This window comes from Dipodomys merriami, unplaced genomic scaffold (assembly GCF_024711535.1).
Source record: "Dipodomys merriami isolate MVZ:Mamm:240054 unplaced genomic scaffold, mDipMer1.0.p SCAF_509, whole genome shotgun sequence".
Classification (NCBI taxonomy): domain Eukaryota; kingdom Metazoa; phylum Chordata; class Mammalia; order Rodentia; family Heteromyidae; genus Dipodomys; species Dipodomys merriami.
The window spans coordinates 643,387-777,768 of NW_027206079.1; the positions used below are offsets into that span (position 1 = coordinate 643,387).

At 49.8% G+C, this 134,382-nt stretch overlaps 10 protein-coding genes, 1 long non-coding RNA gene and 1 pseudogene across 29 annotated transcripts in view; 8 read left to right on the plus strand and 4 right to left on the minus strand.

The window, feature by feature from the left end:
• The first annotated feature begins 1,930 nt into the window (after positions 1–1,930).
• Positions 1,931–10,701, plus strand: LOC138810785 (porphobilinogen deaminase). Of its 3 annotated transcripts, none has more exons than XM_069998049.1 (14): positions 1,931–2,114; positions 4,548–4,601; positions 4,920–4,992; positions 5,656–5,705; positions 5,782–5,837; positions 6,682–6,759; positions 6,952–7,029; positions 7,158–7,233; positions 8,839–8,952; positions 9,184–9,222; positions 9,549–9,668; positions 9,888–9,941; positions 10,059–10,145; positions 10,227–10,701. In XM_069998049.1, the coding sequence occupies exons 1-14, from the start codon at positions 2,082–2,084 to the stop codon at positions 10,398–10,400; spliced, it is 1,086 nt and encodes a 361-aa protein (XP_069854150.1). In that variant the 5' UTR covers positions 1,931–2,081; the 3' UTR covers positions 10,401–10,701. The 3 variants fall into 3 exon arrangements, with proteins under 3 accessions (XP_069854150.1, XP_069854151.1, XP_069854152.1); XM_069998050.1 differs by lacking the exon at positions 1,931–2,114 and adding an exon at positions 4,320–4,395; XM_069998051.1 differs by lacking the exon at positions 1,931–2,114 and adding an exon at positions 4,347–4,408.
• Positions 10,702–11,062: 361 nt separating this feature from the next.
• LOC138810786 (histone H2AX) lies at positions 11,063–12,504 on the minus strand. Its single transcript, XM_069998052.1, has one exon. The coding sequence runs from the start codon at positions 12,422–12,424 to the stop codon at positions 11,993–11,995; it is 432 nt and encodes a 143-aa protein (XP_069854153.1). The 5' UTR covers positions 12,425–12,504; the 3' UTR covers positions 11,063–11,992.
• Positions 12,505–14,922: 2,418 nt separating this feature from the next.
• On the minus strand, positions 14,923–20,602 carry LOC138810787 (UDP-N-acetylglucosamine--dolichyl-phosphate N-acetylglucosaminephosphotransferase). 2 transcript variants are annotated; one of them, XM_069998054.1, is made up of 9 exons: positions 20,244–20,602; positions 19,805–19,925; positions 19,420–19,633; positions 19,036–19,182; positions 16,845–16,929; positions 16,201–16,389; positions 15,823–15,910; positions 15,502–15,657; positions 14,923–15,425 (listed from the first exon to the last, which is right to left on the minus strand). In XM_069998054.1, exons 1-9 carry the CDS (start codon positions 20,408–20,410, stop codon positions 15,360–15,362), a joined length of 1,233 nt encoding a protein of 410 aa, XP_069854155.1. In that variant the 5' UTR covers positions 20,411–20,602; the 3' UTR covers positions 14,923–15,359. The 2 variants fall into 2 exon arrangements, with proteins under 2 accessions (XP_069854155.1, XP_069854156.1); XM_069998055.1 differs by lacking the exon at positions 20,244–20,602 and having other exon boundaries at positions 19,420–19,617; positions 19,805–19,889.
• Positions 20,603–26,310: 5,708 nt separating this feature from the next.
• LOC138810788 (phospholipid transfer protein C2CD2L-like) lies at positions 26,311–34,930 on the plus strand. Of its 2 annotated transcripts, none has more exons than XM_069998056.1 (14): positions 26,311–26,664; positions 28,588–28,683; positions 29,125–29,244; positions 29,403–29,513; positions 29,597–29,713; positions 29,810–29,921; positions 30,156–30,264; positions 30,906–30,970; positions 31,058–31,185; positions 31,276–31,450; positions 32,181–32,282; positions 32,423–32,556; positions 32,644–32,929; positions 33,884–34,930. In XM_069998056.1, the coding sequence occupies exons 1-14, from the start codon at positions 26,311–26,313 to the stop codon at positions 34,093–34,095; spliced, it is 2,121 nt and encodes a 706-aa protein (XP_069854157.1). In that variant the 3' UTR covers positions 34,096–34,930. The 2 variants fall into 2 exon arrangements, with proteins under 2 accessions (XP_069854157.1, XP_069854158.1); XM_069998057.1 differs by having other exon boundaries at positions 29,403–29,504.
• LOC138810789 (uncharacterized) lies at positions 29,449–40,861 on the minus strand. 2 transcript variants are annotated; one of them, XR_011367238.1, is made up of 3 exons: positions 40,251–40,861; positions 40,011–40,113; positions 29,449–29,532 (listed from the first exon to the last, which is right to left on the minus strand). It is a non-coding gene; the product is annotated as an uncharacterized lncRNA (long non-coding RNA). The 2 variants fall into 2 exon arrangements; XR_011367237.1 differs by lacking the exon at positions 29,449–29,532 and adding an exon at positions 36,313–36,859 and having other exon boundaries at positions 40,251–40,859.
• A 196-nt stretch (positions 40,862–41,057) lies between these two features.
• LOC138810790 (histone H4 transcription factor) lies at positions 41,058–54,343 on the plus strand. Of its 4 annotated transcripts, none has more exons than XM_069998058.1 (10): positions 41,058–41,102; positions 44,537–44,902; positions 49,305–49,534; positions 49,790–49,901; positions 50,069–50,221; positions 50,676–50,753; positions 50,851–50,971; positions 51,053–51,191; positions 51,265–51,389; positions 53,263–54,343. In XM_069998058.1, exons 2-10 carry the CDS (start codon positions 44,722–44,724, stop codon positions 53,678–53,680), a joined length of 1,557 nt encoding a protein of 518 aa, XP_069854159.1. In that variant the 5' UTR covers positions 41,058–41,102; positions 44,537–44,721; the 3' UTR covers positions 53,681–54,343. The 4 variants fall into 4 exon arrangements, with proteins under 4 accessions (XP_069854159.1, XP_069854161.1, XP_069854160.1 ...); XM_069998060.1 differs by having other exon boundaries at positions 41,060–41,102; positions 44,712–44,902; XM_069998059.1 differs by lacking the exon at positions 41,058–41,102 and adding an exon at positions 41,584–41,742.
• A 6,133-nt stretch (positions 54,344–60,476) lies between these two features.
• LOC138810792 (ATP-binding cassette sub-family G member 4) lies at positions 60,477–74,616 on the plus strand. 2 transcript variants are annotated; one of them, XM_069998063.1, is made up of 15 exons: positions 60,477–60,731; positions 61,210–61,459; positions 65,700–65,817; positions 65,908–66,040; positions 66,183–66,233; positions 66,423–66,568; positions 67,684–67,807; positions 67,937–68,051; positions 68,242–68,384; positions 69,932–70,030; positions 70,278–70,446; positions 70,536–70,636; positions 72,320–72,478; positions 72,626–72,744; positions 72,936–74,616. In XM_069998063.1, exons 2-15 carry the CDS (start codon positions 61,222–61,224, stop codon positions 73,159–73,161), a joined length of 1,941 nt encoding a protein of 646 aa, XP_069854164.1. In that variant the 5' UTR covers positions 60,477–60,731; positions 61,210–61,221; the 3' UTR covers positions 73,162–74,616. The 2 variants fall into 2 exon arrangements, with proteins under 2 accessions (XP_069854164.1, XP_069854163.1); XM_069998062.1 differs by having other exon boundaries at positions 60,477–60,723.
• Positions 74,617–78,303: 3,687 nt separating this feature from the next.
• LOC138810793 (NLR family member X1-like) lies at positions 78,304–92,568 on the plus strand. Of its 5 annotated transcripts, none has more exons than XM_069998067.1 (11): positions 78,304–78,347; positions 79,333–79,431; positions 80,347–80,462; positions 80,950–81,019; positions 81,459–81,547; positions 82,267–82,886; positions 84,078–84,899; positions 88,111–88,706; positions 89,382–89,468; positions 90,835–91,086; positions 91,531–92,568. In XM_069998067.1, exons 3-11 carry the CDS (start codon positions 80,402–80,404, stop codon positions 91,850–91,852), a joined length of 2,919 nt encoding a protein of 972 aa, XP_069854168.1. In that variant the 5' UTR covers positions 78,304–78,347; positions 79,333–79,431; positions 80,347–80,401; the 3' UTR covers positions 91,853–92,568. The 5 variants fall into 5 exon arrangements, with proteins under 5 accessions (XP_069854168.1, XP_069854166.1, XP_069854165.1 ...); XM_069998065.1 differs by lacking the exon at positions 78,304–78,347 and adding an exon at positions 78,384–78,575; XM_069998064.1 differs by lacking the exon at positions 78,304–78,347 and adding an exon at positions 78,846–78,945.
• A 766-nt stretch (positions 92,569–93,334) lies between these two features.
• LOC138810794 (Na(+)/H(+) exchange regulatory cofactor NHE-RF4-like) lies at positions 93,335–98,599 on the plus strand. 3 transcript variants are annotated; one of them, XM_069998069.1, is made up of 11 exons: positions 93,335–93,393; positions 93,811–93,841; positions 93,986–94,062; positions 94,325–94,536; positions 95,405–95,594; positions 95,690–95,826; positions 96,005–96,242; positions 96,432–96,628; positions 96,733–96,960; positions 97,558–97,758; positions 97,992–98,599. In XM_069998069.1, exons 1-11 carry the CDS (start codon positions 93,378–93,380, stop codon positions 98,013–98,015), a joined length of 1,551 nt encoding a protein of 516 aa, XP_069854170.1. In that variant the 5' UTR covers positions 93,335–93,377; the 3' UTR covers positions 98,016–98,599. The 3 variants fall into 3 exon arrangements, with proteins under 3 accessions (XP_069854170.1, XP_069854172.1, XP_069854171.1); XM_069998071.1 differs by having other exon boundaries at positions 93,337–93,393; positions 96,038–96,242; XM_069998070.1 differs by having other exon boundaries at positions 93,357–93,393; positions 93,814–93,841.
• A 224-nt stretch (positions 98,600–98,823) lies between these two features.
• LOC138810805 (dynein regulatory complex protein 12-like) lies at positions 98,824–103,725 on the minus strand. 4 transcript variants are annotated; one of them, XM_069998080.1, is made up of 7 exons: positions 103,629–103,725; positions 103,296–103,534; positions 102,888–102,953; positions 102,058–102,177; positions 101,510–101,602; positions 100,443–100,573; positions 98,824–99,005 (listed from the first exon to the last, which is right to left on the minus strand). In XM_069998080.1, the coding sequence occupies exons 2-7, from the start codon at positions 103,363–103,365 to the stop codon at positions 98,877–98,879; spliced, it is 609 nt and encodes a 202-aa protein (XP_069854181.1). In that variant the 5' UTR covers positions 103,366–103,534; positions 103,629–103,725; the 3' UTR covers positions 98,824–98,876. The 4 variants fall into 4 exon arrangements, with proteins under 4 accessions (XP_069854181.1, XP_069854184.1, XP_069854183.1 ...); XM_069998083.1 differs by having other exon boundaries at positions 102,888–103,006; XM_069998082.1 differs by lacking the exon at positions 101,510–101,602 and having other exon boundaries at positions 103,629–103,724.
• A 6,235-nt stretch (positions 103,726–109,960) lies between these two features.
• Positions 109,961–134,382, plus strand: part of LOC138810797 (E3 ubiquitin-protein ligase CBL-like) — a gene marked incomplete at its 3' end in the record, with an annotated part of 36,377 nt that continues 11,955 nt past the window's right edge. The window contains exons 1-2 of the mRNA XM_069998073.1: positions 109,961–110,232; positions 128,560–128,807. Coding sequence (XP_069854174.1) covers positions 110,041–110,232; positions 128,560–128,807 — 440 coding nt within the window. The remainder of the gene's footprint in view (positions 110,233–128,559; positions 128,808–134,382) is intronic.
• On the plus strand, positions 124,894–124,981 carry LOC138810806 (U6 spliceosomal RNA; annotated as a pseudogene).

The following is a 134,382-nucleotide window of genomic DNA, read 5'->3' on the forward strand; positions in this document are numbered from 1 at the left end:
GAACACTACACTTGAGTAAAAAAAAGTTCACTGACAGTGCTCAGGCCTTGATTTCAAGCCCCAGAAACCTGCCCCCTCCCCCTCCCCCCCAGAAGTCTTAGTGACTTAGGTGAGCTCTCTACCACTTGAGCCACAGCGCCACTTCTGTTTTTCTAGTGGTTTATTGGAGATGAGTCTCACTAAATTTCCCACCCGGGCTGGCTTTGAACCAAGATCCTCAGATCTCAGCCTCCTGAGTAGCTAGGATTACAGGCCTGAGCCACCAGTGACCAGCTTAGAACAGTGTTTTTCTTGCTGTAGTTAGTTCCAGATAATAGGCAGGATAAAAATTATGTTATTGATCTGAGTGTGGTGGTTCATGCTCAGGAGGTAGAGATAAAGGAGAATCTCCTGAGGCCAGTTCAGGTAAATTCACAAGACCCCATCTCAACTAGTTAAAGCTGATCATGGTGGTATATGCCTGTCTTCCTAGCTACATGGTGAGTGTAACTAAGAGGAGATCAGGTTGGCTCAGATAAAAATGTGAGAGCTTATTGAATACAGCATAATGAAACCCACCAAATAAGGTCTGAAAAAGGGGAGAAGGGAGAAATGGGAATATGATGGAGGGGGTAAGTTGTTTCAAGTACTAGTATGTATATATGTGTGTGTATGTATATATACATACGTGTATATGCATATTTACATATGAGTTAAAGAAGAGGGGGAAAAAGGACTGCAAAATAATTTTGAAATATATTGCAACTATGTATGAAGAAGACAGGATGGAAAGAGAAGCAACAGGGTTATTCTGATCAAAATATATGCACATCTGAAATACCATGGTGAAAATTCTTGATACAATTAATATGCACTAAAAAAAAAAATGAAGCTGGCACCAGTGGCTTACACCTATAATCCTAGCTATTTAGGAGGATCTCTATGAGGCCAGTCTGGGCAGAAAAGTCAAATAGACTCCATCTCCAAAATAACCAACAAGAAGCTGGGCTGGAGGTATATTTCAAGGGAATAAAGTGCCAGCCAAGCAAGCAAGCCAAACAAGGAAAAGGCCCTGGTACTGGCAAAATTAAAAATAAGAAGTACCAAGGAAGTTGCTGTAACTGCTTGTATACTCCAGGTGAAGTCTTCCAAAGCAACCATGTGTGTGTGTGTTAGTACTAGGGCTTGAACTCAAGACCTGAGCACATTTCCCGGCGCCGGTGGCTCACGCCTGTAATCCTAGCTACTCAGGAGGCTGAGATCTGAGGATCGAGGAAAGCCAGCCGGGGCAGGAAAAGTCCATGAGACACTTTATCTCCAATAAACCACTAGAAAACCCAAAGTGGCGCTGTGGTTCAAGTGGTAGAGCACTAGCCTTGAGCTGAAGAGCTGAGGGACAGCGCCCAGGCCCAGAGTTCAAGCCCCACGACCGACAAAAAAAAAAAAGACCTGAGCACTGTCCCTTAGCTTTTTTGCTCAAGGCGAGCACTCTACCACTCCAGACACAGCTCAACTCCTGGCTTTTGCTGGTAATTGGAGAAGAGTCCCAGGAGACAGCTGGCCACCATGCCCCGCTTAGTGGCCGTGTGTGTGTGTGTGTGTGTGTGCGTGTGTGCGTGTGCGTGTGTGTGTATGTGTGTGTTGCTGGGCATCGTAACTTCTAACCCTGAATTTTAGGGTTCATAGGCATTCCTTTCCCTCTGGGGCCTGGCTAATTTCTAGTGAATTAACTACCCCTTAGGGTGGTCGGACAGAAGCTTGACAAGGACACTTTACAGGTATAACTCGGAAGCACGTAGTGGTAATAGGCCAGCAGTACTGCAGGATAGGGGAAGCGGTGACAGACCTGGGTCTGAGCGCGCATGCCCGTGGGGTGAGCCGGGAGGACCCGGGGAAGCGAGGACCGCTGGGTGTCAATCATCCTAGTTCCCGCCCCTTCCAGGGGCGCCGGACGTGACGCAGAGCTCCTCGCGAGTCCTGCAGTCAGGCCGTGGGACGAGCTCGGGCCCCATGTGCCGTCAGTCCCCACCAGCCTCAGCCTCCGGCCTCCGCCGACCCCAGGAAACCTTGGCAGCACCACGCGGCCCCACTCCAGAAGAGACATGTCTGGTAACGGCGGTGTGGCTGTAACGGCGGTGAGTCCTGAGCCGGTGAACTGCACTGCACATGGGGCTTCCGGGCGACCCGTGCAACGATTGGCCCCCCAGTTCCCACCCTCCGTCATCCATTGGTCAGAAGGGCTGTCTGTCATCTGTCTCCACCCGCGTATAGCTTTTAAAGGGCCAGTAGCTAGTTTGCCCTCAGGATGGTACGAGGGGATCTGTGACCTAGTGGGGTGGGGATAAGAGTGGAAGGATGGTGTCCTGTGGGAACTCTATTCCTTCAGGCTTCTAGGTGGCGGGTGGGGGCTGGGGGTGGGGGATGGACTCCCACCCACGGCTAGGAATGCACGACCTAGTGACCCAGACAGTAAAGTTGGTCTATACAGACGGTCCTGTCACTGGACATGGCCGATAAGGACGTGGGCCACCGTGAGGGCACCCTCCCAAGCGTTCTGACTGCGCGCGCGCGCGCGCACACACACACACACACACACACACACAATTTTGAAAGTGCGCCTTCTCCCCTTCTCCGTTATGGCAGTGACTCAGCTCCGGCTACTGTCAAAGTCCCCAGCTAAGATAGGCCACTGAGTTACCACCGCACCTGAAGTCCCCCGAGCTTTCACACTGCTGGCTTGCCTGTGAAGCTCTGGGCTTCAGCAAGCAAAATTACAGAGCAATCAAACCACACAGTGGTACAGGCACTGCCTGCCTGAGATAAGGCAGAGGGGCACCTCCTTATCTTCTCCTATCCAGCCTGTTGCTTGCCAGTGGAGACATTCCAGGGCACCGGGCTAGGGGGAGGAGGGCCTGGTATTTCAGCACTAGCTCTCTGCCCATTATTTGCTCTGTGTCTTATCATTTCACCCCTTTGCCTCTGTAACACATTGTGGGAGGGGTACCCACCTGCTCTACTACATCTGTTGTTGTGAGGACGGTCATATGCCATAGCAGTAGCACCGAAGTGATCAGCAAAACTGTTTTTTGGGACTTTCGTTCCCCCCACACCCCAGGCTGGTTTCAATGGGCTCTGGTGATATTTCCACCTCAGCCTTCTGAGTATAGGTTGAGGCAACAATGTGAATTGAATATACTGTTCAAATTTGATAAATTTAAAGACTTTTAAACTTGTAATTCTGCAACCTTAGATTCCTTCCTTTCTGTAGGCTCCCTGTGGCCTTGAATTTTAGTGTGTGTGTGTGTGTGTGTGTGTGTGTGTGTGTGTGTGTGTGTGTGTGTGTGTGTGTGTGTGTGTGTGTGTGTGTGTGTGTGCATGCACACCCTTGAATTCAGGGCCTGGATGCTGTCCCTTAGCTTTTTTGCCCAAGGCTGGCATTCTACCATTTGAGCCACAGCTTCACTTTCTGACCTAGAATTTTAGTGACAAGGTTTAGCATTTCAGGCCTAGATAGATTTTCAGTGTCCCCCCAGCCTGATTTATTGGAGGAGCGAGAGCACTGGAATGGACTGGTGTCTGGGAGCAGCAGGCTCTCCCCTCCTCCAGTGACAGAGGTCCCAGATGTCTCACTGCAAAAGCACCCATAAAAATAATAAAGATCCTAGGGCAGGGAAAGCTGATATATTCTACAGTGGCTCCCTTCTGATAAGAGAAAGAATAAGACCGCTGGCTCAGACTACAAGACTAGTTTTGCCTGCTGGGCACTGAATGCTTTTTGTCCAAAGTGCCCTGGCAGGAGGAAGAGGTGTGTCCCTTTGAGTTCTTAGCTTGAACTCTAATACCCCAACATTTCCCTATTGGTGAAACTAGAGGCAGCACTGTAGGCAAATGAATGTCAGACAGCTCAGCCTCAGTCTTATATGACATCCAGACAGAAGAAGCTCTTCATTTCATAAATGAATGAAGCGGCCCTGTTGAGACCATATACCTAAGACTTCCAGCCAGTGGACTGACTGAGCAAGACCATATATCACCAGTTGACCCCAGTTCCACAGAGGTACATTTCAGTCAAACTAATGGATCCTTAGTGTGGTGGCTGTGGGGTACCCCTTGGTATCTGGATGGCAGTAATATTTTTGAATGCCTGCTCTGTTGTGGATAGAAAGCCTTTTCCCCAATGATGTGTGCTATGGCTATCCGACCCCAGCCTGCTGCAGGCCCCGCCCTCCTTGTGACCAGGCTGATGGGCCTTATCTCTTTCCACACCTGGCCATGTGCAGCCTTCCCACTGAGAAGTATCTTGGCCGGGGTGAGCTTGGGGGATCAGTGTCCTGGTTACCACCACTGCTGCTGCCACATCAGCAGAACCGACTGCCAGTGTCCTTCTGCTTCTCTGGATCCTAGAGGAGGACAGAGGTGCTGAGGAAGCGTAAGGGACCAGTCTTAGAATATTTCCTAACCCAGAGGCTCAGGTGGCCACACAGCAGAGGTCGTTCTAAGCCAGTAGTTTGGTTCTTGGGAAGGGTCCCGGTGAAGAGGGGACTGTGACCTGGGGACTTTTTCTGCAGGAAGAGAACAACTTGAAGATGAGAGTGATTCGAGTGGGTACCCGTAAGAGCCAGGTAAGTGCCGTCATGGGGCAGAGGAGCTCTGTTAGAAGTAGTATACTCACGGGTCACAAGTTGATGGGCCCCAAGGGCTAATTTCTAGCACAGAGGAAACAATGGCTGAGAGTAAGATCTCAAGGGGAATGGCAGAGTGTGTCCTGTGGAAATGGAGTCCATAAACTGGGGAAGTTGTTGAGGTGTAGAGATCACCCTCACCCCTCTCATTCCCAGGTAGGAATTCCAATTCCTTTAGATTCTCCTTGACCCTATGAGAATGTGAGGTTGGGACAGTGTCCAGGAAAAGGGAGGACTAATCTGAATCTCCGTCCCCAGCTGGCTCGCATACAGACAGATACTGTGGTAGCAATGCTGAAAACCTTCTACCCTGGCGTGCAGTTTGAAATCAGTAAGTTTCTGGAGAGGAATGGAAGTTGGTGGGAAACCAGTGCTGCCGGAAGGGAGAACAGAGTTTCTGCTTTACTGTGACCAAAGCCAGGGTGCTGACCTCCCAGAGGTCTTCTTGGTGGCTCCCAGTGGGAGGGAGCCATTCTCTGAACACCTTTGACTCTGATTTCGTGGGCTAGCCTGGCATTTACCTTCTCCTGCCTTTGGATCTTTTTCTTTCTTCTTCTTCTTCTTCTTTTTTTTTTTTTTTGGTCAGTCATGGGGCTTGAACTCTGGGCCTGGGCGCTGTCCCTCAGCTCTTCAGCTCAAGGTGAGCGCTCTACCACTTGAGCCACAGCGCCACTTCTAGTTTTCTGGTAGTTGATTGGAGATAAGAGTCTCATGGACATTCCTGCCTGGGCTGGCTTTGAACCATGATCCTCAGATCTCAGCCTCCTGAGTAGCTAAGATTACAGGTGTGAGCCACCAGCGCCAGGCTCCTTGGGTCTTTTTCTGAATTTGCTTCCCTGCTAGATCATACATTTTTCATGGACAGGGACTGGCACTTACGTCCCTCCGTCCCTACCATGAATCTCAGCATAGTGCTGAGCACTGAGTACTGAGCACAGTAGGGCCTCAGTAAATGCTGATTAATGAGCACCTGATTGATTGGCTCTCTCCTCAGTTGCCATGTCCACCACAGGAGACAAGATACTTGACACTGCACTCTCTAAGGTAACATCTTCTCCTCTGTCCCCATCCCCCCTCTTTCTCATAAGACATTCACCCTAATACTCTTTCTACCTGGCAGATTGGGGAGAAGAGCCTGTTTACCAAGGAGCTGGAGTACGCTCTGGGGAAAAATGAGTAAGTAAAGACCCGAGATATATGGCAGCCCTGCACTCCTTTGCGAGGCTCACTCCCACCCCCGGTGAACTGCAGCTCAAGATATCAGCAAGTCTGCTGGCTTCGATCCACATCCTGGTGGGGTTCAGGCTTCCAAAGATAGTGTTGTTGGAACCATCTGAGCTGTCTGGAGTGCAAGATTAGCTGGGACAATGTGGTAGAAGGAAAGGTGGGAGCAGAGCAGAGCTCAAGGTCCTGAGGTCTTAAGAAGACTCCTTTCTTCCTTCCTTCCTTCCTTCCTTCCTCCCTCCTTCTCTCCCTCCCTCCTTTCTTTCTTTCTTTCTTTCTTTCTTTCTTTCTTTCCTTTCCTTTCCTATTTTTCTTTCCTTCCTTCTTGCTTGCTTGCTTTTTTTTTTTTTTTTTTTTTTGGTCGGTCATGGAGCTTGAACTCTGGGCTTGGGCGCTGTTCCTCAGCTCAAGGTTCAAGGCTAGTGCTCTACCACTTGAGCCACAGTGCTACTTCTGGTTTTCTCATGATTAATTGAAGATAAGAGTCTCATGGACTTTCCTGCCTGGGCTGGCTTTGAACCAGGAGCCTCAGACCTCAGCCTCCTGCATAGCTAGGATTATAGGCGTGAACCACTGACACTTGGCCGGCCAGACTGCCTGCCTTCCTTCCTTCCTACTTTTTCTGTTTATGTGGTATTGAGGAATGGAACCCAGGGCTTCACGCATGCGAGGCAAGCACTCTACACTAAACCACATTCCAAGCCCCAGGCCTGTTTCTTGAACTAACTTCCACTACTGAAGTAGAGACAGGGGCTGCTGTTCAAGCCCCTTTTCCATGTTCCCCTCTCTCATCTAGAGTGGACCTGGTTGTTCATTCCCTGAAGGACCTGCCTACTGTGCTACCTCCTGGCTTCACCATTGGAGCCATCTGCAAGTAAGAGTCCAGCAAGCAAAGGACCAGGGAGAAAGCTGTCCTCCTGGGAGCTTTGGCGCTTTCCTCTGGGGCTTAGCCCTCTGTCCTCAAGCCTGGCAGAAACTCAGGAAATTGTTGGTGGATTAGCTGTTGAGAGAATGGAGGTAGCCTGAAGTATCCTCCCTTATTCTGTGACTTTCCCTTGTTCCCCAGGCGAGAAAACCCCTGTGATGCTGTTGTCTTTCACCCCAAATTTGTTGGGAAAACCCTAGAAACCTTGCCAGAGAGGAGGTAAGCGGGACCTGGATGGGCATTTGTGCTTCTGGTATCACAGAGGATGGAGGGGCAGGAGGAGGAAGAGAAAAGGAACAGGGACTGACTAGTGTTAAATTTCACTTTAAATCCTCTCTCTTGAGCAGTGTAGTGGGGACCAGCTCCCTTCGGAGAGCAGCTCAGCTGCAGAGAAAGTTCCCACATCTGGAGTTCAAGAGTATTGTATCCTTTTAAAATTCAGAGGGAAAAACTGGGAGAAGGAAGGGAAGGAGTGACATTGTCCAAAAACAAATGTATTCATTACTTGACTTAGGTAACTGTAACTGCTCTATACATCACCTTTATAGTAACCAAAAAACAAAAACAAACAAACAAAAAAACTCCTTAAAATTAAGAATAAAAAGGCTGTAGTGAAGAGTGAAGGAGAAGACAAGGCCGGTTTGGAGGGTCCTGGGATCCTCCAAGGGGCTTCGAAGGATGGCGCTTCCAGAGAAAGTAGCCCATAGTGGGGCACTGGGCTGTCTTTCCTTCCATCCATGCATCCATCCACAGCCCTATAATGGTATAGCCCCAGGCAGGTGCCTGGCACCAGGGAAATGGAAGGATAAATATTGTCCTGTTTGTACAGAATTGGCATGTTTAGGAGACAGACAGGCATTAACAATACAGCATGGTACCGACCTGTGATTAGTTCACAGGAAAGGGGGAATAAAGGGTACTTCCATTTTTACTTTACATGCAATTACAGTGTGTTTATTTATTTATTTGTCTATCGTGGGGCCTGAACTCTGGGCCTGGGCGCTGTCCCTCAGCTCTTCAGCTCAAGGCTAGCATTCTACCACGTGAGCCACAGCACCACTTGCGGCTTTTTCTGCTTATGTGGTGCTGAGGAATCCAACTCAGGGCCTCATGTATGCAAGGCAAGAACTCTACCACTGAGCCACCCTCCCAGCCCCATTTTTATTTTTATAGTGAATATGTAGTGTATTTAATAAAACTAATTTAAAAAAACACAGTGTGCTATGCAATGGGCAAAGAAGCGTATTTACAGGAAGCCTCTAGTTGGAACTTCGGGTTTTTGTTTTGTTTTTGTTTTTTTTTTGCCAGTCGTGGGGCCTGAACTCTGGGCCTGGGCGCTGTCCCTCAGCTCTTCAGCTCAAGGCTAGTGCTCTACCATTTGAGCCACAGTGCCACTTCAAGCTTTTTCTGCTTATGTGGTGCTGAGGAATCGAACCCAGGGCCTCATGCATGCAAGGCAAGCACTCTACCACTGAGTCACCTTTCCAGCTTAGTTGGAACCTCTTAAACAGAGTTGGGGGTTTCCTAGACTTGAACACGTATTTTTTTTGGGGGGGGTACCAGTCCTGAGGTTTGAACACAGGGCTGGACACTGTCCTTGAGCTTCTTTTGCTCAAGGCTAGCACTCTATCATTTGAGCCACAGCTCCACTTCTGGCCTTGTTTTTAGTTTTAATTGGAGATAAGCCTCATGGCCCTTATTGCCTGGGCTGGCTTTGAATCACAATCCTAAGATCTCAGCCTCCTGAGTTGCTAGGATGACAGGAAGGAGCCGCCAGTGCCTGGCTAGAGGAAGATTATTTAACCTCTCTGTATCATTGTCCCCACCTATCAAGCAGGAATGATAGTAATTCCTTCTTCATAAGGTTGTGGAGAAAATGAAATGATTTGACATAGAGCATTTTAGGCCCGGTGGTTATGATGAAGCTGAGAAGTGGAAAATGAGTAGGTGTCATCCAGACAGAGGGAAAGAGACTGTGGCTGAGTAGCCAGCATGTGGCTCCTTACTGTCCTTAGCAATTCTCCACAGCGAGGAAACCTCAACACCCGGCTTCGGAAGCTGGATGAGCAACAGGAGTTCAGTGCCATCATCCTGGCTGTAGCTGGCCTGTACCGCATGGGCTGGCAGAACCGAGTGGGGCAGGTAGGACCTGACCTTTCCCCTCTTGTGTCAATCTGCATCTCCCTTGCGGATGGCCTCTCTTTTTGACCAGCCATCTCTAACACTCCCAAGTTCCAGGTTGGGGAGATGGAGATCAGAGGCTGGGCGACAGCTTTTGTCCCCAGGGTTTCTAGAAGATAGATAAGCCCTCTGTCATCACTGGGTGCTTTGGAGCACTCCCATCCCCATCTTCGGACTGTTCTCTCTCCACAGATTTTGCATCCTGAAGAATGCATGTATGCTGTGGGTCAGGTAAGTCTGATGGGGGAAACCACTGTGAATGTGCCCTTCCCTTTGTTCTCAATCACAAACCTGGTCTCACCCCCTTTGACATCTTCCCCCAGAATAAATTTGCAGGGAGGAACAAGCCTTGGGCTGCAAAAAAGTGCTGGGAGCAGATGTAAGAGGGCTGGTTCCTACCCTTAAAGGACTAAGGGCATTGTTCAAGTGGTAGAGTACCTGTCTAGGAAGCTCAAGGCCAAGTTCAAACCTGTGCTGCCAAATAAAAAGGAAAGTGCCATGGATTGGGGAAAGAATAGGCAAGGTGTATGTGCAAGGCTGGTTTTTATTTTCACCAGGGGGCCCTAGGTGTGGAAGTCCGAGCCAAGGACCAGGATATTTTGGATCTAGTGAGTGTATTGCATGATCCAGAGACTCTGCTTCGCTGCATCGCCGAAAGAGCCTTCCTGAGGCATCTGGTAGGGCATGAGGTCTCCCTGGGAAGGGGTGGGAGCTTGGAGAGTGAGGAAAGGCTGTGGAAGGAGGTCGTGAGTAAGTGCTCTGTATGCAGTGGTAACTGGTTTTTGTTGAATGTGGGGAATAGAGAGAACGCAAGTGTGGGACCAGCAGCCTTTTCAGTTGTGTCCTCAGAGGTTTGTCTCTTGAGGGCTCTCGGAACTCACAGGTACTCATTTCAGGAAGGAGGCTGCAGTGTGCCAGTAGCAGTCCATACAGTGATGAAGGATGGGCAAGTAAGCAGGGCAGAACTGGTGGGAGGACAGGAGGGACTGGAGGATTCCTACTGAACATCCCAGGTTTTTAAGCAGTCCCTTCTTAGTAAATGCTGAGGCAGCTCCTCTGTTTCACAGCTGTACCTGACTGGTGGAGTCTGGAGTCTGGATGGTTCAGATAGCATGCAGGAGACCATGCAGACCACCATCCACGCTCCTGCTCAGGTACCAAGAGCTGGATGGTCGGAGGGAATGCATGTCACCTTCCCTTTCAATACCACTAAGCCCCATCTTCCTCTCACCCAGCATGAAGATGGGCCAGAGGATGACCCGCAAATGGTAGGCATCACTGCTCGAAACATTCCACGAGGAGCCCAGCTGGCTGCTGAGAACCTGGGCATCAGCTTGGCCAGCTTGTTGTTGAACAAAGGAGCCAAGAACATCCTGGATGTTGCACGGCAGCTTAATGATGCCCGCTAACTGGTCTGTGGGGCACAGGGTACCTGGATTGTCATTGTGCCTACATCTGGGTTTCAGTACCCTGTACTCACTAACTGGGATGTGATTACTCCAGGAGCTTCAACTGCTGCCTGAGGCTGGCAGCCACACATCTCACCTTGGGGCCTTGTTGACTGTCTTGCCTCCTAAATAGATGGGGGCTTCATCTCTTTAGACAGAAGTCTAAACCACAGCCTTTGAATGTAAGCAGCTACCAATGAATGGCCTTGAAAGTGGCCATTTTGATGAGGTTTAGGAGACAAATAAATCCAAAGCTCTTTCAGTCCTTCTAAGTCTGAAATCTTTGTCTAAAAACTTCTGGAACAGCTTTTGCTTCAGCCTCAATAGTCCTAATTCCAATGTTGCCTCACAGGGAAAAACAACAAGAGAAAACAGCCTTAATACCCATGGCTTGCCTGGTGTGGGGGCTAAGCCTAAAATCCCAGCATTTGGGAAATAGAAGACTGTGGGTTCAAGTCCAGCCTGAGCTACAATGACCATGACTCAAAATAACCAAAATAAATGAAAATCCTATGGTTTATTCCCTCTCCAGCTAATAGTGAAGTTTGTTAAGACAATCTCTTCCACCCCCACTGCCTTAGAAATTAGTTATCCTATAGCTTGCAAAATGAAGACACTTCACCTTTAAAAAACAACAATCCTTTAATAAACAAAATTAGCCCATGTGAAACTCCCCAATACTTTAAGGTTCTAGTCTTGGATGGGTTAGCTGCAAAGTCCCAGTTCGGAAGCCCAGAGGCTCAGTCCAGACGGGTTTGTGCTGGCATCTTGTTGAGGCGCTGGGAGGAAAATGGGTGCCTAGGCCCACGGGCCAGCTACCAGTCTCGGCACAAACAGCTCTGCTGTCCCACACGGCAGTCGCGAATGCAAACTGGAGGCCCTTGCCCTCTTACACACTTCGCGGGAGGCAGGCGGCAGGCTGGCCTGAAGAAAGCTGCTTGTTCCCGCGTCGTCCCGGCCAGGATGCACGGGCCCATGAATGAAGATGGAGGGTGATCCGGTGTGAAAGCCTCGGGGCTCGGCAGCAAGGGGGTAGCGCGGACACCAAAATAAACGAGTGAATCCTCTCCCGCCAAAGCCTGGAAGCCAGCAGTCACGTCTGAAGTCCTGGCGAGGGCTAAGCACCAAGCTGAGGAAATAACCGCCAGCCTCTTCGCCTTAGCTGCCCAGCTCAGCCCTGCGTCAGAGCGCAAGGCCAAGGGTTCCAGAAGGTGCGGCGGCCGCGCCGCAGCCCGTCAAGTCATTCCGAGGATGGGGCGGTCGAGTCACGAGCCGCGCGGCGGGCGGGCGTGGCGGATCGCCCCCTCCCCTCCCGCAGGCAGGCCCGGGCCCCGGGCCCGCGGCGCCGCGGGAGGCCATGCGGGCGCGGGGGAGGGGGAGGGGACGCGCGGCGGCGGCGGGGGCGCGAGGCGAGGGGAGCGGAGGGGGCGGCGCGGCGGCCCGGCCGCCCCGCGCCCGAGGCGGCTCAGCTCTTCCGGTGAGGGCGGTGGTGGCCCTTAAAAGGGCCTTTGTGGTGGCATGGAGGGCGGGGGGCGGGCCGCGGCCGGCACCCCTCAGTACTCCTGCGAGGCCTGGGTGCCCTTCTTGCCGCTCGCCGGCGCCTTCGGCCCCACGGTGGCGCTCGTCTTCTTGGGCAGCAGCACGGCCTGGATGTTGGGCAGGACGCCGCCCTGCGCGATCGTCACGCCGCCCAGGAGCTTGTTGAGCTCCTCGTCGTTGCGGATGGCCAGCTGCAGGTGGCGGGGGATGATCCGCGTCTTCTTGTTGTCGCGGGCCGCGTTGCCCGCCAGCTCCAGGATCTCGGCCGTCAGGTACTCGAGCACCGCCGCCAGGTACACCGGCGCGCCGGCGCCCACCCGCTCGGCGTAATGGCCCTTCCGAAGCAGCCGGTGGACGCGGCCCACCGGGAACTGGAGGCCGGCGCGGGAAGAGCGCGACTTGGCTTTGGCGCGGGCCTTACCGCCGGTCTTGCCGCGGCCGGACATGGTGCGCGAGGTAGACAGGTGAAGATGGACGCCGCAGAGCCTCCAACCGCCACTCGCCGCAGTCCAACTGTCGCCGAGCGTGCCTCGAGCTCCCCTTATAAGCTCTCAGGGCACACCCCTGCGCCCTCCTGACTGGTTCGTTTCTCTAACCCTGCCCCTGATTGGCTGCGGTTAACACTTCCGTAACGTGCGTCGGAGGAGGAAGCGCGCCCCACGATTGGTCGAATTTGAAAACCTTTTGCCCGGGGAACCTGCGTGGAAGAGTGACGACGTGCAGATAGCCCGCCCCTTCCTGATAGAGCCAATCCGTGTAAAGCGCGCGAGATTTAAATGCTATAGCCAGACCGGAGATCCGGAAGACAAAAGGTTGGAATCTGGAGTTTCTGCCAGATCTATGCTGCCATAGGATTTAAAAAGGGGTCCGGCCGGCTGCCCGTGGATCACACCTGTAATCCTAGCTACTCAAGAGGCTATGATCTGAGGACCGCGATTTCGATCCCAGCCTGGGCAGGAAAGCCAGTGAGACTCTTATCACCAATTAACTACCAAAAATCAAGAAGTGGAGCCGTGGCTCAAGCGCTAGGGGCTGGGAATGTGAACAAAAAGCTCAGGAACAGTGCTCAGGCCCTGAGTTCAAGCTCTAGGGCTGGAAGAAAAAAAAAATAATAAGGGGGACAGCATCCACTCAGAACCCCTGAGTTCAAGCCCAAGACTGTCACAAGAAAAAAAAAAAGGTAAATACTATACAGTATAGTATATAGTAGATATACTATACAGTATATCTCTGCCTCCTTAGATCTAACAGAAACAATACACGAGAGAAAAATAAAACTCGGGGTCAGTCCTATTCCAGAAGACATGTCTTAATGACCTTCCATGCCAACTGAAGGAGGAGCACTTTATATATTTGTCAGTCTTGAAGCGTGAACTCAGAGCCTGGGTGCTCTGGGTGCTGTCCCTAAGGTTTTCTGCTCAAGGCTAGTGCTCTACCACTTTGAGCCACAGTGCCACTTCTGGTTTCCTTGTGGTTAATTGGAGATAAGAGTCTCACAGGGGCTGGGAAGGTGGCTCAGTGGTAGAATGCTTGCCTTGCATGCCTGAGGCCCTAGGTTCAATTCCCCAGCACCACATAAGCAAAAAGAAAAAAAGCCAGAAGTGGCACTGTGGCTCAATTGGTAGAGTGCTAACCTTGAGCTGAAGAGCTGAGGGACAGCCACCAGCACCCGGGTATTTTTATTTTCTTCAACATGTTCTTCCTGATCTCAGTTCACTATTTATTTATGCTGGTATGGGATTTAAACTCAGAGCCTCTGGCTCTTGCTCAACTTTTTTTGCTTATGGCACTCTACCACTGCACCTCCAGATAGTCTTGTGGACTTTTCCTGCCTGGATTGCCTTCAAATGGCAAGACCTCAGTTCTCAGTCTCCTGAGAAGCTAAAATTATATAAGTGTGAACCACTGGTGTTTGGCTTCTATAATTTATAGAGAGGATCTAATAGAGCAGAGGTGTCCTCCCTAATTTATTCACCCTACTTTATATATCTATATATTTATATGTATGTATATGTATATTTATATATGTATATGTATAATATATCCTAATTTATTCACCCTACTTTTTTTTTTTTTTTTTTGGTTGGTCATAGGGTTTGAATTCTGGGCTTGGGTGCTGTCCCTGAGCTCTTCAGCTTAAGGCAAGTGTTCTACTACTTCATGCACAGAACCACTTCTGGTTTTCTTGTGATTAATTGAAGATAAGAGTCTCACAGATGGGCTGGGAAGGTGGCTCAGTGGTAGAGTGCTTGCCTTGCATGCATGAGGCCCTGGGTTCGATTCCTCAGCACCACATAAGCCGAAAAAAAAAAGCCGGAAGTGGCACTGTGGCTCAAGTGGTAGAGCATTAGCCTTGAGCTGAAGACCTGAGGGACAGTGCCCAGGCCCAGAGTTCAGGCCCTCTACAGGACCCCAAAAAAAAAAAAGTCTCACAGACTTTCCTGGTTGGGCTGGCTTTGAACCGCAATCCTCAGATCTCAGCCTCCTGAGTAGCTAGGATTACAGGTATGAGCCACTGGCTCCCAGCTCACCCTACTTTATGTATGCATATACACACACACACACACACACACACACACACACACCTCCTAATTTATTCTGTCAGTATAGAAACACACACACACACACACACACACACACACACCCCTCCTAATTTATTCTGTCAGTATAGAAACACACACACACACACACACACACACACACACACACATACACACACACACCCCTCCTAATTTATTCTGTCAGTATAGAAACACACACACACACACACACACACACACACACACACATACACACACACACCCCTCCTAATTTATTCTGTCAGTATAGAAACTACCTTGGCTGGGATATAGCTCATTGGTAGAGCACTTGCCTATCACATGGAGACCCTGGGTTCATTCCCCAGCACTGAAGTGGGGAGGGAAAGAGGAAATATACCTGTAGGAACAAGAAAAAGGCAATACTTTATTGTCACTTTTGGGAGCACTGGGCCCTGCATCTGCTCTAATCAAACACATAATTTATAGTCAAATATAAAGTTGTCTATGGTCCTAGCCCTAGTCCAGGTTCTACGTCAAGGCTCAGCATATACCTCAAGTCAGGAATTTGGAAGTTGAGTTACAGATATCTGCAGAAAAGCTGCTGTGTCCCACCTTAGGAGCCTGCAAAGATGGAATGGAGAGAAAGTAGCAAGTTGAGGAAAGCCACAGGCAAAATCTAATCATCATTAGGAGGCCTGAAAGGTCCAGGATGTCATTGCTGAGAGCAAAATCTCGAGGAGAATAAAGAATGGGAGAGTCTGGGCCAGGAGTCATCAGTCTTAGACCAGACAGAGGTTGGCCTATGTCAGGCTCCCTGGAGACTTGTGAGGCAAAGGGGAATTCAGACATCATAGAAGAGTCTGACAAGCTGGTATCGAATGGAGAAGGTGACAGCGCTGCCCAGGATCTGCAAAGAGAAAGGGTCTGGAATAAGAACCAAAGGGAGGGAGTCAAGGAGGTACAAACCCCATCCTTGCCCTCACCTGAAGCAGCAACAGGAGCAATGTGAGGTTTCTCTCATGGATGGGCCCAAAGACTTTAAGTAGCAAGTTGATGAGAGTCAAGTTGTTACACTCAGTGAAGGCACCATCCTCATCCTCACTGTGTCGCACTGTGACTAGCTGGAGATTCTCTGCTACCTGGGGGACCAGAGTTAGAAAGAACTTGAGCTAATACCAGTGTTCCAGGAATGGGGGTCTACTTGATGCTTCCAAGGTCCCCTTGAGTCTGATGTAGGCCTAGGATCCCATTCCCCCAAGCTTAGGATGGTGGCCTGGGGCCTTACCTCCTTGTTACCTAGTTACCTTTAATACAAAGGTGCCCAAGAAAGAGAGGCTCTTGGTCTTGAACTTGGAATAGCTCATCTCCAGTTTGCCTGTCTTGGTATTGAGTCTGCAGGGGGAAGACAGCTTTACGTGACTAGACCACTACTCAAAAAACTCTCCTCCCTGTGGATAATTACCAGGAAGAGCAATGAAAGTGGAATTAAATAACCTGAGATCTATTTGTCTCTGTTGCTTACTTCTATGTGATCAGAACTGATGTGAACATTCAGATTATGTATGTAAATGTGCTTGTAAATTATAAAGGGCCTACTTCCTTTACATAGGGAATGCAGATGCTATTTTTAGATATCCCAAGTGAAAAGCTATGATATCCCTTCCAAGACCCAAAGTGGCTACCTGGGCATACGGTGGCGAGGGCAGGGAATGATGCGCAGGAGCTGAGGCAGTGAATAGAGGAAGTTGAACACCTGTGGCATGAAGAACAGTAGCATGGTCTTGCTGAAGTGTCCCAAGATGCCCACCACGGCAAAAGTCATGCCAGCGAAGTAACAGAAGGTATCTCCCACAAACACCCGTGATGGGTACCTGTGTGGGGAAGAGCATCTGAGCCAACAGCAAGAAGCATTACTAACTTTTCCTCTCACATCACACATCTGGATACCGAGCTTGCCTTGACCTTGGGTTCTGACTACAGACACAACAGCTGTCTCAGCATCTCTGCAGGACCCAAGGCCCCCAATTCATCTATTCCAGGGACTCCAAAGCCCTAACAACCGCTAGGTAGAGGGTGATTTCAGAACACTACCAGGCTGAAGTTGCAGCACAATGGTAAGTCACTTGGTTGGCATGTAGGAGGCTATGAATGTGATCCCTAGCGCCTTTGGGGGGTGGAGGGTCTAGGGGAATGACAGGCTATAACAACTGAAGACACAGAAAATACTTAGCAAAAGTAGGCACAAGTTTAGTCTCTCTATAAGGATCGAGACCATCTTTTGCCACATGTTCAGACATCTGTCTCCTGAATCCATAGGCCTACTTACCAGTTATGGTAGAGCAATCCCAAGGTGGTGAAAAAAAAGGGGATCATGAAGTAGAGAGAAAAGACATGATCATCTCGATAATCACCTTTGGAAAAGAAGGGAAAGTGAACACAAGCCCTACATACCATGAGCCTATTTTTGTCTGTCTCTAAGTTCTAGTCCAAGTTGTATCCATTCACCCAAGTCATTTTCTCTTTTAACTCTCTTTTTAAAACTAGCATATATTAATTATATAAAGAAGTTTCACTGGGATTATTTCCATATATATGTGTTTTTAATGTACTTGAATCAAATTTACCCCTTCAGGGGGACATTGGTGGCTCATTGTCTATAATCCTAGCTATTCAGGAAGCTGAGGTCTGGGGATAAAGGTTCTAAGGCAACCTGGGCAGAATCTGCAATTAACCAGCAAAATGTTGGTCTAGAAGCATGGCTCAAAAAAAAGCAGTACGAGCAGAAGGCCCTGAGTTCAAGACCTGATTAGCACCAAAACCAACAACAACAACAACAAAAATCACCTCCCCTCCTTCATCTAAGTCATGTTTAAAACACAACTGTTTTGTTTTTGTTTTTTTTTTTGTCGGTCGTAGGGCTTGAACTCTGCGCCTGGGCGCTGTCCCTCAGCTCTGCAGCTCAAGGAGAGCGCTCTACCACTTGAGCTACAGCGCCACTTCCAGGTTTCTGGTGGTTTATTGGAGATAGGAGTCTCATGGTCTCTGCTGCCCAGGCTGGCTTTGAACTGCGATCCTCAGATCTCAGCCTCCTGAGTAGCTAGGATTACAGGCGTGAACCACTAGCGCCCGGCTTTTTGGTCAGGTGTGGGGCTTGAACTCTGGGCTTGGGTGCTGTCCCTGTGCTCTTCAGCTCAAAGGGAACACTCTACTGCTTGAGCGGCAGCGCCACTTCCGGTTTTCTAGTGGTTTATTGGAGATAAGAGTCTCAGGAACTTTCCTGCCTGGGCTGGCTTTGAACCATGATCCTCAGATCTCAGCCTCCTGAGTAGCTGGGATTACAGGCGTGAGCCACCAGCACCTGGCTTCAACTATTTTTTTTTTTTTTTTTTTTTATGTCACACAGTTAGTTTCCAGTATTTCACCACTTTCATGAAGCCTCCAAAACTAATGTATGGTTGGGCACTGGCGACTCATGCCTGTCATCCTAGCTACTCAGGAGGCTGAGATCTAAGGGTCACAGTTCAAAGCTGGTCTGGGTACGAAAGTCCAAGAAACTCCTATCTTCCAATTAATCACCAAAAAGCCAGAAATGGAGCTTGACCTGTGGCTCAAGTGCCAGAGCACTAGTCTTGAACAAAAACAGCTCAGTGACAGTGACCAGGCCTTGAGTTAAGCCCCAAGACTGGCACCAAAAACAAAACAAAACACCTAATGAATGACTTAAAGTTGGTTTAGACATTCTGACCTAGGTTTGAATACTAGCTTCACTTCCTAGCAGTGTGACCTTGAATATGACACATTTACCTTCTCTAAGACTCTTATTTTCTCATCTGTAAAGCAGGGCTGATACCTTTAACGCAGAGCTGTTAAAAGATTTAAATGAGATAACATTTTAAAAGTGCTTAGTTTAGAACTGGGCCGTGACCTTTAGTAGAGCACCTGCCTTCTGTATTGAAGGCCAAGTTCAATCCCAAATATTGACTGAAAAGCCCCAAAACAAATAAAAAAACAAAACAGTGCTTAGCGTTAAGTCAATTTTTCCCCCTGGGCTTGAACTCATGGCATAGCTCTTGCTATATACCACTTAAACCATGCCTCCATTCCTGCTTTTTACTATTTTTATAAGCTGGTTTTATTTTTAAATTCTTCAAAATGATCATTCTTTCTTTCTTCCTTCTGCCCATACTAGGGCTTAGACTCAGGACCTCCTGTTTGGCTGACACTTTACCATTTGAACCATGCCTCTAGTCCTCTGCTGGTTATTTTAGAAATGGAGTCTTTTTGATTTTTCTGCCTGAGCTGACTCCAAACTGCTATCCTCTGGATCTCAGCCTCCTGAGTAACTACAATCACAAGCATGAGCTACTAGTTACTTAATTTGCAAAGTAGCTTCCCTGATCTTCCATAGATACATAATGCTTTTCCCCTCTGAATTACTCAAAGCCATACATATATATACACATATACATCAGACTACTAACTTTCTTAATTCTCATCCTATCTCCAATTGCACCTACCTTCCAGCTCCACCAGGTTGAAGATAATGATAGAAGCAGAAATGACTAATGACTGGCCAGCCTCTAGGCCATTAATTCCTGCTAAGATATTGATGGCATTCGTGCAGAACACTGCAAGCAGCCCCATGTAGACATAGTACAAGATCCCTAGAGGGAGACAGAATGAACAACAGTGCCAACTAAGAAAGGAGAATTTAAGAATATTCTCTTGAGAATGGAACACAGGATGAAGGACCACCAGAAAGGGACAGAACAGGAACACTTCGAGGAGAATGTGGAACACTGAGATGGGTCCTCTTGATACCGGCAGAGGTTGGAGGGGGTGGGGGTGGGGGGATGTTCTGAAGTATATACCACAGAGGCAGTAGTGCCAGGGCTACTTACCCAAGTCCAGGTGCAGGCCAAGAAGTGGACGTAAAGGCTTGGGTACCACAATGGTCGTGTTGCCAAAGTTGGTGAAATACACCATGAGGAGAGGTAGTGAGGCCGCTGTGGGCAGCAGCAGCTTGTGGCGCCAGCGCAGATTCAATACATCATCCGCGAAGCCCAAGAAGATCATGCAGCAGATGGCAAGGAGAGCACCTATCAGGGCCACAAACTGGGGGAGGCTCGGGCAGGTCATGATTCAAGCCTGCTCCCCCATTCACCTTTCAAGAAGTCCTGTCTTTGCAGTTCTGTCCTCAGCCCCTTCTCCCAAGCCGAAATAACCTCAACTCTCAGGTACACCCCCCCCCCAAACCCCAGCCAACGGCTCCACTAGTCCACTTACTTCATGGTGGGGAAATGCTTTACACTGCTCCTCCACAAAGCAGTTCAGGAAGGGGAAAGGGATGAAGCAGAAGAGGATGATAAGGAAAACAGCACCGCTGATCACTCCCTGAGACTCTGGGCTGTGGCCCAGCAGCAAGTGGTGGGGAGAGGAAAAGGAAACGGGGCGTGGTCATTCAGTAGGGCCAAGGTGACGGTAATCCCGACTGCGGTTCTTTTGTGTTTTGTTTGGTGGGGGAGGACGCGGGGAGGAAGGCACCTGGAAGATCCCAGGGTCTCCTCGCATCCCTCCCCCACGCTAATCAGTCCTGCCCACCACCGCCCCGAGTTCCAGGGTGCCTGGGCTACCAGCGCTCGGCGTCTCCCGCCCCACCTCAGTGGAGCACCTGTCTGCGCCCCGGCCTCCCCCCACCCCGGGACGCTCGGGCTCCGCTACTCACATTTCCCGCCGGATGGGTTTGTTGAGGTCCTGGCCACAGAGGCGCGCAGCGATAAAGTGTTCACGGAAGGCGGGGATGAGGGTGACCGTGGCCACAAATCCCAGCAGAGAGCCGAGCAAATTCACCATCAGAGGCGGCGGCATGGGCAACTCCGGGAAGGCCCACATGGTGTCCGAACGGGAGCCCCGCTCCCCGGCCGACTTTGCTCACGGGCAATCTGGACAGCGGCCCCGAGGAGTGGCGGCTCCCTGCAAGCGGACTATTCCCATCCCAGCCGCAGCCAAACCCCTTCCCGGTGCCCCGACCCGCCCTCCTGACCCCCGAGAGGCTCCGGAACGCAACCTCGGCCCTGACCGACAGCACCTGTGTACCCAGTGTTTCCGCCCGGATCTTGATTCGAACGGTACTGTAGTTGCCGAAGGCAGAGGCGCCATCTTTAATACGGGCACTGCCGCCGGAACACCAGCGTTGTCTTAAACTAAAATGTTTGCTCAAATTAGGGCGATCAGTCTAGTTTTGCAAATGTCAATTAAAGGAGGACATTCAAGTGCGGCTGTCCTGAAACTGTAGTAAAGATGCAGAGCCCAGATCGGAAATTACCCCCCCTGCCCGGTTCCAAGATGGACGCCTCCCATGTCACGTGTCGGACTCTGCTCCGCCCCTCTCCTCCTCCGACTTCCACGTCGGCCCCAGCAAGTCAGATTTAAAGGGCCACGCACTTAACCCGGAACGTTTTGGAGCTTGGTTTATGTCTCTTAATAGAAGTCCGAGGGTGGGCAGAGGGACGGGGGTGGGGAGCTGCACCTGCGCTTAGTAGGAAACCTGTTGCCGTTGCAGTCGGAAGCCAAGGAGGACACTACTCTGTTCCCAGAAACGCAGCTACAACGTGGACGGCTGCTGTAAACGCTAGACGGGTGCAAAGCCCCTCCTCCTCTCTTTTCCTTGTTCTTGATCCAGGTATTTTTTTCCCCTCCATATCCCACCCACCTTCTGCCCCCACTGTAGCAGTCAGTTGCCCGGCAACCTAGAGAGGCAGCTTCACCACTGAAGAGTCCTGGATTTAACCCAGAACTTTAAACTTGATCTTCGATCTTTGCCCTGTACCTACCTCCCAGAATGAGGGGATGGCTCCTGAGGTGTTGGAAAGAAAATCACAAGACCAAGAGCCTGATGCACACCTACTTTCTGAGAACCTAGAGGTTTCTTCCTCTAGGTTAGTGTACCTTTTGCCTCACACCTGTTCCCCTACAAGTAACAGTTCACCTGACTCTTCATTCCCTTTCATTCTTCTCATGGACTCAGGTAGCAAATGAATTTCATTACTATAAGGGAGTTAGGGGGATAATCCAATAGCTTGGTACTTTGTCCCTTCTTTCCAATGCGGCATGCCCACGAATCAGGATGAGATCGACTCCTTTTAGGCTGCTTTTCTTCAAAATTAGGTATAGGTCCCTGATACTTGAAGGTAGCTCTAATCAACAACAACTCCTCTCCTTTCCTCCTGCCTTTCTTGCTCTCTTGCCCTCTCTTTCTCCCAGTAATTATTTACTTGATTGTATTCCACCAAATTGTATTTTTTTCTACATACGTGGCGCTAGCATGTGCATATGCAGATTCCCTGGAGGAAAGTGTTTTCCTTTCCACAAGGTGTCCCCCTGAGGCTAGGGACACAAAGATACCTGTGTGTAAGATTACACACATGGAGTCTGAATCTTTTGCACATAGAAGGTGATAAGTGCACATGGATGGAGTCATCACCCCAGGGAAGCCAGTGGTCCTTGAGGAGGAGTTTTGATCTGGAATGATGTCCATCAGCAGGAGTAAAAGTGGAAGGGCCTTCCAAACCTGGAGAGTGAAATACAAGGAACAGGTGGAAAGGAGGAGCTTGTGGATCCCCAAAGAATTTCCACTTGGTTATCTTGTTGATCAGTAGCAGGCTTAGACTCCCTGGAGGCCTGAGAGTCTGTATCTGTTTTGTTTTGTTGTTGTTGTTGTTTTTTGGTCAGGGGGCCAATCCTAATAAACCTTCCTTTTCAACCTGACAAGCCTTAAGATTTCTTTTCTGGGGCTGGGAAGGTGGCTCAGTGGTAGAGTGCTTGCCTTGCATGCATGAGGCCCTGAGTTTGATTCCTCAGCACCACATAAGCAGAAAAAAAAAGCCAGATGTGGCGCTGTAGCTCAAGTGGTAGAGTGCTAGCCTTGAGCTGAAGAGCTGAGTGCCCAGGCCCAGAGTTCAGGCCCCACGACCGGATCCAAAAAACGCAAAAAAAAAAAAAAAAAAAGATTTATTTTCTCTGGAAATCATTATCCTACCCACCCTACCCAGGAGGCTAGGAGGACTTGTTCAAAGGCAGGACATTAGGATTCATCATTCATGTATGAACCTTACCATCAGAAAATACTTAGTTGGATGCTTGTCATATAATCTGAATAATTATACTCCTGTGATGGTAAGGGCTCAGTGGACTATCAGGCTAATCAGAGGGAGAAACAAACACATGGTTGGCTTGAAATTTTGTGCCTATCCTGATAAAAGTTCAAAGCACTTGCCTGAATGCTAAAGTTGCTGGGACTCACAGATCAGCTGAGTTGTCATTGTCCCTGGCCAGAATAGACAATGTCTGAGATGCACATCTATTAAGTATCCCTGATTGCCTCCCAGTAAGCAAGACCAATTTACTATTAAACTAATTCCCAAACAAAACCTGTCGCAAAAATAGTTTCCAGTGCCTAAAAGACCAAGAGACAGAACTGGATAGTCTGGAATGATGCTTGACATTTGTGTGACCCTGTTTGTGGTTTTGTTCAGGCCGCTGAGTTACTCTTTTTCTTTTTCTTCCTACCTCTCTCCTGTCAGTGTAGCTAGCAAAAGTCATTGGCTAAAAGCATGCTGAATTGATTTTTGTTGTTGTTGGGCGTGGGGCTTGAACTCTGGGCCTGGGTGCTGTCCTCAGCTTCTCAGCTCAAGGCTACTGCCCTACCACTTGAGCCACAGCACCCACTTCCAACTTTTTTGTTTATGTGGTGCTGAGGAATCGAACCCAGGGCCTCATGAATGTGAGCCAAGCACTCTACCACTGAGCCACCTTCCAAGGCCCAGAAATTGATTTTTGAAAGATGGAAGTGATACAAAAATTGTCTGGTGATGGGCTGGGAAGGTGGTTCAGTGGTAAAGTGCTTGCCTTGCATGCCTGAAGCCCTGGGTTCGATTCCTCAGCACCACATAAGCAAAAAGAAAAAAGCCGGAAGTGGCGCTGTGGCTCAAGTGGTAGAACGCTAGCCTTGAGCTGAAGAGCTGAGAGACAGCGCCCAGGCCCAGAGTTTAGGCCCCATGACTGGACCCCCCCCCAAAAAAAAAATTGTCTAGTGCCAGTGGCTCACACCTGTAATCCAAGCTTCTGAGGATCCTGGTTCACAAGCCCAGCAAAGAAATGCTGATCTCTAATTTATTAGCAAAAAGCCAGAAATAGAAATGTGTTTCAAGTGGTACAGTGCTAGCCTTCAGCGAAAATGCTAAGAGAGGGCTTGAGGTTTTGAGTCTAAGCCCCAGTATTGTTGTGCACAATTGAAAAGGATTCTTGGGAAGTTCAATGGTTCCTGAAGAAGGGGTCTTGGTGGAAGAGAGTCTTCTACATACCTGGACTACTAACTGTTCAGCCTGTTTCCCTGGCCTGGCTGCTCTACCCATTGACTGCTTCCTCTTTCATCCCTGGGAGCTGGCCTGAGTTGTCTCCTCCCTGGATTTCATGTCTCTGTTCCCACCTAAGATTAGAAATGGACGAAAGTGGTGCTGGTAGCTCAAGTCTATAATCCAAGCTACTCCAGAGGCTGAGATCTGTGGATTGTGGTTCAAAGCCAGCCTGGTCAGGAAAAACTGTGAGACTTTTATCTCCAATTAATCACCAGAAAACCAGAAGTGGTACAGCACTAGCCTTGTGCAAAAGAGCTCAAAGACAGCACCCAGGCGCTGAGTTCAAGCCCCATGACTGAAAAAAAAAACCAGCAACACAAAAAAATTAGAAAGAAATAGGTGAATATCTCTTGGTTTTGGAGTCGTGACTATCTGGGCAGGCCACAGCAAAGGTAGCTCATCACCTTTTTTCTTCCCATCATTGTCAAGCTACTCTACTACCTCTTTTTTTTTTTTTTGGTCCGGTCATGAGGCCTGAACTCTGGGCCTGGGCGCTGACCCTCAGCTCTTCAGCTCAAGGTTAGCACTCTACCACTTGAGCCACAGTGCCACTTCCGACTTTTTTCTTTTTGCTTATGTGGTGCTGAAGAATCGAACCCAGTGCCTCATGCATGCAAGGCAAGCACTCTACCACTGAGCCACCTTCCCAGCCATCTACTACCTCTTTTAACTCAATCACGTTGCTAAACTGTTGAGTTTCTGCAAACTCAACTTTTTATTCTCTTAGAAAGCTAAATGGGGGCTGGGAAGGTGGCTCAGTGGTAGAGCACTTGCCTTGCATGCCTGAGGCTCTGGGTTTGATTCCTCAGCACCACATAAGCAAAAAGAAAAAAGCCGGAAGTGGTGCTGTGGCTCAAGTGGTAGAGTGCTAGGACAGCACACAGGCCCAGAGTTCAGGCCCCACAACCGGACCCAAAAAAAAAAAAAAAAAAAAAGCTGAATGGATTTGGAAGGTGTTTTTCCAGCTTTTTTTTCTTTTGGCTTATGTGGTGCTGAGGAATCGAACCCAGGGCCTCAGGCATAGCCAAGCAAGTGCTCTACCACTGAGCCACCTTCCCAGCCCCATATTTGGAAGTTATTTAACATCTTCCCTTTCTACCTCCCTGCAGAAGGGACTCTGCCAAAGACCTAAGGTGCTCTTGGCAAATGGGGGATCCTTCGGAATCCATGACTGTAGTAGGGTGCCACCACACCCTATATCCCACATTTATCTGGACTAGTGAACTTAGGACTTACTAGTCAAGTGCTCTACTGCTTAAGAAAGCCTGGCCAAAGCTATTGCTAGTCCGGTGCTGGGTTGCTAGCTCTTCTTTCATTGCTGCCTTCTCTACATGTGCTCCATAGGCAGGAGCTGTTACTATGGAAATGTATTATTTTTAAAAACAGATGTAGCCTCAGGCTTGAGAAATATCTCAACATCAAACCCACTTGAGCAAGGAGGTAAATAGGAGGTGTTCTTAAGTTCTAGCTCCAAAGAGAAAGGGAATGGTGGTAGTGGAGGAAATTCTGCTTTCTCTCCGTTGCTATCAGCTGGACTTTTGCCAGGCCTTTTTATCTGGGAGGAAACCCCTGCACTTCCTTACCCAGAGCCTAGCTTCAGAGAAGGTCTAGCCTGACAGTCATGGGAGAAGGGAGTGATAATTTCCACAGGGGGTCAACTCCTTTTTTAACCCCCCAAACTTCCATATGGAAGTGTATGAAGCTTGGGGGGAAGCAGAGGTGTTAGACCAGGCAGTCAGATCGCTTTGAGCTTGTCTGGGGAGGGGTGCACCCCGACTGCAGGATGGGGCGGGGCCGTCAGAGATCCCGCCTAGTCTTCAATCGTGGAACCCGCTGGCCTCGCGGATGTCCTTGCCCCGCCCTCCTCTGCCTAGCAGAAAGCCGGGCAGGCTAGGCCCCGCCCGGGGCGGGCGCGGCTCCTTTAAGGGCGGGTGGGGGCGGGGCGTCGGCCGTGTTGTCAGTGTCAGCTCTGCGCACGCAGCCGGAGCCCGACCCGGAGCCGGAGCCCGACCCGGAGCCGGAGCCGGAGCCGGAGCCGGAGCCGGAGCCCGACCCGGAGCCGGAGCCCGACCCGCGAGCTCCCGCGGCTCCCCGGACCCGTCCCCGCCCGGAGCCTCCAGGGGTCGGGTGCTGCCTGGCTCTAGCCGGGGTCGGACCGCGGGACCCGAGCCACGGAGACAGAGCCCCGGCGTCCCGGCCCCGGGGACCCCGCCTCGGCCGGTGGCGGCCCCGCGTCCAGGGCGCCCGGCCCCGGGGGAGCCTCGGAGCCCGCGCGCCCGGCCCCGGGGTGCCCGCCCCCGCCCCCGGCCCGCGCGGGCCATGCTCCCCCGGGGCCGCGGCTGAGCCCAGGCCGGGACGCCGGGGCGCGCGCGGAGCATGGATCCGGGCTGGGGGCAGCAGGACCTGGGCTGGGCGGCCCTGCTGGTCCTCTTCGCCGCCTCGCTGCTCACCGTGTCGGGCTGGCTGCTGCAGTACGCCCGCGGGCTGTGGCGGGCGCGGGCCCGCGGAGGCCGGGGCCGGGGCCCCGCCTTGGCCGCCGAGGCCGGGGCTTCGCTCCGCGAGCTGGGCGTGTGGCGCTCGCTGCTGCGGCTGCGGGCCACTCGGGCGGGCGCCCCCGGGGAGCCCGGCGTCCGGGGCCTCCTGGCGTCACTCTTTGCCTTCAAGTCTTTCCGGGAGAACTGGCAGAGGGCTTGGGTTCGAGCCCTGAACGAGCAGGCCTGCCGGGATGGGGTGAGTCGCCCAGACCCTCCGAGTTGGTCCCTTAGGTTTTCCTTGCGGGGAGGGACTGCTGGAGCTTGGAGGGAGACATGGGGGCGGGGGGGGGGTTAGGGATTAGCTGGGGACCCTCCTGTGGGGTTTCTTTCCCTCCCAAATCAGAGAAGAGGGTGCAGGTGAGGCTGGGGGTGTGTGTATGTGTGTGCAGAAATCCAGTTATATCTCAAATCTATTTTTGTGGACGAGGTACTCTGGCTGCAACCCGAGCGCAAGTTACTGTTCTCATAGCAACGCTAATCTCTGTGCCTGAGGGCACTTCCGCCTCTTCGGAGTACTGGTTGGGCAAGGGGAGACGGGTGCACCTGCAGAAGGAATTTGCCTGGTCCTCATCCCACCACACCCAGTTAGTGTTTCATGCCCCCCCCCCCAACCCCCTCAGATTTCCAGTGTGGCCCTGGGATTCTGAATTGCTTTCCTATCCATCAGTACTTTCCCCTCCACTGTCCATGCTTCCCTTCCGTGCTGGCCTGCAATGAATTTGTCCGAGGGGAAAGTGTTCAGTGAAAAGAGCATGTTGTCAATCCATATCCTTTCCAGTAAATGAACTTGAAGCTGCCCCTTGAGGGTCAGCCATAAACCAGCTCAGCCTACTTCCTCCCATTGCACCATGGACTACTGGCCTCCCAGGAAGTGGGCAGGAAGCCTGGTCATGAGACTGAACTTGGGTGGAAAGCCCCCTCCCATCCTGGCCTACCGATCTCTCCTTTGCTTTCACCATCTAGCAGTTCCTGGATCAGAGTTTTCTCCATTTCTGACTACCAGGAGCTTGGTATCTTTACCCTACTAATTCTCCAGATGCTTGGAAACAGAAGTGGCCCCAAGAAGCTGTTCTGTTTCCTCTTCCCAGCTGGCTATCTGAAAGCCAGATGATGTCTGTCACTTTACACCTTGAACCTACCCTTCCACCTGGCTCTTCCTGCACCTTGTTCCTGGATCAGAAGCAACTCCCTGGGGCGGCTGAGTCAGCTGGACATTGGCCTCCCTTGCATGGGAAGAGGAGATGAAGGCTCTAAGCATCCATCTCCCTCTCTCCCCCTTGGCCTGGCCTTTGAAGAAGACAGCTACCAGAGCACAGACGTTGGCTTCTCCTGTTTTGCCAGGCAGATGAGTGAGCCCTGTGGGTTTGGTTTCTGTCTCTGAAGACCTGAAGAAGAGTCTCCAGCCTATTCTGTGCCCCCTCCTCAATTCTTCCCATTCTGTTCTCCACTGCTGTGGAAGAATTAGGGAGCAGCTCTTTAGAGGTCTAGGCTAAGCAGCTTTCTGCTTCCTAATACCACCCCGCTGTCTGCCTTGAGGACTTAACCAGGCCCTGGACCCTTTTGCCCTCTGAGCTTACCTCTTCTCTACCTCTGGTGCAGTTCCCCAAGGCCATGCTGAGCCAACCTCATCTTCCCAGAATTTAAAGAGTCATAGTTTTACCTCTTCACATCTAATTTATCTGGAAGAAGTCTTCAGCCTCTTAACTCAGAATAAGCGATCCTACTCTTTACACCTTTATGTTGGCCCTGTACCCCTCTGCCCAGCTGTTATATAGAGTTGGCAACTCATAGCTATTTTTTTTTCTTTATATGCTTTTATTTGGGGCTAGGGCTGGGGTTAGGGCAGGCAAGGAGCGAAGAGGAAGGTAGAGAGAAGAGGAAGGCTCCAGGTAGGCCAGGAAGGTTCCAGGGGTTTCAGCTGAAGGCAATCTAGTCTGAGGAGGCCTAATTCCTTCCGTTTTCAGCCACCCCTAGTCCCAAAGCCAAACAGGGGCCAAAGCCAGCCAGCGTGCAGCCAAGGATTGCACAGTGCCAGGGCCCAGCCAGCAACTAAGCAGTCGAGTCCTGGGTGGGAGGGCAGCTCCAGAGACCTGACTTTGTGCCTTCATTACTCCCTCAGAGCTCCATCCAAATTGCTTTTGAGGAGGTGCCCCAATTCCCACCCAGAGCCAACATTAGTCATGTGACCTGCATTGACCAATCAGAGCGCACCATGGTAAGGGTCTGATGGGCACTGTTTTCTTTGGGGTAAGAGGAGGGTTGATCCCAAGGGTCCCTACTTTACCCTGAGGATTCTTAATCTGGACACCTGTGAACATCTTGGGGATCTAAGGATTGGCCTTCAGGAAGTCTGAAAATCCCACTTAAGTTATGGGCCGTGTGTGTGTGTGTGTGTGTGTGTGTGTGTGTGTGTGTGTGTGTGTGTGTGTGTGTGTGTGTCTGTGTGTCTGTGTGTCTGTGTGTGTGTCTGTGTGTGTGTGTGTCTGTGTGTCTGTCTTATTTTTGAATCTCTGGCTTTTATCTGGTTATTCATCGAGGGGCTTTTGGTCCCAAAAAGGCCATGTCCCAAGGGATGCTGCAGTGGGGAAGGGCAACTAAAGCACCCCAGGGCAGGGCAAAGCTGGGTAAGCACATCCTCCACACATGCCTGTCTTAGGTGCTGCACTGCCAGATCTCTGCCGAGGAGGTGCGCTTCCCAGTCTCTGTGACCCAGCAGTCCCCTGCTGCCGTCTCCATGGAGACCTACCACGTCACTCTGACACTGCCACCAACACAGGTGGAGGAGAACGTGGGAAACTGAGTTGGGGGGGGGGCAGTTCAGTTGACCAAGCGATTTTCTGTTTGGTCCCTCTCTGCGCTGGAATTTGGGAAGGGGGGTGGGGGGATGGGAGTCATTAGAGGAATGAGGCAACAATCCAATCCTTTTGTCCCTAGTTGGAAGTCAGCCTGGAGGAAATCCCTGATGAGGGGTTGCTTGTGTCCTGGGTCTTCACTGATCGCCCAGATCTCAGCCTAACGGTGCTTCCCAAGCTGCAGGTCAGGGAGGTAAGGCAGTGGGGCTGGCCTGAGAAGAAGCCAAACAGGGAGGGGGTCAGAACAGGGGACTCCATCGCTTCTCCTTTCCATAGAGAGGTGAGGAGCAAGTAGAACTCTCAACAATTGAGGAACTGATCAAAGATACCATAGTAAGCACCCAGCCAGCCATGATGGTCAACCTCAGAGCCTGCTCTGCCCCGGGAGGCCTGGTGAGTAGGTACCCAAATCGAAAGGTTTGTGTGTACCCCATCCCCAGGATGCTATGTCGGGGTTATTGCTCTTTAATCACCTCCTTCTGCTCTTAGGTACCTAGTGAGAAGTCACCTATGGTGCCCCTGGCCCAGCCAGCCATCCCCAGACCTACGCGGTTATTCCTTCGGCAGCTTCGAGCATCTCACCTGGGAAGTCAGCTGGGAGGTGAGAGCTAGAAATGGCTGGCGACTGCTAGCACTACCTGTAGGCATTCCCTGCCCCTCTGCCAAGAGCACGGCCAATTGCATTTCTCAATGGCATCCCTTCTTTTCTCTGAACATCTTCTAAAGTCTGAATCTTGGGCCAGCATGTGGCTCAAATGGTAGAATACCTGCCTAGCAACCACAAGGCCCCAAGTTGAACACCCTCCCCCATATGGTACCTTTTGTTTCCTTATAGGCACTGAGGAAGTGTGCTGTGTAGCTGAACTGGACAACCCCGTGCAACAGAAATGGACCAAGCCCACGAGGGCTGGTCCTGAGGTGGAATGGACAGAAGACCTGGCACTGTAAGCGCAACCCCACGTTCCCTGCTCACGTGGGCAGATGGGATAGAGAAACTCTTGAAGCCTTAGACCCAGCACAGCCCAGCCCTGCTCTCAGCAGACCTGGGTGTGGACCTCTATTGTATGCCATGCCCTGGTATAGATCCTAATGGTGCAACCCTACCCCTGGGTGGTCCGTAGGAAGATGGCACAAGTGTTTATACAACACGCCATGACAGTGGTTAGGTAGGGGAGATCCGTTCCCATAGCAGAGCAAGGATGCGAAAAGACTTTTCAGAAGAGATGGCATTTAAACCATACCTTTGAGCAAAAGTCGGCTTTTAGCAGTGTGTGAAGATGGTCCTAGCAGAGGGAACAGCTTGAGTAAATGAAAGAGGGTGGCTTAAGTCTGAGAGAAGGACTGGCTAGACTGTGGAACAGGACCAGGCAGATTTGATGCTTGGCTAAGGAGAGTGACTTTCACTCGGGCCCCAACCATTCCTTTGGGAAGAGGAAAGATTCGGAGGGGAGGATAATCTGATGGTAGCACTGATGCTACCTTATTTAAATACATCTCTCTGCCTTTGGCCTGTAATTGACCCAAGGGTGAATTTAGTTTGCTGAGCTTCCCCTTTCTGACATTTCCGTTTTCTCTTGTTCCTTAGGGATCTGGGCCCCCAGAGCCGGGAGCTAACTCTCAAAATGCTAAGGAGCAGTAGTAGTGGAGACAGTGAGTGTGGGACCAAGGGACGCCTCTGGGTGGTGCTGTGCTGGGCTTGGTCATGGCCCTGGCTCATTGAACCATCCCTGTCCTCAGCTGAGCTCCTTGGCCAAGTCACACTGCCTGTGGGCTCCCCCTCCAGACCACTGTCTCGAAGACAGGTGTGCCCACTCACTCCAGGGCCAGGGAAAGTCCTGGGCCCCGCCGCCACCATGGCAGTAGAGGTGAGAAGCTGATCCGTGGGAGGAGATGGGTGGACATAGGACGGGCAGTCTCTGAGGCCCTGATCCCTCGTCCCCCCCCCCCCTTGGCAGCTGCAGTACGAGGAGGGCTCCCCCCGGAACCTGGGCACATCCACTCCCTCCACCCCGCGTCCCAGCATCACACCTACTAAGAAGATTGAATTGGATCGGACCATCATGCCTGACGGCACCATTGTCACCACCGTCACCACAGTCCAGTCCCGGCCCCGTGTAGATGGCAAATTAGGTAAAAAGGAGGAGCCTGGGAGCTCAGCTCTAGCCAAGAGCCCTAGACTATAGACCCACGGCTGCCAGGGAAAGGGGAAGGAAAGCCTGATTCCAATGCATCCTGTTTCCTAACACTCTTCAGATCCTGCCACTTCTTCCTCCTGACCTTTGCCTCTTCAGACTTTCCTTTCTATCCCTCCATTTCACCGAGGTGCCTCTCATCGCTCTGTCCTTCTGATCCTGCTTGCCCCTCATGTTGGACTCTTGCTCTTCCACCTGCTCAAGTTTCCTGCCATCTTTTTCTTTCCTTCTTTGTATCTAGCCCCAAATCTCTATTTGATCCTTCCTCTGCCTTCAGCCTTCCAGTTCTCTGTGGAATCCTCCAGCAAACCTAGTGGCCTTCATGGCCTATCTCCCACCCTCAGTCCCCACCCCCCAACACCCATCTCCTATTGCTAGGGGTACCATGGCAGTTCCCTTGCTTCTGGATGCTTCCTCTCCATATTTTTATGGCATCTCCCCACACTTTCAAGTGAGCCCCATGACAGCTCCCCACACTCCTATTGGCTCCTGTGGTATCTTTATGCCCCCCGACCCCAGCAACTCAAATAAGTAAACACCCTTGTGATTAATCACCCCTTAATCATCCTTGCCCTCTGAGTCAAGCAAAATCTGCATTTTAACAAGAATAGTAGGGTGGGGACCACACTGAAGCACCTCCAGCTCACTGACCCTCCCCGACCCACCAGACTCCCCCTCCCGCTCCCCGTCCAAGGTGGAGGTGACTGAGAAGATGACAACTGTGCTGAGTGAGAGCAGCGGCCCCCGAAGTGCCTCCCACAGCAGCAGCCGTGAGTGGGGCATGGGATGTGTGAGTTGTTGGTAGGCACTAGTGCCCTATATTCAAAATCTACTTGGAGTGGGGTGGGAGGAATTTGAATCCAAGGAGTCGCAGAGAAGACAGGTTATCCATCCTCTGTTCCCCGAGCAGGGGAGAGCCACCTTTCCAATGGCTTGGACCCAGTAGCAGAGACAGCGATTCGCCAGCTGACTGAGCCCAGTGGGCGGGCAGCCAAGAAGACACCCACCAAGCGCAGCACTCTCATCATCTCTGGTGTTTCCAAGGTAACAGGGCTCTGGGAAGAGGAGCTCGGATGGGGAGAAGGCCCTAATGGGTCACTCCTGCCCATTAAAATCCATCCCTCCTGCCAGGTGCCCATTGCTCAGGACGAGCTGGCACTATCCCTGGGCTATGCAGCATCGTTGGAAGCCTCAATGCAGGATGATGCAGGCTCCAGCGGAGGCCCCTCCTCACCTCCCTCAGACCCTCCAGCCATGTCCCCAGGACCCCTAGACGCCCTCTCCAGTCCCACAAGTGTCCAGGAAGCAGATGAGACAACGCGTTCAGACATTTCTGAAAGGCCATCCGTGGATGATGTTGAATCAGAAACAGGGTCTACTGGTGCCCTGGAGACCCGCAGCCTCAAGGATCACAAAGGTGGGGAGAAACTGGCAGGTCCTCCTTCTTCATCTGGGTCCTGCTAGACACTTGGGGACTGGGAGGCTAGCTAATTTGCCTTCCCCTAAAGTTCATCCAAGTGCAGTTCAGAGGAGCACTCTGTTCCTCAGCTCTGGCCTGGATCTGGAGCTGATAGGCGTAGGTAGAGGAAGGGGTGCCATGTTGGTCCCCTTTATCTCTGTGTGTCTTTAATCCTAAGCCAATGACTCCTGTCTTCTTTCCCTCTTGGGTTTTTTTTTTCTTTCAAATTTCTCCCCTTCTACTCTGTACTCCTGCCCCCATGAGTATTAAAAATTACTGCCTGAGTCAACCTTAGTATTATCTCACTGGCAGTGATCCAGCTGTGGACCGCTGGAGTAGTTCTAAGTTCAGAAGATAGAGTTGATCCCTGTACATCTTCACTTCCTAACCAATAAGCCTGTCAACCAAGAATTCTATTTATGACTTGAGCCTGCATTGCTTCTTGGAATAATGAGATTCTTAAATCCAAACCCTGCTGTGTAAGCATCTTCTTCCTTCTCTTGGCCCCAAACTCATGTCTTTGAAGTTTCCAGACTCATGGCTTCCTGTTCACACCCACCTTTTCCTTCGTGATTTATAGGCTTTGGGAGACACCTTAGTCTTTGTCTTTCCAGAGGAAAGAGGCCCTGCCTTAGTTGTCCTTGAAAAGCAGCAGATCCTGTCCTTCCTTCCATGACAGTTCTTGATGGGGCAGAGTTAAGAGGTGCACATAGAACCCCACAAGCATACCCCTTCTTCCTTAGGACCAACGAATACAGCTTTGGTTTTTCTTTCTTTCCTGAGAAAATGCATCTTTAGGTCAGGGGCCTGTTTCTCTTCTTCCTCTTCTATCCCTCCATCTTTTGTCCTCTCTCCATCCCTCACCCACCCCCATGCTCCTCCCTCTGCCTCAGCTTCCCCTCTTCTCCACAGTGAGTTTCCTGCGCAGTGGCACTAAGCTCATCTTCCGCCGGAGGCCTCGACAGAAGGAAGCTGGACTGAGCCAATCACACGACGACCTCTCCAACACCACGGCCACACCCAGCGTCCGCAAGAAGGCTGGCAGCTTTTCTCGCCGCCTTATCAAGCGTTTTTCCTTCAAGTCCAAACCCAAGGCCAATGGCAACCCCAGCCCCCAGCTCTGAGGTCCTCCTCACCTCCAGAGCTCCGAGAGGGCAGGAGACCTGTCAGACCATTCCCTCCATCCTTCCTCTGTACCCCTTCCTGGATTCCTGACGTGGGGGCCTGGAAAGCCCTAGGGTTCTAGGAAGCCCCATGCACCCTGGGCTGGGGTCCAGCTGCATGGGTATTTGCCATGGGAAGGTTCTGAGAGACGGCTCTTGGAAGCAGAGGAGAGAGTTGACATCTGGGCGGAGAGGTGGCTGTCCCGGCATTCCTCAGAAGCATCTGCTGTCTGCTGACACCTGCCCCAAGAGGAGTCCCAGGGTGCTCAGCTCCTCAGCAAATTTTCTCTCCCTTATTTATTCTCTTTTCTATTTATATGTGTGGTCTAGGGCTCTCAGCGAACAGTTGGCAGAGGGTGTCTCTCCCAGGGGACCCTTCTTTTCTGTCCCTGAAGAGTAGGAATTCCCGGGAGGCGGTCCCCTCTCAGACCACTCAGCACCACTGTCTGCCTCCGAGGACCTCAGTGACCCATAGGAAGTCGGGCCAGTGCCCGGGATTGGGGGGGCAGGTACTCCCCACCTTCCTGCCTCCATACTGCTCCTCATCCCTCCGTCCCCCTTTATTACCATTTTGTACTCGATGCCTTCTCCATGAGCAGTGGCTCAGTGAGGAGGGGGAGCCAGGAGCTTGTAAGGAAGCCTGCCCTGAAGAGACGGCACGAGGGACTTGATGTGGGCACTGAGGTGAGGGAGGAGCAAGGCTGCACCTCTGAGGGCCGGGGGGTGATGATGTCCATTGCTGTGTGATGGTTTGGAATTTAATTTATTAAATTAAAGTGAAATTGGAGTTTATAAATTGCACAACTGCTTATCCTTTGCAAGGCTTACGTGTAAGCAGCGAGGCTGTAGTGTGGATAGAGTGGGAGATGAGAGACAGGGACCCAGCTAGTGAGGTGGGCCATGCTCCCACGGGGACGAGGATGGGTAAGAACAACCAAACAAAACCTCATGGATCTTCACCCCCGTTTGCCCTGGCTGTCCCTTTGGGACATGATGCAGCCCAGAGCATGGACTCTGGAACTGGACTGTCTGGATTGGAGTCTCAGCTCCAAGAATTACCTGTGTGACCTGGGCAGGTTATGTAAAGGGGCTCGCTTTTCTCATCTGTAAAATAGGGACAGGGACTGGAGGTAAAGCTCAGGGTAGAATGCTCGTCTAGCACGTGCAAGGCTCCGGGTTCTATCCCCAAGTACTGAAAAAGGAAAAGCAAGGTTGGGGGAGGAAGGAGGCGGGCTGTGATAATAGCAGCTATCATTGTGTTGTGGGTGAGAAGCAAATTTATAAAGTACTTAGAATTCTACCCGATAGGCAGTGCTGAGTAGGTGTTAACTGTTGCCTCTGAAGAGACCAATTGAAGAGGGGAAGTGTTAAAATGTTTTATCATAAGTTTATCTGGTACCCGGTGGCTCATGTCTGTAACACTAGTTACTCTGGAGGAGAGGATCACAGTTCAAACTCAGCCTAATTAAATTCTGAGACTCTGGTCTCTAAGTGATCATCAAAAAGCCACAAATGGAGCTGTGGCCTTGAGTGAAAAAGCTAAGGGACAGTGCTCAGGCCTTGAGTTCAAGCCCAGTTTGGATACACACTCCTCCATCTTTTGTTGTTGTTGTTGGGCACCAGTGACTACTCACACCTTTAATCCTAGCTACTCAGGAGGCTGAAAACAGAGTCAGAGCCAGTGCAGGAAGACAATCTGAGACACTCTTCTCTCCAAATAGCAAAATGCTGGAAGTGGAAGGGTAGCACTAATGATAGAGTGGAAGAAGTCAAATGCGAGTGCCAGGCCCTGAGTTCGAGGACCCTGTGCTGGCAAACAACAACAAAACAAAACACCCCAAAACCATTCCTCCACAGAAGCTTAGGACTCAGTGGATGGTAAGTGGAAATGGTATGTAGTCTCTGAGCTGCTCAGAAAGCAATGGAATTCCATGCTGCTACAGTGAGGATAGGCCTGCTCACATTTCTAAAATAGGAATGTTATGGGGGAGGGGGTGTACTGGGATTTGAACTTTTGAGCCTTGTGCTTATTTGGCAGATGTCTTAGCACTTCTTTGAGTTATGCCTTTGGCCCTTTTTACTCTTGTTCTTTCTCAAATAGGGTGAAGTCTCATTTTGCTTTGAGTTGGCCTGAACCTCCATCTTTCTATTTATACTTCCCACATAACTGGGATGACAAGTGAGCACCAGCATACCCAGCTTTTTATTGGTTGAGATGGGGTCTTATGAGCTTTTTGTCTTGGCTGCCTTTAAACCACAGTCCTCCTGACCTGTACTTCCTGGGTAGCTGGCATTACAGGCATGAGCCTCCATATCTGGCTAAAAATAGGGATTTAAAAAATAAATTCAGCAGTCAATCATGGGTGGCTTGTGACTGCAGTCAGAGTTCAGGAGGTGGAGATTGAGAGGATCACTATTCAAGGTCAGCCCAGGAAAAAAAAGGGAGAATCTGGACACCATTTGGCTCATGAGACCTAGTGGACTATGGTTCAAAGCTAGCCTGGGTAGAAAAATCTTCAAGATTCCCATTTCCAACCAAAGTTTGAGTTGGAGGTATGACTCAAATAGAGCAGCAACTGAGCAAGCAAGCCTAGTAAGCACAAGGCCCTGTACTATAAAAATTTTTTTATTAGGGAGAACCCATCTTAATTAAGCTAGGCTTGGTGGTACAGCTCTATAGTCCCTTTCATGAGGAAGGTAGAAGGATCTCAGTCAGAGGCTGGCTCTGGAAAAAAAGGAGAGACTTTATGTGGAAAAATTACTAAAACAAAAAAGGGATAGGTGCATAACTTATGTGGTAGAGCACTTGCCTAGCAAATGTGAAGCTTTGATTTCAAATTCTAGTATCATCCAAAAAAAGGGCTCTAATTCAGTGAAAGAGAGGTTTCCTAACAGCCAAGAACTCTTGAAGTTTGATTTCCCATGCATGGAAAATGGCAAGAAAAAGAAAAAGCAAGAAAGAAAAAAAAATCTAATTTTACCAGCTTTATCCATTTCATTCTTTTAGAAGAAAAGCCACAGCTTCTTTTTTTGGGGGGGTAGGGTGGGGGAGGAGGAGAGGTCATGGGAGTTGAACTCAAAGCCTGGGCACTGTCCCTGAACTTTTTCATTCAAAGCTACTGCTCTACCACTCTGAGCCACAGCTCCACTTCTAGTTTTGGGGTAGTTAATTGGCGATAAGAGTCTCACAGACTGGGCTGGGAAGGTGGCTCAGTGGTAGAGTGCTTGCCTTGCGTGCCTGAGGCCCTGGGTTGGATTCCTCAGCACCACATAAGCAAAAAGAAAAAAGCCGGAAGTGGCGCTGTGGCTCAAGAGGTAGAGCACTAGTCTTGAGCTGAAGAGCTGAGGGACAGCGCCCAGAGTTCAAGCCCCACGACCGGACCCCCCCCCCCCAAAAATAAAGTCTCACAGACTTTTCTACCTGGGCTGGCTTCAAACTGTGATCCTCAGGTCTCAGCCTCTTGAGTTGGCAGGATTGTAGGCCTGAGCCAGTGCCAGCCTTTTTTTTTTTTTTTTTTGGGTCCGGTCGTGGGGCCTGAACTCTGGGCCTGGGCGCTGTCCCTCAGCTCTTCAGCTCAAGGTGAGCACTCGACCACTTGAGCCACAGCGCCACTTCCGGCTTTTTTTCTTTTTGCTTATGTGGTGCTGAGGAGTCGAACCCAGGGCCTCCAGCATGCAAGGCATGTGCTCTACCACTGAGCCAACTTCCCAGCCCGCCTTTTTTTTTTTAAATGCCAATTCTGAGGCCTCTGAGTGCTGTCCCTGAGATTTTTTTTTTAAGTCTTAACACTATCACTGGAGTCACATCACTTCTGACCCAGGCTGGCTTCAAACCATAATCCTCAGATCTCAGCCTCCTGAGTAGCGAGGAGTATAAGCATGAGTCACTGGCGCCTGGTGAGCTACAGCTTTTAATGAGAACAAATTATGCCTTTTTTGTGTATGGCAGCTTTTAGAGAACAAATCTCAGAGTATGTCTGCATTATCCAGCCAAAATTGTGGTTTGTTTTCAATAGAAGCAGATTGAGATGGAAGTAAACTATTCTAGACAGCAAGATGCTGCCTTAAATGCTGGAGACAGATCCCTCAGCAATACGGGAATTTTTTACTCTGAAATCTACATTGGGATTCACACAGCTCTGTGACTGAACTTATTATGGAATTTGTTAACGCTAATAGTCATCTGAATTAAAATGAGATCAACATTTCATGAAGTACTTCTTTAAATACAAGACAGTGACTGCTCTGTGGTTGGTCCAGGTAATGGAAAGACTTACTGCTCCAAACTTCTTGCATTTCAATAAAAAAAAACTTGTGCCTGGGTAAAAAGCATTGTAATTTTTACTCTAGAGACAACCTGCTTCCAGTCTGCTACAAGTATATTCTGCTGGGCATTGGTGGCTTATGTCTGTCATCCTAGTTACTCAGGAAGCTGAGATCTGAGGATTGTGGTTCTAAAGTAGCCTGGGCAGGAAAATCAGTGAGACTCTTATTTTCAGTTAACCACCAAAAAGCTAGATAGAAGTAGGGCTGGGGTTCAAGTGGTAGAGTAGAGCTCGCTTTGAGCTGCACAAAAGCTCAAGGTAAGTGCCCAGGCTCTGAATTCAAGCCCCACGAGTGTGTATACACAACACACACACACACACACACACACACACACACACACACACACACACACACACACACACACACACACACACACTGTTTTCCTTTCCACACACACACACACACACACACACACACACACACACACACACACACTGTTTTCCTTTCCTAATAAACTTTCCTATCAATTTCAAAAGAAAAAAAAACTATGCACTCCTGAATAAAGGATGTTTTATTACTTATGAAGAATGTAGATACATGTTATATTTGTTCACGTTTCAAAGACAGGGTCTTGGTACATAACCCAGGCTGGCCTTGAACTAGAGATCCTCCAGACTCAGCCTTCCCAGTGCTGTGATTACAGGCGAGTGCCACTATACCAGGTAATGTTCTTCTTTTCCCTCTTTCCCTCCCTCCATTCCTTCCTTTCCCCTGTCTTTCTTTTCTTTCTTCTGGTTAGGGAGCTTGAACTCTGGGTCTCCTTCTGACTGGACTTTCTCAATCACGGCTGGTGCTTTACCACAGGAACCATACCTCTGAGTCCAGCATTTTGCTGGCTAATTGGAAATCAGAGTCTTGAAGACTTTTCTGCCATAAGCTGGCTTTGAAACTAAATACTCCAGGTCTCTGACTTCTGGGTAGCTAGGATTACAAGTGTTAGCCACCAGCATCAGGCACAACTTTTCTATTGCCAATGGCATATTAAAATTCATTTTTATTATATTAAACATGTTTTCTGATTACATAAATTATATAGATTTATTTTTAGGTTAAAAGATCCAGAACAGCCGGGCGCCGGTGGCTCACGCCTGTAATCCTAGCTACTCAGGAGGCTGAGATCTGAGGATCGCGGTTCAAAGCCAGCCCGGGCAGGAGAGACCGTGAGACTCCTATCTCCAATAAACCACCAGAAAACCGGAAGTGGCGCTGTAGCTCAAGTGGTAGAGCGCTCGCCTTGAGCTGAAGAGCTGAGGGACAGTGCCCAGGCCCAGAGTTCAATCCCCACGACCGACAAAAAAAAAAAAAAAAAGATCCAGAACAATATAATGCAATAATATATCGATTCCGGGGCTGGGAATGTGGCTCAGTGGTAACCTAACATGCATAAAGCCCTGGGTTCGATTCCTCAGCATCACATAAACAGAAAAAAACCCAGAAGTGGTGCTGTGGCTCAAGTGGTGGAGTGCTAGCCTTGAGCAAAAGAGAAGCTCAGGGACAGGGCTCAGGCAATTCCAATGAGCACTAGTTACTAAGATACATAATTCACTTACCACATCCGTCTTGACCTTTACTGAGTTTCAGTCATTGGCTTAAGGGATGGAGTTAGCAAGGCTGTCCTGGAAAACTCGGAAAAGGACCACCAAGGAAGACTTCCTGGAAAAAGAACTCTGCTGAGAACAGAAGGGTTAGGAACCGGTCTTCTCAATGTGAGAGACGGAGACAACAGCAGAAAACAGAGAAACAGAGCCAACAGCATCCACAAGGTGCGGAAAGGCTGTGCGGCGGCTTACTGCGGTCCAAGGCCAGAGTGTGGAGCCGGAAGCCGGCGATCGGGCGGGCTCGAGGCGCCGACGAGGAGGAGCTGGGCGGCCCAGGGTGCGGGGCGCCTCCGACGTTTCCCTCGCGAACCTTCCAGCTGACGGGCACAGGCGTGCGTCACCACGCCCGGCCGCACGGGGTTTTCTACGGGCCTCGAGGTTGGGGCGGGACGAGGCCGAGGATCGAGGGCGGGCGGGTTTTCGGAAGGTAGAATCCACGCGTCGATGAGACGGGTGGAGTTGTCGGGGACGGCTGCGGGGTTTCGAACCTCACCGAGCCTGCAGACACGCGAGCCGGACACGCGGCGGGGAAGAGAAGCAGGCACGGGAATGCCGGTGTTTAAGTCGAGAGATGGGAGTAAGGACCCCGGTTTGGACGGAGCAGGCGCAGCGCTGGGCGCGGCCCCCGCGTGTCCGCCCGGGCAGTGCCCACGCCGCCACGATCGCCGCCGGGCAGGAGGTCGCCCCCCGACGCCCGGCTGCGCTCCTGCGCATGCCCACTGGGCTCGGCGCGCGGAGTCTGCGCAGTGAGGGGAACGCGGGGGCCTCCGGTCCGCGCACCTTCCAGAAGCACCGCGGGGCCGCCCAGAACTACCTTTCTCCGAATCCGCTCGCCCCTCAGGTCCCGCCGGGCATGCCGAGCCCCGCCCACCGTTCCCGCCCCTTCCGTGTTTTGGTACTCACGGGTTCTGCCAGACGCGACCTGCCATTGGCTGACAGTCGGACCGGGAGCAGCGATTGGCTGGCGCTGACTGTCGCTCAAGCGTCCTTCTGGTGGAAGGTCTGGGGTGGGTGGAGAGCGGGGCTCCCGGGCGCTGACGCGGGGTAAGTTGGTGCTCGCTGCGGGGGCACGCGGGGAGCCAGACTCTTCCCGAGTTTGGTGTTGCAGCTCCGCCGCGCGGGCCTTGGCCGCGGTCCCCTTCCTGACTCCACTGCCCCTACTTGCTCCTCGGGGGCCCTCGCGGTGGCCGGGGCGCGTTCACAGCCAGGCCGCGCCGGGGAGGAAGCCGGGAAGCCGGCCGGGCTTCGCCCTCCGGGACCGTCCCAGGCCTGGGAGTTCATTTCTCCGGGCTCCGAGGCCGGGCCCGGGCCGAGGGCGAGCCTTCCGACGTGGCCGCCCACGGGGATTTCTGTTGTCTGATCTCTCTCGGGCTTTGTTGTTTGTGGTGGTGCTGGGGTTTGAACCCAGGGCCTGGGGCTGGCTGGAGTCGTCATCCCCGGCGGGCGCTTTGTTTTGATCGAGGTCTTCCCACGTCACCGTCGTTTCTCTTTTCAGTCACGTTGTGAGCCCTTGGGGGAGGGCTTGGACGTGGGCCCCCTCCCCCTCCCGGGGTTCCATTCAGGGTTCACTGGGTGCCCTTCCACACGGTGTGTACTCTCTTGTGAGGAATGCATTTGTTTCTGGCGCTTTTACTGTGAGCCCCGAAGAGGAATGTTAAGGAATTCGCTGGGTGTTAATGTGAAGGTATTCTTTCTTTGTTAGCTTTTTTTTTTTTTAAACTTTCAGAATTGGTGCTTAAATCTCACAGATCATCTTACCTTCCGAAGAGGAGATACTTAGGCCTAACGCTGCCGATGTCTGAAGTAGTTAAGTCAGTGAAATGGGTCTAAGTCTTCCTGTGTTCCATGGGAAACAGGCCCAAGTAATTTCGCCTAAGGTCGTGTTAGTAAATGTGGGAGCTTTGTAATTAGATCTGTTGAAGCCAACACCCATGGCTGTAATATTAGTGTCCTATTTTACAGTTCACAAAAGTTCAGAGAAGCTGTATGATTTGTACAAGGTAGTTATTTATGGGCTTTCTTAAACATGAAAAGAAGTTGGCAAGAGGGCTGGGGGCGGGGGTAGGGTGTCGCTCTGCTCCATGGTGGAGCACCTGCCTATTCTGTAAGAGGCCTTGGGTTTGGTTCTCAGCACTGAAAAACAGGAAATATTTGCCTGTAGACCCAGTGCTTAGGATGCCGAGGCAGATTGTGAGTATAAGGTAAAAGTTACAAAGCATAACCCAGTCTCAAGAAATAAAAGAGCTGGGCACTGACAGCTCATATCTGCAATCCTAGTTGCTCAAGAGGCTTAAGATCTGCCGGGCGCTGGTGGCTCACCTGTAATCCTAGCTACTCAGGAAGCTGAGATCTGAGGATCACAGTTTAAAGCCAGCCTGGGCAGGAAAGTCCATGAGACTCTTACCTTCAGTTAACTATTAGAAAACTGGAAGTGGCTTATTGGCCCAAGCGGTAGAGCGCTCATCTTGAGCTGAAGAGTGCAGGGACAGCGCCCAAGCCCAGAGTTCAAGCCCCACAACGGACCCCCCCCCCAAAAAAAAAAAAAAAAAAGAGGGGCTAAGATCTGAGGATCCCAGTTTGAAGCCAGCCCAGGCAGGAAAGTCTGTCAGACTGTTATCTCCAATTAACCAGCTAAAAGCCGGAAGTGGAGTTAGGGCTCCAATGGTAGAACCTTGGGTGAAAAAGGCCAAGTGAGAATGTGAGGCCCAAAATTCAAGCCCCAGTATCAAACACCAAATGAAAACAAAACAACAGAAAACATAATAACTTTCAGTTTGGTTTTGCAGATAGAACTAAAGAGGATACAGGCCAGGCTTTCTAGAGCTTGCAGCTTCACTGTGGAAAACTGACAAAATAACTACTTAATAAAATGTGTGCCAGGTAGTAAAACCAACCTCCTTGGCTCTGTGTACACTCCATCACTTCCAACTTAATGACGAGTAAATTCCTTAACCTACCCAGGCCCATTTCTTTCCTTTTCTGTAAAGCTGGATAATAATTGTACTTCAGTAGGGTTGCAGTTTTTATATTTGTAAAATACCTAGAATAATGCTTGGTATATAATAGCTAGTTAGTAGAGCGAATCCACTTTTTTCCCATACTGGGGTTTGAAGTTGGCTTTGCACTTGGTTTCTTTGTTGTGCTCTACCACTCGAGCAGTACTTCAGCCCTGTTTTTTTTTGTTGTTGTTTGTTTTTTTTGCTGGTTATTTTGGAAGAGACAGACTTTTCTCTTAAACTCAGGCTGGGTCTGAACCCCAATCTTAAGATCTGAGTAACTATAGCCGGGTGCCGGTGGCTCTCGCCTGTAATCCTAGCTACTGAGGAGGCTGAGATCTGAGGATCGCGGTTCAAAGCCAGCCCGGGCAAGGAAAGTCCGTCAGACTCCTATCTCCAATAAACTACCAGAAAATCGGAAGTGGCACTGTGGCTCAAGCAGTAGAGTGCTCGCCTTGAACTGAAGAGCTTAGGGACAACGCCCAAGCCCAGAGTTCAAGCCCCATGACTGACCAAAAAAAAAAAAAAAGATCTGAGTAACTAAGATTGTAGATGTGAGCCATTAGTGCTTGGCTATTTATTACTTTCTTAAGCATACACAGCACTGTATAGACACCCAAGGTGCAAAATAATTAAGACATGTGCCTTTTATATTCAAATGGAATCTACATTTTAAACATGTTGAAATCGAGGATTTGATAGGCCAAACAAGGATTGTGTGGCACTTTGAAAATCTGACATGAGACCTAATGACATAATTCAATGATTAGGGAGCTTCTGAGTCCCCACATGTCTAGGTTGCATCAAGTAGAAAGAATATGAACTTTGGAGTCAGCTAGTATGTGGACTTGGGCACACAGTTCACCTCTCCTAGTCCCAGATCCTTAACAATAAATGAGATAGTGTCTACATCAGAGAGGAGTGTTGCCAATTAAATGACTCAATGAATAAAATGATTAACATGGTACCTAGCAATATACTAAGTGTAAAAAGCTGGGTGCCAGTGGCTCACGCCTGGAATCCTAACTACCCAGAAGGCGGAGATCTGAGGATCACTGTTCAGGAAAGTCTTGAGCAGGAAAGTCCATGAGACTCTTATTTCCAATAAACCACCAGAAAACCGAAAGTGGCACTATGGCTCAAGTGGTAGAGTGCTAGCCTTGAGCTGAAGAGCTGAGGGACAGTGCACAGGCCCAGAGTTCAAGCCCCATGACCGACAAATAAATAAACAGTTAGAGCAAAACTAATGTTTTTGGCCAAGATCATACTTGTGCTTGCTCATTTGTGGTAGAAGGTGAAGTTTGATTTTTAACTTTGGTCCTGCTCCAGAGTCTTCTCTTTGGACCTGAACAATGGTCTTTGTCCCTTAGGAATAAATGTTTCTTGGCAGATTATAAGGAAGCTTCATGGGAAAATGTCTGTTAAAGTGTACAGCTCATTGTCTGGCATGTGTTTACTCATATTTTTCTTTTCTCTTCCCAGCAACACCAGGCAGCTCCCAAGGGGGTAAGGAGCCACTGCTCCATTCTTACTGAAGAAAACACAGGGTCACTGGCAAACCACCACTCATCCTCACAGCCTGCCCGCCCAGCTGTTTGCTCCTAGTGGTCAGGGCGTGGAATCCTTGCAGCTGTGGATTTCTTCCCATTCTGCTTAGGGTAAAGGCCATGTCACCCCCTGGAAAAGGACCCCGGAAGGAGAACCTGGGGCTCCAGTGTGAGTGGGGGTCCTGTTCCTTCGTGTGCTCAGCCATGGAGGAGTTCTTTGAGCACGTCACTCAGCACCTGCAGCAGCACATGCATGCTTCCAGAGAGGAGGAGGGAGAGGAGGATGACAGTGACCTACTTGGTAAGGGAAAAGGACGCAGCAAGGGGAAAGAGTTCAAGGGCAGGTGGAAAAATCTGACTTCCCTTTACCTAGAGGAAAAAGGCAGCCAGCTAGTGTTGTAATAGTTTATTTTCCTCATTTTGCTTTATTTAGCAGCAAACATCGTAAAGTCATCTGGGTGCTGGTGACTCATGACTGTCATCTTAACTACTCAGGAGGCTGAGATCTAAGGTTTGCAGTTTGAGGCCAAGCTCCAATTAACAATCAAAAAAAATCAGGAAGTGGAGCTGTGGCTCTAGTGGTAGAGTGCTAACCTTGTGCACAAAAGCTCATGGACAGTGCCTAGATTCTGAGTTCAAGTCCTAGGACCTGCACACAAAAAAGGAAAATACAAAACATTGTAAACTCATTTGTAGAGAATTAAGAATAATGACCAACAAAAGACAATTACTGGGTTGGGAATGTGGCCTAGTGGTAGAGTGCTTGCATGAAGCCCTGGGTTCAATTCCTCAGTACCACATAAGCAGAAAAAGCCAGAAAGTGGTGCTGTGGCTCAAGTGATAGAGCGCAAGTCTTGAGCACAAAGAGGCTCAGGGACAGTGCCCAGGCTCTGAGGTTAAGCCCCAGGACTGGCATTAAAAAAAAAAAAAGACATTACTTTTTATTTTATTTTATTTATTTACCTTTTTGGTCGGTAGTGGGGCTTGAACTCTGGGCTTGGGCGCTGTCCCTACGCTCTTCAGCTCAAGGCGAGTGCACTACCACTTGAGCCACAGTGCCACTTCCAGTTTTTGAGTGGTTTATTGGAGATAAGAGTCTCATGGACTTTCTTGCCCTGCCCGGGCTGGCTTTGAACCACAATGCTCAGATCTCAGCCTCCTGAGTTGCTAGGATTACAGGTGTGAGCCACTGGCGCCGGCTTACCTTGTAATTTTTTGTGTGTGCTGAGCTCAGAACCTTGTGTTTACTAGGCAGGGCTCTGCCACTTGCGTCGTGCCTCACTTCATTATTCTGTTTTATTACTTTTTTTTTTTTGTCAGTTGTGGGGCCTGAAGTCTGGGCTTGGGCGCTGTCCCTCAGTTCTTCAGCTCAAGGCTAACACTGTACCACTTGAACCACAGCACCACTTCCAGCTTTTTCTGCTTATGTGGTGCTGAGGAATTGAACCCAGAGCCTCACACATGCAAGGCAAGCGCTCTACCACTGAGCCACCTTCCCAGCCACCCCCCCTTTTTTTTAAAGGAATGTGTGAAGTCTACCTAAATAGACCTCACCACTCACTAATGAATCTGTTACAACACAGCTTAAAAAAATTATTCTAATGCTGGGTGCTGGGGGCTCACACCTATAATCCTAGCTATCCAGGAGGCTGAGATCTGAGGATTGCAGTTCAAAGCCAGCCCAGGAAGGAAAGTCCATGAGACGCTTATCTCCAATAAACCACTAGGAAAACTGGAAGTGATGCTGTGTCTCAAGTGCTAGCCTTGAGCTGAAGAGCTGAGGGACAGCACCCAGGCCCAGAGTTCAAGCCCCACTACTGACAAAAAAAGAAAAAAAATTGCCGGGTGCTGGTGGCTCACGCCTGTAATCCTAGCTACTCAGGAGGCTGAGATCTGAGGATCGCGGTTCAAAGCCAGCCCGGGCAGGAGAGACCATGAGACTCCTATCTCCAATAAACCACCAGAAAACCGGAAGTGGCGCTGTAGCTCAAGTGGTAGAGCGCTCGCCTTGAGCTGAAGAGCTGAGGGACAGCGCCCAGGCCTGGAGTTCAAGCCCCATGACCAACAAAAAAAAAAAAAAAAAAAAGAAAAAAAATTCTACTAAGTCAGGCACTAGTGGCTTATAGCTGGAATCCTAGCTTCTCAGGAAGCTGTGATCTAAGTGTTGTGGTTCTAAGCCAGCCAAAATATATCCAAGAGACTTACCTCTAATTAGCAAAAAAAAGGTATGGCTCTTTTTTTTTTTTTTGCCAGTCATGGTGCCTGTACTCTGGGTCTGGGCACTGCCCCTCAGCTCTTCAGCTCAAGGCTAATGCTCTACCACTTGAGCCACAGCACCACTTCCAGCTTTTTTTTGCTTATGTGGTGCTGAGGAATCGAACCCAGGGCCTCATGGATGCAAGGCAAGCACTCTACCACTGAGCCACCTTCCCAGCCCAAGGTATGGCTCTTAAGCAAAGTAGCCAAGCAGAGACACAAGCCCCTGAGTTTAAGCCCCAGTACTGGCACACATAAAAGTCTATAGAAAAATGGGGGTAGAGGATGGTAATGTGGCTTAGTAGTAGAGTGCTTGCCTAGCATGCATCAAGTCCTGGGTTTGATTCTTCAGTACCACAGAAAAAGCTGGAAGTGGTGCTGTGGCTCCAGTGGTAGAGTGCTTAGCCCTGAGCAAAAGAAGCTCAGGGACAGGGCTGGGAAGGTGGCTCAGTGGTAGAGTGCTTGCCTTGCATACATGAGGCCCTGGGTTCGATTCCTCAGCACCACATAAGCAGAAAAAGCCACAAGTGATGCTGTGGCTCAAGTGGTAGAGCGCTAGCCATGAGCTGAAGAGCTGAGGAACAGCACCAAGGCCCAGACTTCAGGGCTCACAACCAACATAAAACAAAAAAACAAAAACAAACAAAAAGAAGCTCAGGGACACTGCCCAGGCCCTGAGTTCAAGCCCCAGAACTGGCAAAAGAAAAAAGAAAAATGGGGCCGTTGTCTTTCCAACACCCCAAATTTTTAGTTCAGTGACTATGAACTTGTAACTGACAGTTTCAAAGTCAGATAATATTTATACAAAAATGAAAAAAATGAAATTTGGGGATTAATTTATTTGCCACACGGTTGTTTTTTTTTTTTTTTTTTTAATCGGTTGTGGTGTTTGAAATCTGGGCCTGGGCCCTGTCCCTGAGTCTTGAGCTCAAGGTGAGCATCTTGGGGCTGGGAAGGTGGCTCAGTGGTAGAGCGCTTGTCTTGCATGCAGAGGCCCTGGGTTTGATTTATCAGCACCACATAAGCAGAGAAAGCTGGAAGTGGTGCTGTGGCTCAAGTGGTAGAGCACTAGCCTTGAGCTGAAGAGCTGAGGGACAGCGCCCAGGCCCAGAGTTCAGGCCCCACAACTGACCAAAAAAAAAAAAAAAAGGTGAACTCCCTACCAGTTGAGCTACAGTGCCACTTCCTGTTTTCTGAAAATGAGTCTCATGGACTTTTCCTGCCCTGGCTGGCTTTAAACTGTGATCCTCAGATCTCAGCCTCCAGAGTAGCTAGGATTACAGGAGATAGCCACTGGTACCCAGCTCTACCACACTACTTTTTATTTTATTTATTTCTTTGTTGGTTGTGGGGCTTGAACTTTAGGCCTGGGTGCTGTCCCTGAGCTCTTCGGCTTAAGCCTAGCACTGTACCACTGGAGCCACAGCACCACTTCCGGCTTTTTTCTGCTTATGTGGTACTGAGGATTGAACCCGCTCTGCATGCAAGACAAGCACTCTACCACTGAGCCACCTTCCCAGCCTGTGTCTCCCCCCCCCCCCTCCCCCCCGCCCTACTACTAACAAGCAGATTCCTGTTAAACATTGAAAGCTGGTGCTTAGAGATGCTAGAGAAGTAGGAAGTAGGTTGGAATAGCTGGCAGGTCCTTGCTGGAAGAAGGCTCATGGACAGCAGTAAAGAAAGGAATCCTGCAGATTTCTGAGGTTGAGAGGCTGCCTCTTCCTCAGGTTCCTGCAGAAACTGAACACAGGTTGTGTATGCGAGGGACACCTGCCATTTCTGGGTCTCTGGCAAAGGCCTTACACTCACTATTGTTACCTCAGCTTAGACCACGTCTCTGCTCTTCCTTGAGGTCTCGATGATGTGGAACCACTTGCAAAATACCTTTGTCTAAATCATCTTTGTCCACATCAAATTACTTGTGTTTAGTTTATGATACCATGTCTCCCCTCCATCCCCATAGCACTTAGCGCTAGTTGGAGTTTCTTTTTTTTTTTTGGGGTCCGGTCGTGAGGCCTGTACTCTGGGCCTGGGCGCTGTCCCTCAGCTCTTCAGCTCAAGGCTAGCACTCTACCACTTGAGCCACAGCGCCACTTCCGGCTTTTTTCTTTTTGCTTATGTGGTGCTGAGGAATCGAACCCAGGGCCTCAGGCATGCAAGGCAAGCGCTCTACCACTGAGCCACCTTCCCAGCCCCTAGTTGGAGTTTCTTATTTATAGATGTATTTGATGAATGTACTTTTTTCCTGACTGAAAGTGATGTGAGGGCAAAGGTTGGGACTATTTAGTTATATCCCATACCTGATACACAATAGGTGGTCATTAAATCCTGGTATTTGCTAAATGAACTCTGGGTAACTTGGTCCGAGTGCTGTTAAATCCCTCAAATGGAAGATGAGCTGAGCCTTGGGAAGTATCACATTCTTCCTTCTAAACCTCTTTCTACAGAAGAAGAATTCTCCTGCCTGTGGCAGGAATGTGGCTTTTGCTCTATGGACAGTTCTGCTGACCTCATCCGCCATGTCTACTTCCACTGCTACCACACCAAGCTGAAACAGTGGGGGCTGCAGGCCCTGCAAAGCCAGGCTGACCTCAGCCCCTGCATCCTGGACTTCCAGAGCCGGAACATCATCCCTGACATCCCTGACCACTTCCTGTGTCTGTGGGAACATTGTGAGGTCAGCAGATAATGCCAGAAATAGGGGTTGGACGGGAACTGGGAATCTTAAGGCACCTTCACTCTTCCTGGAGTGCCTTGTATCCAAGACTCCTGCTAGTGTCCCCCTTCCGTTTCTTAGTTAACTCCTTTCCTGAAACTTCCCCATCCCTACCACGTTAATTTGGGAAAGAACTGAGACCCCCCCCCCTTTGGGCACATAGGGATGAGTCCCTCCTCACACCCTCAGTCCTCACCCCAAGTTGCCCTGGCACAGAGCTCCTTCGACAACCCCGAGTGGTTTTATCGGCACGTGGAAGCACACAGCCTATGCTGTGAATACCAAGCGGTCGGCAAGGACAACCATGTGGTGCTGTGTGGCTGGAAAGGTAGGGCCCTTCCCTCTCTGGTGTCTGGTTGATAGTGTAGGGGTGAGAAGGCGGGGGAAGGGATGGGACCAGTCCTGAAGAACAGGACAAGGTTGGCTGTTGTCTGACCCGGGTTCCAGAGCCTGCTCAGGGTTTGTGCTGGGGTCTGACCAGGCCTTTCTCCCCAGACTGTACCTGCACCTTCAAGGACCGCTGTAAGCTCCGCGAGCACCTGCGCAGCCACACCCAGGAGAAGGTGGTCGCCTGCCCCACTTGCGGGGGCATGTTTGCCAACAACACCAAGTTCCTAGATCACATCCGTCGCCAGACCTCATTGGATCGTAAGCTTGTGGAGGGAAGGGCTGGGTGCAGGTATCCTGCTGGAGTGAGGTTGGGGGCATGTTCCCTGGGGGTGGCCACTTTGCTCCCTCCCGCTTTCGGGCTCAGGCACTTCCCAGCCTATTCACAGACATTGCTGTTCAGCACTGCTTGTGTACTAAATCAGTTACCTTGAAATTCTCACAACAACCCCATGAGGTAGGCTTCTTATCCCCCTTTTTGCAGATGAGGAAACTGAGGCTCAGAGAGGTTAAATCACTTACCTGAGATCACACAGATAGTAAGTGATCAAGTCGGGCTTCTAATTCAGATTCTTGACTCCAAATCCCATCCATAGCTTCCTAAGCTCCCTTTGGTCCTGGGGTGGTTCCCTTCTGCCTGGGGTGGTTCCCTATCTTCGCTGTGTTTGTCCACTGTCTCTACAGTCCCCCTTTCCTTCCACCCACCCTGCCCCAGAGCAGCGTTTCCAGTGCTCCCACTGTTCAAAGAGATTTGCCACCGAGCGGCTGCTACGGGACCACATGCGCAACCACGGTTAGTAGCCTTCCCAGCCTCCCTTCCCACAGCCTCCCTGCCCGCCCCACAAGGTTCTGAGTGAGTCCTGAGGTCACAGCCTTCTCTCCACTCATAGTGAATCACTACAAGTGCCCTCTGTGTGACATGACCTGCCCACTGCCGTCCTCCCTCCGCAACCACATGCGCTTCCGTCACAGTGAGGACCGGCCCTTTAAATGTGATTGTTGTGACTACAGGTAAGGGATGCTGGGGCCAGAAAACAAGGCTCATGTTCCAGGGTCCCCATGCCCTCCACTCCTCCTGACCTCTTCCCACAGCTGCAAGAATCTGATTGACCTCCGGAAGCATCTGGACACCCATAGCAAGGAGTCGGCCTACAGATGTGACTTTGAGAATTGCGATTTCAGTGCTCGCTCGCTCAGCTCTATCAAGTCCCATTATCGCAAAGTGCATGAAGTGAGTGGGGCTGGAGGGCGCGTGGGGGGCGCTGGGGAGAAGCACGAACCTCACTTCTCCCTCCCCTCCCCAGGGAGACTCAGAACCAAGGTACAAATGTCACGTGTGTGACAAATGCTTCACACGCGGCAACAACCTCACTGTGCACCTTCGCAAGAAGCACCAGTTCAAGTGGCCCTCGGGGCACCCCCGTTTTCGGTATGTCTCTCAGTTTACACCCCCCTAGATTCACACGCATTCTTCTCATGCCTGTTTGGGGAGGGCGGGAACTGGAGGTTTCGCTGAGTGCCTTATACTCTTACCCAGTTTTTTCTGCCCACAGCTGGTCCTCTGCTACTTGAGCCACACCTCCCGTTTAGTTTTTTTTCCTGTTGAATTGGAGATAGTCTCACAGGCTTCAGCCGAGGCTGACTTTAAGTCATGTAATCCTCAGATCTCAGCCTTCTAAGTAGCTAGGATTACATGTGTAAGCCACAGCTTCAGGCTTTTCTCTTGCCTTTTCAATTAGTAAAGAACCTTGAATTTTTTCGTAGCTTGCTGCTCACCATCTCTATTGAGGCTCAACCAGAGAATAATGATGGGGCAAAGATTGTTTTTATTTTTATTTTTTTAATCCAAGCCACATGTAGACCCAATAAGTTGGTGGCGGAAGTTTTGTAGCTGGAACTAGAAACTAGAGCCCCAGAGATCCTGACCCTCAGTTCTATGGTCTTCCCTTAAAGTCTTTCTCTCTTCTAGGTTGGGTTTCTGCACAGACTTTTCCATTTTCAGTAATGCTCTTCCCTTTTGTTTTCTATATTCTCCAGTAGAGACCTTTTTTTGCTTCAGTCATCTTATATTGAATTCCAGGACTTCTACCATCTACCATCTATTTATCTTTCTTTTTCTCTCTCTCTTTTGCTAGTTCTGGGGCTTGAATTCTGGGCCTGCCCTGAGATTCTTTTGCTCAAGGCTAGTGTTCTACCACTTGAGTCACAACACCACTCCTGGCTTTTCCTGAGTAATTTATTGAAACCTCACGCACTTTTCTGCCTGGGCCGGCTTCAAATTGCAATCTTTAGATCTCAGCCTCCTGAATAACTAGGATTACAATGTAAGCCACCCAATGTCCATCTCTCTCTCTCTCTCTTTTTTTGTCGGTCATGGGGCTTGAACTCTGGGCTTAGGCGCTGTCCCTCAGCTCTTCAGCTCAAGGCGAGTGCTCTTCCGCTTGAGCCATAGTGCCACTTCCAGTTTTCTAGTGGTTTATTGGAGATAAGAGTCTCATGGAGTTTCCTGTCCGGGCTGGCTTTGAACCTCGACCCTCAGATCTCAGCCTCCTGAGTAGCTAGGATTACAGGCATGAGCCACCGAGCTCGGCTAATTTTTTTTTTTTTTTGAGTCCGGTTGTGGGGCCTGAACAACCGGACCCAACCGGACCCAAAAAAAAAAAAAAAGATTTCTGGTTTATTGGAGGTAAGAGTCTCAAGGACTTACCTGCCTGGGCTGGCTTTGAACAGTGATCCTCAGATCTCAGCCTCCTAGTAGCTAGGATTACAGGCTTGAGCCACTGGCGCCTGGCTGGAGCTGTGACGTAAGTGGTAGAGCTCTAGCATTGAGCAAAAAAGCTAAGGGACAATCCCCAGGCCCTGACTTCAAGTCCTATACTGACACCAACTAAAAAAAAAAGAAGCCGATGGGCTGGGAAGGTGGCTCAGTGGTAGAGCACTTGCCTTGCATGCTCGAGGCCCTGGGTTCGATTCCTCAGCACCACATAAGCAGAAAGAAAAAAGCCAGAAGTGGCGCTGTGGCTCAAGTGGTAGAGCGCTCGGCTTGAGCTGAAGAGCCCAGGGACAGCGCCAAGGCCCAGAGTTCAAGCCCCATGACCGACAAAAAAAAAAAAAAAAAAAGTTGTGAGCTTTCCTACCCAAACTTGCTTCAAACCTCAATCCTCAGATCTCAGCCTCATAAATAGCTATGATGACCAGTGTGAACACTGGCACCTGGCCATTTTTGTCTCTTGACTCACTCATCTCTAGCTGATTTCTGCATCTTCCTACCCATTTACTGCCCTGTGCTTCCCCTCCACCAGATATAAGGAACATGAAGATGGCTACATGAGGCTGCAGCTGGTTCGCTATGAGAGTGTGGAGCTGACGCAGCAGCTGCTGCGCCAGCCCCAAGAGGAATCAGACCTAGAAGAGACACTGAATGAGAGCAGCCTGCAGGGCATCATTCTAGAGACCGTGCTAGGGGAGTCAGGACTTAAGGAAGAGACGGAAGAGGAGAATGGGGGTGTCAAGGGGACAGCCCATTCAACCTCTCAAGACAACCCCAGCCCTGTCATTCATATGGTGAATCAGACCAGTGCCCAAGGCCAGCGAGAGATTGTCTACTATGTGCTGTCTGAAGCCCCGGGAGAGCCCCCACCCGCCTCTGAGCCACCTGCAGAAGGCATCCTGGAGACTCTTCAAGGAATACCTGAGGAGCCAGAGCTCCAGACCTTGTGAAGGCTGCGGAGCCCAGTTGTTCCTACCCCAGGCCTTGGGGTTTGAGCCAGGCAGAAGGCAGTGCCCCTGGGGGAACTGCCCTTGCCAAATGATGACTCTAGAAGGGGTGCTGAGAGCAGCGTGGTCTCCCCGGCCCAGGCTTGCATCAGTCTGAAAACTCTGAGGGGTTCCTTCCCCCCCTTTTTTTCCACACTGCATTTTTGTGGAGATCCTGAAGCCTTCAGATTCTTTGAGGGGATTGTGGATGTGTGTGTTCTTACCCATAATCCCCTTGACATGCTAAACAACAATTAAGTCCTATATCAACTTGCATCCATTCTCTTCTTTGCGGGGGTCTGTACGTTTAAGGATGATGCATGATTCGTCCTGCAAGGACACTTTCCTCCCCACCAGCGAAGGCATTAAGAATCATGCAGCCATTTCTCTCTTAAGGGTTCTTGGACGTTTGTGACTATCCTCAGGGACAGGATTGGAAGTGAGTATATGTGTGACTGTTGTGTTTGGTAATAAAAGAATCAGTTGGGCTGTTTCTTCCTTAAGTTTAGAGGCAGGTAGGTAACAAGGCTGCCGAGCAGGATGGATAATTAGCCCTCTTACCTTTCTAACGACTGAGGTAGTTAGACTGCCACGTGCTACTCATTTACTGGATCTTCTCTATTTATTTTTATTTATATAACTATTGCTAATGGGGTGTTCTACAATTCCATAAGTCAAGTAATGAGTACTTTTTTTTTTTTTTTTGGTCAGTCCTGGGGCTTCAACTCTGGGCCTGGGCGCTGACCCTCAGCTCTTCAGATCAAGGCTAGCCCTCTACCACTTGAGCCACAACGCCATTTCTGGTTTTCTGGTGGTTTATTGGAGATAAGAGTCTCATGGTCTTTCCTGCCTGGGCTGACTTTGAACTGTGATCCTCAGTGAGTAGCTAGGACTATAAGCGTGAGCCACCAGTGCCCAGCATGAGTACAATTTTTATAATTTGTTCAGAAGCTCTTCTAGGCCCTTAGTTATGAGTAAATAATAGGACTCAATAGAAGCTGTGCCCTTAGTTCTGATAGAACCTTGTACCTTTTGTGTGAGACTATGGATCTGCAAAAGAAGCTGGATGGAGGGTCTGTATTGAGATGTCTTCCAGGGAATGTCAGGTACTCAGCCGAAGAATTAAGTTAGAAAATAGTGTGTCCTAGCTGGGTGCCAGTGGCTCACACCTGTAATCTTGGCTACTCAGGAGGCTGAGATCTGAGGATCATGGTTCAAAGCCCAGGCAGGAAAGCCCGTGAGACTTATCTCCAATTAACCACCAGAAAACTGGAAGTGACGCTGTGGCTCAAGTGGTAGAGCGCTGCTTGCCTTGAGCTGAAGAGCTGAGGGACAGCGCCCAGGCCCAGAGTTCAAGCTCCACAACTGACAAAAAAAAAAAAAATTGTCTGAAAATTATTGTACATTTTCCTGGAGAAAGGATCTGTTCTGTTTTAAAAAAGATTGAAACCTCGAGTCAGTGCTGGTGACACACCTGTAAGCGTAGCTTTTAGGAGGACTGAGATCTAAAAATCAAGGCTGAGAGACAGCTGAAGCAGAAAAGTCCCGAAGAGCCAGGTGCTCCTGGCTCATGCTTGTAATCCTAGCTACTCAGGAGGCCGAGCCTGGGCAGGAAAGTCCTTGAGATTTTCTCCAATTAACCACCAGAAAACCAGAAGTGGCATTGTGGCTCAAGTGGTAGAGCACTTGCCTTGAGCTGAAGACTTCAGGGACAGTGCCCAGGCCCAGAGTTGAAGGTCTATGACCCACAAAAAAAGTCTCTAAGAGACTCTATCTCCCATTAGGCAGAATGCTGCACTGGGGCCATGGCTAGAGCATCATCCATGAGGAAAAAATACTTAGAGCTAGTGTACAAGCCTTGGTACTGGCACGCATCCAACCCCTCCGCCAACATACAGACAGACTGAAACCTTTCAAAATAAGAACCATTCTTTAGACCTGTACAATGTTTTCTCAGCACCTTGCTCCATTCTTAATGGTTTCTGCCAGTCTGGAGAAGTTAAGGAAATATTTTCTGGGATCTTAATGGACAGAAACCTGTTCAAATAGGATTTCTGAAAAAGGACCTCACCGGGTGCTGGTGGCTCAACGTCTGTAATCCTAGCTACTCAGGAGGCTGAAATCTGAGGATCACAGTTTAAAGCCATCTTGGGCAGCAAAGCCCATGAGACTCATCTCCAATTAACCACCAGAAAATCGGAATTGGTGCTGTGGCTCAAGTGGTAGAGCGCTCGCCTTGAGCTGAAGAGCTCAGGGACAGCACCCAGGCCCAGAGTTCAAGCCCCATGACTGACAACAGCAAAAAAGACCTAATTTAGTGTTGGGGATGTAGCTTAGTTGTAGAGCACTTGACTAGCATATGTCAGGCCATGGATCTGATCCCCAGCACTGAAGAAGAAAAAAAAATTATTAGAAAAATGATGTGTGCCTATTATAGGCAGAATTAGCAAATAAAAAATATTAACTATCATTATTCAGACGTGGTAAGGATAAAGAATAAAATCCAAGAACTGTCCTGGAGAGACTCAGTACAAGGGCATGGAGAGGCTAGGAATTAGAATGATAAAAAGTTTATTGGCTGGGTGCTGGTGGCTCACACCTGTAATCCTAGCTGCTCAGAAGGCTGAGATCTGAGGATAACCCTTGAAAGCTAGCAGGAAACGTTCATGAGATTATCTCCAGTTAACCTCCAAAGAGCTGGAAGTAGAGTTATAGCTAAAATGGCATAATACCAGCCTTGAGCAAAAAAACTAAGGATCATGTCCAGATCCTGAGTTTAAGCCCTGGTATCAGAAAAACAACAAAAATCTTGAGTACATTTAGAAGCTCAAAAGTCAAAATAGAAGCTAGAAATGAAATAAAGCTCAGTGATACAGTATGCTTTGTATGCATGAGGCCCTAGATTTAATCCCCAGCACCACCCCCCCAAAAAAAATTAACCTGGACAATGAACTAATCAGGAAAGGCTTCATCTAGAAGAAATTTCCTCTTAACAAGATGAATAAAGAAAAAATTGCAGTGCCCCATTTTTCACAGGCTCTGTTACAGAAATTGAAAACAATTGACATTGTGTCTGAATAGTAAGAAGATCTGTTATTCTAAAAGGGGTTGGTAGTTGGGGAGAGAAGACTGGGAGACCAGGAGTCAGAGCTGCTTTTTTTTTTTTTTTTTCTTTTGGTGGAAGTCTATAACCAAGAGAAGTGATAAGTGCATGTGAAAGTTGGTTTATGGTGAGAAGTAGCCATGATGAAGGGGAATACATTTTTCTTGGTACTAAATGGCCTTGTGCATGTTAGATATGTGCTCTACCACTGGGCTTTTGTCCCCAGTTCCAGAGAATAAATTGTTTAATTGATATTAGATTATTATGTGAACATGGGCACTTAAATGAATTTTTGCTCAAGACTGGGAATCCGGGAACAACCTTTGCATGAACTGGAAATTAGGACTGAGAGGGAAAGGTAGAGACGATGGTGAACTAGTTTAGATTTCTTGGTCAGGGAAGGACTTCCCAAATGCTCAGGTGCTCCTCCCCATTTCCCCAAATAAACCTTTCATCCCCTTAGATTCAAGCTCCTACCTCAGTCCCCCTTGCCCCAACTAGAGCCTCCTTCCAGGGAAAGTTCCTTAGACCCAGAAATTTAAGACTTTGCTGCTGTAGTTTAGCAAGTGTGCTAGAAGCTGGCAGATCTTTTATTCATCCAACCGTCTTGCTTCTGAGCTGCACTTCCCCAAGTGGCCAGCAGAGGTCTTCTCATTGACAAACACTAAAATCATGATGCCCAGAGATGGGACAGTGACAGTATGCAAAGGAGGCACAGCAAATGAAGGACCTGGCGAGGTGGGAGCAGAATGGGGCCAGTCACCACGTCCCCGGTTGAAGTCCTTTGCAGGTCTCATGAGGCCTGACCACATTCTCTTTCCCACCTGCCATCACAGGATCCTTACAAGTTGCTTCTCTCTCAACTCCCTACCCAGAGCAGCGTGTTGTCTGTTAGATTAGCTCCTAACACTAATCTGAGATAAGAATTTTCCTCTTAAGCCAATTATCATTAACCCTTGAATGTCTGGGCTTAGGAAACTTGCCCCTTAGAGGACGGAAGGAGGTTTATTTAAGGAAATAGGGGATTGTCTGGACATTAGGGCACGTCTATGGGAAAGGGTATATTCTGGAGATAGTAAAGTCTAGACTGAGTACAGAAGGTTCTTTTTAGCAATACTTCTCTTAAGTGTGGTCCCCAGATTAGCAGCATCAGCAGCCCCCAGAACCCATTGGAGATGTAGAGCCTTTGGCACCACACTTGATTCCCCCAGAACTCATTGGAGACGTAGAGCCTTTGGAGCCATGCCAAATATTGAACTTGAAGCCCTGGGAGTGGAGCCCAGTACTCTGAGTTTTAGCAAAGCCTCTAGAAGATTCAGTAAAGCACTAAAATTTGACAACTACTGCTCATGAGTCTATCTGTAGAGTTGAAAGTGCATTCTCAGGGATTAGAGGAGGGTGCGGGAGAGAAGTGGGGAGTGTCTCCCAAATGGGGAGGGCCTGTTCAGAGCACCTCTGTCAGGTTGGAAAGGTTGTGTGTTCTAGAATGAGAGATGTATTTGGGAAGGGAAAACAGATCTGCTTTATTAAAATAAGGTGATAGAGCCGGGCGCTGGTGGCTCACGCCTGTAATCCTAGCTATTCAGGAGGCTGAGATCTGAGGATCGCGGTTCAAAGCCAGCCCGGGCAGGAGAGACCGTGAGACTCCTATCTCCAATAAACCACCAGAAAACCGGAAGTGGCGCTGTAGCTCAAGTGGTAGAGCACTCGCCTTGAGCTGAAGAGCTGAGGGACAGCGCCCAGGCCCAGAGTTCAAGCCCCACGACCGACAAAAAAAAAAAAAAATAAAATAAGGTGATAGGGGGCTGGGAAGTTGGCTCAGTGGTAGAGCGCTTGCCTTGCATGCCTGAGGCCCTGGGTTCGATTCCTCAGCACCACATAAGCAAAAAGAAAAAAGCCGGAAGTGGCGCTCTGGCTCAAGTGGTAGAGCACTAGCCTTGAGCTGAAGAGCTGAGGGACAGTGTTCAGGCCCAGAGTTCAGGCCCCACAACCGGACCAAAAAAAAAAAAAAAGAAATAAAATAAGGTGATAGAGAAAGCAATAGAAAGGGTTATTCTGATCAAAAGAATGTATGTATGTATACATAGTGAAACCCCTTGGTACAATTAATATGCACTTAAAAAAAGACAGTAACATAAAACAGGATCTGTTAATGGGACTAGCAGTAGGAGAGGAGAGGGCTAAAAAAAAGTGGGTGAGATCTGAGGATCATGGTTCAAAGTTCACCCAGGCGGGTAAGTCTGTGAGACTCAGCTCCAATTAACCACCAGAAAACTGGAAGTGGCGCTGTGGTTCAAGTGGTAGAGCAATAGCCTTGAGCTGCAGAGCTCAGGGACAGCGCCCAGGCCCAGAGTTCAAGCCCCACAACCCACAAAGAAAAAGGATTAAATGAGAAAATATGTGCTGTATAGTAGTTGCTTAATAAATGCAACTTTCTGGGTACTGGTCACTCATACATGTAATCCTAGTGACTCACGAGGCTGAGATTTAAGAATTGCAGTTTGAAGCCAGTTGTGAGACTCACTATCTCCAGTGAACCACTAAAAAGCCAGAAGTGGAGCTATAGCTCAGGTAGGAGAGCACTAGCTTTGAGTGAAAAAGCTAAGGGATAGCACCCAGGCCCTGAGTTCAAGTTCCAGTACTGGCACGTGCATGTGTACACACACACACACACACACACACACACACACACACACACAGAGCAACAGCTGAGGTATCTGGGAGTCTATAGTGGAGTATCCGAGGTTAACTTGGATGATGGAGGGCCCATCTGAAGAGTAGGAAGGTTCTGAGGGAAGCGGTGACATGGGAGCAGGAAGTGGAGAGAAGAGAGAAAGGCTGAATGTCAAGCCCATCCGTGCACACCTCACACTTACAGAGTGGGGCCTATCCTGGACTCCTGAACTGAGAGGCGGGGGAAGGGAGGAAGGTTTGACTGCTAGTAACCTCTCCCTGCCGCAGCCCAGACCAGCCGGGGTGGCGGAGCCATGCCCGCGGCCGGGCAGCCTCCCTGCCATTCCTCGGCTGTGTTGACAGGTGTGAACTTCCTCGCTGCCCTCACGAGGCGGGCCGGCTAACCTACTTACTCCTTGAAGACGCCAAGAGCGCGGGGCAAGCGGGGGCCCAGCGTGTGGCCGGGGACCTGGGCGCACGCTGGGGACGGAGCGTGCGGACGGCGGAGGAGGACGCCGTCGGGTGGGTGTCCCTGGCCGGCCCCGCGGAGGCCTGAGTGGGGAGGAACGGACTTCTGCAGTGGTCTGGGCCGGTTTAACCTTGGCGCCGCCTGCGCCCTCCCCCAGGACGACTCCCCGTCCTGCTGTTCCAAGCCCTTCCTTTGGGGTAGGGGGAGGCCTCGCCTTGGACCAGAGCTGAGGAGATGGATGGGGGGGCGCTGCCCTCTGCACCCCACTGCCCCTACTGTCCACCCTGTCGGCGCCCCCCGTGTGACCCCCGCTCTCCTTCACTTACCGCCCCCCCGCGCCCCCAGCCGACCCTTCGCCGCTAACCGAGGCCCTGGCGCGGGGCGGTGGTCCTGCCCGGCCGTCCTCGCCCCCCGCGGGCACTGGGGCGGCGCGGGCCCTTTAAGAGCCGCGGGACCCGCGAGCGGCGGCTCGGAGAAGGCGGTCGCCCGCCCGCCGGCTCGCGGGGACCGGGACGCCGGGGACCGGGCTCGGGAGCGGGGCGCGCGCAGCCGAGCCGAGCCGGGGCGCGACCCCCGCGGTCCCTCCCCAGCCTTGTCCTCTCGAACCCGGGGCCCGGCCCTCCCCGGCTGCCCGCCCCGCCCCGGCCCCGCCCCGGCCCGGGCCACCGGGACCCGGAGCCGGGGCGCCGGTGCCGCAGCCCGAGGCCGGCGAGGAGCGCCCGGCCCGAGTCTCCCCCATCCCCGGCCCGCAGGCGCGTCAAGGTGATCAGGTGGGCGGGGGAGAGCGGGGTCCAGCCCGCGCCCGGGCGCCCGGCGGGGACCCCGGCGGGGACCCGCGTCTGTCTTTGCGGGGAGCCCGGGGTGGGGGTGGGGTGGGGATGGGGGGGCGCCGGGCCGCGGGGACCGGGCGCGAGGCCCGAGCCTCCCCTGCGCTGCCTCCGCCCGGCCCGGCGCCCCGGACCCCCGCGGACCGCGCCCGCCGCCCTCCCCCGCCCCCCGCCCCGGGCCCCGGGCCTGCGGGGTAAGGAGATTAGAGCCGGCGCGGGAGGGGGGCCGCCAGCACCCCGGAGAGGTCGGGGCTGGGCGCCGCTTCCCCGAGCGGGGGTCCCGGCCGGCGGGGAGGCGGCGGGGTGCACACACCCCGGGATCGGGGAGAGGGGAGGGCGGGGTGGGCGGCGTTGGCGGGCGCGCGCGGAGCGGGGGGCCGGGGGCGTCGCGCCGCGGACCGAGCCGGCCCTCTCCCCGCAGGCCGGCCGCGCCATGGCGGAGAAGGCGCTGGAGGCCGCGGGCTGTGGACTGGGGCCGGGGGCCGTGGCCATGGCCGTGGCGCTGGAGGACGGGGCGGAGCCCCCCGTGCTGACCACGCACCTGAAGAAGGTGGAGAACCACATCACCGAGGCCCAGCGCTTCTCCCACCTCCCCAAGCGCTCGTCGGTGGACATCGAGTTCGTGGAGCTGTCCTATTCCGTGCGGGAGGGGCCCTGCTGGCGAAAACGGGGTACGGAGCCGCCCGGCGGGGGGGGGCGGGGGGGCCCTCACCAAGTTGCCTCTCCAGCAGGACGAGGCCTGGGGACCCCGCATCCTGCACGTCCGGCCCCAGCGGGACCCCGCCCCGCCCCGCACAGACCGTGCGCGCGGCTGGGCTACCAGGCTCCCCGCGCCCCCACCCGCCAGGCCGGTGGGACCCCAGGCTCACTTGGTTACTGGGGCGCTCTCTTCTCTTTCCCGCCCCGTGACCTCTGGTCCTTGAGTTTCCTTCTGTCTTTGTTTTATTTCTGGAGGATTCCTGCCTGTGGGGCCCGCCCCGGAGAGGGGCCGCTCTGTCTGGAGGCGCGCGCCCGGCACCGTTCCCCTGCACCTATTCTTAAAGATGGTCTCATTCCTGCCACCTTCCTCCCTTCTGAGGCAGGAAGGATGGAGGTTTGGCAGGATGGATGTCATCCTCCTGTTACCCATAAGGAAAGCGGGCCCTAGGGAAGTTGATGGACTAGACCAGTATCTCAAGGCTAGTGAGCGGCAGAGCGGAACGAGGAGCTCAGTATGCCAGCTTCTTCCTCCCCTCCCTTTCCCATCCGGATGGGGTCCCCTGAACCCTGACCAGTCAGTCCCCTGCACCGCTCCTCTGGGTAGCTTAAGCTGGGAAAGAGAGGGTCCCAGAACTGAGTGTGAGTCAGGGGCGGAGCCGGGACCTTGTTGACTGAGATTTAAGAAGTAAGATTGGGGTGCTTGCCAGCAGGGTGGAACATGCACTGTGTTCGCCTTCTCTATTCATTCTCATGGGTAACCAGGAGGTCCCAGGGCCCGTGGAAGCTGAGGCGTCTGGGCTCCCTGCCTAAGCAGCCTCTTTCAGGCCTGAGACCTGCTCTAGGCAAGAGGATGATGTCCTTGCTATTTTCTTAGTCCTCTAATTGCCTCATAACTTTATGGTGAAATGAAGATGTGACTAGAAAAGCCTGCTCTCTGGTTGCTTCTACATACTTTCTGCATATTGGTGCCACCAGCCAGGGCTACCTCTCTTTTTGACTTGATTAACCCTATTCTGTCCATTGTCCATCTTCCATCTTTTCTCCTCTTTTCTCTCCTCCTCTCTCTGACCTCCCTTTTCCTGTGACTTCTCTCCCCGGGAGAACAGAAAGCAATTAGGAGTAGCAGAGAGGGTGAGAACAGATGTGGAGGGAGGGAGGCTTCTGCCTCTCCCAGGTAAGGATTTGTCCCTGTCAGTCAAATTTCTTATTTTTCAAGCTGAGTGTCAGTGGCTCACACACCTGTAATCCTAGCTACTCAGGAGGCTGAGATCTGAGGATTGAGGTTTGAAACCAGCCTAGGCAGGAAAGTCCATGAGACTATCTCCAATAAATCACCAAAAAGCCAGAAATGGAGCTATGGCTCAACTGGTAGAGCACTAGCCTTGAGCAAAGGAAACTGAGCAACAGTACCCAGGCTCTAAGTTCAAACCCTAAGACTAGCACACACACACACACACATCTTATTTTTTTTTACTTTTCAAAACACTTTCCTATTATTAATGATGTCACCAAATATTTATAATAACCTTAGTAAGTCTTCAGGAGGAGTTTCTTCCATTTTTCTTTCATGGATAAAAAATTAGAGGATTAAAGATTGACTTGCTGAGTGTATAATTCCAGCCCTTGTGTGGTAGGAGGATTCTGAGTTCAAGGCCAACTTGGGGTACATAGTGAGACCCTGCCACCTCAAAAAGGAAAAAAAAAGATTTAATGACTTGACAAAGTTGCAGAGGATCAGTCAGGCGCTGGTGGCTCGTACCGTAATCTTAGAAACTCTGGAGGCCAAGAGCTGAGGATAGTGGCTCAAAGCCAGCCTGGGCAGGAAAGTCCTTGTAGGATTCTTATCTCATATTAACCACTCAAAAACTGGAAGTGGAGCTGTGGCTCAAAGTGGTAGAGTGCTAATATGTGTGTGTATATGTATATATGTGTGTGTATATGTATGTATGTATGTGTATATATATATATATTTTTTTCCAGTCCTGAGACTTCAGTTCAGGGCCTGGGCACTGCCCCTGAGCTTTCTTTTGCTCCAGGCTAGCACTGTACCACTTGAGCCACAGTGCCACTTGTGGCTTTTCTGTGTATGTGGTACTGAGGAATCACACCCAGGGCTTCATGCATGCCAGGCAAGCATTCTACCACTAAGTCACATTTCCAGTCCTAGAGTGCTAGCCTTGAGCAAAAGAGCTCAGGGACAACACCCAGGCCCTGAGTTCAAGCTCCACAACTGACCAAAAAAAAAATTGCACAGAATTATCGCCCCAGACAAAATTAAAACATTGGCGGCATCTTTCCAGTGCGAAGACCTAGCAAGCTCTCAGATGCCGAGCAGTTACGTACAGTGGAAGTTCAAATGCACGGCTTCCCAGCCCTTGGCTACTGTGTGACCTTGTCAGGCTGCGTGCCTTCTCTTGGCCTGACTCCCCTTATCTGTAAATGGGGATGATAACTCCAGCTTGTTGGGGAGCTCAGCTGCATTGTCTGTGGAAGAGCTTTGTGAAAGGCAAGTGGAAGATGATACTCGTGCTAGGCTTCATGTTCCACCAGCGCCTGGCTGTGATTAAATGAGGGGAAGGTTCACTCCTGTACTTTCTTCCCCTGCACAAGAAATCACTTCCTGTGTGGGGTGCCGGACAGCATATGCTGGGGTGTACCACCCATGACATGGGGATGAGTGAGGAAGGGCATTGAAACCTATGGCTTCTTCTTCCAGTAAAGAGCATGCTGTGTGACCTCTTGTGAGTCACCGGCTGCTCTGGTCTCACTTGGCCCATTCCAGCTTAGAAACAAGCAGGGCCGGGCCATTGATGAGTGTAGCTGTGACAGTAAGCTGGGGCTGTCCCCCTTCCCACAGGACATGCCCAAGGGGACAGCTGGGCCCAGCACACAGTCCTGGTGTGGTGGTCAGTGAGGAAGCCTTTCCTTGTCTCTGCTCAGGAGGTAGGGTGGGGATGGGTGGAGGGCGGGTGGGTGGGGGCTGGGTGCTCTGTGCCTCCTCAGAGGTAAGCCACACCTTGTCAGTTTTCTCATCCTCCTCCACCCCAGCTCACCGGTGTGGCCATGGTAGTCCCTGCCCTCTGTTTCCTGGACTGTTTTACATAGCAGAGCTTTGCTTCCTGAAGCCTGGGGGGATTCTGTCATTCATCCCTCGCTCCTGCGTCACCTCTTCCACGGATCCACTCCCGATTTTCCACCCCCCACCCCATCAGTTCCACTTTATGCGTTCTCGTGGCAGCCTCCTGGTGCTTCTATCATAGCCCGTATTTACTGTTTTTCAGATCACAGGTATTTTCAGTCTGTCTGTGATCTTTTTGTCCAGTATTTGTTACAGAGCCTGGTATATTGTAGGTATCTCCATGCATTGGTCAAGTATTAACCATACAGTCACTTTTTAAATGTACTCTACAGGCCAACTTCTGTGTCATATGCTTTATCAAATCTTCCTAACAACCCTATGAGATAGGTATTATCCTCTTCATTTTACAGATGAGGGATCTGGAACTTAGAGAGGCTAAGCCACTTGCTTGAGGCCATATACCTAGGACATATGGAGCCAGAATTTGAACCCAGATCCACCTGACTCCATCCTACTAGCCTTTATGCATGTGCCGCCTCTTAGTGAAGGAATAACAGGTGAAGTTTTGCCAGGGCCATGTTAGGGGTTGGAGAGACAGTATTGCAGGGCAGAGAATTCACAAAAAAGACAGGCTTATTTTTCTCAGAGGCAAAAGCTCTGAGAACCCACACTTACTGAGCACCTACTACACGCTAGACAGACCGTGAAGGTTGGAAAGATGAGTAAGACACAGAAACTCAATGACTAATAGGCGGGAGGAGAAGATGAGCGACATGATCAAGTCAAGAACATGTTGGCAGATGACAGGTGCTTTGGGAACGCAGAGGTCAGCCAGCCAGCAGGGCTGTCCTCTGCGGGACCAGTGGGAAAGTCTCCCTGACCACTGTGATCCCAGGGAGGAGCAGGGTCTTCCAGGACCTCAATCCCATTCGAGAGGCCTAGGGTGGTTTTGGAGGGACAGGGTGGGAGTGTCCGAGTCCTCGTTGGTATGAGAGCGGCTCCTCCATCCCGGGCCCTGTCACACTGCACGCGGCCTGAGCACATCACCCACGGCCGCAGCTGCTACGAGGAATTTGGGTGTGTCTCTATTCACAGCAACTATGACCAGAGGCCCCTCTCTTCCTCACTTGCAGGTTATAAGACCCTCCTCAAGTGCCTATCTGGTAAATTCTGTCGCCGGGAACTGATTGGGATCATGGGCCCCTCTGGGGCTGGGAAGTCCACGTTCATGAACATCTTGGCGGGGTACAGGTGAGAACCAGAGAGGGATTCAGGAAGAAGGCTCGTGTGGGGAGTGTGGAGGTGGCTTTGATTCTTATCCCTCAACCAATGTCCTCACAGGGAGACCGGAATGAAAGGGCAGATCCTGGTTAATGGGAGGCCGAGAGAGCTGAGGACCTTCCGGAAGATGTCCTGCTACATCATGCAGGATGACATGCTACTGCCCCACCTCACAGTGCTGGAAGCCATGATGGTGAGGGCAAGATGGCCGTCCCCTTCCCTCTAGTCCCTTTCTGACTACAACCCTTCCCCCTGCCCTCCAAACCCCCCATCAGCAGAGGGCTTCAGGCTGTATCCTCCTACACAGAGCTCTCTTGCCTGCTCTTTGGCCCCAGGTCTCAGCCAACCTGAAGCTGAGTGAGAAACAAGAGGTGAAGAAGGAGCTGGTAAGTGAAGAAGAGGAGGCCCGAGACCTTTGAGGGGATGAGTTCAGGGGGGCTCAGAGTCTGGGTGAGAGAGTGAAAGCCAAAGTGTGGGCCAAAGATTTAAAGGGGGTGGTGCCTGAGGGAAGTGGAGACCCTGAATCTGACTTAGGCTGGTGTGTGTGTGTGTGTGTGTGTGTGTGTATGGCTCAGGTGACAGAGATCCTGACGGCACTGGGCCTGATGTCCTGCTCGCACACACGGACAGCTCTGCTCTCTGGCGGGCAGAGGAAGCGCCTGGCTATCGCCCTGGAGTTGGTCAACAATCCGCCTGTCATGTTCTTTGATGAACCGACCAGGTAGTTCTCCCCCAGGAATCCTCCTCCCTCCCCGCCTCCCTCCCCCACTGCCTGCAGCCTCCTGGGGCCAAGAAAAGGGCCGACTCCTCATCTCCATCCTTGCCCTCTCCCCTCCATTGATGGCTCTCTCTCTTCTTCCCTCACCAAGTCCTGTTGATTCCACCTCCTTTTTGGTAGCTTTCAGCTCCCCCCACCCCATGGCTAGTGCCAGGGCTAGTGTGTTCAGGTCATCCTCAGTGCCTCTCATCTACCTGCCTCTAATCTTTCTCAGCCAGTACTTTTGTTGTTGTTGTCAGTCACGGGGCTTGAACTCTGGGCCTGGGTGCTGTCTCTCAACTCTTCAGCTTCAGGCGAGCGCTCTGCCGCGGAGCCACCTTCCCAGCCCCATCAGCCAGTCTTTCTCCCACCTGCAGCCAGAGTAGACTTTCTTCTCAAAGACAAGGCTGCTTCCAGCATGCAACGAGTTCCATTTGCCCTCAGAATAAAAGCCAGGTGGCTTACAAGGTCCTGCTCTGAACCTATTTCTGCAGCCTCATGTCTTGTATTTTATGCTCTAATAACACCGATTTGCTGATAGTTTGCTTGGTGGAACCATGTGTTTCATGCCTCTAAGCTTTGCCCGTGCTGCGCATTCTGCCTGGAATGCCCTTCACCACACACTGCCCCTTTCTACCTTCACCAGTGTAATGCTTACTTCTTCGGATTCGCTCAGGAACCTTCTCTGGCTGCCCTCCAGCCTCCTGCTACAGCATGGCTGCTCTCCCGCCTCGCCTTCTCTCGGTTGCTATAGCACTTTCTCCATCCCCCAAATCAACTGCGAGCTTGTCTCCCTCCCTCCAGACCACAGTCTCATCTATGAATCATTGCCATTCCAGTGCCTGGCATACAACAGGTGCTTGGTAGAGGCTTGTTAAAGAGAACGGGGCTCTGGGCTTCTGGTAGCTCCAAATGCCAGAAAACATGCCTGGTGTACAGGAGATGGAGGCGGCTACAAGGGCCCCCCTTTCCTGCCAGCTCCCTCCCTTGGGCAGCGGCTGCTCTGCCCTTCCCCCCTCAGCTCTCTCTTCCTGCCCCACCCACCTCACCTGGCCCCATGCTGTCCTCTCTCCGGACAGCGGTCTGGACAGTGCTTCTTGTTTCCAAGTGGTGTCCCTCATGAAGTCCCTGGCCCAAGGGGGGCGTACCATCATCTGCACCATCCACCAGCCCAGCGCCAAGCTCTTTGAGATGTTTGACAAGGTGAGTTCGTGTCTGGGTCTGGAAAAAGGTTGGCTTGACATGGAGAAGGGGAAGGAGGCCAGGAGAGGTGCTGATGGGGGCCCTGGGCCCTCTGCTCCTTGTCTTCCTCACCCCTGTCTTCTGCCTCAGCTCTACATCCTGAGCCAGGGTCAGTGCATCTTTAAGGGCGTGGTCACCAACCTGATCCCCTATCTGAAGGGGCTGGGCCTGCACTGCCCCACCTACCACAACCCAGCTGACTTCAGTGAGTGGGGACGGGGAAGGGGTGGGATGCATTGATGGGTGCACCCTGGGGCTTGGGTCAGTCGCCCTCTTGGGGCAGCGACCTGCCTGTCACCTGCCTCCACACACTCACCACACCAAGGAGGTGCTGCTGAGCCTCGGGGGTGGCCATGGTAAACCCGAGCTGAGCCTGTGGATGTGTGTGTCCGCAGTTATCGAGGTGGCATCTGGAGAGTATGGAGACTTGAACCCCATGCTGTTCAGGGCAGTACAGAATGGACTTTGTGCCATGGCTGAGAAGAAGAGCAGTCCGGAGAAGAATGAGGTCCCTTCTCACTGTCCCTCTTGCCCACCGGTGAGTGGAGTGGATTGGGCAGCAAGGGCAGAGTGGGGGAAGGGAGATGGGCTCATGGATTGGGGCCCTGCCAAAGAGGCCATGCCTCAGGGGTATCACAACCCGTGGGTTCTTGGAACAAATCCACCATGAACGGCCTGTGTCCTCAGCCCCAGCAACTGTGCTCAGCTTTGGTTTGTACAAATGTGTCCTCAGTGCTCACCTGAACCACTGGTCTCATAGCCAGGGGACTTCCTGTCATCTCTAACCAGAAGTGACGCCATTTCCCTCCCATGGGTGCTGGGAGAGTGTACTACCTAGTCACATGAAGTTCTTAGCAGCCACGGGGGCAGCGCACACGTGGCCTGTGCCAAGCCTCTTCATTAGATGAGATACTGTCACCTTTCAAAACCAAAGGCTTACTCTTCATTATCATTAGCATTGTTGTCATCATTATTGAATAACTTTACTGTGAAACTCATTGTCCTAAAGGAATTATGGCCTTAGTTGGTTTTTTTTTTTTTTGTCGGTCGTGGGGCTTGAACTCTGGGCCTGGGCGCTGTCCCTCAGCTCTTCAGCTCAAGGCGAGCGCTCTACCACTTGAGCTACAGCGCCACTTCCGGTTTTCTGGTGGTTTATTGGAGATAGGAGTCTCACGGTCTCTCCTGCCCAGGCTGGCTTTGAACCGAGATCCTCAGATCTCAGCCTCCTGAGTAGCTAGGATTACAGGCGTGAGCCACCAGCGCCCGGCCTTAGTGGGTTTGTTTTTGTTTTTGTTTTTGTTTTGTTTTGATTCTGGGACTTGAATTCAGGGTCTTTCACCCTCACTTGGCCTTTTTTTTTTTTTTTTTTTTCTTTTTTGTGCCAGTCCTGGGCTTGAACTCAGGTCTTAGGTGCTGTCCCTGAGCTTTTGTGCTCAAAGCTAGTGCTCTATCATTTGAGCCATAGTTCACTTCTGACTTTTTTTGGTGCTTAATTAGAAATAAAGAGTTTCACACGCTTTCCTGTCTGGGCTAGCTTTGAACTATGATTGTCAGATCTTAGCTTCCTGAATAGCTAGGATTAGGCGTGAGCTGCCAGTCACCAGCTTCTGAGTGGTAATGCTAATGGGATTAAAGAACCTCGAGCTCAGGCTGGGAAGGTAGCTTACTGGTAGAGTGTTGCTTAACAGGCATGAAGCCCTGGGTTTGATTCCCCAGTAGCACATAAACAGAAAAGGCTGGAAATGGCACTGTGGCTCAAAGTGGTAGAGTACTAGCCTTGAACAAAAGCAGCTCAGGCATAGGGGACAGGCCCTGAGTTCAAGGCCTGGCAAAAAAGAAAAAGAACTCTGAGCTAACACGAGGTCCTTGGCGCCTTCCCATCTCCTAGCTCCCAAGTCTTCACCCACTCCTGTGTCTCTCTCTTCCTCAGTATCCCTCCGATTCGGACCCCTAAATCTAGCTTCCAGGCACACAGCTCAGTGGAGGAGGCCTCTTCTCTTCAGTAGACCTCAGCCTGCCCTGGGAAAGGCTGAGTGGGCTGCAGCGAGTGGAGCAGACTCACCTGGTCTCATTTCTTCTCCCCAGGACGTGGATACCATCGAGAGCCACACCTTTGCCACCAGCACCCTCACCCAGTTCTGCATCCTCTTCAGGAGGACCTTCCTGTCCATCCTCAGGGACACGGTGAGGCATTGAGTTGGAGGAGAGGAGGCCCAGGCCTGGCCTTTTGAGTGGTAGGATTGCAGCTGCTGGAATAAGAATGCCCCCCTCCCCCGCCCGCTCCCGCCTCCCCATCCCACAACTTCCAGTGCCTCTGTGGGACCATGTGCAAGAAAGTGCAGTTTGGCGTTCCTGCCCCAGTGTGTCCTGCGCTGTGTCCTGCCTGGCCAACACCTTGGGACACATTCTGTCATCAGGACCCCTTCCACAGGTCCTGACCCACTTGCGGTTCATGTCCCACGTGGTGATCGGCGTGCTCATCGGTCTCCTCTACCTGCACATCGGCGATGACGCCAGCAAGGTCTTCAACAACACCGGCTGCCTCTTCTTCTCCATGCTGTTCCTCATGTTTGCTGCCCTCATGCCAACTGTGCTTACCTGTAAGCTGAGCTGCCTGAGGGGTGAGGCCTGGGTGCGGGGCACGAGGGCCAGGGGCTCACCATGGAGCCTGATCCACCCGTCTCCTCAGTCCCCTTAGAGATGGCAGTCTTCATGAGGGAGCATCTCAACTACTGGTACAGCCTCAAAGCGTATTACCTGGCCAAGACCATGGCTGACGTGCCCTTTCAGGTGAGCCTCTTCCTCTCAGCTGTCCACTGTCTCCTCCGTCCTTGCTTGCTGGCCTCCCTTAACCTGCGTTCTCCCATCCTTTCCTTCTACTCCCCCGCAAAGAGGTGGTGAGTACTTCCTGTGCACTGCGCTAACCAGGCACACATGTGGGAAATGAACAACAACAAAAATCTGTGGAACTCGGGATAGAACTCAGCGCTTTTACTTCTGTGAATAATGACAGTAACGACTTCAGGATGGTGTTTGAAAAATACATGTAAATTGTGTGTGTGTGTGTCTATGTGCATGTGTGCCAATCCTGAGTCTTGAACTCAGTGTCTGGGCATTGCCCCTGAACTCTAGCACAGTTCTACTTCTAGCTTTTTGGTAGTTTATTGACGATAAGAGTCTTCGGGACTTTCCTGCCTAGGCTGGCTTTGCACTGTGATCCTCAGATCTCAGCCTCCTGTGTAGTTAGGATTAGAGTCCTAACCACTTATGCATGGTATGTCTAGATTAAAAAAAAATCACTATGGGATACATATTAAGTGAAACAAATGAAAGCACTCAGTTATCTCATATAGTTACTTTTCTGTGAAAGAGAAGCTAAGATATATCTATTTAACAAACATTCCTGATACAAAGTAATTTTATTATCTGTAGTCTCCATGTTGTACATTACATAGCTGGACCTGCTGATTCTACATATCTGCTTCTTTGTATCCAAAAAGATGATAGTTTCAAGGAGGGACAAAACATTGCTGTGGAAAGCCAATTAATTAACAACATAAGAAAAAGCTGGTCCAGAGAGGAAGGAAGGCCTTCTGGCCCTCAAAGGGAGAAGTTACCATGTAACTTCAGAATAAGCCTCATGAAACTGTGTTCCTTTGACTCAGGCCTGTAATCCTAGCTACTCTGGAAGCTGAGATCTGAGGATCGTGATTCAACATTCAACGCCAGCTTGGGCAGGAAAGTCTTTGAGACTCTTATTTCCAATTAATCACCAAAAAGCTAGAAGTGATCTGCTGCTCAAGTGGGAGAGTGCTAGCCTTGAGCAAAAAAGCTCAGGGAAGCTGGGCACCAGTAGCTCATGCCTGTCATCCTAGCTACTCAGGAGACTGAGATTTGAGGATTGAGATTCAAAGCCAGGCCAGGCTGAGAAGTCTGTGAGACTCTTATCTCCAGTTAATCACACACACATAAAAAGGCAGACGTGGAGCTGTGGCTTAAGTGGTAGAGCATTAATTAGCCTTGTGCAAAAAAGCTCAGGGACAGAACCCAGGTCTGAGTTCAAGCCCTAGGACTAGCACCAAAAAAAAAAAAAAGATGGAAGGAAGGATGAAGAAAGGAAGGAGGGAGGAAGGAAGAGGAAAGCTCAGGGATAGTTCAAGCCCGAGTACTGGTGCGTGCGCACGCACACACACGAGACAGACACACAGAGAAAGAGAGAGATGGAGAGAGAGATGGAGAGAGAGAGAGAGGGAGAGAGAGAAAGAGGCCTAATAGATGAGATTTAGGAAGCTGAGTGAGAGTCATACGGTCAGGGAAGAAGGGGACCTATGTCAATCTGGGGAGCAGTGTGAACAAGTGTGGAGGTAGGGTAGGCATGGCCGGCTCTGGGCCTCATTCCTGTGGAGAGTGGAGGGTCTAGGCCACATGTCCCTGGCTCAAAATCCCCTGCCCAGCTGTGTGCCTGCTCCTCAGGTGATGTGCCCGTTGGTATACTGCAGCATAGTGTACTGGATGACCGGCCAACCAGCTGAGACCAGCCGCTTCCTGCTCTTCTCAGCCTTGGCCACAGCCACCGCCTTAGTGGCTCAATCCTTGGGACTGCTGATCGGAGCTGCCTCCAACTCCCTGCAGGTGGGAATGCTGGCACGTGGGACTTCCCAAACAACGATGGGGTCTTGGGGGAGGGATCAGGGGCTGGGATGAACCTGTGGGAAACTCAGGGACCACCCTAATCCCAGTCACCCCATGACAGCCCGGCCCCCTCCCCCTCCTCTCCAGGTGGCCACTTTTGTGGGTCCAGTTACTGCCATCCCTGTCCTTTTGTTCTCTGGCTTCTTTGTCACCTTCAAGACCATCCCCACTTACCTGCAATGGAGCTCCTACCTCTCCTATGTCAGGTTGGTGCCTCTTTCCTCCACGCCTGCCCCTGCCCTTCCTTACAAGAAGCCCCGCCTAGCAGCTCTCTCGGCTGTGCCAACTCTGGCAGCTACCAGGGGCATCCTGGCTGGTCCCTGGGAATGACAGCATTGTGGCTGGGCTCTGGCGATTTGCTGAAGGAGCGGGGTGCCCTGCCCTCTGATGCCCCTAGGTATGGCTTTGAGGGTGCGATCCTGACCATCTATGGCATGGAGCGAGGAGACCTGACATGCTTAGAGGAGCGCTGCCAATTCCGGGAGCCACAGAGCATCCTGCGAGCCCTGGATGTGGAGGATGCCAAACTGTACCTGGACTTCCTGGTCTTGGGCATCTTCTTCCTGGCCCTCCGGCTGCTGGCATACCTTGTGCTCCGGTACAGGGTCAAGTCGGAGAGATAAAGCCTTGTGGGCAGCCCCTGCAGCAGGGAGCCCCCAGCTCCAGCCTTTCTGGGGACAGTTTTAACCTTGTAGACTTGGGCATTGGTTGCTGGTGCAGCCGCCCTCTCCCCCTCAGCTGCTCAGATGCCTGGCGGTGGGACTGTGCTGCCAGCCTCGGCCCTGGGCGGGTGGGGCTCCGGCCAGGAGTCTTCCCAGACTGATGCAGTTTGTAGCTTCCTCCCTTCTCTCTCCAACACCTGCATGCAAAGACTGCCGGGAGGCAGCCACCCTCTTGCGACCTGCGGCACCCTCCTTTGTCGTCTGCCTGGGAGTCCTAGACTCTCGAGGCTCTCACTTACGACTGACCAAAGTGGACCCCACTGGGGTCTCCACCACAACTGTGTTTGTAAAGAAGGCTGCTGAAAGGTTGGCGTTCCAGGGCTGGGCCTTGGTGGAGTCCACTGGAGGGGCCGGGGGAGAGCGTCCCATCACTGACTTTGGGATGAACCAAGGAGGGACTCTGGAAGTCTCTTCTAACTCCCCCTCTCCGCCATGCTGGCTCGTTTGGACAATCTGCTGGGACAGAAGCTGGGTTTTCTGTCTGGGGATCGGGGATCGGGGAGGCCATGGGATGTCCCAACCCCCTTTCGGGTACACATTTGGTCAGGGTCCAGCTGGCGGTATCTCTGCAATAACGCCTGCGTTTCTCCCCCGCCCACCACTGGGATGCAGAATGCACTTGGTTCTGGAGAAGGGGAGAGTGGGGGCACCCCCTTCTTGCTGCTCCCGTCACATGGTCCACGGACGCCTTCCAGGGTCCCAGGCACTTCCATGCGAGTGGGCAATCTCAGCCCCACACCTGCGCTGTTCCCTCCAGCTCAGAGAGAGCGGTGGTGACACAGAGGTGGCGGTGGCAGGTGCCCTGGGGAGGGCAGTGCCAGGCTCCTCATAGGATCCCACTTTGAGACTCTAGGGGAGAGGCTGGTGCTGCCGCAAGTGACTCCAGGACCTGCAGGTGTCTACTCCCAGTCTTCCCTCCCTCCTGAGTGAGGGGTGGCACTAGAGGTCAGGACCCAACAAGCACAAGCAGGAGCAGAAGCTTGGCCTTGGCCATCACCACCCCATGGCTCTCCTTTTGTGCTCCAAGCTGACATTCTCACTCTCCTGCTCCTTCTCTAGCTGCTTGCTGCTCATTCAAACTCCTGTCCTCATCTGTCCACCCTCTACCCATCAGCAGGTAACCCCTGGGCATCTGAACAGCCTGCCCTGTTCACCAAGATGGCGTCCACACATTAAGCTTGTCTGGCTTTTCCAGTGGGTCCAGGCTCATTCTACTCATTTCTTCTCCCCAGAATCTTTCCCTTCCCCTTCCTGTCCACACACCTCTCCGTCTTCCCTCACTCTGCCACAGGTTCTCATGACCCAGAGATGCCAGTTGTATTTGTGGGATTTCACCCATTATTAATAAAACCTATATTTATACAGTACACAGTATGTGAATGTGTATGGTTCTGTCACCTGGTACGGATGAGCTAATAAGGGAGTCATTAAAGCACTTGTGAAGATGTCTGCCAACTTTCAGGGGCCTGTGACAGGGATGGTAAATGCTGGGCGCACGTCAAGTCAGTGAGTGCAGCCTATGGAATATCTGAATCATGCATTCCATCTTACCGGTGCTTCGTGCTCAGCATCTCAAGTAAGGCCTTGGAGGACTCATGCTTGGATCAGTAAAATGCCACCAGCTCTCAGGAGGTGGAGGTAGATGCAGGCCTGGAGACCAGGTCTTTTGCTTCCAGATGTCTTGTTCTTGGCATTGGTCAGTGTCCCTGTTCATGGTGTGCACATGGTGTGAGTTCCTGTGCGGGTTGCATGGCTGTATTTTGCCCTAATGATTGGTATCCTCCTGGTCTGTCAGGACTCACTGAACCCTGGTTGCGCTGGGTGGGGAGTATATCAGGGGTCATGAATGGAATGGGAAGCAGGACAGAATCTGGAACCTTGTTCCTATAGTAGGAGTGGCAGAGATCTCATTGAGCTTACTCTAGACTTCATTCCTTACCCTCCTCTGTGTGTGTGTGTGTGTGTGTGTGTGTGTGTGTGTGTGTGTGTGTGTGTGCACGTGTGTGCATGCGCAAGCACGCTGGTATTGGGGCTTGAACTCAGTGCCTTGCATTTTCACTCAGTGTTTTTGCCCATGACTGGCACATTACCATTTGAGCCACACCCCTACTTCCAGCTTTTGCTGGCTGATTGGAGGTAAGAGTCTTATAGATAGTTTTCTTCCTGGGCTGGTTCTGAACTGAGATTCTCAGATCTCAGCCTCCTGAGTAGTTAGAATTATAAACCATTGGCATTCAGTTCCTTCTTTTCTTTTCTGTGGGTCCACATTTACCAGGACTGAGCCATCAGCCGTCAAGACTGCAGGCCCAGAGATTTGGAAGAGGTGAGTGTCCAGAAGGTCTTGAGGGCTAGTGGCTAGATGACCCAAGAGGCAGCAATTGTCTCACTCTCTTCTGTCCTGGGCTTGATGCTGGGGATCTGAAGGAAGGGACAGGCAGCAGCCCTGGCAGATGCCCGAAAGACCCCACTTGGGTGACATGTAGACTAAATGCCCTGGGATGGACCAGAGTCCAGTCTATGACTAGTTGGAAATTGGACTGGAGATGTCTCAGAGGATTTGACTGACAGCGGGAGGTGGAAAATCCTAGGTTGCTTTGGGTGTCCTGGGAGCTCCTTCTCCATGAAGTGATGCGGCTCCACAAGCCATGCATGGCTCTTCACAAGTCAAAGGGCACAGAGGTTCACCATCAAGTTGTCTTTCTTAAGGTCCTCATCTTTACCTTTTTTCTTTCAAAATGCAAATACTTCTTGGCATTGGCGGCTTACACCTGTAATCCTAGCTACTCAGGAGACTGAGATCCAGAGAATTGTGGTTTCAGGAAGTCAGCTGGGACAGAAAATTCCATGAGCCTCTATCTCCAAAATAATCAGCAAAAAATCAGGCTGGAGGTATGGTTCAAGTGGCAGAGCACTAGCTGAGCTAGCAAGCAGAAGAAGCATGAGGCCCTAACATAACCCTGGTATTAGTAAGAAAAACTGCAAATAGGTCTGAAGGAGTTAAGCATTTAAAAATGCACACATTCACAAGCACCATGGGGAGGGGAGGCAGCAAACAGCCACGCTGGAGCCAGCACGAGTCATTTAGACACTGAGAACATTTGTAGAGTGGTTCACAAATTTGCAACAAGCTCTTTCCATCCCACAGGAACCCCATGAGCGGTTTGCATGAGTTCTCTCCTCTCCTCTTCTTACAGGACAGGAAAGTGAAGCCAGTAGACATGAGCAAACCCTCAACACACAGTGCTCAACCAGGCCCTGGTGGCTCACATCTATAATCCTAGATACTCAAGAGGCTGAGATCTGAGGACTGAGGTTTAAAGCCATCTTGCGCAGAAAAGTCCTTGAGATTCTTATTACTACTGAATAAGCAAAAAGCTGGAAGTGGAAATGTGGCTCAAGCAGTGGAATACCAGCCTTGAGCAAAAAAAAAGCCAAGCAGGAGGAGTTGGAGGCATGGTTCAAGTTGTAGAGTGCCAGCCAATGAGTAAAAGCAAAGCTCAGATACTGTGTTCAAGTCCCAGTCTCAGACCAAATAAAAATAAAAATAAAAAACCAAGCAGGATGGGGCTGGGAAGGTGGCTCAGTGGTAGAGCACTTGCCTTGCATGCATGAGGCCCTGGGTTCGATTCCCCAGCACCACATAAGCAAAAAGAAAAAAAGCCGGAAGTGGCGCTGTGGCTCAAGTGGTAGAGTGCTAGCCTTGAGCTGAAGAGCTGAGGGACAGCGCCCAGGCCTAGAGTTCAGGCCCCACGACCGGACCCAAAACAAACAAACAAACAAACAAATAAACAAACCAAGCAGGCACACAAGGCCCTAAATTCAAGCCCCAGTACACACACACACACACACACACACACACACACACACACACACACACACACCCTGTATAAATGCACTCTGCCCATCTCCACATGTTTGGAAATGGGTCCTTCTCTCCCTAAGTGCTCACCTGATCAGGTTCTTTCATATGACCATTTCTGAATGTATGCTAGGACTACACAAAGTACTAGAGGACAATTGACCAAGACAGTTCATGCTACAGCTTTTAGAGCACCTGGCACTCCATCCTGCGGTCAGACAGCAGACGACATGCCCACGGCATGACTCGCTCTACTTCTGTCTGCAAAAGGCCAGTTAAATTATGTTATTAATAAAATCTACATGGGTGTTGTACCAACAGGAGAGGGGAGCAGTAGGCTCCAAGCCATGGCAGTACCTGCAATCAAGTGACATCTGCCTCTTATGGTAAAAACCCCCAACCCCAACCCCAAAATGTCACTTCTGAGACTGCAGCCAGGGGGTTGTTCTATCCCCCCTCCCCTTCTCATTCAGCTCCCCTGGGAGAACCTCCCTTAAAATGCAAATGTGCCATTTTCCTGTTGCTTGAATTCTTTCCTTCTCTGGCTTTTTTTTTTTTTTAACTTTGATGAATGAAGCTTGGTGTTTTGAGACAGGGTCTCACTATGTAACCCTGACTGATCTCAGACTTTCAAACCTTCTGCCTCAGCCTCCCACGTGCTGGGATTACAGGCGTGAGCACCAGCACCTGGCTGATTTATTTATTTTTAACCATCCAGTTCAAATGTCGCCTTTCTCAGTCAGAAGCAGGTAGTTCAACTTCCTCTTCCAGACTTGTCCAAGGCCTTGTTTTGCCTTGGTCTCTCAAGTCCATCCATTTGAACCTGGTGGTGTGTCCCAGAATTCTGCTTGATCTCTCTAGGGCTATTGCTGGGCCTGGCAATGGGGTGGGTGCTCAGTAATGGCCCAACACCACATATTCAATGAATAGACAATTGTCTAGAAGTAAAACATACACATTGTCTTCTGTCTGGAAGGAAGATGGCCCGCAAAGCCGTCTTCCCACCCCACCCTGGCGAGCCTGTCTCAGTTCCCCATGTATGCAGAAGGTTCTGGCACATTGTACACCTACGTCTGCATGTCGAGGTGTGTCCTGCGGGGGGAGGGGGGTGATGGCCTCTGTGTACACCGCTGTTCCTTGCCCAGAAGCTCAGGGATAAGGGCGAGGGCTTTGAGGACGCGGAAGTCCCACTGCTGACCCACCGCTGGATGGCAAACAGGAAGAGCAGGTTGGGGTGGGAACTGTCCAGCAGACCCTCCTCCTTCGTGACTAAAGGGACCTGGGGCCGCACGCAGAGGCCTGGGGTCCGAAGGATTCAGAAGGGAGGCCCCAGGAAGGCGCACGGAAGTCGGCCGCGGAGGTGGCGAGCCGCAGACTGTCCGGGGATGGGCGTCGGGGAAGATCCAGGCCCCAGCCTCCCCGCCCGCCCGCCTCCCTGCCGGATCAACCAGCCCTGGTCGGTTGGCTTTCCTTTGCGTCGGTGTCCTCATCGGTGAGATGAGGTCACCGGGTGGCAGCCGGGGCGGGGGGGGGGCAATGCCAACGGGGACGGGCCGGAAGACGGGGCGCAGCGGGAATCCCCCCCCATCCGCGCCGGTCCCCGCTCGCTCGCGGGCCAGGACCCCGCGGCCCGTCCGTCCCTCCGGTGCCCCTGCCCGGGGCGCGTGCCAGCCCGGCCTCGCTCGCCCGGGCGCGGGCGCGGGCGGGCAGGAAGCGCCGCGCTGAGCCAGCCGGGACGCCGCGAGCCCGCGGGTGACGCCGGCTTCCGCTCCGCGCTCCTCCGCCCCGCCGGGCCGCGGCCCCGCTCCCGGGCCTGGGCAGCCAGGGTAAAGGCCTCGCCGGCCCGATCGCCCGTCGGGCCTCGGCTGGGCTGGGCGGCGGCGCGGGGCGGGGGCGGGGGCCGGGCCGGGCGCGGGGCGCGGGGGGGCCCGAGCGGGGAGCACCGCGCGCGGGGTCCCTGAACGGCGGGGCAGGCTCCCCGGGGGTCACCTGAAAGCAGGGGAGCCGTCTGGGACCCGGGCTTTTCGGGGAGAGCTACCCCGGACTTGCCCTGCCCGCCCCCTAACTTTTCTTCCTGCCCCGGACGTGCAGATGATAACAGTGCCCCGGCTCCCTCCGCGACTCGGGCTGCGCTTTCCCAGGCTCTCGGTCGCTGGGGCCTGCTCAGGAAGGGGAGGGGGTGGGCAGAGCAGACCCTTGTTTCCTGTTCTCAGTGAAGAAGACCTGGCCCAGGTGGGAGCTCTCTGAATTTAAGAGAACTCGGGGGACCCAGGAGCAACTTCCTGAGAGCGAGGAGGATCTTAAAGGCGTAGGTAGGTTAGAAATCAAAAGCAAGAACCTGCTGAGCCAGAGTGAGGTGCGGGCTGGAGGCAAACGCTAGGGGAGGAGGAGCTTTGTCTGGACCAGGAGTTCTATGTCTGTAAGGAAATTTGGAGAGGGGTGATTCGTGTCTGGAATGAGGGATAGAAATGGGCAGAGATGCCCGCGGGGAGATGGGCCCTGTCAGTCCTGGGAGCGGCTGTGTGAGCTCAGATAATGCAGTACTGAGAGCACTGGCAGGCATAAGACTGGTCCTTGGCTTGAAGGGAGTGGTGGAGGGAGGTCTGGAATAAAAGGCCAGCTTTCCCGAAAAAGACCTGAAACAATGTTACAAAGTAAGTGGAGAGCAGGTTTGCGTGGCTGAGGTTGGAAGCAGTGGCAGCATTTCGTTATGGAGATGTCAAGTAGAAAGTGGCTGCTTCTCCTTCATTTATTATTTATGCCAGCCTCAAAGGCAGCCCAGATCAAAGTCACAGCAGAGAAAGTGATAAAACCATTAAAACTCAGCTAAAAGAACCCAGTGGCGAGGGAAGAAAGGCAGAAGGGAGTGGGTAATTATTCCTGGAAAATCTGGGCTCCAAAAAGCCCCTGGAAATGAGCTTGCTGGCAGCCAAAGGGGAGAAAAAGATGCCTAAAAACAGAATGTTTGCCTGGAACTGAAGACAGTGGGATTTGTGAAGCCTCTGGGGAAAGGCAAGAGGGGGCAGGAGATAAAATGCAACCACTCTGGGTGGGATTTTCCTTGCTAGAGAAGAGCTGGAAGCCAGGCCAGGCCTTCAACCATGCTGACACCTGAGGGAGGGCTGGGCCTCTCCTGGGAGAAGGCTCCTCCTTAGCTGCTTTGGAGCAAGTAGCACGTGGGAGGGGTGAAGGACAGCGGCTTCCCATTCACATCATTCTTCTTGTAGGGAAACAGGACAGAAGTGGTCCTAAGTCACCGAGGCTCTGGCCTTCTCTCCCAAGATGAGGTGGGGTCGTCATTTGCCTAGAGCCTCTGGTCTGGGAAGAACACTGCAGCCACCAGGTGAGCAGGAAGCTGAGGTTTCTGTTTCTGCCTCTTCATTCTTCGGGATCCAGATGGTGTCTCCGAGAAAGCGGCAATTCAGACGCCAGGTGCATTAGTCCCAGCGCTTTGGGTTTCCAAATTGTTGACCTTGGGCAGGTCACCTCACCCCTGTGAGCCTTCTTTATCCCACCCTAAAATAAGAGGGCTAAACTAGATAATCTTCTAGGGGTCCCTTATAGTTGCGGAACTCTGATTTCATTTTTTCCTCCAGTTGCTATTTACCTGCCTTAAGCTCTAGGCACAGAGTGGTGAACAAAACCAGATGAGGTTCCCTCCTCTCGCGGAGGAGGGGATTGGATATTAATCAAGTAATCACATCGTGAAATACAAGCCTGCCTAGTAACTGCTACAGAGGGGCATCCCTGTTGGCAGGAGAGCCAATGAGGTGGGTATGAATGCAGACACATGCATGGGGCCTGCAGTAGTTTCTTTCTTCTCTCCGTAGATAAGCACATCCCCTTCCTGACCCACTGGAGATGGTCCCTTAAAGGACATCGCCCTTTGGGGCCCTTCAGGTGAGCCTGGGTATTTTGCCATACATTATACTCGGGGACAGCTCAGCAGACTTGGGGCAGGGGTGGTGGCGGTGAGGACATGGCGTCAGGCTGATCTGTTGGGAGAGAGGATTGGGCTTCTGGAGGTGGGAGGGTACAGAGGCAGCTAGCTGCGGCCTGTGGACATTAGCTTAGTGGAAGTCATAGCAGTGGGAGAAGAGAGGGCTTGTGGGAAGTGTGTGGCTCCAGCCGGGGGCCAGGCTGACTTGCAGTCAGGCAGGCAGCAGTAGGGGGCTGAAGGCCCTGCGCCCAGGCTTCTGTTGCTGGGAAGGACATGAGAACTTGAACCGGATCAGGCCTGGATCTCAGGAAGCAGAAGTCTAGAGCAGCCTGGACTCAGACTGTACGGAGGCTGAGCCCAGTGGCCAGGCCTCAGCTTACCTCTTGTGCTCATTCCCAGGGCATTTTCAAGTCACCAAGAGAGCTCAGCGGACAGTCCTCCCCAACTAGGGAGGCATGGACAGCTGTTCCGGAGTGTCTCTGCAGCTGGTAAAGGACTGGATGGGATTCTGGTTGGGGGGCCTGGATTCTGGAGGGGGGCCTGGAGGAGGATCCACTGCCGTCACCCATCAGTGGTCCCTGGCTCTCTTTCTCTGCTTCCCGCTCTCTCCCGCTTTCCTATATATGTGTGTATCCCTTCCTGCCGCGCTCATTCAGAACACACTTATTATGAATAAAACACTTGGAGAGATGTGCTCTTTCTACCTTTAACTAACGTTGGGTCTAGCAGTCAGGTTGCCATTGTCCACGTTCAGTATTACTTGCCTCGAGTCTCCTCCTTTCTGTCACAGAGCTTCCAAACTCAGTGGACAATTTGTATTTTCTGAGGGGATCGTGGGCCCTGTATCATTCTGTATCTTTGGGTACTGTGGTTTGGTTTGGTTTTGATGCCAGTACTGGGGCTTGAACTTAGGGTCTGGACACTGTCTTTTAACTTTTTCACTCAAGGCTAGGGTACTACCACTTGAATCACAACTTCACTTTTGATTTTTCTCTGGTTAAGGTGAGATCAGAGTCTCAAGAACTTTTCTGCCTGGGCTGACTTCAAACCAGATCCTCCTGAATAGCTAGGATTACAGGTGTGAGCCATTAGTGCCTGGCAGGTTGTGTTCTGACTCTCCAGCATGATCTACCACCACCCTGGTTAGGCCTGAGCTTCGACATCTCCAGTCCTTTCCCTGACCCACGTCCCTTGCCTTTTTGTGTAGAAGCTATTCAGCGGCATCGCCGGAATCTGGCTGAGTGGTTCACGCGGCTTCCCAGGGAGGAGCGCCAGTTTGGCCCAACCTTTGCTCTTGACACGGTGCATGTTGACCCTGTGATCCAAGAGAGCACCCCCGATGAGCTGCTGCGTCCATCTGCGGAGCTGGTCCTAGAGCACCAGCGGCCCCCGGCTAGGCTTCCTCCTCTGGCTCTGGCTCAGCTCTTTGACCCGGATGCCTGTGGGCGTCGGGTGCAGACGGTGGTGCTGTATGGGACCGTGGGCACAGGCAAGAGCACGCTGGTGCGCAAGATGGTCCTGGACTGGTGTTACGGGCGACTGCCTGCCTTCGAGCTGCTCATCCCTTTCTCCTGCGAGGATCTGTCATCCCTGGGCCCCACTCCCACCTCCTTGTCCCAGCTTGTGGCTCAGCGCTACACACCGCTGAAGGAAGTTCTGCCCCTGATGGCTGCCACCGGGTCCCGATTGCTCTTTGTGCTCCATGGCTTAGAGCGGCTCAACCTGGACTTCCGGCTGGCAGGCACAGGACTTTGTAGTGACCCTGAGGAGCCTGGGGCCCCAGCTGCCATCATCGTCAACCTACTGCGCAAGTACATGCTGCCCGAGGTGGGCGTCCCTTTGCCACACCCTGCTGCTGTTACCCCCTGCCCTGCCCTGTCCCGTAAGGAGTTTTGTGTCCCGGGCTTGCTGGGTTAGTTCAAATCCTGGCCTAGTTACTTTCCAGTTGAGTGACTCTGAGCAAGTCAGTAAACTGTGTTCTTCTATCCTTTGTGTTGCACCAATTAAATGAAAGACCCTCCCCCCATACAAAATACTTAGATCAATGCCCTGGACTATTGCAGGTGCTCATTAATTGTTACTTATAATTGTTGTAGTCATTGTCCTCTTCATCCCTGGATACTCCCACTTCAGGAACTAGAGGAAACAGGAGTCTAAATTGTGTGAGTGCGCATGCATGTGTGCATGCACTCTCTCACACACACATATACACACACACATACACACACACATACTTGCTAGTACTGGGGCTTGAACTCAGGACCTCACTGTCTCTCTCAGCTTTTTCTATTATGACTGGTTCTCTACCACTTGAGTCACACCTCCAGTTCTAGCTTTCTGCTGATTAATTAGAAATAAGTCTCTTGGGGGCTGGGAAGGTAGCTCAGCGGTAGAGTGCATGCCTTGCAAGCATGAGGCCCTGGGTTTGATTCCTCAGCACCACATAAACAGAATAAGCCGGAAGTGGCACTGTGGCTCCAGTGGTAGAGTGCTAGCCTTGAGCTGAAGAGCTGAGGGACAGCGCCCAGGCCCAGAGTTCAGGCCCCATGACCGGAAAAAAAAAAGAAAAAAGAAAAAAGAAATAAGTCTCTTGGATTTGTCTACCCCAGCCAGCATCAAATTGTGATGATCAGATCTCAGCCTCCTGAGCAGCTAGGATTATAGGCTTGAGCCATCAGTACCCAGATCTAAGATCTTTTTTCCTTTTCTCTCCCCTTCTTTCCCCTCCTATCCCCTTCTTTTTCTTTCCTTTCCCTTTCTATTAGGGCTTTAACTCAGGGCCTAGTCTCTGTCCCTGAGCTTTTTCACTCAAATATGACACTCTACCACTTAAGCCATACAGCCACTTCTGGCTTTCTGGTGGTTAATTAAAGATAAGAGTCTCACAGACTTTCTTGCTGGGGCTGGCTTTGAATTATGATTCCCTGATCTCAGCCTCCTGAGTAGTGAGGATAACAGATGTGAGCCACCATTGCCTAGCTTAAGATCTTTCTTAACCATCAACCATGCCCTTTCCAGGCCAGCATTCTGGTGACCACCCGTCCCTCCGCCATAGGCCGCATCCCCAGCAAGTATGTGGGCCGCTACGGTGAGATCTGCGGCTTTTCAGATACCAACCTGCAGAAGCTCTACTTCCAGCTCCGTCTCAACCAGCCGGACTGTGGGTATGGCGCCGGCGGCGCAAGTATCTCTGCCACCCCAGCTCAGCGAGACAACCTGGTGCAGATGCTCTCCCGAAATCTGGAGGGGCACCACCAGATCGCTGCCGCCTGCTTTCTGCCCTCCTATTGCTGGCTGGTCTGTGCTACCCTGCACTTCCTGCATGCCCCCACGCCGGCTGGCCAAACCCTCACAAGCATCTACACCAGCTTCCTGCGCCTCAACTTCAGTGGGGAAACGCTGGACAGCGCGGACTCTTCCAATTTGTCCCTGATGGCCTATGCAGCCCGAACCATGGGCAAGTTAGCCTACGAGGGAGTGTCTTCCCGCAAGACTTATTTCTCTGAAGAGGATGTCCGCGGCTGCCTGGAGGCTGGCATCAGGACGGAAGAGGAGTTTCAGCTTCTGCACATCTTTCGCCGAGATGCCCTGAGGTTCTTCCTGGCACCATGTGTGGAGCCAGGGCACCTGGGCACCTTCGTGTTCACCGTGCCGGCCATGCAGGAATACCTGGCTGCCCTCTACATTGTGCTGGGTTTGCGCAAGACCACCCTGCAGCGGGTGGGCAAGGAAGTGGCTGAGCTGGTGGGCCGTGTCGGGGAGGATGTCAGCCTGGTGCTAGGCATTGTGGCCAAACTGTTGCCTCTGCGGATTCTTCCTTTGCTCTTCAACTTGCTCAAGGTAACAGTGCCAGGACTCCTCCCCTTCCCCTTCCTCTCGCAGATCCCAGACTGTCTCGTGGCTGCCTCCGCCTCTCTTGTTCCTCTCCTAGTAGAAAGCTGTGTGTCTCAGATGGCCGCCGGTGGCTCACACCTGTAATCCTAGCTACTCAGGAGGCTGAGATCTGAGGATCACGGTTCAAAGCCAGCCTAGCAGAATAGTCCATGAGACTCTTATCTCCAATTAACCACCAGAAAACTGGAAGTGGCGCTGTGGCTCAAGCGGTAGAGCACTCGCCTTCAGCTGAAGAGCGCAGGGACAGTACCCAAGCCCAGAGTTCAAGCCCCACAACCGACAAAAAAAAAAAAGCTCTGTCTCTTCTACAGCAGGGGCCTTCTCCCAGGGTTAACAGGCTTTCCCTCGTGGCAGTTTAGCTTTTAGTAGGATTGGAGCCTAAGAAAGGGGGAGAAAAGCTGCAGGAAGGCTTGGGGGCTGGAGTGAAATTTGGCCAGGACCTTTAATATTGATCCTACATGGATATCTAACATTTTGTATCTCCCCATCTTTTTGTCTGCTGAGATTTGAACTCAAAACCTCATGACTTTTTTGCTTTAGTTACTTTTGTGGATAGGATCTCATGGATTTTCTTTTTCTTTTCTTTCTTTTTTTTTTTTTTTTTTTTTGTCCATTGTGGGGCCTGACCTCTGGGTCTGGGCGCTGTCCCTCAGCTCTTCAGCTCAAGGCTAGAGCTCTACCACTTGAGCCACAGCACCACTTCCGGCTTTTTTTCTTTTTGCTTATGTGGTGCTGAGGAATCAAACCCAGGGCCTCATGCATGCAAGGCAAGTGCTCTACCACTGAGCCACCTTCCCAGCCCCGATCTCATGGATTTTCATCACTGGCCTTGACTTCAGTCCTCCTAACTTAACAGCTTACTGCAGAACTAGGAATTGGGGTCCAGCTCATTCATTGTTTGTTTGTTGGTGCAAGCTGGGATAATCTAAACATGATCCTCTTGATCTCTGCTTCCTGAGTGGCTGGGATTATAGGTGTGGGCTACTGCACCTAGTGATCTCTTTCTAGTTTTTGTTACTTGGAGGTGAGGGTCACTACAGTGCAGCATTATCTGTCCTGTGCTTTGTAGCCTCAGAAACATGACTGTATCTGTTCTCCTAGAGGTGATCAGGCTCTGGGAGTGATGAGTCATCCTAACTCAATCACCAGAGACAGGTTTATAAAGCAGATGCCCTTTTATTCATTTATACTGAGAGGATGAATGGTATCAATAATTGGCTTAGAATGGTCCACCCTGGAAGCAGGTCTGCTCCAGAATCCGAACAAGAGGGCTGAGGGCCCTGCTGTGAGCAGGGCAGATGTGTGATTGCTTGAGAGATGGAGGACGGCCTGTCTGCTGCAGACTGCCATTTCTTTTGTCTTTCACACCAACCCTGGAGATCCAGAGATGAAATACTGTTCCCATCCCTTTGATCAGGGAAGAAGTGGAGCAAAGGAACTTGTCCAAGGGGACTCCTAGAGCAAGTAGAATAGCCGGGATGTGAACCCCGGGTTTTGTGATTTTTGAGGCCTGTGCTCTTTCTGTCAAAACTCTTCTGCTGTTTTGGGCTATCTGTCAGGCGGTGGTGCCTTGCTAGGGAACTATGGTTTCCTCTAGGAATGAATCAGCAGCTTCTCTGTGAAAGCAGAACCACAGTTAGTGCTGGCAGAATTAAAACACGTTTCACCTTTCATAGGCCACGAGACATAAAGAATTGGGGTTCCCCAGTGGCTTGTGCCTGTAATCCTAGCTACTTAGGAAGCTAAGATCTGAGGATCCTGGTTTGAAGCCAGCCTGGGCAGGAAAGTCCGTGAGACTCTTATTTCCAGTTAACCACCAGAAAACTGGAAGTGGTGCTGTGGCTCAAGTGGTAGAGTGCTCGCCTTGAGCTGAAGAGCTGAGGGACAGCGCCCAGGCCCAGAATCCAAACCTCATAACTGGAGAGAAAAAAAAAAAAAAGACAAAAACACCCCAGACATTCAAGGAGGCTAATCCAATAATTCATTGCAAGGGTGTGAGGTGACATCGCCAGCCCCCAAGACATTCATTTCCTTGTTAAATATTTGAGTGCCTGCTGTGTGCCAGGTAACATGCCAGATCCTGAAGGAAAAAACAATCAATTAACCAAACTGCAGGCTCCTGTCCTTTCTGATCTCACAGCCTGAACACAAATGAACAGAACCCGATAGTGAAAAATGATGCTAAATGCCTAGAAGGCAAAGTTAAGGGTTCTGGAGATAGAATGGGGGAGCAGGGCTGGAGAAGGGAGTCAGGGAAGTCTCACTGTGGAGGGCAGGCGAACTGGTTCTTATAGGATTGGTCCAGGGGAGAACTGAGGTGAAGCACCCCAGGAAAGAGCAGCATCATGGAGGCTCCAAGGGAAGGGAAACCTTGGCATTGTCAAGAAGATGAGAAAAGCTTGAAGGCGGTAATAGAGTGAGTGGGGAGGGAGGTTTGGGTTGGTGGGGGTGCCATGGTTGTTTCAAGTAGTAGGAGCCACACTGTTCGTAGATGCTTTGAGGATCTGGAAGGCGAGGCACTGACCCCACCCAGTCCAATCGCCTCTGGATTCTCTGGGGACAACTGTGTAGCTCCTTTCCTCCCACTCCCTGCCGGGCTTGGAGATGTATGGGTATTTTGGGGAAAAATAAAGAGAGAAAGAAAGAGGGAGAAGTCAGGTGTCAGTAGCTTAGGCCTATAATCCTAGCTACATAGGAGGCTGAGATCTGTGAATCGAGGCTCAAAGTCAGCCCAGACAGCAATGTCTGTATGACTCTTATCTCCAATTAACCACAGAAAGCCAGCAGTGGAGCTGTGGCTCAAAGTGGTAGAGTGCTAGCCTTGAGCACAAAAGCTTAGGGACCGTGTCCAGGCCCAGAGTTCAAGCCCCAGGAATGGCAAAAAGTGAGAGTCAGAGACTGAGAAATTTCGAATGAGACAAGTTTAAGAACTGAGTCTGGAAAGGTCAACTGGCTGCTAGATGATGATGTCTCAGGTTCCCGGCTCCAGGTCTGAAGTGTGACCCCCAGGTGGTGGGGAACCATGGGAGGTGTGGCAGTGAGGGGGATGAGTGTGACAAATGGTGCTGTGGGTGCAAGGGGCGATCACGAGGCTGGAGCCCCGAAGGCTGTGAGTCCCGTGGAAGGCCACTGTGACCTTCCCCTGCTTCTTTTCTAGGTTGTTCCTCAAGTGTTTGGGCGCATGGTGGGGAAGAACCGTGAGGCCGTGGCCCAGGCCATGGTGCTGGAGATGTTCCGAGAGGAAGACTACTATAATGACGATGTTCTGGACCAGATGGGTGCCAGTATCCTGGGGGTGGAGGGCCCCCGGCGTCACCCAGATGAGCCCCCCGAGGACGAGGTTTTTGAGCTCTTCCCCATGTTCATGGGGGGCCTCCTGTCTGCCCACAATCGGGCCGTGCTGGCTCAGCTTGGCTGCCCCATCAAGAACCTGGATGCCCTGGAGAATGCCCAGGCCATAAAGAAGAAGCTGGGCAAGCTGGGCCGGCAGGTGCTGCCCCCCTCAGAGCTCCTGGACCACCTCTTCTTCCACTACGAGTTCCAGAACCAGTGCTTCTCTGCCGAGGTGCTCAGCTCCCTGCGCCAGCTGAACTTGGCGGGCGTGCGCATGACACCCCTCAAGTGCACGGTGGTGGCAGCTGTGCTGGGCAGCGGGAAGCATGCCCTGGATGAGGTGAACTTGGCCTCCTGCCAGCTCGACCCTGCTGGGCTGCGCACGCTCATGCCGGTCTTGCTGCGTGCCCGGAAGCTGGGGTGAGCACCTGTCCTGGTGCATAGATAACGATGAGAGGAGAGGGTTGGAGGTGAAGCAGGGAAGAGAACATGCAAGGGAAACCAGAGGGAGAGGAAGGACCAGCGGCTGCTTCTTAGTTTATTTTCTTTTATTATAGCAAAAGGCCTGAGGCTGGGTAGTTTATAAAGAAAACAGGTCGATGTAGCTCAGGGCTTTGGAGGCTGAAGGCTCAGACTAGACAGGAGTCTCTATTGGTGCTTCTTTTGCTGTGTTGTAACGTGGTTAAAAGGGCAGAAAAGGAAACAGCTCCGTTCAGAAGAGACTGAGCACATGGAGTGGGATTGCTTTAAAACAACCCCTTCTCATGAGACCTAACTCGCTCTGTGTGTCCACCATGAATCCCCTCGCCAATGATCTCCTCACCTTTGCACCAGGTCCCACCTCTCAAGATTCTAGACTATCTCAGTTATCACCAACTGGGGACCATGTCTCCAAACTCATGTCCCTTGGGGGGACAAGCCACCTCCAGACCATAGCAGGATGGGATGGAGAAATTGGCTTGGGTAAAGGCGACAGAAGCAACCGAGGGCATGTGGCTCTGGGAGGCGGGCTGGTGAGATCCAGGCCTGGTGGATGGGGAGGCCAAGCTGCTTTCTTTTGTCCCTTTCTTCCCTTCTATCTTCTTTCTGCTCTAGCTTACAACTCAACAACTTGGGCCCCGAAGCCTGCAGGGACCTCCGAGACCTGCTGCTGCATGACCAGTGCCAAATCAACACTCTGCGGTGAGTGCTGGACAGGGGCTGGAGAGGCTCTGACCTAAGGGTCTTCTCAGGCCAGGGCAAACTCCACGCCTCACAGTGTGCCTGACACAGGCCCACCAAGGCCACAGTAAAGATGGTGGGAGTCAAGGTTCTAACCTTCCCCAGGTATGCCCAGGTCCATTGGAAGCAGAGGATAGGGTAAAGATGTTAACAAAGAAGATGTTAAGAAAGGCTTAGTAGCTAGGCACTGGTGGCTCATGCTTGTAATCCTAGCTACTCAGGAGGCTGAGATCTGAGGATTGAGGTTCGAAGTCAGCCCAGGCAGGAGGGTCAGCCCAAGAGTCCATGAGACTTATCTCTAATAATCCACCAGATAACTGGAAGTAGAGCTGTAGTTCAAAGTGGCTGAGCAAAAGCGCTCAGGCACAGCACCCAGGCCCTGAATTCAAACCCCACAACTGGCAAAAGAGCTCAGGGAAAGCACCAGGGCCCTGAATTGAAACCCCACAACTGACAAACACAAAAGAAGAAAAAGAAGAAAAGCTCTCGTGCTGAATATCAGCCTTGGAGAAGCGGGTGGTAGGTGGAGAGGTTGCTGTAATATATGGGCTGGAGGCTTGGAAACAGCCAGCTTTTCCCCAGCAGCCTCAGATGGACCTAAGCTGTCTCCCACGACAGCCTCACAAGGTGTGGTGTTGGATGGTTTGCCAACATTTCAGTTGCCTGGAGGTGGATGAGGAAGGAAGATGACAGAAGGAGAGGGGAAGAGGAAGAAGAGGTTGGAAGGGCAGGAAGAAAGACAGGGATAAGAAAAGAAGCAAGGAAACAAAGGCAAGGAAGGGAAAGGAGAGAGAAAAGAAAAGAAGTCAGCTTTTCCTACTTTCCTTGGCAGGGGCAGCACCCACTTTCCTGTTCCCTTCTGGGCCTGTAGTTTGTGTGTGTGTGTGTGTGTGTGTGTGTGTGTGTGTGTGTGTGTGTGTGTGTGTGTGTGTGTGTGTGTGTGTGTGTGTGTGTGTGTGTGTGTGTGTGTGTGTGTGTGTGTGTGTGTACGCTGTTCCTAGGGCTTGAACTCAGGGCCTGGGCAGTCCCTCAGCTTTTTTGGTCAAGGCTATTGCTTTACCATTAGAGCCACAGCTCCACTTCTACCTTTTTTGGTGATTAATTAGAGATTAAAGTCTCACAGATGTTTCTGACTGGGCTGGCTTTGAACCTTGATCCTCAGATCTCACTCTCCTGAGTAGCTAGGATAACAGTTGTGAGCCACAGGGTGCATTTCTGTCCTGTGTCTCCTCAACCCAGCCTATGCCCCCTCTTTGGCCTAAGACCTAATTCCCTGCCCAGAGCATCTATAATGGCCCTCACAGCCTTCCGTTGCTCGTGGCCCTAGGCTGTCCAACAACCGGCTGACGGAGGCTGGGGTTGCCCTGCTGATGGAGGGCCTGGCAGGAAATACCTCACTGACACACCTGTCCCTGCTGCACACGGGCCTTGGAGATGAGGGGCTGGAGCTGCTGGCTGCCCAGCTGGACCGAAACCAGCAGCTGCAGGAGCTGAATGTGGCCTACAACGGTGCAGGCGATATGGCAGCCCTGGCCTTGGCCAAGGCAGCCCGGAAGCATCCGTCCCTCGAGCTGCTGCAGTAAGTCTGCCCGTCCTTGGTCCCATGCCTCATGTCCCCATCCCCCCAGCATCTCTCCCCTTGTTCTTCTTATCCTGGAGTGTTCTGGGCCTGGGCCTGGCGACTCAACTCTAACTGATCCCTGTCAACAGAGTGCTGAGCCGTTTTTTTTTTTTTTCTGTGACCGGTCCTTACCCTGCCCTGATTCCTTTCCTCCATTTCTTCTAGGAGCCTACTGTCTCCAGTCTCATTCAATGCTTTTGTCCCTCCCTGTCTTCCCAGCCCCGCTCCTTCCTGAACACGGGCCCCTTCCCTTCCATCCCTTGCCCACTCTGACCCATTGTCCTTGGCATCCAGGAGAAGATGAGTTGTGAGTTTCACCCCTGCCCCTGATGTACCCATCCACCCTCAGGTCTCCTTCTCAGGGCTCCAATGGATAATGTCCTCCCTTGTCTTTCCTCCTAGCCTCTACTTCAACGAACTGAGCTCAGAGGGCCGCCAGGTCCTGCGAGATTTGGCAGGTGCTGCCGAGGGGGGTGCCCGGGTTGTGGCGTCGCTGACAGAAGGGACGGCAGTGTCGGAGTACTGGTCTGTGATCCTCAGCGAGGTCCAGCGGAACCTCAACAGCTGGGACTGGGCCCGGGTCCGGCGCCACCTCGAGCTGCTGTTACGGGATCTGGAAGACAGCCGCAGTGCCACCCTTAATCCCTGGCGCAAAGCCCAGCTGCTGCGAGTGGAAGGCGAGGTCAAGGCCCTCCTGGAGCAGCTGGGAGAGCCTGGAAGTTGAGACCTAGTTATGGGACCACCAGCCCTCAAACCCCTTCCCTCTGAGCCTCCCCCCCTTGTGGTACTCTTTCCAGAAAGATCCCTTTAGGGCTGGAGGCAAGGCAGTGGAGCACAGCTGTGCCAGTTACCCCCCTACCCACACCCTGGGGCAAATCCAACAAGGACTCCTAAGCTTGGAATTTCCAGGGTCAAATATAGTGAGTGGATTGCCAGAGGAGGTGGTTCATGCCTATAATCTAAACTTGGAAGTCCGAGGCAGGAGAATGGTAGGTTCAGGGTCATTTGGGCTACATTATGAGACCCTACCTCAAAAAACAAAAACAAAAACAAAAGCAAACCAAGCCAACAACCAATCTTCCAAAATCAAACCAAAACTAATACAGAGAATGGGTTTCGTGGTTGTGGAAATGGATCAGGCCTCTTTTCCCTTTGGTCAGAAGGCACTCAAGTGACCCGAGTGTGTCTAACACCCACCAAGAACTTGACTCTGCCTAGCTCGGTCCTCTGGTAGTACCACCCAGGGCTCACCTCTCCTGTCTGACAAGCCAGACATGTATAGAAGGGCTTCCTCGTCCTGCCTGATGCTCACCTGTGGACTCTGAGCATACCCTCACTTGGTGCTTTCCCTCACCCCCATGCTCCTGTATTGCACTGGTACAATGCCCCAAGGGCTGCTAGCACCTGACCTGCTGCTATTAAAAAGCTGTGTGTGCTCTACCTACTGTTTCTTGCTTGGTGCTTCCAAGAAAGGATCACTTTGGCTAGAATTTTGAAAGTGACTGTTGAGCTGGGTGCTTGTGGCTCACGCCTCTAATCCTAGCTACTAAGGAGGCTGAGATCTGAGGATCATAGTTTGAAGCCAGCTGGGGCAGAAAAGTTCATGAGACTCTCCAATTAACCAGCAAAATACTGAAGGTGTGGGTGTGTGGCCCAAGTGGTAGAGCACCAGCCTTGAGCAGAAATGCTAAGGGACAGCACCTTGGCCCCAGTACTGCCACACACATGCAAAAAAGGGGCGGGGGCTGGGAAGGTGGCTCAGTGGTAAAGTGCCTGCCTTGCGTGCATGAGGCCCTGGGTTCGATTCCTCAGCACCACATAAGCAGAAAAAGCCACAAGTGGTGCTGTGGCTCAAGTGGTAGAGTGCTAGCCTTGAGCTGAAGAGCTGAGGGAGAGCGCCCAGGCCCAGATTCAGGCCCCACAACTGGCAAAAAAAAAAAAAAAAAAAGAAAGAAAGAAAGAAAGAAAGAAAGAAAAGAAAGTGATAGCTGGGTACTGAGTTCACAATCTGCCTTGCCTGTGCAGAGGAGCAACTGGGCCTGCTCCAGGATCTCAGGAGAAAGTTAGCGCAGGAATGAGGACTGAAGGAATTCACTTCCCAGTGGATAAGATTTACTGATGTTAACCATTACCCGATCGCTTCCTTGAAGGTCTTCAAGGGGGTGGGACTTGGGAGAGGGTAGGTGGGAGGGTCAACTGGTTGAAATGGACCTTGGCCCTACTCTGAACACTCGATCACAGATCCAAGTATGGAGGCAGCTACAGGTAGGAAGCTGGGAGATACCTTCTTTAGAGGGGACCTTGGGGGCAGTTGGGGTGGGGGTGGGGGGCGTTTTGGAGGCTTTGAGACTTGAGGCACAGTTGAAGTTGGGTCTTGGCGTCCTGAGACAAATAGAAGTTCAGAGGAATGAAGTGAACTGATCTGTCTGCCTTCCTGGTCCACACCCTGTTGATAGATTTATGGGCCACAGACCTGGAGAAGTGGGGAGGAAGGGCAGGGGAGAAGAGCACACACAAAATCCTTGTGTGTGAGATGGTAGAGAGAGGGGAAAGCCCTTTTAGAACAGAGTGGAGAGGGCCAGGCCTGAATGGGGGGCTTCCCCTGAGTCCGTCCAGTTATAATCATGGAAGCTGTGTCCCAGGGAAGAAGGTGCCTCTCCTCTCACCCACTTCTTTATCCAGTAGGTCTTCGGGACATGGCTTCATTCACTCAGTAAGTGGCATGAGGGTGGGGGGCAAGAGGAGGAGAAGAATCTGGAAGGTGGGGAAGCTTTTCAGCTGTAATTCCCTAAAATAGACCCTGGGGCCCAAGTCCAGCGGCTAGCTTCTCCCTCCAGCTTCCCCTGCTCCCCTGCAGGAAGTTTAAGTTTAACCCCAAGCTGGGCATTGATAATCCTGTCCTCTCCCTGGCCGAAGACCACCAGGACAGCTCTGGTAACCTCCTCGCCCCCCTGGCAACCATTGCTTTTCCCTGGAGACACCACAGGTCCACACAGCCTCCCGTTTCCTTGGTAACCACTCACTGCCTCCCTCGGATCGCAGTTACTGTATGGAGATGCGGGGGGGGGGTCTGGGGGGCACTCACTCTGTCCCTGTCATTCTGCCCTTGAAGTGTGTAGCCACAATGCGCAATATCTGGCTGGGTAGAAGCCCAGGGCCTTCCTTGTACTGGGGTTGTGTCTCCTCTCTCTTTCAGATCCCTGGAACCCGAAACAGCCTCGCTTCTGTCTGCTGAGCAAGGAAGACGGCAAGAGTTTTGGTTTCCACCTGCAGCATCAGCTGGGCAGAGCTGGACATGTGGTATGCAGGGTAGAGCCTGGGTCCTCGGCCCAGAAACAGGGTCTCCGAGTAGGAGACCGGATCCTGGCAGTGAACAGCAACGTTGTGGACCGTGAAGACCACATAGTGGTAAGGCCAAGTGCAGCTGCTTAGAGTGGGGAGTAGTCGGAGCCCTGTAGAAGGGAGGCTGGACACTGGGGCTGCGATCCTATCCACTCAGGAGGCTGGGATCTGAGGATCGTGGGTCACAAGCCAGCCCAGGCAGGAAAGTCTGCAAGACTTTTATATCCAATTAACTAGCTGAAAGTGGAGCTGGGAAGGTGGCTCAGTGGTAGAGTGCTTGCCTTGCATGCATGAGGCCCTGGGTTCGATTCCTCAGCACCACATAAGCAGAAAAAACTGCAAGTGGCACTGTGACTCAAGTGGTAGAGCACTAGCCTTGAGCTGAAGAGTTGAGGAACAGCACCCAGGACCAGAGTTTAGGCCCCACGACCGACAAAAAAAAAGCTGAAAATGGAGGTGTGGCTCAAATATTAGAGTGACAACCTTGAGCAGAAAAAGACAAGTGAGAGTACAAGGCCCTGAGTCAAGCCCAAGTACCAGCACGTGCACACACACACACACACACACACACACACACACACATGTACAATGCACACGCACACATGCATACACACATGCACACATGCACATGCACACACATGCACATGCACACACGCACACAGGCACACATGCATACACACATATGCACGTGCACGCACATACACACACAGAGACATATACACACAAGGAGGCTGGACCTCACCCCATTGGGTACTGTAGTTCAAGACCCAAGAGTCACTTGCCCACCCTCTAGGATTTGAGGGTGAGGGATGTCGGTAGGAAAGGTCGGTGAAGGCATCTGGAGAACTAGTTCCTGGGGTGTCACACACAGGCTCCAGGTGGGTCCGGGGAGTTGGCGACCAGCCTTCTCCATTCCCACCTGCCCTCTTTTCAGGTAGTACGCCACATCCGGGCCAGCGGTCCCCGGGTGCTGCTCACGGTCTTGGCGCAGCACGTGTATGAGGTGGTCCGAGCTCAGCAAGAGAGCGATGCCCGCCTCTGTCCTCTGCTAGGCCTGGGGGTCCGGCCCCGGCTGTGCCACGTAGTGAGGGACGAGGGCGGCTTTGGCCTTAGTGTCATCCAAGGTGAGGCGGGATGCGGCCCAGGGGGTCGCGGCCCCTGTTCCAGGCAGGCAGCCAGTTGGAACTTATTTTTGTGATTTTTCTGTCTTCTTTTTCAGGAACTCAAGGCCCATTCTGGCTGGCACTCAGTGCCGGAGGAGCAGCCGAGCGGGCAGGAGTACCCACAGGGGCTCGGTTGCTAGAAGTAAACGGGGTCAGTGTGGACAAGTTCACCTATAACCAACTCAGCAGGAAGGTATGGCTGCCCATTCCCCCACTTGCCACCCGCCCGGGGCAAGGCTCCACGCACCCAACCTCCTGACCTGCTGGTCGGTACAAACCATCAGTTTGTGCTTGGCCCTCCCTTAGCCCCTCGTTCCTGTGCCTGGGAGGGGGCGCTGGGAGGAGGTACCCCCTTCTTCCTCCCCACTCAGGTGGATGTTCCTGCCTCTGCTGGGTCCTCACAGCTTTGGCAGAGTGGAGAGCAGGTGACCCTGCTGGTGGCAGGGCCAGAAGTAGAAGAACAGTGTCGCCAGCTGGGAATGCCCCTCGCCGCCCCGCTGGCAGAGGGCTGGGCACTGCCCGCCACGCCCCGCTGTCTGCACCTGGAGAAGGGGCCCCAGGGCTTCGGGTTCCTGCTCCGGGAGGAGAAGGGTCCCGATGGCCGCCTTGGTGAGTGGGAGTGGGGAAGGTGGGCTTTCGGGTGGGCCCACGAGTGTGTAGTGCCCCCAATCTGAGCTCCACCCGCGGGGTTCCCCTTCTTGTCTATGCTGGGCACCGTCCCCCGGTGGGTACAGGGCGATGGGGGGTGCACTGCTCAGTGCAAGCTGGGGAGCAGCAGTGAGGTTGTCTGTGTGGTAGGACACTTCCTGTGGGAGGTGGACCCGGGACTTCCGGCTGAGAAGGCTGGGATGCAGGACGGGGACCGGCTGGTGGCCGTGGCTGGGGAGAGCGTGGAGGGGCTGAGCCATGAGGAAACAGTGTGCAGAATCCGAGCACAGGGCACTTACGTGTCCCTCATTGTCCTCGACCCTGAGGCTGACCGCTTCTTTAACATGGTGAGTGCAGGGAGGGCCGGGGCTTGGGGGGGTGGGGTGGGGTTGGGAGGGCAGGAATGGCTCACAGCTCAGATGCCACAGGTGAGCTCCCTCTGCCCCGCCAGGTTCGCCTGTCACCTCTCCTCTTCTTGGAGAACAAGGACACTGCTGCCTCCTCCCGGGATCCTCACTCAACATCTCTGATTGAGACTGAGGACCTACCAGTGGAAGACACAGCCTTGACTCCCTGCCCTGCTGGGTCCCGCCAGTGTTTCCTATACCCCGGGCCTGGTGGTGGCTACGGCTTCCGACTCAGCGGTGTGGCCAGTGGACTTTGTCTGTTTGTCTCTCAGGTGACCGATGCCCCATAACCTTGGAGTCTTTCCTTGTTTTTCTTAGTGCCAGTCCTGAAGTTTGAACTCAGGGCCTGAGTTTTGTCCATGAGCTGTTGTGCTAAATGCTAATGCTCTACTACTTGAGCCACACCTCCACTTTTGGCTTTTTTGGGTAGTTAATTGACGATAAAAGTCTCATAGACTGTTATGCCCTAGCTGGCTTGGAATCCCATGATCCTCAGACCTTAGCTTCTCAAGTAGCTAGGATTACAGGTGTGAGCCACCAGTGCCTGGCTGCGTTAGAATCTTTCCATCATTTGCCTACTGTTCAGCCTTCCTCTACCTCCCTTCCAGAGTCTTAGGACACCCAGGAATTCTTGAACTCTGGGCCTGGGTGCTGTCCCGCAGCTCTTCAGCTCAAGGCCCGTGCTCTACCACTTGAGCCACAGCACCATTTCCAGTTTTCTGGTGATTTATTGGAGATAAGAGTCTCATGGCCTTTGAACCATGATCCTCAGATCTCAGCCTCCTGAGTAGCTAGGATTATAGGCGTGAGCCACTGGTGCCCAGCACCTAAGAATATTTCTATGGTGTTTCATATTCTAATACCACCAGGTGACCCCAGGAGGCTCAGCTGCCAGAGCAGGGCTAGAAACAGGAGATGTGGTTCTGGAAGTGAATGGGTGTGCTGTGGGCGGAGACAACGGCCCAGAAAGGCTGCAGCAGCTGTCTGAGGCCGAGCCACCCCTCTGCCTGACGCTGGCAGCCAGGACTCAGCAGAGCTTAGAAGCCTGGATTTCCCCAGGGTCTGGAGAGGTGAGGAGGAAGAGACAATTGTTTGCGGGGGGGGGAGCAGCCAGAGAAGGGCAGAAAGGATGGAGTTGCTGGGGGGGGGGGAGACAATGTGGGATATGCCAGTGGGGACGTCAAATCATCGAGGATGGAGACAGAAGGAACTGCGGAGCATGTCCCAGTCCTGGACATCATGGATTAGGGCGAAGGAACTCTTCTGGTCATAGAATGACCTTCTTCCTCTTCTCTCTGTGTAGGACTGGGCTCCCACCAGTCTATAAACCGTTCTGCTTGGCACAGATCTACTGAATGGCTTTCCTGTCTTCAGGCTGCAGCCTGAGACACTAGGGATCATCTCACAAGATACCACTTTGAGAGATACGAACACCACCACTCATGGGACAAACCCACGATTGCCCCAGGGTCCCTCACTTCATGGGCCTACTTCCCAGCCGAGAGCATGCTCAGAGATTTCAGGTGGCCTAGTGGAGAGTCTGAGGTCCCAGTGCTTAGTGTGTGTGGAGCTTTGGAGAGCCGCACCTCAAGGAAGAAGTTCTTCATGAGAAAGGAAAGCCTTGGGGGACTGCCTGGGATTGAAGCCTTCTGGAACTTGCTCTAGATATGACTCCAGCATGCTATTGCTGAAAAATTTGAAGACCACCTCTGTCCTGCTTCTGTGGACACCTTAGGATTGTGGAGGCAGGTGCCTGGTCACTGTTGGTTGAATCCTGTTAGAAAACATAGCCTTTTCCAAGGCTGGGGATGTAGCTCCATGGTAGAGTGCTTACGTAGCACATACAAGGCCCTGAGTTCTATCCCCAGAACTGCAGAAAACATACCAAAATAAAATAGCCTTTTACTTGGCTGTCTGTGTTTGTGTTGGTAGTGAATAAGCAGAGGTGGCTGGAGAAGTTCCCGGGGCCCCAGGCTCAACAGGTGGGACCTAGATTCCATAAAAGAATGGTTGAGACCTTGTTATATTTCTTTCTTGTCATTCGGTCTCCAGGATAATGGGTCAATCAGGAATTGAGATGTGTGTGCCTACAAGGGCTACGCTTCTCTGTTAAAGGTCATAGCTCACAGTGTTGCTGAGTTCGCCATAAAGACACTTTATTGCTGGGCCTCAGAGATGAGAGACAGTCTCAAATATCCAGAGGGTTGAGTCCAAACTGGCGCAGCTGCTCCTTGTGCCTGGCATGGAGTCTAAGAATGTCTCCATCCCACTGTGGCTTCACAGCTCTCATCTTGGCCAAGAGCTGGTCCAGGCTGCCCTGCAGACACCAAGCTTCAGCTCCCGGAAGAGAGGCCAGGGGTGAGGGCTGCCCCAGGCTGCTTAGTAAGCTTTCCTTGTCCAGTGGCTGTGCCCTCTCTTTCCCTCCCACACTCCATTCCTTCCTTCCTTCCAGTAGGGTCTTTCTATATAGTTAACTCACTGGATCTTGCCACGTTACTGAAATTACAGAGGCATGCATCATGGTAGCCAACTGCCATTAGCTTCTTTCCTCCCTCCCTCTCTCCCTCCCTCCTTCTTTCCCTTTCCTTCCTTCTTTCTTTTCTGCCTTCCTTCCTTCCTTCCTTCATTCGTTCCTTCCTTCCTTGCTTCCTTCCTTCCATCATTCCTTCTTTCCTTCCTTCCTGTGCTGAGGAGCAATACTAGGTAGGCAAGTACTCTACCACTGACCTATATCTTCAGCCCTTGTTTTATTTTATTTTTTATTTTATTTATTTGTAGGTCTCAATGTGTGGCCTTGAACCTACTATGTATCTAAGGATGGCTGTAAACTCTCTGTGTGTGTGTGTGTGTGTGTGTGTGTGTGTGTGTGTGTGTGTGTGTGTGTGTGTGTGTGTGTGTGTGTGTGTGTGTGTGTGTGTGTGTTGTCAGTCATAGGGTTTGAACTCAGGACCCAAGCACTGTCCCTGAGCTCTTTTTGCTCAAGGCTAGTGCTACATCACTTTGAGCCATAGCTCCAGTGGTTAATTAAAGAGTCTCATGGCCTTTCCTGCCTGAGCTGGCTTTGAACTGTGATCCTCAGCTCTCAGTCTCCTGGGTAGCTAGGAGCCACCAGCACTGAGCAGCTGTGAACTTTTGTCTTCCTGCTTGTGTCTCCTGAATACTAGGATTAGAGGCATGGCTACCTCTGTGAGTGTTTTGTTTTGTTTTTGCCAGTCCTGGGCCTTGAACTCAGGGCCTAGGCACTGGCCTGGAGCATCTTTTGCCCAAGGCTAGCACTCTACCACTTGGGCCACAAAGCTACTTCTGACTTTTTTGTTTATGTGGTCCTGAGGAATTGAACCCAGGCCCTCATGAATGCTAGGCAAGCACTCTGTCACTAAGCCACATTTCCAGCCATCTGTCAGTATTTTTTGTTGTTGTTGTTGGTTGTGGGTTGTGGGTGCTGTCCCTCCGTTCTTCAGTTCAAGGCTAGTGCTCTACCACTTGAGCCACAGCACCACTTGCAGCTTTTTCTGCTTATGTGGTACCGAGGAATCGAACCCAGGGCCTCATGCATGCAAGGCAAGCACTCTACCACTGAGCCACCTTCCCAGCCCTGCCAGTGTTTTCTTAAACTACAGTTGTATCTTCTCTGGCTGCCCTCAGGATAGAGCAGTCAATCCACTCAGGATTGTCAGCCATGACACTGGCTGGGGGTGTGGGCATGGAGGAACACTGGCTGGTGAGTGTCTGGCCACCAGAGGGTGGTGCTTACATGTAAGATTTCTTCATACTTGGCTTCCATGTCTGTCACATGAGCCTGAAGCTGAGCCAGGATCTGGTCTCTCTCTCCAAGTGCTTGCTCAGCCTCTTCCCTTGCAGCCTTCGCCTTTTTCTGGCATATCTCTGGGGAAAAGGGCAAAAAGGTTGGAAAGGACAGGATGAGGATACTATGCTATGCCCTGAACAGTTTCCAGGGGCACCCTGTGTGGGATCATTACAGACCTTCGCAGGGTCATTGACTTTCTTGTTGATTCTGTAAAGAGCCTCAGACGGGCCAGGCCAGTAATCCTAACTACTTAGGAGGCTGAGATCTAAAGATAGCAGTTCAAAACCAACCTAGGCAGGAAAGCCTGGGAGACTCTTATCTCCAACAAACCACCCCCAAAAAGCTGGAAGTGGAGCTGTGACTCAAGTGATAGAGTGCTAGCCTTGAGCAAAAAAGCTAAGGGACAGTGTAAGCCCTGAGTTCAAGCGCTAGGGGACCTGGCTTGCCTTTTTATTTCCCTTTAGTTTCCTAGTGAAAGTCAGCTAAACTAAGAGGCAGTATGTTCTGCTTAGGAGAGAGACAAAGCAGTGTAGGGAGGGAACTAAGTACCAAAAACTTGGAGAGACCAAACAAAAGGGAAAACAGAGCAAGAAAATGACTTTTTGTACCTATGTCTCAGAGGTTCTTTTTTTTAAAATTTTTCCAGTCCTGGGACTTGAAGTTGGGACCTGGGCACTGTCCCTGAGCTTTTTGTTCAAGTCTAGCACCCTACCACTTGAGCCACAGTGCCAGTTCCGGCTTTTTCTGTTTGTGTGGTACCGAGGAATCGAACCCAGGGCTTCATGCATGCAAGGCAAGCACTCTACCACTAAGCCACCTTCCCAGTTCCCTCAGAGATTCTTGCCATCCTGTATCCTCTGCTCAGAGGAGAATCAGGTGTAAAGGGATCCAAATTCAAACTCCACCAATAGATTTCAGCCTTCTAGAAAAGGATCTTCTAAGTCCTCCTCTTCACCCTGGAGGATGTCATTGACTCTTGGAGAGAAAGGGGACGGGTATGGAGGGAGGGCTACCTAGCTGCTCCTGAAGGCCCCTAGCCCGCTCCTCCAGCTGCTTGCTGTGGGCCGCCATCTTCTCCTGCAGGGCTTGTTGCTGGCGGCTCATCTCTGACACAGGGAGGGGTGGCGGCCAGAAACCCAGGTTGAAATAAAGGCATAGAGAGAGCAAATGAAGTGTCACCTGGGGAAGACTTTGTTTGGTCCAGAGGGACAGGAGCACGAGGACTTTCTTGTGATGCTAAGAAGCCGGGAGACCCTAAGAACTTGGGGAAGGGATGTAAGTAGACCCTCTCCTCATGCTACTTGGGATGGGTATTCTGGCCCTTTGCTCCACTCACCCCCAGGCAATGAACAGTAGCTCTGGCTTCCTTTTGTATTGTACAAAACATCAGGCGTACAGTATTACACAATCTGGAAGACCCTGCCTGGGAGATACGCCTATTCAAGCCTGAGCTAGGCCTGGCAGTTAGAATCTTCCTCTTTTCCCTTGCCCGCATCCTTTGGCTGTCTTGCTTGTTCTCTTCCGGACCTGTGTCTGCCCACTTGTTTAGCCAACCACCTACCTGCATATATGGCCTTCGTTTCGCTCTGAGCCCTTTCTAGTTCAACCTCCAATCCTTGCAACCTCTGCTTCATCAGGTCTTTGGCAGCCTTGGCTCGGCGGGCCTCATCCCTTCGGAGAGCTGTGGGTAATAGAAGAGCTGTGCCCAGAACTGACTGGGGGTCCCCCAGTATCAGTCCCTATGGGCTTGGTAACTCTTGCCTACCTCTGGAAACCTAGCCAAAGGATGTCCAACTCTTACTTTATTAGTGGTCACTTTCTCTCTAGAATCTCTGGGGCCCTTCGGCACTATGAAGTTTGCCTGGGCTATGGGTATAGCTCAGTGCTCCAAGGCTTCCCACCATGTGTGAGACCCTAGATTTGATCCCCAGTATCAGAGGGGAAAATAGCTGCCCCAGTTTTCCCAGCCCTCCTCCCAGAAGGAAGAGACAGTTTGGATTTGGCTTAACCTTAAACTGTAGCTCCAAGCTTTCAAGCCCCCAAGGATACAGCTATGTCTCATGCAGGCCAGACGCTGGTGGCTCACCCCTGTAATCCTAACTACTCAGGAGGCTGAGATCTGAGGAGTACCATTTGAAGCCAGCTCAGGCAGGAAAGTATGTGACTCTTTTATCCAATTAGCCACCACAAAGCCAGAAGTGGTGCTGTGGCTCAAGTGGTAGTGTATTAGCCTTGAGTGAAAAGTTCAGGGATAGTGCCTAGGCTTGGGTTTAAGCCCCAGTACCAGAAAGAATGGAAGGGGGGGGGGAAGGAAAGAAGAAGGGAAGGAAGGAGGGAAGGAGAAATGTCCCTGCAAAACCTCTCTACCCCCACACCCTTCATGCTTCTCACCCAGCTGGTCTCGAAGTAGCTCCTTCTCCAGCAGCATCAGCCTGTGCTTGGCTTCGGTCTCCACATCTGCCTTGGCAAGGTGGCAAAGCCTTAGTTTATCATGATCTCAGCCTTGGTCCCTGAAGCAAAGAGTTGGTTGGGGCTCCCTCTAGTGGGCTTGTTTGGGGAGGGTCAGGGGAGAAGGTAGGACTGAGACAGGAATGTTGGGTTTCTGGAGTGTACCTGTTGCGCAGACACCTGGGAAACAGAGTTTACAGGCACGGGAAACTGGCGAAATCAGCTCACAAAGCTTAAGTGAATTCTATCTGAGGACCTCTGCCTGGCCTCTCCTCCAGGACGTGAAGAAGCTGGGGTTACCCCTAACCCACAAAACAAAAACAAAACAAAAACAACAACCTAGCGACTCACCAGCACTTGAGTTCTTTTTCTTCTTTTGTGCCGCAGCTTTCCTCCCTTTTTCTTTCATCTTAGGTGGCATGTCCTTGCTTTCCTAGGAGAGGGAGGATCTTGTGGGTAAGTCTAAACCCAAAGATGACCCCTTAGATGGAAGTAGGAATCTCAGGAGAAGCAGAATCAGAATTTTCCTCTGCAAGTCTGTCCCACACTTTCCAGAAGTTTCAGTTCCTGATCTTCTGATCACCAGCTTTCTGTGGAGAAATCAATGTTCTCGGTCCTCTTTTAGAGAAAATAAATGGCTTGCTTTCTCTCTCTCCCCATCTTCCCTACCCTACCTCTTCCTACCTGCAAGACCCCCTCTCTTGCCTGTGTGTGTTCTCCCTGTGGAGACCCATACACACAGACAGACAGACAGAAGCCCACACAGATAAAGCCCGAGGAGGAGCCTAGGTTCTGGTAGCCAATCAAGGATGGCAAACTTGGCCCCCTCCTCCAGGGGAGGAGGGCAGGGCTCAGACTGTTGGGTTTCTAGAAGCTATCTGTTGTCCAGGCAACTGGCAAACACCATGTTTATAGGATGGTGGCACAGACTAAATCAGCTCACAATGCTTAAAATCCATAGGTCTTCAATTTGCTCCAGGAAAGCTAGAATGAACTTGTGACTTTAAACGAGCATCATTATTCCACAATACTGTGAATTACCGGAAATTAAGTAATCACTTAATCACAATCAAAAAAAAAAAAAAAAGAACCTTGGGGAAGGGAGGGAGGGAGGGGATGGTAGGGGGAAAACAATGGAGGGGGTAACAATGTTCAAGAGGAAGTGTACTCATTACCTCACTCATGTAACTGTAACCCTCTGTATAGTATCTTTACAATAAAAAAATTTAAAAAAAATAAAAGTGTAAAAACAAAAAAAAAATCCATAGGTCTTTTTTTTTTTTTTTTTTTTTTTATCCGGTTGTGGGGCCTGAACTCTGGGCCTGGGTGCTGTCCCTCAGCTCTTCAGCTCAAGGCTAGCGCTCTACCACTTGAGCCACAGCGCCACTTCCGGCTTTTTTCTTTTTGCTTATGTGGTGCTGGGGAATCGAACCCAGGGCCTCATGCATTGCAAGGCAAGCACTCTACCACTGAGCCACCTTCCCAGCCCCCCATAGGTCTTGAAGTACCCTTTCCACCCTTGTCCCCCTCAAAGAGAAAGGGCTTGGAGCTGGTTAGCTATGGCTCACTTCTAGATAGACACTGCCTGTCATTTGGAGACTTAGATAATTCTGTTATCAACATATATGAGGCAGCTTGCTCCTCTTGCTGGTATGGAGGAAAAGTAGGCATCGTGGGCATCTTGAGGAGTCGCTGGCAAAATGACATTAGACTTTAAAAAAGAACTTCAGAAAGATATTCTATAGTGAACAAGGGAACAAATATTGGAGCAACTAGCCAAGAAAGTTTTGTGTTTTGTTGGGCACTGTTAGCTCATGACTAAAATCCTAGCTATTCACGAAGCTGAGATCTGAGGAAGCCAGCCCAAGCACAAAACTCCATGAGACTTTTAGCTCTCCAATTAACCAATAAAAAGCAGAAAGTGGATGTCTGGCTTGAGTGAAAAAGCTAAGCAAGAGTGTGAGGCCCTGAGTTCAAGCCCCTGTACTAACCCAAAAAGAAAAGAAAGTTTCACGCTTCAGAGAAATGAGAACAGATATGAGGTGGTCCCGTGGGCTCCGGGGTGCTGAAATTAAAAGAGCACCAGTTGGAGAAAGTTGGGAATTCTAGTTCTCTCTGGATACATGAACTTGGGTGGCAATTTAACTGCATTCAGCTTCTTTCCTGGTCTGCTTATCTTTGATTTAGTAACTTCGGAAAGTCTGTTTAGTTGAGCATTCACAAGACACTTTTTTTTTTTTGTCTCACACAGTGATTTACTGTATTGCCTCTTACCTACCCCCCCCCCCCCCCCAGTATCTTTAAGTAGTTTATCAGCAGACAGGTGTTGAGAAACTACATTGAAGCTTCCTGTAACCATAAAGTTGGTTGGGGCTCCCTCTAGTGGAGAGAGCTTGACCTCTTGAGCTTCAACTGTTCCTTTTTTATTTATTTTTAAAAATTGATATTATAAAGATGATGTACAGAACGGTTACAGTTACATAAATCAGGTAAAGAGTAAATTTCTTCTCGGACAATGTCACCCCTTCCCTTGCTCTCTCCCAGTTTGTCCCTCCAATCTTTTTTTTTTTTTTTTTGTCGGTCGTGGGGCTTGAACTCTAGGCCTGGGCGCTGTCCCTCAGCTCTTCAGCTCAAGGCGAGCACTCTACCACTTGAGCTACAGCGCCACTTCCGGTTTTCTGGTGGTTTATTGGAGATAGGAGTCTCACGGTCTCTCCTGCCCGGGCTGGCTTTGAACCTCAATCCTCAGATCTCAGCCTCCTGAGTAGCTAGGATTACAGGCGTGAGCCACCAGCGCCTGGCTGTCCCTCCCATCTTTACCCACAAGTTGCAAATTTCTTTTTAATATTTTTGCACAGTGTTGGAACCACTTTGCCCTTTTGAGGATGCATCCTAGAATCTAGCTAGGTTCACATATGGTTTGAAAAATAAGTTGGGGGCAATATATATGTGGCAGCTTGCTCTTTGTAGGCAGCCCCCAGCCTCCCTGTAGCCAGAGGCTATCCTGGAGATGTGCAATCTGTCGGCCACCCAGATCTCCGGGCCCCATACTGATTAGAATGAAAAGAGCTGGAACATCAAGGTTTTTCTTTTTGGTGGATTAAAGAACTTACAGACTCCTGCTTTCATATTTCTCTCTAACCCTGTCCTCCTTTATACTTTTGGTTAATTGCCTGCTGTCCACGGCAGATCTGCAAAAATAGACACAAGATCTTGGAGTGTAAAGTCTTGTCTCTGGAGCAGGGAGATTCAGGCATAGACCAACACATGTGCATTGGGGGTACTTCTGTGACAGTTTGGACTTTTTTTTTTTGCCAGTCCTGGTGTAGTGGGGTCGTGCAATGAGACCACTCAGTCTGCAATGAAAATGTAAAAGATTTTATTGAGCAAAAAGTGTTGATGTGCCAGGACTGCACCTGGAGTGGGGATCCCAGGAAACAGCCCTGAGTGCCAGACCACATCGGCTTCTCAGCATTTTTGGCTAGGGCAGGGAAAGGGTGAGGTTGGGTGTTGATTTTAGCCAATGGTTGTTACAAGAAATTCACATCTTAAGTTTAAATTTCCCACCAAGGTTTTGCTCTCACCTTGCAGGGAAGCAGGGGAATAAAACAAAGGGTGGGGATGGTTCTGCTGGATTAGGGCTCATATTGTTCAGAAAAACAGCAGAAGCAAAGTTACAGAGTTACAGGGTTACAGTTACAGTTGCTAGCTAAAATAGCTAGTTAGTTACCAGGGAAGTCTTATCCACAGAAAGCACAGTTATATTTATATCTTAAAATCATTCATTATCCATTTTACACAATTCAAGTCAAATACTACATTCCATCTTTTCTTCCTCCATCATATCATTGGGGCTTGAACTCAAGGCCTGGGTACTGTCCCTGAGCTTCTTTTGCTCAAGACTAGCACTTTAACACTTGAGCCACAGAGCCACTTTCTGGTCTTTTCTGTTCATGTGGTACTGAGGAATCAAATCCAGGGCTTCAATGCATGCTAGGCAAGCACTCTACCACTGAGCCACATTCCCAGCCAGTTTGGATATTTTATAGAACAAAGAGAAGATTAGGATTGTTCTCTCAACTCTTCTATCTCTACTTCTCTTTCTCTCTCTCTCTTCTTCCTGGTACTAGGGTTTAAACTTAAGACCCAGGAGCTGTCCCTTAGCTTTTTTTTTTTTTTTTTTTTTTGTCCATCATGGGGTTTGAACCCTGTCCCTCAGCTCTTCAGCTCAAGGCTAGCACTCTACCACTTGAGCCACAGTGCCACTTGCGGCTTTTTTCTGCTTATGTGGTGCTGAGGAATGGAACCCAGGGCCTCATGCATGCAAGGCAAGCACTCTACCACTGAGCCTCCTTCCCAGCCTTGTCTCTTAGCTTTTTTCCTCAAGGGCTGGCATTCTTTCACTTGAGCCACAGCCCACAGCTCCACTTCCAGCTTTCTAGTGATTATTTGGAGATAAGAATCTGACAGACTTCCCTACCCACCCAGGCTGGCTTTGAATCTCAAACCTCGGATCTTGGCCTCCTGAATAGTTAGGATTACAAGTATGAAGCACTAGCACCTGGCTCACTCCTTGTACTATTAATGACTTTTTTTTCCTGTCAATCGTGGGGCTTGAACTCAGAGCCTGGGTGCTGTCCCTGAGCTTTTTTGTTCAAGGTTAGTGCTCTATCACTTTGAGCCATAGCACCACTACTATTACTGATTTCTAAACTAATAATAATAACGAAAATGTGGTACAATGGCATGTTCGCTGTCAAGAAGGAAATTACACCATTTTAAGGAAAATGGATGGAAGTGGAGAGTCTCGTGTTGCTCTAAATAAGCCAAGCTCAAAAAGACAAACAGCTTGAATATGGAATCTAGATCTCTTAGTTTTGACTATCTCTCAATAGTGCAATTAGTTGGGAACCAAACCTTCAGAACATGAGCTTTTGGAGGACATTTATTTATTTATTTATTTATTTATTTATTTATTTACTTATTTATTGCCAATCCTGGAGCTTGAACTCAGGACCTGGGCACTATCCTTGAGCTTATTTTGTTCAAAGTTAGCACTCTACCACTGGAGCCACAGCATCACTTCCGTTTTTTTTTTCTTTCTGTTTATGTGGTACTGAAGAATCGAACCCAGGGCTTCATGCGTGCTAGGCAAGCACTCAACCACTAAGCCACATTCTTAGCTCTTGGAGGACATTTAAAATCCAAACTATAACATGGTATTCTGTAGTTCCTGGAATCTTACACTGAGAATGCTGAGAGCCCTCAGAGCCCAGTTTATCAGTCTGGTAGCAGAAAGCTCACCCACAAGCTTCCAAGATTGAGGTTATTCATTGTTTTATTTATTTTTTGCTGGTGCTAGGGCTTGAACTCAGGGCCTTCTGTTCTTGCTTAGCTTTTTTCTGCAGCTGATGCTCTACCACTTGAGCCATACTTCCACTTCTAGTTTTAACTGGTTATTTGGAGCTGGGTATAGTGGTCAACTCCTGTAATCCCAGCACTTGGAAGACCATAGCAGGAAATTGTTGTTTGAGGCCAGGGATACATAGGTTTTAAAAAATGGAGGGCCTGCTACTAGGTTGGTAGCACTAGGTTTGCAAAAGTTTTGAGAATTTCAAAAGGATTCTCTAGATTTTTCTTTGGTAGAGCCTTTTAACTTTAGCTAGGTAGAAACTGATAAAAGGACTTTCTATTGGTAGGAAATGATAATGTAGGCTCTAAAAATCAGTCTTAGATAAAGGCGATTGATAGGCAAACCCAAGATAGCTAGCTGAAAGAATGTTGGTCCTTGAGTTCAGAGATATTTTTCCCCTCTTGCAGCAGTACTAGATAAATTCAAATGCCTTATCAGTCAAGGGCTTTGTGGAAGAGTCAGGAAGGAGCCCCTGAGCCGGCGGAACTCATTCCTATTGACACATCTGAGCGTTCAATCTTGCTACCACAGTCGAGGCTTAGAACTAGCAAATTAAGGCTGTGTGGCTTCCTTCTTTGCAAAGGAAGTTCCTACTTTTGGAGTTCTTCCAACTGAGTTTTTAGATTAGAGAAGTGGAGAGCGCTGGAGACTGCTCGTCTGTTCGCTGGGTCAGGGAGAGAACCCAGCTCTCGCTCGCGGCCTCTGGGGGCGGGTGTCGGACTGCAGACTTGTGGTGCAGTGCGCTGAGCATGAAGTACAACTTCAGTTCTCAGAAAAGGAGCTGATCAGAAAGGGAAGAGAGAAAAGAAGAAGAAAGAAAAAGGAGGAGGTGGAGGAGGAGAAAAAGCGCTTGGTTTCCAAGAGATGAAAGATCCGGAAGGCGGGACTAAAGTTTTAGTGTGCCTTCAAGCCTCCCTCAGGCCAAATCAGGCTCCGACCATCCAGGGCATTAAACTTTCTGCGTCTTAGTGAAGAGTTTGAGATTCTAGGTGGTGGAGAAACACAATTCCTGTTCTCCCACCATTTTCCCACAACGAGATGCAAATAACCGCAACCTCGATTTCCATAGTTGTCAGAAGTGGAAAAAAGACGGTGATTCTCTTTCCGACGCTCCCTAGTCTGAAGGGCAACGTTGTGATGACCCCACTCCCGGGAATACCGAACTCTCGTTGCCCACAAAGAATATGGAGCTCCGGCTTCTGCTCATTGCGCAGACTCCATGCTGGGCCCCGCCCCTTCCCTTCCCCGCCTCGCCGGCAGAGGGCGCAAGCGCCGGCTTGCCTAGCCCCGCCCTGAGCCGGCCCCGCCCCCAGATGTGGCCCCGCCCCTTCTGGCCTCCGCGGGTAGGGGGAGGAGGCGGGCGCGGAAGCTCCGGCTGGGCCGCGGCTTTCCGGGAGCTGCGGGCGCGCGCGGTCGGGGGGTCGCCGCCTCGTCAGGACGCGCCCGACCGCAGCCAGGCCCCGGCGCGCGTCCCCGCGGGGCTCGCGCTCGCGCAGGGGCGCGCCGCGTCCCCGGCACCGCCCCCTCCCCTCCCCGCGGCCGCTCCTCCCTCAGCTCCCGGAGCCGGCGGCGGCGGCGGCCGCAGCTGCCCGGAGAGGCCCCTCCTTCGCTCCCCGCGCCTTCCCCTCGCTCGCGGTCGAGCGGAGCCGGCCGGGCCGCTGGGCCCTTGACCCTCTCCGGGCCATGGCGGGCAACGTGAAGAAGAGCTCCGGCGCCGGGGGCGGCGGCGGCTCGGGCGGCTCGGGCGCGGGCGGCCTGATCGGGCTCATGAAGGACGCCTTCCAGCCGCACCACCACCACCACCACCTCAGCCCGCACCCGCCGGGCGCGGTGGACAAGAAGATGGTGGAGAAGTGCTGGAAGCTCATGGACAAGGTGCGGGCCCCGCGGCGGCGGCGGCGGGCGCGGGGTGGGCGTGGGCGGAGGGCCGCGGCGGCGGGGCCGGGCCGGGCCGCGGAGGAAGCGGGGGGAGGGCGCGGGGCCGCCGGGGCCGCGGGCGCGCGGGGGTGGGGGCCTGGCGGGGGTCGGCTGCCGCGGGGAGGCGGCAGCCCGCGGGGCGTGGGGAGAGACAAAGCTGGGTGGGGGCTGGGGGAGGGCAGGCTGGGAAGCCACCCGAGCGGAAGTGCAATTGGGGGTGCGGAGTGTGGGGCTCCGGGCCCGGTGTGGGGATGTGGGTCACGGAGTTGGGCCCCGGGAGGGGGTGAGGGGGCGTTTGCTCTCCCGCCGGGGGCGCCCGGGGGGACCGCGCGGCGAGGCTGCTCGGGGGGGACCGCAGGGCCGGGGGCGAGGGTAATCCCGCCGGCCGGCTCGCCGGGAGGTCACACCCAGATGAGAGAAAGCGAGGCTTCATCCGGGGCCAGCCGGGAACTTTTCTGCACCTCCGAGCTGTGGCTCAAGTTTTTGATTAACCCCGCAAAACCTAGGACGGTGATGAGATAACGCACTGATTAAAACCACAGTGCTGATTAGAACCATTCTCTTCCGAAAGGTGCCTTGGCTAAGCTTGCTCAACAGCCCATTCTGCCTTCCACTGTCTGCATTCCTTTAGCTGGGCTCTGGTTGATTATATAAATACATATAAAGGGGCCCAGTTGCTAATTTATTATGTCAGGACCTATCTAAATTTGTTCGATAAACCTCTTTGATTACCTTCTTTTAATCAGATGTGAACAAATAACTTGTTTTCTTATTTAGCCCTTTAAGTTTGTCATTTAGCAGAATTTTTTACTTGTAACTGTGTCTATATCATGAAATAATAACAGTTTTCCCAATATTTAAAAGTGTAAGGCTGGGAAGGTGGCTCAGTGGTAGAGTGCTTGCCTTGCATGCATGAGGCCCTGGGTTCGATTCCTCAGTACCACATAAGCAGAAAAAGCAGCAAGTGGCACTGTGGCTCAAGTGGTAGAGCGCTAGCCTTGAGCTGAAGAGCTGAGGGACAGTGCCCAGGCCCAGAGTTCAGGCCCCTCAACAGACAAAAAAAAAAAAAAAGTGTCTAAACACTTTTGTTAGAATTCAATACTATTATTACTATTATGTTCATTAATAACTTATTTTGGAAGAATTCACACTGCAGATGAGAAGTGGTATAGAGGATCTGCCTATAAAATGGCGTGTTGTTTCCTTCACAGTGAAATTGGTTTTCTTTGGTTCCTCCTTAAGCCTAGGTTCCTCTTCTGTGATGTTCTTCTTGGGTTGTTTTGGATTAGAAACAGCTACTAAACTAATTATGAAGCACTTGATAAATGTAAATGTGCAATATAAATGCATAACAGACCACCCTTATAGAGAATACCAATGGTGTAAGAGCTGCTTAAGTGTTTCATTTCATTTTTGTTCATCATGGGGCTTGAACTCAGGGCATGGGTACTATCCCTGAGCTTTTTGTTCAAGGCTAGGGTTCCACCACTTTGAGTCACAAGTGCTACTTCCGGTTTTCTGGTAGTTAATTGGAGATAAGAATCTCATGGAAAGCAGTGCGCCAGTGGCTCACACCTATAATCCTAGCTACTCTGGAGGCTGAGATCTGAGGATCAAGGTTCAGAGCTACTCAGGAGGCTGAGATCTGAGGATCAAGGTTCAGAGCCAGCTCGGGCAGGAAAGTCTGTGAAACTCTTTATCTCTAGTAAACCACCAGAAAACCGGAAGTGGCGCTGTAGCCCAAGTGGTAGAGCGCTAGCCTTGAGCTGAAGAGCTGAGGGACAGCGCTCAGGCCCAGAGTTCAAGCCCCATGACTGGCAAAAAAACACAACAAAACAAAAAACCAAAAGCATCTCATGGACTTTCTTGCCCTAGCTGGCTTTGAACTATGATCCTCAGATCTCAACTTCCTGAGTAGCTATGATTATGGGCATGAGCCACGGTGCTAGTTTTTTCTTTTCTTTTTCTTTTTTGGTGCTGGAACTGGAACTTGAACTCATGGCCTATCACTCTTGCATTTTCTGCTCATGGCTGGTCCTTGATCCACTTGAGCAGCTCTATCACTTGGTATATGCCTCTGATACAGCCTTTTTATTAATTGTAGACCCACAGACTTTTCTGCCTGGGCTGGCTTTGAACCTGGGTTATCAGACAGCTCAGCCTCTGTATTGTAGGTATGAACCACCAGCACCCGGCTCGATGTGCAAGAGTAGTTTAAATGTGTTCACATGTTTAAAAAAATGTCTCGAGTGGAGCTGGAGGTGTGGCTCAAGTGGTAGAGCACCAGCATAGCAAGTGCCAGACCCGGAGTTCAAACCCCAGTACCATCACCAAAACAAAAAAGGAAGGAAAAGAAAGCGAATGCATTCAAAATGGAAAGTTTTGTAGGTTTCCATTTTAGAGATTTACTATGAAGAACTAAAAAGATCTCTGGCTTAAGAAAAAGTACATTTCTAATTATTTTCTCATCTAGAACATGTGAATGCATGTATCAAAATTACAGTGGTAGTGATTGACTTTTCTTTTCCTGCTAGTCCTAGGGCTTGAACTCAGGGCCTGAGCAGTCCCTGACCCTCATTGTGCTCAAGGCTAGCACTTACCAATTTAGCCATAGTGCCACTTCCAGATTTTTCTGAGTAGTTTTTATTGGAGATAAGAGTCTCATGGACTTGCCTGCCCAGGCAGGCTTGGTGCCACAATCTCAGAACTCAGCCTCTTGAGTAGCATGAGCTACAGGCCTGTCTTTCCAACTTGTTATTTTTAAAGAAAAGTCATGTCGGGCACAAGTGGCATAGTTTATCCTTCATTCACAGGACTAACACATAGCAGAAAGCACCAAGTTCATTTCAGCACAGTTAGTAACAAGTGATGTGGGATGGTTGTAAAGTTATTCAAGACAAGCAATACAAGAATAAAGCATCCCTCTTCCTTGATAGAATGGCAGTGTAGAAGCCCATACTATCCTTGAAGCTCCCAAAATCTAAAAAGCATTTTGACTTAAAACTGTTTTGAGATTATTCTCTTATTTCTCCCAAATAACAACATTGCATAGAAAAACTCAAAATTCAACACATGTAGCTCTTAAAAGGAGTAAGGCATAGGAAAGGATTTATTTGAACTACTTTGTAAAATCCGATTATATGTAGTTTATCCCTCATTTACAGAAACTTGAGTTTCAAGTTTTTTTTTTTTTTTTTTTTTAATGTATGTGTACTAGTCCTAAGGTTTGAACTTAGGGCCTGCGTGCTGTCCCTGAGCTTTTTCACTCAAGGCTAGTGCTCTACCACTTGAGCCACACACAGTATCACTTCCAGTTTTTGAGTGGTTAATTGGAGGTAAGAGTCTCATGGGGACTTTGCTGCCTGGGTTGGCTTGGAACCATGATCCTCAGATCTCAGCCTCTTAAGTAGCTAGGATTAGAGGCGTGAGGCACTGGCACCTGGCCAGATCTTCTTAATACTTCCGTAGCACTGCTAGATTGCTTCATCTCTTACTTTTTTTTTTTTTTTTTTGAGGTGGGGTGTTGCTTCCTGCTTTTAATCGAAATGTGCCTGAATTGAGATTTTTGTTTTTTTCTTCTGGCTGCAGTCGCATGAGAGATACTTACCAACATGTCATTGAGATGCTGACTTCTTTTTTTTCAGGTCCAGTCCTGGGGCCTGAACTCTGAGCCTGGGTGCTGTCCCTCAGCTCTTCAGCTCAAGGCTAGCGCTCTACCACTTGAGCCACAGCTCCACGTCCGGCTTTTTTCTTTTTGCTTATGTGGTGCTGGGGAATCAAACCCAGGGCCTTAGGCATGCAAGGCAAGCGCTCTACCACTGAGCCACCTTCCCAGCCCTGAGATGCAGACTTTTCTGTGTGAACTGAATTGAAGCTGAGATCCTCCCCCCTTTCAGCCTCCCAGCTAGCTAGGATGACAGGTGTGAGCCATTGGTGCCTGGCTACCGTTGATGCTTTAAGTGTTAGAAGTGGTTTTCCTTTTTTCACTTTTATTTTTCTTGGCAAAAATGTTTAAGGGGATCCCCATACCTTGACTTTGTGTGGCATTATGTAAGTAGTGCAGAACTTACTGACTTGTCACAGGTATCCCCCACATTTATTGAATTAGTCACCATTTCATACTTGATTTGTTTTTGTTGACACCAGAAGTATATAATCCAATTTAGTTAGTTAGCTTTGGAAAAATATCTTTTTCCCTGCTTCCTCCAGTGTTGGTTGTGTGCAAATAGAGAAGTTGATGTAAATCATGAGTTCTGGTCAACGTAGGTTCAGTTTACTAATTTGCTAATTCATTGGGGGAACTTAAGCTCATTATTGGAAAAACATACTGGCTTGCCTGTTATTAAAAGCTAGACAGTGTAAGCCTTTTATTTTTTTCCCTCCCCAGAATATTATAATAAATATTCGCAGAAATACCTGTGTAGAAATGGCTTGTAAACAGAGCTAGGCAGAGGAGAGTGGAGAGAAAAATCATGTAGTTACCTTAAATGTAAAATTTAAGATGTCAAGGTACTTAGTTAGTGACAGATATAAAATTCCATTATGAAATAGGGAAGGCACAATGGCTTTCTGTAAAGGGAGGGATAATAAATATTTTAGCATGCTAGCTGCATGCTTCATTCCATATGCTTTATTGTTATAGTTGTTTAAAAATGTAAAAACCATTCTTAGCTTGCAGATGCATTGGGGAGAAAAAAGACTGCAGATCATAATTTGCCCATGGAGTAGAGTGTTACTCTGATTAGTATTTTAGATCTCTACTGTTCTTTGTTTTGCTTTGCATTTTCAGTATGAGGGTGGGAACCAGGGCTTCAAGCATGCTAGGCAATCCTGTGCCCTCAGCCCTCTCTTTATATTTTAAATTAGCTCGCATCATTAAAGCATTAAGGTGCTGATAATTTTGTGTTTGTTTTGGTGGTACTGGGGTTTAAATGCAGGGCTTTGCACTTGCTTGGCTTGCTTACTTGGCTGATGCTCTCTTCTACTACTTGGAGCCACATAGCCAGCTGTTCATTGGGTTGAGACAGGGTTTTGCTGTAAGCCCTGGCTAGCTTTGAACTCTTTTGATCCTTGACCTTACCCTCCTATATTCTGGGATTATAGGCCTACACCTCTTGATGATTTTTTTAAAAATGAAGTATCATGTATTAAAAAATGAGTTTAAAAAGTATTTTTGAGTTAAACATTTTTTCATGCCAGGCATTGGTCACTCACGCTCATAATCCTCACTACTCAGAAGATTGAGTTCTGAGAATTGTAGTTCAAAGCCAGAAGTGGAGCTGTGGCTCAAGTGGCAAAGCACTAGTCTTGAGTGGAAAACCTCAAGGCCAAGACAGTACAGGCCCTGAGCTGAAGCCCTAAGACTGGCATGCACACACATACATACATGCTTTCTCCGTCTCTCTCTCTCTCTCTCGGTCTCTCTCTCTCTCTCTCTCTCTCTCTCTCTCTCTCTCTCACACACACACACACACACACAATTTTAGACAGGTGCTTGTGACTCACATCTGTAATCCTAGCTACCCAGGAAGCTGCATTCTGGAGGATTTTGGTTCAAGGCCATCCTGGAATGAAAAGTCTGTGAGACTGATTTCCATATTAACTAATAAAAAGCAGGTTAGAGGCATGGCTCAAGTGGTAGCGCATGTCAAGTAAGCATAGGGCCCTAAATTCAAACCCTGGTACTGTCAAAACATTTTCCAAACCATGATTATTGTGCTGGGCATGGTGGTTAATGCTTATAATTCCAGCTGTTAGGAGGATCGTGGTTTGAAGCCATTCAGGGCAAAAAGTCAACAAACAACAAACAAGTTAGACATGGTAGCACAAGCCTGATCTAGCTACATGGCAGGCAAAAGTAGGAGAATGATAGTCTTAGATGCTATTTGAAAAACAAAAATGAAAATTGATGGTGGTGTGACTTAAGTATAGTGCACCAGGCCTGAGTTCAAACTCTAGTACCCTTCCCCTCCCAAAAGGTACAATTAGATTTTTTTTGGGGGGGGGGTCTGGTCGTGGGGCCTGAACTCTGGGCCTGGGTGCTGTCCCTCAGCTCTTCAACTCAAGGTTAACACTCTACCACTTGAGCCACAGCGCCACTTCCAGCTTTTTCCCTTTTGTTTATGTGGTGCTGGGGAATTGAACCCAGGGCCTCATGCATGCAAGGCAAGCGCTCTACTACTGAGCTACCTTCCTAGCCTCCCTTTTTTTTTTTGTCGATCATGGGGCTTGAACTCTGGGCCTGGGTACTGTCCCTGAGCTCTTCAGCTCAAGGCGAGTGCTCTACCACTGGAGCTAGAGTGCCACTTCTGGTTTTTTGGTGGTTTATTGGAGATAAAGAGTCTCATAGACTTTTCTGCCTGGGCTGGCTTTGAACTGTGATCCTCAGCTCTCAGCCTCCTGAGTAGCTAGGATTACAGGCGTGAGCCAATGGCGCCTGGCTAGATCTTTTTTTTTTTCCCCCCCATCTTTCCCTGCTTCTCTTATCCACTGTCTACCCTAAAAAGAACCTGGGATAAACTCTTGATTTTTTTTGGAAATGAAATGAATTTAAAAATCAGCATATTTCATCAGCTTTCTTGCTGTCTCCACATTTCTCCCCTGTATTTCTTTCTTCCTACCTTTGCATACTCTCTGAGTCCCAAGTAAGCCTCTAGGTATAAATTCTTTCTAGAAGATTGCTTTGTAAGTGCTACATAAATAGTAAATGATTATAAGGGAAGAAGTATAACCAAAGTGATATGGGACCTCTGAAGCAGGAAAACAAATAAACAAGAAATACCTTTCTTCTGGGTTTATTTTTTTTTTTTTAATGATTTTTTTTTTTTTTTTTTTTTTTTTTTGTCGGTCGTGGGTCTTGAACTCTGGGCCTGGGCGCTGTCCCTCAGCTCTTCAGCTCAAGGCGAGCGCTCTACCACTTGAGCTACAGCGCCACTTCCGGTTTTCTGGTGGTTTATTGGAGATAGGAGTCTCGCGGTCTTTCCTGCCCGGGCTGACTTTGAACCGCGATCCTCAGATCTCAGCCTCCTGAGTAGCTAGGATTACAGGCGTGAGCCACCAGCGCCCGGCTCTTCTGGGTTTATCTTAACCCTTGAAGCTTGTAAACTCCTTGAAGGCAGGGACAGTGCCTAGGCCCCCCAAGTTTAAGCCCCAGGACTGGATTAAATAAAAAGGGTAGGGGTGGATTTGTGAGTCCTTAAGTTCAAGCCTTAGTATTCCCTCTTCTTTCCCCAAAGAATAAGTGGTCACTTAGTGTTACTTACACCACACTTGTCAAGCACCTTACTACTTGAGCCATGACCCCAGCAATGATCTATACCATACCGCATAGGTCTGTCTAAGTACACTGATACTGTATTCCCTTGTATATAATTGTCTTAGGATGCATTTCTGAGAAAGCATACCATTAAGAGATGCATGATTGTACTTAGAAAGTGACCTGTGCAAGGCAATGTGTGCTCTTTACCCCACCTCTTTCATTCCAGAATGGTATCAGTCTCTTGAATGATACCACCATGATGTTTAGTACCATTCAATGAAATAACTGTTAGCTACTTAAAGTTAGGAGGAAATGTTTCTTCAAATTGTATGTTCTGGTTATTTTACATGGTGAATATAGAAGTTTGTACTCATTATTTTCCCATTACATGGTAGTTGTGGTGGCATTTACCACTATTTGTGTGTATCTAACTTTAATTATATATGGGGGGTGCTCATCAGGAAACCTAAAATATTTATTAATAAGCACGACCAGCTCTTTTATTTACATTTGTGCTTAATTGGTTCTTATGCAGTAAGACCCCCACCAGGCCCCTCGAACTCAAAGTCTGGCATTCACTTAGCTTGCTCGTGTGGCTGGCACTGCACCACTTAACCTGTGCTTCCAGCCCCTGTGCCATAAAAAAAATTTTTTTTTTTTTTGATTGGTCATGGGGCTTGAACTCTGGGCCCGGGTGCTGTCCCTCAGTTCTTTTTTTTTTTTTTTTTTTTTTTGTCGGTCGTGGGGCTTGAACTCTGGGCTTGGGCGCTGTCCCTCAGCTCTTCAGCTCAAGGCGAGCGCTCTACCACTTGAGCTATAGCGCCACTTCCGGTTTTCTGGTGGTTTATTGGAGATAGGAGTCTCATGGTCTCTCCTGCCCGGGCTGGCTTTGAACCGCGATCCTCAGATCTCAGCCTCCTGAGTAGCTAGGATTACAGGCGTGAGCCACCAGCGCCCGGCTGTCCCTCAGTTCTTCAGCTCAAGACATGGGCTCTACGTGAGCCTGAGCCGCAGCGCCACTTCCGGTTTTCTGGTGGTTAATTGAAGATGAGTCTCAAGGATTTTTCTACCCAGGCTGGCTTTTAACTGTGATCCTCAGATCTCAGCCTCCTGAGTAGCTAGGATTACAGGTGGGAGCTACTGGTGCCCAGCTTGTGCCATACATTTTTGTTTGAGTTTCTTCTGGTTATTTTTCTTTTCTGTGCTACTTCCTCTTCTGGTTTAGGAACAGTTCCTTTCCAATTTGGATCACCTCAGTGTGGTAGAGGGAGTTCCTGTATTGGTCAATCTGACTGTGAGTCTATAGGTAAGGCACTGATTACCAGGGTTATGTTTGATGATCAGAGAATCTCCATCCAAACCTTTCAGTTCAGGCATTGCTCTCCAGCACTCTTTGCGGGGCCCACTGTATGGCCTGGGCATATCAATCAACTCTACCATTGTAATGCCAGAATGGCACACACATTGTTACTTGAAAGTGACCTTTCAGGTACTTGATGTCTCTTCTGATATGCATATGCTTGATGGCTGGGCCGTTTCTCAGGCATTCTTAAACTGAGCACCCAGATTTGAACCTCTTGATTCACATGATTTTTGTGGGTTTTCGGAATCAAAAGAGTAGCAAGCCATTTCTACAAGTCACCTCAGGTCACTTAAAACACATACATGTCTCCCATTTCTACTTTTTCTTTTTTCGCCTGTCCTGAGACTTGAACTTAGGGCCTGAGCACTGTCGCTGAGCTTCTTTTGCTCAAGGCTAGCACTCTGCCACTTGAGCCACACAGCACCACTTCTGCCTTTTTCTGTTTATGTGGTACTGAGGAATTGAACCAAGGCTTCATGCATGCTAGTCAAACACTGTACTACTAAGTCACATTCCCAACCCCTTGATTTGTTTTTTTGATGGTACTTGTATTTTAACTCATTCTTTGTTTATTTGTTTTGAGTCTTGAATTCAGGACCTGGTCACTGTCCCTGAGTCTCTATGCTTAAGGCTAGAGCTCTACCACTTGAGGCACAGTACTACTTCCTGATTTTTGAATGGTTAATTGGAGATAAGAGTCTCATGGAGACTTTTCTGCTTGGGCTGACTTTGAACCATGATCCTCAGATCTCATCCTCCTGAGTAGCTAGGAATACAGGTGTGAGCCACTGGCACCTAGCGTTTGAACTTAAGTTTTTGTTTGAGTTTCTTCTGGTTATTTTTCATTTCTGTGCTTCTTCCTCTTCTGGTTTAGGAATAGCTCCTTTCCAATTTGGATCACCTTACTGTGGTAGAGAGAGTCTGTTAGGTAGGACACTGATTACCTAGGCAAGCATTTTACCACTTGAACCACATCTCCAGCCTGTGAATTATTGAGTTTTTCTGGGAGCTGAAGTCAAGTTAACAATTACTAAAAGTGGCTGTATCTTATAAAAGTATAGTCATTGTAAAACTGGAGTGTATTGTTTTATGCTGCTAAAGAACCTCCCCCAAAGGATATAAAACTCCTGTAATCCCCTATGGAACAAGAGGATAGTATTTCATGTGACTAGTGACAAATTTTGTTTGTTTGTTTGTTTGGGTCCGGTCCTGGGGCCTGAACTCTGGGCCTGGGCGCTGTCCCTCAGCTCTTCAGCTCAAGGCTAGCACTCTACTACTTGAGCCACAGCGCCACTTCCGGCTTTTTTTTCTTTTTGCATATGTGGTGCTGAGGGCCTCTGGCATGCAAGGCAAGCACTCTACCACTGAGCCACCTTCCCAGCCCCTAGTGACAAATTTTGAAAGGTAAGAGTAGGGCTAAGCCAGAGAAGAAGATAGTGTGCTCTGTTAATTTGGGGGCTATTTTTAATATGCTGTTAGCCAACAACATACAATGAGCTGATAAATCATGACCAGATTGGTCTCAGAGTCTTTCCTGTAGCAGACTTCATGTTTGTTCAGCATACAACAATGTACTGTAAAAACAACAACAATCACCACTTCTTCAACTGGTTAATATAGAGCCTCTGAAGAAAAATGAACTACAAAACCTGAACTTCAAACACATATTCCAATGAAGTTAGTTTGGATCTATATTAGATTTGTTAGAAAAGAGGAGATTATAACAAGCGTTATTGTGAAATGTTTTCATGATTAGTACATGCTGTACTGGAAGGAACTAGGTGGGAGTGGTCACTCAGGAGCACTGGAAGCCAGCCTTGCTAGTACAGTGGACTCCAAAAGGAGGCGAAGGTGTGCTTACAATGATACAATGTACAATATGTACAATGATGGTACATATCCACCAGGCATCCAGGCTCAGGGGAGATGCTATGCCATTACTGTGACATAGCCATCAGAAATGAGCAGTGACAATCAAGTACTAATAATTCCTTATATCTTAGTTTACAATTTATTTCATATCTGTAGGGGTATGTGTGTGTCTTGTGTGTCTGTGTGTGTGTTGGTTCTGAACTCAGGGCTTAGGTGTTGTCCCAGAGCTTTGGTGCTCAAGATTAGTGCTCTAACACTTGAGCCACAGCTCAATGCTTCTGGCTTTTTTAGTAGTTAACTGGAAATGAGTCTTAGAAACTCCTATCAAAGGGACTGGGAAGGTGGCTCAGTGGTAGAGCGCTTGCCTTGCATGCCTGAGGCCCTGGGTTTGATTCCTCAGCACCACATAAGCAAAAAGAAAAAAGCCGGAAGTGGCTCTGTGACTCAAGTGGTAGAGCTCTAGCCTTGAGCTGAAGAGCCGAGGGAAAGCACCCAGGCCCAGAGTTCAGGCCCCACGACAGGACCCCCCCCCCCAAAAAAAAGAAACTCCTATCAAAGCCAAACTAGCCCTAGGGGCCAGGCTGGTAGCTCATGATATAATCTTAGCTATTCAGAGGGTTGAGTTCTGTGGATCAGGGTTCAGAACCAGCCCCAGGCAAGAAAGTCTGTGAGACTCTTTGTCTCCAATTAACCACCAGAAAATTGGAAGTGGCACTGTGGCTCAAAGTAGTAGAGTTCTATCCTTGAGCAAAAGAGGTCAAAGATAGCACCCAGACCCTGAGTTCAAGCTCCACAACCAACAAAAAGCAAAAACCAGGCTGGCTTTGAACCGAGATCCTCAGCTTTTAGTCTCTTGAGTACAGGATTACAGGTGTGAGCCACCAGTACCTGGCTTTGTAGAGAGAATTTTTTTTTTCTTTTTGCCAGTCCTAGGGTTTGAAATCAGGGCCTGGGTACTGTCCCTGAACTGCTTTGCTCAAGGCTAGCTCTCTACCACTTGAGCCACAGCGCCACTTCTGGCTTTTTCTGCATATGTGGTACTGAGGAATTGAACTCAGGGCTTCATGCATGCTAGGCAAGCACTCTACCACTGAGCCCCTTCCTAGCCCCAATTTTTTTTTAATTGCAGTTTTTTTTTATTGTGATTAAGTGAATACATAAATTTTCACAAATTTTACAGTATCATGAGATAGTGATACTTAAAGTCACACATTCTAACCTTCATAGGCCAGCCTTGATTAAAAAAAAACAAACCTCAAAATATATATCTTACTGTCTAAAGAAAAATGTACTCATCTGACTTACGTAACTGTAACCCCTCTACATCATTTCTATATAACAATTTAAAAAAACTTTAAAAATAATGTCTTATGATTCTTACAGCTAAGCAACCTTTCCAAACTACCCAGCTCACAACTTTTTTTTTTAATGTGGATCTCAAACTGGTGTTCAGATGTGCCAAGTGATTTCTTTTAGAGTAGTGACATCAATGTAAGTTCATATCATCTAGGAATCTTATTACAAAGGAGAATTGGAGTAGGTTGGGGGTGGAGCCTGAGGTTCTGTGTTTCTGACAATTTTCCAGGAGACCTCAGTACAGCTAGTCTAGGGATCATGCTTTCAAACCATAGTTTCATTTACTGTAGAAAAACTTAGCAGATTTTTTTTTTTTTTTTGGTCCGGTCATGGGGCCTGAACCTGGGCCTGGACGCTGTCCCTCAGTTCTTAAGCTCAAGGCTAGTGCTCTACCACGTGAGCCACAGTGCCACTTTTTTTTTTTCTGCTTATGTGGTGCTGAGGAATCGAACCCAGGGCCTCATGCATGCAAGGCATGCGCTCTACCATTGAGCTACCTTCCCAGCCCTTGGCAGATTTTTTTAAACACATGGTAGTAAGCTACCTTATTTATGTTTAGATTTTACTGTGTTCTTTTTAACTTTAGCAGTGGGGCTCCCTCTATTGAACTTATGACCTCACATCTGTAATTAAGTGTTCTGCCATTTGAGCCATGCCTCCCAGCCCAGAAATAAGATTTTAATTCTTTTTTTTTTGGTCCGGTTGTGGGGCCTGAACTCTGGGCCTGGGCACTGTCCCTCAGCTCTTCAGCTCAAGGCTAGTGCCCTACCACTTGAGCCACAGCGCCACTTCCGGCTTTTTTCTTTTTGCTTATGTTGTGCTGAGGAATCGAACCCAGGGCCTCAGGCATGCAAGGCAAGCGCTCTACCACTGAGCCACCTTCCCAGCCCCAAGATTTTAATTCTTTATTTTACTTTTTTTTTTTTTTGTTTTTTTACTTATTTTTGTGCCAGTCCTGAGACTTGAACTCAGAGCTAGAGTGCTGGCTTTGAGCTTTTTTTTTTTCTTCTTCTAAGGCTAGCACAGCCACAGCTCCACTTCTAGCTTTTTGAGTAGTTTATTCAAGTCTCACAGACTTTCTTGCCTGGGTTGGCTTTGAACTATGATCCAAAGATCTCAGCCTCCTTCGTAGCTAGGATAACAGGTGTGAGCCACTGGTGCCTGGCTGACTTAGACTATTTATTAGTGTGTGTGCGTGCGTGTGTGTGTGTGTGTGTGTTGAATTTCATTGTTACTTTATAAATTTGTATCTCTCTTACACTCCTCCCTCTCCTAAAAAATTTACATCCCCAAAAGATTTCCTTGTTTTGTTTTTGTAGATGCAATTTTTCTATTTCTACAGTGTTTGTCACACTTGTAGGCAAGTGCTGTACCACACTCTTTAGTCCAGAAATGGAAATTCTTAAAATGTAATGTTATTGTTACTATTAAGGTGTTGTGTTGTACAGAGGGGTTACCATTCATAATCTAGGTAATGAATACATTTTTTTTCCTGTCTGTTGTGGGGCTTGAAGTTTGGGCCTGGGTGCTGTCCCTCTGTTCAAGGCTAGCGCTTTTACCACTTGAGCCACTTCTGGTTTTCTGGTGGTTAATTGGAGATAAGAGTTTCTTGGACTTTCCTGCGTGGGCCGACTTTAAACCTTGGTCCTCAGATCTCAGCTTCTTGAGTAGTTAGGATTACAGTCGTAAGCCACCAGTGGCTGGCTGTATGGATACTGGCTATATGGGTACCTTTCTGTGATTACTTTTTTCTTTTTCTTTTTGGTTGGTCACATGGCTTGAATTCAGGGTGTGGTCTTTTTGCTTTGCTCAAGGCTAGCACTCTACCTCTTTGAGCCATAGCTCCACTTCTCATGGACTTTCTTGCCTGGGCAGACTTTGAACTGCAGTCCTCAGATCCTAGCCCCCTGAGTAGCTAGGATTACAGGTGTGAACCACAAGTGCCCACCTGTAATCACATTTTTATTGATTGCATAGTTTGTCAAGATGCTGGAGCTCTAAGAATGACCCAGTGCTCCTATTTAGATCTGTGGTGCAACTGAAATATGTAGTATGGGACCCTCTGTGTGTTTGGAGGGGGTGGGGATCATGAGCCAAACCATTACTTAATTCTGTGGAGACAGGAAATGGGGATTGGGAATGGGAAGGAGCTTCAGATGGAGCAGGTGCCTCTGCAGTACTCTGCTGCACAGTTGTGTTGTAACTGGTACACGGCAGCCAAAAGTGATGCTAAAGTTACTTAATCTTTATTATTTATTTACTTTTTTTTGATGGTCTGAGATAGGAGCTCAGTCTTGAACTTGCTTGGTAGGCAAAGGAATCTCACCTAGCCATGCTCCAAGTCCTCATATAATTTAAAGATTAGATTCATGCTAAATATTTTCTTTGAAATTCGACTGATAATTCTGGATAAAGAATCATTTTTTCAAAATAGAGTTCATGTGTAAAAATTGCAGTGAAGTTTTTAGAACATGTTATTTAGTTCCATATTGTATTGAATGCATTTTTTCTGCAGTTGATGTGGTAAATGAAAGTAATGAAATTGGTTGTGAGTTGTAACTGGCATGGTGATGTTAATAAATGCCTGTGGGTGGTATTTGAGAAGTGTTATGTAGTAATTACAATTCAAGAGCCTGAATGGAGTTTTGGTAAATCAATAATGGGAGACTAGTAATTAGAAGTAACGGGCTTTATTCTTGGGAACAGTGATTAGTATGTTGCAGTTAAAAAGTATAGGTTTCTGATTTGTCCTGAAAAACAATCACAAGATCTTTTCATTCAAAAGCTTCACTGTAAGAAGATTAGCATGGACCCTGCTCAAGGATGACAGGCAAATTCGTAAAGCATCTCATATATATATATATATATTTTTTAAAGCTTCCCTGTTGAGCTCTGGGTGTGGTGACAGCGCTTGGGATTTTAAGTTCAAGGGCAACCTGATGACATAAGGAGACCATCTCAAAAAAAAAAGCAACAGCCTCGCTATATTTTTGTCTTGTAAAGTATTAAACTTCAAGCTGAGATGATGGAATTTCTAAAACTTAAAAGTTTTGAGAGATGTAGAAATAAGTGAGCTTCATTTCTGGAGCCACTTTCACTGCGGATACTACAGGAGGGGCCTTTGGACATTTACTGTGCTCCTTTCCATTGTGTTGCCAGTGATCCTAAGCAAGATTTTTTTTTTTTTTAATTGTGAAAATGCCGTACAGAGGGGTTACAATTACATCGGCAAAGTAATGAGTACATTTCTTTTTTTTTTTTTTTTTTGGTCCGGTCGTGGTGCCTGAACTCTGGGCCTGGGTGCTGTCCTTCAGCTCTTCAGCTCAAGGCTAGCACTCTACCACTTGAGCCACAGCGCCACTTCCGGGTTTTTTCTTTTTGCTTATGTGGTGCTGAGGAATCGAACCCAGGGCCTCAGGCATGCAAGGCAAGCGCTCTACCACTGAGCCACCTTCCCAGCCCATGAGTACATTTCTTATCAGGCATTGTTGCTTCCTCCTTTGTTTCCCCTTCCCATCCCTTCCCATCCCCCCCACCCTACCCGCAAGATTTTTTTTTATGGTAATAAAACTTAAAATTTTATGTGTAACTCTGCATAACAAATGTTTGTCTTCATAGCAAAGTGCTTTATTCATTTTTATTATTGTGATATTTCCATATATATGCATATATGCAATGTATATATTTATTTATTTATTTATTTATTTATTTATTTATTTATTTATTTATCCTGGTTCCAGGGCTTGCACTCAAGGTCTTGCACTATTTGGCTTACTTGCTCACAGCTGGTTCTACCTCTTGAGCCACAAGCCACACTTCTGCTCTGCTTTTTGCTAGTTAACTGGAGTTTGACTCCTTCAGACTTTTGTCCTCTGACTGGCTCCAGACACCATCCTCCAAGTCTCAGCCTCTTGAGTAGCTAGGATTACAGGTGTGAGTCACCAGTGCCCAGCTCACTTTGCATTGTTACACCCATGGAAATGAGAAATGCTTCCAGGATACATGAAGTCAGTCTACAGAGACAATAATATTTATTGAGAATTCACCTTGTTCAAGAATTGTGACACAACTTAATTTTTATTCTCAGAATATTTATTGAGTATTCACTGTGTGGTGTGTGTCACTGTTCTAGGAGCAAGAGATGGATGTAGGAAGACAACAAATAAAAGTTCCTGTCCTTGAAAATGAGCAAGTTTATGTAGTTGTATGAACTTATAATTTTTTCCCTACAGTTTTCTGAGTGGTAGAAAAGTAGTTGTATTCAAATTCAGAACAGAATTAGGCTTAAGAACTATTCTCTAGTTCTTCATTTAAAAAAAATGTAGCAATTTTCAAGCATAGTTTTATTTCTCCTTATTGTGATCATAATACTTTCCAGATTTTTCTATTGACCTTTGAGCATGGGCAGAAGCAAAGGGAAGAGTGAAGATGGAGAACTTGTTATGAATGAAGTATGTGGCAGCTGTACAGGAATGCTGTTGGTTTCCCAGAGCCTAGCATATTTCTTTTTGACATTGTTCTGAAAAGTACTGTAAACTTACAGGCAGAAGTAAACAAAGGCAGCCATTTTTGCTACTTACAAAACTTGGAAAGCAAAATAAAATTTGCCAAATAGAGAACAGGCCTAACAGAAAATATGTTATCCTTCAGAAGTTTTTTGGATGAATGCTTTTCTTTTTTTTTTTTTTTTTTTTTTTGGTCTGTCGTGGGGCTTGAACTCTGGGCCTGGGCGTTTTCCTTAAGCTCCAGTTCAAGGCCAGTGCTCTACCATTTGAGCCACAGCACCACGTCTGGTTATCTAGTGGTTTATTAGAGATAAGAGTTTCTCGGCTTGGCTTTGAGCCATGATTCTCAGATCTCAGCCTCCTGAATAGCTAAGATTACAGGCGTGACCCACCAGTTCCCAGTGGAATGAATGCTTTTAAAGCTCATAGTCTCATGTGCTTTGGAGGTTAACTTTGATACCCATTTAAAATTCATTAAATCATAAAGGCAGTTTGTTTTAGTTTTAAATGTCAACTATTGACTTGAATTATTCACATATTATTTTGGAACTTTTTTTTTTTGAAGGAGGTTACAAATAGCCTGTCTTGGGCTGGGAAGGTGGCTCAGTGGTAGAGCGCTTACCTTGCGTGCCTGAGGCCCTGGGTTCAGTTCCTCAGCACCACATAACAAAAAGAAAAAAGCCGGAAGTGGCGCTGTGGCTCAAATGGTAGAGGGCTAGCCTTGAGCTGAAGAGCTGAGGGACAGCGCCCAGGCCCAGAGTTCAGGCTCCAAGACTGGACCCCCCAAAAAACAAACAAAACCAAACAAAAAAACAAATATCCTGTCTTCAGCATTTCCAGAAATGGCAAACAGAAAATAAAATACTTAGTTTTTATAATTTTATATTTGCTTTATCATTTGAGGTGTCTTTGATGATTAGTTATCAAATGGGAATTTTGCAGTTCTAGATAAACCTAATGATCCCATTTCTTTTTCTTTTTCTTTTTTTGGTCTGTTGTGGGGCTTGAACTCTGGGCCTGGGCAATGTCCCTCAGCTCTTCAGCTCAAGGCTAGCGCTTTACCACAGCGCCACTTCCAGCCTTTTCTGCTTATGTGGTGCTGAGGAAATCAAACCCAGGGAGGGCCTCATGCATGCAAGGCAAGCACTCTACCACTGAGCCACCTTCCCAACCCCTAATGATCCCATTTCTGAAAGCTCTATTCTAGGAAAATGATCTGTATATAAGAATGGGATACACAGCATACAGGGGAGTCTAGCCTTTAATCTCATTTGTAAGTGGAAGGCCCTGAGTTCAAGTCCTATATTGTTTAAAATAAAAATACAGGGCTGAGAAGGTGGCTCAGTGGTAGAGCACTTGCCTTGCATGTATGAACCCCTGGGTTTGATTCCTCAGCACCACATAAGCAAAAAAAGAAAAAAACCGGAAGTGGCACTGTGGCTCAAGTGGTAGAGTGCTAGCCTTGGGCTGAAGAGCTGAGGGACAGCGCCTGTGCCCAGAGTTCAGGCCCCACGATCGCCCCCCCCCAAAATAATAATAATAAAATAAAAATATAAAAAAAGAACCCTCCCATTGACAACAAGAAATAGCGTGATAGTGAACAACTGATCATGGATTATTTTTTACATTTTCATGGACTTTTCCTCTGTAAAAGAGCATCTATTTCAAGACCTTTTTTTTAATAATTTACAAAGGGGAATTGGGATGGGTGCCAGTGGCTCATGCCTGTAATCCTAGCTGAGGATTGCAGTTTGAAGCCAGCCTGGGCTGAAAGTGAAGCCCTGGCTCAAAGTGGTAGAGTGCTAGCCTTGAGTGAAAATGCTCAGGGACAGCACCCAGGCTCTGATTTCAAGCCACATGATTGACAAAAAAAAAGGGGAATTGTCCTTAAGATCCTTCAAGTAATAGCCGTTCTTTTCCATTTGTTGCAGGTGGTACGGTTGTGTCAGAACCCAAAGCTGGCGTTAAAGAATAGTCCACCTTATATCTTAGACCTGCTGCCAGATACCTACCAGCATCTCCGTACTGTCTTGTCAAGATATGAGGGGAAGATGGAAACACTTGGAGAAAATGAATATTTTAGGGTGTTCATGGAGAATTTGATGAAGAAAACTAAGCAGACCATAAGCCTCTTCAAGGAGGGCAAAGAAAGAATGTATGAGGAGAATTCCCAGCCTAGGTAATGGAGAAAAATACTACACAAATATTGATGCAGGTCTGTGCTTGCCTGGAGTTGGCTTGAGTTTTATTTTAACTGTAGTGAAAAGCTGACATGATATAAAGATGTGCTTTATATAAAAGGTTACCTTGGTGCACTGCACTGTACCATGCTTAGATGTGCTAGATTTGTTTATCTCTGAAAATAAGTGATTTATACACTCACAGAAAAGGTTGTGCATAGTAGGTCCTTTGGAGAGTCTGAAGATCATGAAAGTTTTTGTGTAGATGGAGAATTTGAAAGAAGATTGCAGTTGAGAATAAATAATAGGTCAGATTTTACTATAGTAGCATATTATGTAAGTTGTAAACATTGAATAAAAGGAAAATAAGCCAATAGATTAGATGACTTTTGTTTGGTTATTTTTATTTATTATATATATTTTGCTAGTCCTGGGTGCTGTCTCTGAGTTCTTTTTGATTAAGGCTGGAACTCTACCACTTGAAACATAGAACTACTTCCAGTCTTTTTTTTTCTGTGATTAATTGGAGGTAAGAGTCTCATATACTTTCTTGCCCAGGCTGGCTTTGAACTGTGATCCTTAGATCTCAGCCTCCTGAGTAGCTGGGATTATAGGTGTGAGCCACCAACACCTGGTTATAGCAAAGTGAAGTGACATTTCTTTTCTTTTTTTTTTTTTTTTTTGGTCAGTTGTAGGGCTTGAACTCTGGGCTTGGGCACTGTCCTTCAGCTCTTCAGTTCAAGGCGAGCGCTCTACCTCTTGAGCCACAGAGCCACTTCCGGTTTTCTAGTGGTTTATTGGAGATGACTCTCATGGAATTTCCTCCCTGGGCTGGCTTTGAACTGAGATCCTCAGATCTCAGCCTCCTGAATAGCTAGGATTACAGGCGTAAGCCACTGGTGCCTGGCGACATTTCTTTTTTTTTTTTTTTTTGTCGGTCGTGGGGCTTGAACTCTGGGCCTGGGCGCTGTCCCTCAGCGCTTCAGCTCAAGGTGAGCGCTCTACCATTTGAGCTACAGCGCCACTTCCGGTTTTCTGGTGGTTTATTGGAGATAGGAGTCTCACGGTCTCTCCTGCCCGGGCTGGCTTTGAACCACAATCCTCAGATCTCAGCCTCCTGAGTAGCTAGGATTACAGGCGTGAGCCACTAGCGCCCGGCTGTGACATTTCTTTTATAACTAAAATAACTTTCTTTTTTAGGCCATGGGGCTTGAACTCTGGGCCTGGGTGCTGTCCTTCAGCTCAAGGCTAACGCTCTATCACTTGAGCTATAGTACCACTTCCGGTTTCCTGGTGGTTTATTGGTGATGAGAGTTTCACGGACTTTTCTGCCCTGGCTGGTTTGAACTGTGATCCTCAGATCTCAGCCTCCTGAGTAGCTAGGATTACAGGCGTGAGCCACCAGCACCCGGCTTAAAATAACTTATTTTAACTAGAGTAGGTAAAGGCAAATATAAGATATTTAATTCATAACACCCTCCTCCACATGTATGCTAGGCATATATTAGGCATTTAGCTACATAGTACCAATTCACAGTTTATTCCATAAACACTGGAGAGACCACCATGTGTTTTTTTATACTAGTTAAATACTAAAAACTATAGGCTGTCCTACATGTTACTCGTTTGCTTATTGTTAGTTATATACTGGGAAGAAGTTAACTGTGGATGTAATTATACTTGATTTTTTTCCAGTTGGAAATAACTATTAACTCATCTAGAACAAGTAATAAAATGCAAATTTCACTTATATATATTTATGTATATATATATAATTTTTCTTTTTGGCAATTGGGCTTAAACTCATTGCCTGGGCACTGTCTCTGAGCTCTTCTCAAGGCTAGTGCTCTACCACTTTGAGCCACAGCTCCATTTCCGGTTTTCTGGTGTTTAATTGGAGATAAGAGTCTCATAGACTTTCCTGCCTTAGCAGGCTTTGAAACTGTGATCCTCATATCTCAGCCTCCTGAGTAGCTAGGATACAGGCATGAGCCACCAGCGCCTCGCTTCCACTAAGATTTTTTTAGTGAGTAATTTACTTTTGAGGAGTGATTTGAGTTGAGGACCAGTACCTAAATGGTGTCTGTGTAGTTGACTAATTTGGCTCACTTGGCTTATGTGTTGACAGCTTGGTGTCACTTAAATTTTTCTCCGTGTCATATGCATGTTGCCTTTACTGTAAGAAATTACTCAGATTTAGTCCATATGTATTATCAGTCTTGTCTTACTGAAAATGTTTTTTGGTGGCAATTCAGAAAAATTTGTGACTTTTCAGGAAGATGTGGAAGGCAGATTATGAGTTTTAGGCCAGCTTGGTCTGCATAGTAAGGGGATCCTGTCTCAAACAAAATGGTTAATAGGATTTTAAAGAAAAAGATGTGTGGGGCTGGGAAGGTGGCTCAAGGGTAGAGCGCTTGCCTTACATGCATGAGGCCCTGGGTTCGATTCCTCAGCACCACATAAGCAAAAAGAAAAAGCTGGAAGTGGTGCTGTGGCTCAAGTGGTAGAGCACTAGCTTTGAGCTGAAGAGTTGAAGGATAGCGCCCAGGCCCAGAGTTCAGGCCCCACGACTGGACCCAAAAAAAGAAAAAAAAGAAAAAGATGTGTTATGAAAAGAGCTGGTGCTAACACTTAAGACACATTGCAGGCTTGAGTGCTCAGAAGGCTTATTTTTGAGTGCACCTGACTCTATTCTCTTGTTTTTTTTCTTTATTTTCTACCATAGCTGAATAGATAGGTCCATACCACCATACCCACTTTTACAAGATTTTCCTCTCTTGTCCCTGTGAAAGAACTAGGAAATTACTATATTCTTTTCAGGTGATTCTTTCTACAGCTTCTGGTATTTTCTTGTGATTTATGCTCATCTAAAGACTTAGAAGTTCCTTTCTGTAGACTTTTAATGTTGGCTCTTTCTGTATACCCTCTCCTCTGTATTTTGCACTATACATACTAGCTTCTCTGGCTTCTCCAGATTTGGAACCAGAATATTAGGTTGCCTGGGCTTCCCCACCCCCTTCCCTCAAGTCTTGGAATTGTCCAGGAGTAAAGTAAGGCAGTCATAGGACTTCTTCATTGGTTGTCCCCTCTGTAGTCACTGCCTCTGTGGCTCATGTCAAGTGTCTAAAAACTTGTTTCATAAGCTTTGTCTAGCATTTTAGTTCTTTTAGATCATGTGGGAAGGTAAGTGTCTCTGTAATTTCATCTTGAATCAAAGCAGAAGTTCAGTCTAGAGCTTAGAGCATTTTCTGTTTCAGATGCAATTAATATTTATCATCTCTTACTTTGTACAAGATATATGTTCATAACTCAGATCTAGTCTTCACTCTGTCATGCTGCATATATTAATGAAACCCTTTACTTACAGTGCCCAACACTTGGGCACTGTATATTTACTGCTGAGAAAAATAACATGGCCTTTGCCCTCTATAAGGACAATATTTTTCACTTTATAGATAGGGAAGTTGGGGGCTGGGAAGGTGGCTCAGTGGTACAGCGCTTGCCTTGCATGCCTGAGGCCCTGGGTTCAATTCCTCAGCACCACATAAGCAAAAAGAAGAAAAAAAGCCAGAAGTGGCGCTGTGGCTCAAGTGGTAGAGTGCTAGCCTTGAGCTGAAGAGCTGAGGGACAGCACCCAGGCCCCACAACCGGACCCCCCCCCAAAAAAAAAAAAACAACAGATAGGGAAGTTGAAGCTGAATAAGTAACCTTAGTCTATGTGCCAGTGCCTTAAAAAAAAAATCTAACCTTGAAAATGTTACGACCAGAATGACTGTATTTTATTCTCTGCTATAGAAATAGACTTTTGGAAGCCATATTTTTAAAAAAGATTATTAAGTAGTGTGCAAAATAGTTGCAGTTTCCATAAGTTGGGTTGTGAATACATCACATCTTGATCAATGTCACTCCTTCCCTTGTTCATTTCCTCTCTACCCTTTCTATCCTCAAATTAGATAGCTCAGTTTTTACATATTCTACATTGAATATAATGATTGCATTTGAGGAGGCCACATTTAAAGGATGTCATATCAAATATCAAACTAAATTGGCGAATTTGGGGCCACTCCCTTTTTATGGGTGTTGGGGTTTGAACTCAGGGCCTTGTGCTTCTTTGTCAAGCATTCTACAACTTGAGTCATGCTCCTAGCTCGATTTTGCTTTACTTATTTTTCAGATAGGGCTTTGCAATTTTGTCTGGGCCAAGATATCCTTCCTATGGTTTCCACATAGCTGGGATCGCAGTAGCTGTATCACAGTTGCACACTGCTGCTTGTTTGAGCTGGGGCTTTTCAAACTTCATGCCCTTGCTGGCCTCAAACCACAATTTCCCTTCCTCTACACCTCTGTCTTCCCAGTAGCTGGAACCACAGGTGTGAGCTACCACACCTGGCTTTTGACACAAAAATACCAGTGCGGCTTACCATCAGAGTATGTATTCACATAATAAGAGAATTTCACTCCACAGTGTTCTAGTTAGGACACAGGTTGAGTATGTATGGAGAGAGAGAGAATATGGAGATACTGTCCCATGCCTGCCTCTGAATAATGAGCATTAGCTTTTGTAAAACCAGAGTATTATTGAGAAGTAGGCTGTGAATGTCAAGTAGAATGTGCAAAAGTTTTTTTCTAATCACTTTGCTGTAAGAGTGCCAACCTAGAGTTGGTCTACAACCATAATGCTTGTGAGGTCTACAGTTGCATTTAAATTAGAACATTTTAAAGAATGAGCTCAAAAGCTGGCTACAAGAATGTTTTTCTTGCCAGCCTGTAGCATACAAGGCCAACTGAATGCCTCCTAGAGATACATGTTATGAAAATGTTAGCAAAGCTGGCAACTTCAGAAGCATTCTGGCAACTTACTGTTTCTACTTTTTACTTGTATTTGCTATGTATTGAATTTGAAATTTCTTCAGAAAACTCAAATCCTACATACTAAGTTTGTTAAGGAAATGAAGAGCTTCAGTTAGCATTTCGTTCCTCTTTCTTAAGCCCTCCCCTGCCCCTTTTACATGCAAAACACTCAACCGCTTGCTGTGTAATAGAACACATCTATGGTTGAAATTCAAGTTTGAGTATTTGGAGTTAATGCCTCCTAACTTGAATTGTTCTTATTTTTATATTTGTTCTGATTATTTACATAAATAGTTCATTATTTTCTTTTGCTATGAAGTTGGAACTGATAATAGTGCTCCTTTTTCTCCCCTAACTTCACTGGTGTGAGTGTGGTTAAGCCCATCACTTAGGAAAGAAAATCTCCCATTGTTTCTCTGAACAGTGGCCTCATTTCCCTTGATATGAACCTTTGACCTATATATGGCCGAAAAGTGTTTTTTTTCTTCTAGATCAAGGTTTTATATATTATTTTCCTTGCAGACCCATATTGACAAAGCCTCTTCATAGCAAAGTTTTTTAGTCTGGTTTCACTTAATGGTGCACTTACATATCAGAAAATATGTGTGGTGTTGTGTGATGGGTTGAATGTGTACAGAAATATGATGCGGTGTGGGATTGTGGAGCTGGATTGCCTAGATTTATCTCCTTTATTTACTATTTGTATGACCTTAAACAAGGTAC

Coding starts and splice junctions, on each gene's coding strand:
- LOC138810785 (XM_069998049.1), top strand. CDS start 2,082: ATGTCTGGTAACGGCGGTGTGGCTGTAACGGCG. Junction 9,942..10,058: donor CAGTGATGAAGGATGGGCAA/GTAAGCAGGGCA, acceptor TCTGTTTCACAG/CTGTACCTGACTGGTGGAGT. Junction 10,146..10,226: donor CCATCCACGCTCCTGCTCAG/GTACCAAGAGCT, acceptor CCTCTCACCCAG/CATGAAGATGGGCCAGAGGA.
- LOC138810786 (XM_069998052.1), bottom strand. CDS start 12,424: ATGTCCGGCCGCGGCAAGACCGGCGGTAAGGCCCGCGCCAAAGCCAAG.
- LOC138810787 (XM_069998054.1), bottom strand. CDS start 20,410: ATGTGGGCCTTCCCGGAGTTGCCCATGCCGCCGCCTCTGATGGTGAAT. Junction 16,390..16,844: donor GGATTGCTCTACCATAACTG/GTAAGTAGGCCT, acceptor TTCCCCACACAG/GTACCCATCACGGGTGTTTG. Junction 15,911..16,200: donor CCTCGCCACCGTATGCCCAG/GTAGCCACTTTG, acceptor TTCCCCCTGCAG/ACTCAATACCAAGACAGGCA.
- LOC138810788 (XM_069998056.1), top strand. CDS start 26,311: ATGGATCCGGGCTGGGGGCAGCAGGACCTGGGCTGGGCGGCCCTGCTG. Junction 29,245..29,402: donor TGACACTGCCACCAACACAG/GTGGAGGAGAAC, acceptor TTTTGTCCCTAG/TTGGAAGTCAGCCTGGAGGA. Junction 32,283..32,422: donor TGCCTCCCACAGCAGCAGCC/GTGAGTGGGGCA, acceptor TTCCCCGAGCAG/GGGAGAGCCACCTTTCCAAT.
- LOC138810790 (XM_069998058.1), top strand. CDS start 44,722: ATGTCACCCCCTGGAAAAGGACCCCGGAAGGAGAACCTGGGGCTCCAG. Junction 49,535..49,789: donor GTCTGTGGGAACATTGTGAG/GTCAGCAGATAA, acceptor GCCCTGGCACAG/AGCTCCTTCGACAACCCCGA. Junction 51,192..51,264: donor ATTATCGCAAAGTGCATGAA/GTGAGTGGGGCT, acceptor TCCCCTCCCCAG/GGAGACTCAGAACCAAGGTA.
- LOC138810792 (XM_069998063.1), top strand. CDS start 61,222: ATGGCGGAGAAGGCGCTGGAGGCCGCGGGCTGTGGACTGGGGCCGGGG. Junction 66,234..66,422: donor AAGAGGTGAAGAAGGAGCTG/GTAAGTGAAGAA, acceptor TGTATGGCTCAG/GTGACAGAGATCCTGACGGC. Junction 67,808..67,936: donor TCTTTGAGATGTTTGACAAG/GTGAGTTCGTGT, acceptor CTTCTGCCTCAG/CTCTACATCCTGAGCCAGGG.
- LOC138810793 (XM_069998067.1), top strand. CDS start 80,402: ATGAGGTGGGGTCGTCATTTGCCTAGAGCCTCTGGTCTGGGAAGAACA. Junction 82,887..84,077: donor GCAAGTACATGCTGCCCGAG/GTGGGCGTCCCT, acceptor TGCCCTTTCCAG/GCCAGCATTCTGGTGACCAC. Junction 89,469..90,834: donor TGCCAAATCAACACTCTGCG/GTGAGTGCTGGA, acceptor TCGTGGCCCTAG/GCTGTCCAACAACCGGCTGA.
- LOC138810794 (XM_069998069.1), top strand. Junction 95,827..96,004: donor ATAACCAACTCAGCAGGAAG/GTATGGCTGCCC, acceptor CTCCCCACTCAG/GTGGATGTTCCTGCCTCTGC. Junction 96,629..96,732: donor CTGACCGCTTCTTTAACATG/GTGAGTGCAGGG, acceptor CTGCCCCGCCAG/GTTCGCCTGTCACCTCTCCT.
- LOC138810805 (XM_069998080.1), bottom strand. CDS start 103,365: ATGCCACCTAAGATGAAAGAAAAAGGGAGGAAAGCTGCGGCACAAAAG. Junction 101,603..102,057: donor AACGAAGGCCATATATGCAG/GTAGGTGGTTGG, acceptor TCCCTGTGTCAG/AGATGAGCCGCCAGCAACAA. Junction 100,574..101,509: donor GGGCCTTCAGGAGCAGCTAG/GTAGCCCTCCCT, acceptor CCTTTTCCCCAG/AGATATGCCAGAAAAAGGCG.